We start from the raw sequence: 144,179 nt of genomic DNA on the forward strand, positions 1-144,179 counted from the left end.
TCTTCCTCGAGTCCTGTGCTGCTCTATTCACTCCTCTTCCCCTCTTCCGCATTCCTCCCTTCCTCCGCTTCCTTCATCTTTCCCATTATCTCTCTCCTCCTGTGTGTACCTTTTTCTCAATCTCCTCTCTCCTTTTGCCTTCTTCATGGGAGCCCTGCCTTCCCTCTCCTCGCTAACTTTGCTCCTACTCCTCGCTCTCTAGCTCCTCATTCCAGCCCCTCTTCCCATCTACCCTGTCCTCTCTCTCATCCCCTTTTCTCATTGTCCTCCCTCTCCTCTCTCAATTTTCACTCTTCTTCTCTACAAGATTTTATGCCTCTTCCCTGATTTTTGCTCCCCATTTCCCCTATCTCCCCCTCCCGTTAGTCCACCTCCTCTCTGTCACCTGTCTCCTCCCCTTTACTCTTCTTCCTCACTTCTCTCTCTCCCCTCAACTTCCCCCCCTTGTTCCCCTTCCTCTCCCCATATTTTATTTTACCCTTGAGCCCCATCCTACCTATTAAGCCCCTGCTCTCCGCCTACCGGCACTCTTCTCAATTCGTTAGTCCCTCCTCCCATCGCCCCTCTTACCCCTTCTCTCCAAACTCTCCTTCTTCCCCCTCCTTTCCTCCCTATCGCCTGCTCTCCGTCCTCTTCCCTCCTCCCTGCGCTCCCTCCCTCCCTCCTCCTCTCGCTCGCTCCCTCCCTCACCTCTCCCTCTCTCCTAGCTGGATTCAGCAGGCTGCTCGGGCTCTACCCTAAGGTGACGTTGCCTCTCTTCCAGGAATCTCTCAGTTTTGCACTCCCTCCCCCGCCCCCACCGTCCGTCTGTCTGTGTCCTCTGTCCTCTTCATCATCCTGAGATCAGGGAATACCTCCTGGTCAGGTTTCCTCCCCAGCTCTCCCTCCCGCTGCTTCTCCTCGGGGCTGCCTGCAGGTCCATCACAGTGAGTGTCTCTGGCTGTCTCTCTGGGGCATCCGCGCGTCGCGCTGTCCCTACCTGTCCTTCTGTCTGTCTATGCTACTATTTCAGTACATGTTTATATGTCTGTGGTGCATACCCAGCTCCCGCTCTGCGCGGGGGCTTTCTCTCCGCGGATGGCTGTGTCTCTCCTCTGCACCGCTGCTCCCCAATATCTTAATGCGCCTGTTTCTCTTTTTCAGTTCCGCCTTTCTGTGCCGCTGGCTGTCTAGGTTAATGCCTTGCCTGTTTCTGTGGTCCGTCCAGCTGATATGTCCCACCGTCTCTTGGGTGCATTGTATCTTAAAGGAATTTTTCGTCTGTCTGTCTGTCCCAGTTAGCGAACCGTCACTTTCTCTAGGGTGAAGGTGGTTCGTGTCCCCCTCAGTAACCATAGGTTTATTTCGTTTTGTATTTCAAATGCTTGCGATTTCTATTCCTGGTCATAAACGTGTCTATCTGCATTTCAGTCTGTCCCCTTCCGTGCTTGCCTTGTCAGTCTGTCTGTCTGACGGACAGTCCTGTCAGTCTATCTGCTTGCACGTCTACCTGCTGTCTACCTGCTCTTCTTTCTCCCGCCTGCCTTCATGCGTACCTGTTGGCACGCTTTTTTGGTTCTTTTTTCTTCTTGCTTGCCTGTCTCTTTGTCTCCTAGCTTCTCTGTTTACCTGTCTCTGTGTATGGATGGATGCCTGCCGCCTCTCTGCTTAAAAGCATAGGAGATCCATTTCCATCAGGGAGACCTTGTTTGGCACAGCATCTGCGTGTCTGCCTAAGTGTATGCATCTCCCAGTGCCCCCCGCCCCCCCAACCCCCCCCCCCCCCCACCAACCACCCTGCTCGCATTTCCTTCTGTCTGTCTTCTTGTCTGTCTGTCAGTCTATATACCTATCCGCCTGTTTCTATGTTCTAATTCCATCTCCTTTAGTGACTAAACGATTGAATTCGGGGTGTCGAGCTGCGTCTTGCTCAGGCTCGAATCTCCCCTTTCCTTCCCTGACGAATCGCTTCGTTGTGCTGCACATCGCTGTCGCTCTATATCTGAGAACCACTTCCATTTCTGGCAAAGGTTGCTCGCATACCTGTCTCTTGCCACCATGTGCTACCACCAGTGTTTCTGTAAGCTAAAAAGAGATACCCTCCCCTCCCCCATGCTGGTCTCCTCAGTGGGGCTGACAGCGATAATTTTGCTATATCCCATTTTTTCCAGAATCTCTCTCCGTTATTTATTCGCAGCCTGTTTCTCACTGTCTCCTAGCAGGTGCTGGACGCTCTCGCTCTCTCTGGGAGGCGTTGCTACCCTGTTTGCTGTGCTTATGTATTAAACCATGCATCCCACTGTCGGGGTCTCGATGCAGGAGGATGGATATAGGGTATGATCTGTTTGCAGACGCTGTCTCTGGCAGTCTCTCTTACGTCCATAGAACCGCTGCGGCCCGGGGGCTTCCCGTGGTGGTAAAACTAGTTTGAAAAGACAGCGCGTCGTTTATTTATTGGGGCTTTTGTGTAGCGCCGCACTCACTGCAGAGAGGCAGCTTCAGTGCCGGTTGTTGCTGCATACTAATGAAGGGGAAAGTCACATGTTAAAGCAATACGGAGGCATAGCGGGTAGTGGAGCTGACACCACGCTCGCACAGCTGTCTGAGCTGTCTCGCCTGTGCATCGCTATCGAGACATGGTTTTGCAGTATGCTGGGCTGTTATTTGCGAGAGTGCTTGAAGTAGGAGACTGTTTAGGTTGCCTTTCGAGTCAGTAGCCTTGTACCAGTAGATTTAGCCGCAGGTTTTCTCTAGCTCCTGGAGTTGTTAGCTGTCTCTCTTGCCCACTGCCTCCGATTAGTGCAGACTATTTGTAGGCTGTTTGTTGTGCTTGGAGCTGTTCCTTCTTCGGCCTTGGATGATGTCTTTGCACGTCTCTCCCGCTGGCTTCCATGAAGGGTGAGCTCTTACTGAATCGTTCTCTGCTGAGGTCTATTATTGCTCGTGCTCACTGCAGAGAATGTCTGTATGTTTTTCTCTATTGGGGCCTGTCTCCAATTGCCTCTACCTCTGTTGTGTTAAAGGGTAGGCTGTCCTTGACAACTGTTTTTATTCAGAGCTGTCTCCGACATTTTCTTGCTCTTTCGCTTTATCAGGGGTAACTGTCTCAAAAGTGCTCTTTGTTACTGTCGCTTTATGATTGTCACCTCTCTCCTTTTGTGGTCTGAGTTGAGATTGTCTGCAGTTGTCTCGGTGAGTCCCCCACTTTGTCCCTGTTGTTTAGTGGTATGTCTGTCTTCAGGATGCATTCTATTCTAAGCTTTTCTGACTGTCTTCCTTTGTCGCTGTTGTAGGGTGGGCTTCGAGTGAAGATGTGATGGTCTTGCCTCGCTGACTCTCAGCAGGAGGGAAACACCCCTGGAGGAGGAGAAGGAAACCTGCATCGCTACTGGCACCGCCTGGGCACCCCCGCCTCCTGACCCCCCACAGCCCCAGCTTTGATGACCTCAACAAATGAATATTTCCAGCTCCTCACCGCCAGCCCAATTGCAGACCACTGACAACGCGCAAAAAGCTTACCTATCCCTAACATCCGCATCTAGCCCCAACCAGCTAATTAGTCCGTGCCACCCCAATGTCCTGTGCCCCTGACAGCCCTAACTCTGGATGAGCAAGACCTGCTTCCTACGCACCTAGTAACCACCACAGCCCTGGCCCCAACAAGGCCCTAACCTATCTTCCACGATCCCCAATTGTGTAACTCTGCCTGTCCGAACACCCCTCCCCCGCCGCAAACAGATCAAGTAACCACCACCTCCAATTCTGCCCCACCTCACAACCCCTTTAAAATTCCACAGTAATTCACGACTCGCCTTTTTTTTACCCGTCCCCGGCAGACCTGTACACTCCACACCCTGTGTTTGGCACAACGAGCACACACCAGCCTCATACCCTAAGTTCTCTAACATAACCCCTCTCTATTAACTCTCAGTTCTACATCCTCTAGTATCGTCTGTGCGTCTTTTCCTATGTTATCGTACCGTTTCCTAGCCGATTCACATCCATAACTTCCAACACCCGATATTTACCATTTCCTAAGCACACTTCCTGTGACACCACCTTTCCTTTCCTCCATAGGACTTCACTATCCAGTCCTGTAACCCCAATAGCCCATTTGTCTTTCTCTGTAGCCCTTGCCCTTCAGTCCTGTAACCACAGCCCCATCTCTTTTCTTTACACTCTGCCCCCTCTTCCCCCAGTTCTGTAATCCACATCCTTCTTACCTACAGTCTCTCCTCTCACCCCGATATCTGTAAGCCCCAGCCATCCCTTGTCCTTACTTCCTAATCCATTTCTGTAAACTCCTCCTGGTCACCTCACATCCCAGCCTCTGCTCCCCAGGTCCTACCCTATCTTTACTCCCTAGCCTCTCACCTCCCAGTCCCACTGCGCCTAGCTCCCTACCTCTCTTGACTCACTAGACCCCTGATTCCTGCAGTCACCATGTCAGAAGTGCTTCCTTACTCAGAAGCTGAGCAGCTGTCACACTTTTCAGATGGGGGCTCGGAGGGGTCTGGGCAGATCTCCTTCACCTGCCGCCTCCAAGACACCAGCAACTTCTTTAGCGGAGCAGGACAGGGGGGCAAGAGGCCCCCCAAACTGGGGCAGATTGGCCGCAGCAAGAGAGGTAAGAGTAATCTTTAAAAATAACTATAGAGTAGGGGCTTTTCATTCTTGCCTTAACCGACCCATACATATGAATACTCAGTATTTAGTGCATTACGGATGTGCTTGGCCAATACCTTCATGTGCGGTTGGTCGCATGCAGTGTAATGGAGCAAGGCCTAAATGCAGTATAGTCCCTGCCGCCAGTCCCCACTGCACAAGGCCCAAGGCTGTGCGCGTTGGACATTGTCCACCTGCTGCAGGATGGGCCGTTCAGCCAAACCCACTGCGCACAACTGAAAAACTTGCGAATCAGAGGTTGGTGGCACACTGTGAGTTGGGTGACAGGTCAGCCCCACTGCAAGTGGCTGAAATGCGTAAGCAGCGAGTGTTTGCCTCCCATTGAGGGTGTGTATGAAGTGTGCATGAAGTTTGTATGAAGGCCAAGCATTGCACCCCGCTGTCACTATTGCATGATCAAATCGCTTGTGCAGCCTGGTTTGATCGCTCATGGAAGGTTGGATGTAGGACCAGGCTGCAGGCCAGTTCCTCTAGCCAAACCCTACTTTACCCTGCCAAAGGCCATGCACCGTGGGGGGAGGCGGCTGCCCATGGTGGGTTGGACACAGGGGGAACTGTTGTGTGGGGTATAAAATATATTTTTTTAAATCACGGAAAAAAGTAAGGTTAAAGTGACATTAGGGTTAGCTTTAGACATAACATAACATGTTTAAAAGAACCTTAGATGTTCACTGAAAAAAATACAGTTAAATTGAAGTTATAGTTGTGAAAAAACAAAAAACACAGACATTTGAAGTTATAGTTAGATTCGCATTCCATAACTCACACAACAAACATGCACACAATAACTCATAGACCACATGTAATGCTTACAGCTGCACAGTTTTTACCCGAGTAAGTAAGGACACCTAAAAACCCAACATGAATAACAGTACACACTTACCCCCACTATGCACAGTTTTCTCATCCATAATTTCACTACAAATATTGCAGTGATTTTATCAATGATGTCATAGAAGATGTCATGAGTGATGTAATATATGGGGTAATTATCAGTGCATAGCAAAGGTGCAAGTTATAGTTACCTTAGGGCATGAGTTATACTTACTTGAGATACCTGCTGAATTCCTATGGTTTTGTGTGTGTAAAATCAGAACCTAACTATAACATCCCTGCAGCCTTTGTTTTTACAGTGAATTTCTAAGTTTTTAAAATTTGATTTCATAACTACAACATTCCTTTAACCTTTTTTTCAGGGAATTTCTACGGTTTTTAATGCTCTTTCCTACCTATAATGTCCCTGTAACCTGGGAGCGTGAGGGGGTCTGTGAGTGGGTGTGTGATTGGTTGTGTGAGTGAGTAAATGGGTGTGTGTGTGCAGTGTGTCGGTACATGCATGTGTGACTGGCTGTGTGGATCTGTGAGTAGGTGTGTGAGTGGATGTGTGAGAGTTTTGGTGGATGTGTGAGTGGCTGTATGGGTGTATGAGTGGCTATGTGAGTGGTTGTGTGGGTGTTTAAGCAGGTGTGTGAGTTGGTGTGTGAGCCTGTGAGTGGTTTTGTGGGTCTGTGAGTGAGTGTTCGAGTGGTGGATGGGTGTGTGAGTGGTTGTGTGGGTGTATATGTGTTTGTGTGAGTGTGTAAGTGGGTGTGTGAAAGCTTTGTGGGCCTGTGAGTGGGTGTGTGGGTCGTTTTGAGGGTCTGTGAGTGGGTGTGGTAGTGGCAGTGGCTGTAAGGGTGTGTGAGTAGGTGTCTGGGTCTGTGAGTAAATCTATGTGTTTTTTTTTTAATTGGCATCTGGATCCACGGAGCCACTCAAATCAGTGATGATCTGCGAGGATCTGAATGGATCCACGGATCCTCGTGCAATCAAAAAAACATTTTTGAGCCATTTCTTGCCCATGATGGGTCCCTCACAGGCCCCACCATTAGTCCCATGGGTCAGGGTATCTCTTCCCTGACCCCTTTTATCACATTTTCATTTTATTTTCCCTGATGGGAACCAAAAATGAGCTGAGAATGAACAAAATGGTAGCTGCAACTTTCCTCTCAGGGCCCGTTCTGAACTCAGAGCTACCTTTCTACCAAATTTGGTGTAAATTCGTTTAGCAGTTCCGGCTGTAGTCATGTTCAAAATCCCTATGGGAAATAGCATAGGAAAAAAGCGTTTTGTGTAGGAAAAAAGCGTTTTGTGACCCCCCATTTCTGGGCCTCCGCTCGACGAATCACAATGACACTTTCAACACAGCAGCAGAACTGACTGTCATACCAGTTTTGAAAATTTTGTGAAGATTCATCAAACGGCCCAAAGTTTTTGGGAAAATAAAAAAAGCTTTTCCTATGGAAACTAGGTCCTAACTATAACTACCCACAGGTGACGACCAGTAGGTATTTTTTTTTATTATAAATATATATATGTATATATATATATATATATATATATATATATATATATATATATATATATATATTCATATATCACTGAAAAAAAACAAAGGTTACAGGGATGTTATAGTTAGGTTGACGTTTTACCCACACAAAACCATAGTAATTCAAAAGTTATAATTACACTTATAGTTATACTGATGTTAAGAAACTATGACTCGTGGCTTGGCACTGGGCCAATCCTATGCTTAAAGATTTTGCTGTACAAATGGCAAAAGACTTTGTCGCTTTCTAGCTCAGCGTGGATGGCACTGCTTCAATCCTATGCTTAAAAACCTTGCTAAAAAAACAGACATTTTGAGGGGAGCAAATCTAGAGTGTCGCTGGTGTTGCAGGGTGCTCCTTACTGGAGCTGCTCTCCACCTAAACTTGGGAACTACCCAGAGTTCTCTCTTCGGTTGGATATATATATATATATCTCACAAGAAAATCTCGGAATGCAGGGACTCTACACAGCGGTCCTGGATGGGCTCCGAGAGGCCCTAATACAGCTTCCAACACTCCTTCACGTAACAGGAGACCCAGGACACCTCCAAAGTGCAATTCAATTTATTACAGCACAAACATCCAACGCGTTTCGGCAACAGCCTTATTCATGGATCATGAATAAGGCTGTTGCCGAAACGCGTTGGATGTTTGTGCTGTAATAAATTGAATTGCACTTTGGAGGTGTCCTGGGTCTCCTGTTACGTGAAGGAGTGTTGGAAGCTATATATATATATATATATATATACGTGTATTTGTGTTGCATGTGTGTGTTTCTGTCCTTTTAAAATGCCTGTAATATGTGTATACAATCTATACACTCTGAATCCTTGCCATGTTCCCAAATTTCCAATGTAGAGGGTGTTGTTTGATGACAACTTTCATGTGTTCTTACACATTTTGTATATGGAAACCTAGATTTAAAATAAAAAAAAACAACACTAACACCACGCTCAATGTCAAAAGACCCCATAGGGTGTTGTTGCTATGTAAATGCCAACAATAAATCATAATTCAAACCACTCTTGTGTGCAAAAAAGTAAATGGACTCTGTACTATTGGATCCATATAAAGTGTCTTGCGATTTATTCACTGTGTGAGCTGAGTGTAAGGCTCAACAGCTTAGGAAGTAGGACAAATCAGTACAATCCAAAACCATAAAAAATAAAATGATAGAAAGCAACATATATAATGTCTTAAACTGCAAAAAGTTAATGACAGTAAAGCATTTGTGAAAGGCTAAGGAAAACTTTACTTACACGGGCCTGCCAGGAATGATGGTAAGAAAACTGAGTGAAGCATCTTTAAGTGGTGAAGAATACCAAGTGTCTCTCTATGTTGGAAGTTCCACACCCACTTGTTTGGGAACATAGTGTGGTATGAGCCTCTATTCATAAGCCATGGAGCAAGGGTATGGACCACTGGACAAAGTGGATATCAAACATCCATCTCCTCCTATGAAAATCCCATTAATAAGTCATTTTTTTAGTATTTTGAATGTGTTTGGGAGCAGTTCCAATGCATCTACTGAGAGTCCCTCATGTGTCCAAAAATGGCTTTTACTGCATGTTGGAAAATGGATTATTGGTAAGGGCAGGTCAGTACCTACACTTAACAATAGGCCACTAACCCCCACCAGTCAGTTCTCAATAAATTAATCCCCGCTTAACCTTTGGTAGCTTGGCAACGAGCATCAAGGCCTAACTTAGGAGGCAGGCGTGTAAAGCATTTAAAAATCACAAAAGAGTAAATAAGTAAAACACCAAACACAATAAAAATCCAACACCAATTTATAAAAATACTATTTCTATCTTTAAATGACACCAAATCGATTAAAATTGTGTAAGTGAAATCAGAGGTATACATTTTCAAGAATTACTGTTTTGTAGTGCATAGAAACTAAAAGCACCAATCTGGTCATCTGGTCGCAGTAGACCAGAGCAAAGTCAAAGTATGAGGCCAACTGCGATGGTGCCCTACTCAGCTACAGCAAGCGGGAGGCCTGGGTCAAAGGTTTACCTTCGGACTTGGTCTTTTTCTTGAAGATTTTCTTCAGCAGGACGAAGCCACCAATTCAATTCGACTTCTCTGGAGCCCTCTTCGGATACCTCGGTGAAGAATTCTACCTTCGGACTTAGACGATTTTTCAGGTTAGAAATCTTCATCAGGGCCAAAGCTGAATCTCGATCCGACATCCCTGGAGCCGTCCTCGGATACGCTGCGTGGGACGTCTCAGTTAACTTTTTACATTCGCACTTTGTCACATTTTTGGAGCTTTTTCCTTCCAATGGGGTTCAACTCTCCACAGCAAGCCGATTTCGATGCAAGATTATCAGATCATATTTCCAAGAGCCCCCACTGAAATCCTGGAAGTCTGGGGCTCCGGAGCTTTTCCGCAGGGCGAACCTGCAAGTCAGGTCGGGTCACGGTTGAAGTAAGCCAGCTTGGCTCACCACTGCGGGTCGGTCCCTCTATGGAGCTTTTTTTTTATAATTCTCCAAACTTGTCCAAACTTATGGATCTTCTTCCAGAAGGTCTTTGAAGATCCTTTAGGAGTCCACAACACACCCAAAGGTTCCAGAAAAACCCAAAATGACAGAAACTGATTTCTGGAGGTTAGGTCTGGCTGAGTCCACTCACTGGTGTGGCTAAAAATCCTTAACACACCCATCTCCTGTCCTCTCCTAATCTAATCAAGAGGGCACCTGGGTATCTAGGTTTGCAGGAAATAGGGAAGGTCCTGAGCTGCTCCAAATGTTCTTCCCTCCTTTGAAGACCAGTTTAACTGCTCTTGCCCCATCCAGTTTCACCATCTGCTGAGGCAGATCTCCTCCCCGAGGCATTTCCTTTATGTTCAGCCCATGCCACTTCAGAGGCTTTATTAATTAAAATAAAGTCTACCCTATTAGCATATGATGCCTATTCACTACAACGAGGGAAAACAAATTTGGCTATTTTTTCCTCACCAGGGATTTTAAAACATTTGTTATAAGGTCCATGCTTATAGTTACACCGCATCCATCCCTGGGGGCACCTAGGGCACACCTTAGGGGTGACATATGAAAAAATAAGGTTGTTTAAGACTTTGGAAGTACTTTTAATTCCAAAGATGAATTTGCATGTAAATGTACTTTAAAAACTGCCAGCAAGGCAGGCCTGCCTTTAAAATGACCCTGGGCACCTCAGCAGTGCACCTATGGGTGCACTCCCTGTGATGGAATCCCTAAACCTACATGCCCTACCATATACTAAGGACTTATAGGTAAGTTGAAATAGCCAATTATAATTAGCCTAGTTTGCATATCCATTCCAGTCCCAGAGCACAGGCTCTGGGACTGGTTAGCAGTACCCAGGGCACCATCAGAGCCAGGAAACCACCAGCAGAAAGTAAAACATGGGGGCAATACGTTAGTGGGCCTCCTCAATCAGCCCAGTTTTCTCACAGTGCATTTGAGGGTCAGCATTAATTGGTGACGACAGCATCAGTTTAAACATAAATATTATTTTTTTCAGTGACCATTGTTGAAACAGTAACTTATAATGAATGATAACTGTTTCAATTCAACCTGGGATTAGGTATTTCTTTACCGTGTTACACTGCAACTTTCACTACTGTTCTCTTTAGTTCCTGACAATTTGGTACCTGTGAAGAATTGCTACTCTGTCAGTTGAGCTGGTCAGTTGGGCCAGGTCTCCTGGGTTACTTTCTGGTTTCTGGGAATGCTGTTCCAGGATAGCTTCTCTTTTCTGCATAATGTCTAGAGAGTGTCTTATGGTTCCGGACTCCCACATTAACTGGACCTATTTTGGGTATAATTTCTAGGTACCCTGAGCTTTTGTTATAGGCTTTAGAAAGGAGGACTGAGGAGGTCTGTAACAGGAGCACTCTTCAAGGAGTCTGGGTATGTTAGCTTTGGTGCCAGTAAAACAAGCCGACAGTAAGAGAGATCCGAATCCTCCCTAAATGTTTCGGCCGGAAAGAGACCAGTGATGAGATTAGTGCAAGAGGAGATCTAGCACAATTTGTTGTGATATGTCTCTCCGGCCAGACTCACTCCTCCTGACATCCACCAGCACTAAAGTTGCCTTGGTAGGAAAGGACTATTTATCCTTCAGGTTGATACATTTTTATTTTTTTTCTAAGAAGAGACCCTATTCTTTTTTTTTGTTGCGGGATTGAGATACTCAGGGTAGTGGCTTCTAGTGCTGGACAGAACTCGGCAAAACTGTTTTACCGTTCTTAGGTTTTGGCCAGTTATATATTGTTCAAGCATCATCACATATTGCCTCGGAAGCAGCACAGAGGCTGGAGAGCAAATACCTCCACTGAATACTGCAATGGCCCAGTCGTCTTCCAACCTATATCTTTTTAATCAATTGGCATGACAAATTTTACAGGGCTTCGTCCATCCTTGTAAAATACAACTCTGGTGTGTCATAATTTTTATGTGCATTACCTGCTTGTTTGTGACTGACTGATCCTAAGGAGGGCAGTGGATTTTTGTGTATTGTGTTGGTGAACAGCTCTTCACGCAATGAGGGAGGGAACTCTTGAACTAGTAGCACATACCATTTCTACGCAAGAGCTGGAACACCTGATCTATTTACTGGTTTCAGATTTTGTGGTATGTTAGTGGCATGTGTTTAGAGTACAACCTTCAGTTAGTGCAGACTCCTGGTACTGTTGACTCTCAGGATACCTCCACATGATTCCGAGGTTTATGCAACAGGCCAGTGTCTGAATTGGCCAATGATGATAAGTTTGGGCATTATCATGTTGTGGTATTTCTACAGATTGGGAATGGCGTGTTCTTCGGATTTGTGATTGCGCATGTATGCGTAGTGTTCTGCTTAATGTATTCTTTACAATGGCGATGTCTTCACGATGACAAGTGCTTTGATGTGTCCATATTGAGTAACGTGTAGTGTTCAGTTTAACATGTTTTGGTGTTATCTTTTAGAGACCAGTGTGTTAAGTAGGTATGTGAAAACCCACCATATGGCCTATTTGTAATATCTTAAATGCATGAGACATACTCCTTCTGCTATACACTCTAGCTCTGAGATAGTGAAAGATTAATAGTTGTATTCTTGTGTGACATATTTTGGTGGTGAATACTTATGTGAACAATGTGATATTTTTACACGTGGTATACTGTTGTGTTGGATGTACGTGAGATCGCATGTCTAAAGTGCTCTATTGGATGATGGCTTGTGGCTGCATGCGCTGTTGGGAGTTTAGTGATAGCCAACAGCTTAACATGTCTGCTGTGTAGGGTGTGTGGGATATGCTGCTTCTAATGTTTTCTCTTGGTTGTGCGTCTGTCTTGTGGGGGACGATTCAAGCAGTAGAAACTCTATCAGTTTATTTATATATAGAGGAATTTTGGAGACCCCGTGCAGTTCCATAGAGTTTCAGAGTGCGTTGCATAGAAAGTTTTCTAGGGCATACTTAGGCATATACATTGGCATAATGAAACTAAAGATGACAAGTGAAATAACTGATGGATCGCATGTATGGCTTCGTTCCGAGATTAATGTAAAGTCAAGTGCAAATTAATTTTGCACCCAAATTTAGCCCTAGCGACTGTTATGGGGTTTTCAACAATTGTTCTTAGTCCTGGCTTTTTGCAAACTCAATTTCCTCCGGGCCCTACCTGCCGGAAATTAAGAGGGTAAAGCAATATATGTATTATCATCCTTTTTAGCTTTTTGGGAGCGGTAACCTCCATGTTAGAAATGGGGTTTCTGGTTGGCTAGGGTATGCACCTCAGCCAGGCAGAACTTACCCACTGTAGTCAGGGCAAGGGGGTTACACGTCCAAGATAACCCCTGCTCACCCCCTTGGTAGCTTGGCACGAGCAGTCAGGCTTAACCCGGAGGCAATGTGTAAAGCGTTTGCACAACACACACACACCTGTGACGCAATATCCCCACCACAAAGGAAACACAACACCAGATTATATGAAAATATACTGTATTGTACACAACGTAATTATCAGACCAACATCACATAATAGTACTATCCTGCTACCTTAGCAGTTGTCAGAACGTTACACATTAGTTACTCTGCAAACTAGCAGTAGTCACACATAACACACAGGTTACTAAGTATTCTGCAACATAAGCAGTAGTCAGGAAACACGTAATCACATTAGAACACTTGTCATAAGAATATAATAAAACGGCCATAGTAGGAACATTAGAAAACCTATGGCAAGTTAGGGAAACATATTAGCAAGTCACGCCCATAAAAGGAACATGTGCACACATATGTAAAAGCATCATAGAACAGGTAGGCAATATATCATAATAGCAAAGTCTGTAGAAAGAACTTTAGATTAGGAACATATTGGTCCATTTAAAAGTACCTGTCTTGATGGGGAGGCACTTCCAGTGCCTAAAACAACTAGTGGGGCCCCCGACGCTCCTCTGCGCAAAAACGGGGGCCTCCCTCAACATGGCAGACCGAGAGGGGCGGCACGAACCCTCTCTGAATTTTTGACGGGCCCCTTCTGGGACCCGTGATCACTGGGGGGCACCCCGGGCCTCCACCAGCCCTCTCCAAGGGGGGGCCCAAGTCAGGGAAATCCTTTAAAGGGGGAGGGGGTGCCTCGCGCTCCCTCCTGGCAAAGATGTAAAAGATCGTTGCAGGGGTCAGGGGCCACAGCACCCTGCCCCTGGGAACAACTAAACAAGAAGGAGCACAGGGCTGGTGGGCCCAGCTACAGGCCAGCACAAGGGGTGCAGATGGTGGCAGTTCCTCCTAGTGACCAGGCAGGTCACAGGTCAGCACAGCAGCAGCAGTCCATGGCGGTTTCCTGGTGAGTCCATTCATCAGCGTTCTGTGTCCAGTTTCAAGTTCCAAGAATATTCAAATTGTGGGGAAAATTCCCCTGTACTTATAGTCAGTTCTTACAGTGTTTTACAATGGTAGGGAGAGGAGGTTCCAGCCACTTACAACTGGTTCTGGGAGTGCCCCCTCTCTCCTTTCAGCACAGGCTCCAAACATCAGTGGGGGGTTAACGACCCTATTGTGTGAGGCCAGGGCACAGTCTTTACAAATGCAGGTGTGCCCCGCCTCTCCCTTCTCTCAGCCCAGGAAGACTATTCAGTATGCAGATGCACCTCGGTGACACCTCCACCCTCCCTGTGTACAGGCTATCTGAAAAGTATGCACAAAGCCCCAACTGTCACTCTGCCCAGACGTGGATTGGAGTCAAGCTGCAAAACACCAGAATTATAAGCACAGATAAATGCGCACTTTCTAGAAGTGTCATTTCTGTGATAGTAATAAAAAATACACCCACACCAGTAAGCAGTATTTATTATCACCATCACAACCATACCAAACACGCCTACGCTACCCCTCATAAATCAGACAATACCCCTTACACATAAGGCAGGGCATTTCTAATGCAATCCTATGAGAAGGCAGCACTCACAGCAGTGAGACACCAAGTTAGGCTGTTTGTCACTACTAGGACAGGCCATGCAATATGGCACATGTCCTGCCTTTCTACATACATGGCACCCTGCCCATAGGGCTAGCTAGGGCGTACTTTAGGGGTGACTTACATGTAGTAAAAGGGGAGTTCTGGGCCTGGCAAGTAAATTTAGATGCCAGGTCCCTGTGGCAGAAAACTGCGCACACAGGCCCTGCGCTAGCAGGCCTGAGACAGGTTTGAAAGTCTACTTCAGTGGGTGGCGCAAGCAGCGCTGCAGGCCCACTAGTAGTATTTAATTTACAGGCCCTGGGTATAGAGATACCACTGTACAAGGGACTTATAGGTAAATTAAATATGCCAACTAGGTATAAGCCAATCATACCAACTTTAGATGGGAGAGCACCTGCACTTTAGCACTGGTCAGCAGTGATAAAGTGCTCAGAGTCCTAGAGCCAACAGCGAAAGGTCAGAAAAACCAGGAGGAAAGAGGCAAAAAGACTAGGGATGACCATGCGTATGGCCAAAAGTCCAACACAACCCCCTACCAGCCAAAATCCAGGGGAGAACAATCAATACCTTGATGTACTTTCCTGATTGGGGCGATAGAACAAGGACCCAGGCCCACAACAGCAGGGGCATGCTCCAGTTCTACGCCTTCCTGACTCCACTGGGATCTCTCTGTCAATGCGTCCCAGGCAGCCTAGACCAACCCACGGGGATTCTCTAGCTGCCAATGGCCAGAACCAGGCCCCAGGCCATCTAGGAGACTCTGGTCTCTGAAACCATAATGAGTGGGGGGCGGTAGCCCCAGGTGCAAAGCAACCTGTCTCCACTCCATTTCCGATCAGTTCAGGGGCTCTACCCTGCCACTGATCCACCAACCTAGGGTCCGCACCCATAGGTTCTACAGGGGCTAGAGGCGAGGCTCTCCTCCCTCTACCCCTCCTTCTAGGATCCCGCCCTCCTCTCCTAGGAGGGGTATCACCAGAATCCACACTTGCCAGGGTGCTGGGTACAGCAGCCCTGCACAACTTTCTCGCCAGCCCAGGATCACTACCTGGCGACTGACCACCCAACCTAGGGACGACACCCTTGGGTTGCACCGGGGTCCGGGACGGGCTTCCCCCTCCCTGAACCCCACTTCCAGAGTCCTGCGTCTCCCCACCTCGGGAGAAGCCACCAGAAGTTTCACACGGGGGGGGTGAGCACACTAACCGCCCCCCCAACCAGATCAGAGTTTACCCCTTGAACCTGTCTATCTAGTCCAGGGACGACACCCTTAGACTGGACCATTGCCCAGCGAACCAGGACTTCCTTGGGAGCACACCTACCCCCTACCAGATCAGAGCTTACCCCCTGAATCTGGCAATCCAACCCAGAGTCACTACCCTGCGGTTGAACCACTGCCTGGCGCACCAGGACTTCCTTGGGAGCACACGTACTCCCCATCAGGTCAGAGTTTACCCCCTGAACCTGATCATTCAACCCAGAGTCACCACCCTGCGGTTGAATCATTGCCAGGCGCACCAGGACTTCCTGGGGGGCACACCTAACCCCCACCAGGGAAATACTTTCCCCAAGGGCCACACAAGAGTCTGACTGGCGCAGGTCTCCTGACCTCTGCCCATCTGACAGAGTCTGGATTCCCCCCAGCCCAGAAATGGTCTCACCAAGGTCATTCCTGGGGGGCTCTGCTCTCAGAGCTAACCCCTGACCCTCCAGGTTCTCCACTGGGGCCCGCAGCCCCCTCTCAACCCTATGCCTGGATTTCCGCCTCCTCCGCTGTAGAGCGAGACTACCAGACACCAGGACCGGCGGAACGCTATCACCAGCCACCCGCCTAAGTCCTAATGACAAAATAGGATCCTTCTGAACAGCTGGCCCTACGGCACAGGTTAGGCTCACCTCCTGGCGTTCACTCATGGAACCTTCAGGGGCCTGGGGCGGTATCTTGGGCACCTTGGGCCTCAGCCCAGCCCCATTCCCTCTCCTCAGAGACGGGACATGGGGTCCCTCACCCATCCCAGTCCACTGGGACCTACCTGGGACACTCCATTCCTTTCCCACCACAACTTGTTGGGAAACACCTAGACCACTCTCATTAGGAACACCCCCTAATGCCACACCAGACCCTCTGGTACGCAACCAGAAGTCTGCCTCCTTTGCGAGCTCCCTGGGGTCAGAGGGCTCACACACTGACAAGTGTTGGCGTAACTCTGAAAAACAACAACGAAACAGGTGCTCTCTGAGAATCAGATTAAACAGCCCTTCAAAATTGTTTACTGTGCTACCCTTCACCCATCCATCTAGTGCAATGCAGCAATCCTCCACAAACTCCTCCCAAGACTGGTGGGACAGTTTCTTACCACCCCTAAACCTTTTTCTGTATTCCTCAGGGGAAAAACCATACTTCACAATCAATGCGTTCTTCACAGCGGAGTACCCCTCCCTGTCACTCTCTTCTAGAGTCAGTAGGGCATCCCTCCCCTCCTCAGGAATAAAACTCCCTAGGCCAGTTCCCCAATCCTTCTCAGGGATCCTGCGCTCTACCAGAGCCCTCTCATATTCCTTTAACCACTGACGTATGTCACCCCCCTCTTGGAACCTAGGTACCAGATCTATGGGTATGTGAGGAACATCTTTGCTACAGCACTGTACATTGCTGCCACCACTGGACTCCACCTGCAACGCTGGTGAGTCCAGAACCTTCAGACTGCGTTCTAGAGCGAGTCTTTCTCTGGCAAAGGCCCTCTCTGCCTCTGCCATTCTCTCCTGTACTAAGGCCTTCTCTACCTCAGCCCTTTTCTCCTCAACAGCTAGGCGCGCTAACTGCAACTTCAGGTCCCTCTCTTCCCGCCTATCTCTTAGCTCATCAGGCGTCAAGGAATGAGAGGTAGCCCTGCTTCTTACACTGGACCCAGCAAGGGACTCCCTACCACTGGGGCCTTCCCTGTCAACTGGCGTCTCCAACTGGTCATTCTCACCCTCCTGATCAGTCTCTCTACCACTCTCTAGGGATGAGGTCTGGGAGCCCTCCCATTGGGAACCCTCGCTACACTCAGGATCCTCTGGGTACCCCCTAAGCACACTCCCTCCCTGGGTAAATGTCACAAACCTTTCAAAGAAATTCAGAGATCTCCTGAGGTCCCCTTCTACAGGCAGCCCTCTCTCTCTACAGAACCCCTCTAATTCCCCCTGCGTGTAAAACGGCAGGTCCTCTAAATCAAAGATAAGCCCCATCTTGAAAAGGTACAAATAACTCAACTCTGACAATCACAATACCCAAGCGTGAGAACTGAAAACAGGAAAAATGACCAAAGAGAGAAAGTTAAGAGAAGCCAAACATGTGATGGTCTAAACGCAATCCTTGTAGTGAAATAATGAGTCACAATGGTATTGTGCAAGCGCAAGTCCTATCCTCACCGCTGACTTCCAATGTTAGAAATGGGGTTTCTGGTTGGCTAGGGTATGCACCTCAGCCAGGCAGAACTTACCCACTCTAGTCAGGGCAAGGGAGTTACACGTCCAAGATAACCCCTGCTCACCCCCTTGGTAGCTTGGCACGAGCAGTCAGGCTTAACCCGGAGGCAATATGTAAAGCGTTTGCACAACACACACACACCTGTGATGCAATATCCCCACCACAAAGGAAACACAACACCAGATTATATGAAAATATACTGTATTGTACACAACGTAATTATCAGACCAACATCACATAATAGTACTATCCTGCTACCTTAGCAGTTGTCAGAACGTTACACATTAGTTACTCTGCAAACTAGCAGTAGTCACACATAACACACAGGTTACTCAGTATTCTGCAACATAAGCAGTAGTCAGGAAACACGTAATCACATTAGAACACTTGTCATAAGAATATCATAAAACGCCCATAGTAGGAACATTAGAAAACCTATGGCAAGTTAGGGAAACATATTAGCAAGTCACGCCCATAAAAGGAACATGTGCACACATATGTAAAAGCATCATAGAACAGGTAGGCAATATATCATAATAGCAAAGTCTGTAGAAAGAACTTTAGATTAGGAACATATTGGTCCATTTAAAAGTACCTGTCTTGATGGGGAGGCACTTCCAGTGCCTAAAACAACTAATGGGGCCCCCGGCGCTCCTCTGCGCAAAAACGGGGGCCTCCCTCAACATGGCAGACCGAGAGGGGCGGCACGCACCCTCTCTGAATTTTTGACGGGCCCCTTCTGGGACCCGTGATCACTGGGGGGCCCCCCGGGCCTCCACCGGCCCTCTCCAAGGGGGGGCCCAAGTCAGGGAAATCCTTTAAAGGGGGAGGGGGTGCCTCGCGCTCCCTCCTGGCAAAGATGGAAAGATCGTTGCAGGGGTCAGGGGCCACAGCACCCTGCCCCTGGGAACAACTAAACAAGAAGGAGCACAGGGCTGGTGGGCCCAGCTACAGGCCAGCACAAGGGGTGCAGATGGTGGCAGTTCCTCCTAGTGACCAGGCAGGTCACAGGTCAGCACAGCAGCAGCAGTCCATGGCGGTTTCCTGGTGAGTCCATTCATCAGCGTTCTGTGTCCAGTTTCAAGTTCCAAGAATGTTCAAATTGTGGGGAAAATTCCCCTGTACTTATAGTCAGTTCTTACAGTGTTTTACAATGGTAGGGAGAGGAGGTTCCAGCCAGTTACAACTGGTTCTGGGAGTGCCCCCTCTCTCCTTTCAGCACAGGCTCCAAACATCAGTGGGGGGTTAACGACCCTATTGTGTGAGGCCAGGGCACAGTCTTTACAAATGCAGGTGTGCCCCGCCTCTCCCTTCTCTCAGCCCAGGAAGACTATTCAGTATGCAGATGCACCTCGGTGACACCTCCACCCTCCCTGTGTACAGGCTGTCTGAAAAGTATGCACAAAGCCCCAACTGTCACTCTGCCCAGACGTGGATTGGAGTCAAGCTGCAAAACACCAGAATTATAAGCACAGATAAATGCGCACTTTCTAGAAGTGGCATTTCTGTGATAGTAATAAAAAATACACCCACACCATTAAGCAGTATTTATTATCACCATCACAACCATACCAAACACGCCTACGCTACCCCTCATAAATCAGACAATACCCCTTACACATAAGGCAGGGCATTTCTAATGCAATCCTATGAGAAGGCAGCACTCACAGCAGTGAGACACCAAGTTAGGCTGTTTGTCACTACTAGGACAGGCCATGCAATATGGCACATGTCCTGCCTTTCTACATACATGGCACCCTGCCCATAGGGCTAGCTAGGGCGTACTTTAGGGGTGACTTACATGTAGTAAAAGGGGAGTTCTGGGCCTGGCAAGTAAATTTAGATGCCAGGTCCCTGTGGCAGAAAACTGCGCACACAGGCCCTGCGCTAGCAGGCCTGAGACAGGTTTGAAAGTCTACTTCAGTGGGTGGCGCAAGCAGCGCTGCAGGCCCACTAGTAGTATTTAATTTACAGGCCCTGGGTATAGAGATACCACTGTACAAGGGACTTATAGGTAAATTAAATATGCCAACTAGGTATAAGCCAATCATACCAACTTTAGATGGGAGAGCACCTGCACTTTAGCACTGGTCAGCAGTGATAAAGTGCTCAGAGTCCTAGAGCCAACAGCGAAAGGTCAGAAAAAACAGGAGGAAGGAGGCAAAAAGACTAGGGATGACCATGCGTATGGCCAAAAGTCCAACACTCCAAAACCCTCTCTTTCCGAGTTGGGCTGGTAATCCCTAACGTTATTTTAAACCATGAACCCCCCTTTACCTCAACACGCCCTAAACCCTAAAAGCCCCTTACCTTCCTTTGCCTCTACTCTCTCTTACCCATCCCCTAACCCTTCCCTATAATCCTTAGAACCCACTTTTTTAAAAAGGACATAACAATTATGCAATTAAAAAAATACCTCTTTGGCAAAGTACTGCAGTGTGAAGTACCTAAAAGGTGGCGGTGTTATACTTACCTGTGTGCCAAGCAAAATGGGACAAGAGAGATTTCCTCCGTTGTTAGGACGGTGGACCCTGTTATGCTTTAACAACAGTGCAATGGTCTCCAGCTCTTGGAGCCCTGGCTTAATACTACTGTACACAGTACACATTGCTCCATGGTTAACACAGTGGCCGGTTATGCATGACAGTGAAATGGAAAGCATTGAGATATTATTCTGATGAACTTATTAAGGTCCAGAAAATCCAGATCTGATACTTTTTGACGCAATATCTTTATAAGGCCATCCCAGATGTAAAAGTGTTGGGGATTGAGATTGGTCATGGTACCCTCATTCATCCTGTTATCCGTTTGTGATCTGGGATGTGACAAGGGGTTACAGGTTTAACATAGTTTCCTTCTTCTTAACTTCATCTTCATTAATGTTCGTGGCATGCTTCACTGCAACATATAGGGCTACTGTGACCCCAGAGCCCTGCTCAAAGATCAAGCTTTATTAGCCCCCACCATACATATCAACTCAACAGTTTGTGGTCCTTGAAGAAAACATGATCCTCAGCGAAGTTGTGCATCACAGGTTCCTGAGTCCAAATCTCCCCATGTCTCCCAATAAGGAGTGCATTCATGCTCTCTAGAGCTCCAGGCTTCAATAAGGGAATCTAAAATATAAAATTAGAATGGGTGGAGTAAGAGGAATGATGATAGAAAAAAAGGAGTTAACTAAGGAGTACAGTATTAGAAGGGATTACAAAGAGAGTAAGAAATGGGCACCAAGCTTGGTAAATCAAGTGTTTTGATCTAGTGTGATTGAGAGTGGGCAGCAGCAGAAATAATCAAAATCCAAAACTCAAAAAGTTCAGATGGACAAATAGAACTCTCCTCTTTAAATTATCCCCATGAATCAGCCCACTGATGTCCAATTCACATTGAGGCACTGTCCGCCCCTCAGGTAGATCAAAGGCTTTTCTCAATCAATTGACTTGTGGATTGCTTCCTCTTGGGGGTATGCTCAACTTGGCGTGCTGCAGTGAGGCAGCATGTATCCCGAACAGGCAAAGGCAATCCAGCATATCCCCACCGTAAAGCATATTGATGTGCTTTACAGTCATCTTCACTTGACACTCAAGCCTTGAGACCACTGTCATCATGGTCTGTACCCCTCTGGGTAAACTACATTCCCTCGTGCTTGATTTTAGTGTAATAATATTACAGGTGTTGATCAAGTGCCAGAGGCAGTTCCGATCAATCAATGATAGCTCTGGTCGTTGCTATTTCAGATTTGCAGTGGAAGTAGGTTCTATTTTCTCCCTGCTTTCCATCTGTGTGAAACTGCAGTGTTCGCCTCAATATGGATACAGTGCCACATTAATTAGCCATCAGTGTGTTATGTTTTTTTCTGTGCTGCACAATAGCACTCACATTCCAAACTTCCAGTTGTGCTCTTTGGCAAGCAAGCCCTGATTCTCCTTCCTTCACGTAACACAGAACAGGCTTTGGGACCCTCCCTTCCAATCATAGCTTCTCTTCACAGTCAATTCCTCAGTTCCTCCTATGTGCTACCTCCTTCGCCTTATTTATGCATCCCATGATTGCCTTGAATGGGTTCTGAGGTGAATTTCTAACATGACCTAGCTTATCTCTGACCTCCAGTCTCGGGTTGTGCCCTCTATTGACTTGAGGGAGTCACACTCTAAACCACACTCGGATCTGAGGGCAGCTGGGTAACCTTGAGCCAAACATAGATCCAATCTTGGAAGGCCTATTATGTTTCTGTGCATGCTTGTCGGCAAGAGGAATGAGGGCAAGGTGTATATACTTGTAGGCAAGAGGGATGAAGGCAGTATTACTAACTCCAATTCATTAAGCATAATTTGTCCATTCCACCAGCAAGTGCCACAGCTCAATCGACAGTCCAGCCTGCTTGAATACCTTACAGCTGTATATCATTGCTGTATGAGCTTTCTCCGCAAGATAGTGATTTAGTACAAGAGGCTTGGTAAACTGTGTCCGCCATCTTGGCTACCTGGCCACACCACCTGCAGTTTAGGGTTGTTGCTTTATGTAGTGCCTTTATGGTCATTATGCGTTGATAAATTGCACAACTCATTTTATTAGGTACACTAGTGTTAACTAGGTGATGTAGGATGTAATTAGTCCATTCTTTTGAGGAAAGGCACTCTCAACAAATCGTGCTTGATACTGTAAAGTTGTACCAGAGCATCAAGCAGGAGGGCTTGCTAGGGTTTTAGAGGCAGAAGGAGCACTGCACCCCATTGATCCCACTGCAAATCAAGTATATTTTGCTGTTCTTTCCAGGTACATGCTCTTTATGAATATATTTGTTTTTAATTTGACTTTAACAAGTTGAACATGCTATAATTTACTTACATGTTGACATATGAATATTATATGTATGAAATTGGATTAATTGTGAGGGGTGAGAGTAACAATCATAGTCCTTGTCAGGATGAACCACAAAAGTCACTAAATAAACCTGTGCTTGAACTAGCTTACCACAAAAGAAGTCAGACTTAACCTAGAGACAAAGTGTAAAATATTTATGCAGCACTCAAACAGTGGTAAAGTGAATAATAAACACAGGAAGAATTCTAGACCAACTTAGAAAATGGAGGATATTTCAATAATAAAATGACACCAAAACAGCAAAGTTCCAGCCAATAGAACGGAAGTTATGAGTTTTTAAAGTTGCGGATAAAAATAGCACCAAAAGAAAGGTGTGAGGTGGCAACTGTGGGTATCTGGTCACTCTTGACCGCGACAAAGTCACAAGTTCAGGCCTATGGCAATAGAGCACCAGTCAGATGAGGGAGCAGGTGTGGCCTGATGGGGGTTGTACTTTTTGTCCTAGCTGTGGGGGCTACCCTGCATTTTGAGGCTCTGTGTTGTGCTGCATCTGGTGTGCCAAGCTGCCAGTTAGGAGCTGCAATGCGAGGCTCTGCATTGTCCCGGGTAAGCGGCTGATAATGAGCTGCACAGTGCTGCAATGTGAGGCTCTGTGTCTCTCTACATTGCAGACAGTGAAGCTGCAGATCAGGAGCTGTGCAGTGCTGTGATGCCAGGCTTTGAGTCACTTTGTGTTAGATACAATGAAGCCACCGATCAGATGCTGCAATGAAAGTCCCTGCATCTTCTTGTGCTGGTCTTTGTCAGATCTAGTGAGGCCACTTATCAGGGGTTGCACGGTGCTGTGATGCTAGGCCCTGCGTCCTCTTGCACCATTCTGCATTTGATTTGGTGAAACCTTTAGTTGAGCAGGAAGGAGTACTTGCTGACTCCTGCCAAGGGTTCAGGACATTGAGAACAGCATTTGGGAGGGGAGGGTCAAGACTCAATTCCACATAAAGACCAGTAGAGGGGACCGGATCAGGTACAGTGAGGTCAGGTAAGCTGGAAAGTCGGAAATGCATCTGGAAGCTTGTTGTGTCATTGTAGATCAAACAGGAGGTCAGCCAACTGACACTTGCAGGCACTTTTGGGGTCTTGAGTTCAAGGCAAGCAGGTCCAATCTTCCTCCTTCAGACAGCAGACAGTCCTTCTTCTGATTCTTTTCTGGTCCAGGAGTATTCTGGTATCAGGGTCTGAGGGTGCCGGTTTTATACCTTGTGCCATCCTGTGGGTAGGGGGCACACTTTTGTCTAACTCAAAAACAAAGTATGGGCTAGTCCAGGCATGGGTTGCATTTCCCAGTGACAGTGTTGACATCTTCTGAAGTCAGGCGGAGCATGGTACAGCCCACAGGCTACCCTTTGAAGTTCAGGAATGGGCTGATACAACCCCAAGCAATCCTGCTCAGGAGAGGAACAACTTTCCCACCACCAAGGTTCTTTTGTCAACTGTCTGGAAGGAATATACATCACGTTACTGAAGCCACTATCATGTGTCCCTGGACACTATCAGAATGGCACATTTGGTTTAGGCAGATAAATGCCAACTTTCTAAAAGTGTCATTTTTGAAATAGTAATTTAATATACAACTTTACCTTTAAAGAGGATTTAAAATTGCAATTCAAATGAATGAAAGAGGATTTCCCAAACTGAATTTATCACCTATTAAATGTTATAATGTAAATCAGAATTAGTTTGTGGGAAGCTAGCCTTGCCACACTGAAAAAGAATTATGGGGTTCTTCACTGCCAGGACATGTACAACTAAGATACAAATGTCCTTCTTTTTAACCACCATGCACCATGTCCTATGCACCTTTAGGATTTACCTTAGGGGTGACGTAAGTATTCAAAATTAAGGTTTAGGCCCGGCAAAAGGTTTTTGTTTTACCAAGGTTAAGATGGCCATTTTACAACTACTCACACAGGCTTTAATGACAGTCCTGAAGTATGTTTTACAGTGCTACTTTAGTGGGTGGTACAATGAGTGATGAAGCCCACTAGCAGCATTGGAGTTACAGGCCCTGGGTACATGCAGTAACATGCACTAGGCCCTTATAAGTACATTAAATGTACTAATCAGATGTGCACCCGTTATACCTAGTTTGAAAGGGGGGAGCATAAGCATTTTACCACTGGTTAGTAAAAAAGATGTGCAAAGTACTAAAGCGAACAAGCACAGGTTCATTAAAAATAGGGGAGTGAAGGTATATCTGGAGAATACAGTGCAAAGGATCATCATTTACAACATATAAGTACTGCTTTTTCATACTACAAATAGATGCTTTAATGCTCGACCATGCTACCACTAAAGGCGTACATTTTTGGTAGATGTAAGTGAGATGTCCACAAACCAGTTTTGGCAAGTTTGGGTTTGAAGGCACTTCTTGTGGTTGTTATTGTTATTTGACACTATTATAGCACACAGTTGCAAGATTTCTAAACCCATTGTTCTTGACCGTGTCTGTTTTGTTGCAGCCAGATGCATGCGCGCATGTTTGAGTCAAGTTATATGCGGTGCTCATACATGCCACTGCCCCTACTTGTGCATATACTTGGAAGACTGTATGGGAAGAGTAGTGCATTCATATATGTCTGGTTAGATTTTCCTTTAGAGTTGATATAATTTGAGTGAACATTAGAAAGCTTCACACAGAGTATATGGATGTATTATATTTACGCATTGAGTATTTTAAATGGACTAACAAGAAGGAAGATAAATGCATATGATATTTGGCCTCAAGGCACATAGCTGATGTCAAGGGACATTGATTAAAGGTGCAGGACAGAATTGGGTTACATATAAGGTTTTGTAATTATAGAGGTCTTTGCAGCCATCCAGTAGAATTTTCCAACCATATCTATAATGAGAGCTCCTTCATATCAAAGGAAATCTTTCAGAGGTACTAATCAACAGTTGCCATAGGGACCCGTTAGACTAGATTACAATGCGGATCTTCCTGTAATGGATTAACTGTTGTGAACAAAACTTTTAATCTTCATGAATTGCATCTACATGAGTAAGGAAACAGCAGTAGGAGTAGCTGCTTTTTGACATTAGGCAAATATTGTTAACAATATTGGTCTAGTAGTCATCATGAATTATTATTAAGCAATCAAGTTATATTTCAATTCAGCTCTCAAAATATATTTTTGGAATTGTTTTGGGAATAGTGTCTTCAAACATCATCTTATTAGTTTCTCAAAATGCTCACAATGTACTATCAATACAAGCATTAGCTTGACATTAGCTTGTTATTTCTTATCAAGCACTCACATGTACTATTGCCTCATATAGACAGATTTCACCTTAAATTCCCATGTCTTATCATCACAAGGCAACAATATCCACAATTTAATGAAGATGGCTGCATTGTGACACATCTACCTTTATGCCCAGAATAGACACCTTGGGCCTTGTTTATGAGATATTGGTGCAGGGCAGCGCCGCAAGGATTCTTGCAGTGCTGCCCTGCATCAAAAGAAAAGGTCAGGAATGGGCCGTATCTATGAGATATGGTGCATTCCTATCCTTTTCCTCTGCACTGGTGCACAATGGGTTGCCATGCGGCAATGCAAACACCCTTGCACCATGGTGCAAGGGTTTCTGTGTTGCAGGGATGATTGTTTTTGTGCAAGTTGGGACACTTTCCTGAACAAAAACAATCACAAGAAATGTTTTCCTCTTTCTATGTGTGCTGCAGCACACATAGAAAAAGGAAAAATTAGGATAAATAAAGGTATTTCTCCTCGTTTCTCCTCCCATATGCCTCCCGTAGGGAGGCGTAGGCTTTTGATACATTCCCAGGTTTACGAAATCTCATAAATCTGGTAATTTGTCAACTGCCATGTGTGTTACTGGCAACACCCACTGCAGCGCCCATGATGCTGCCTTCCTATCACAGGGTGAGGCAACGCAGCAACAACTTGCTCTGCGTTGCCACACTTCATATCTACAAGGCCTTGAAAAGTCACATAGGATGGAAAAGTAATGGACCGGCGGCGCACAGTGGCTTGTGAATAAGCCCTGATGTGTCAGGATGTGTCTAGGCTACTGTTGTGACAGGCTAAATATCATAATGCTAAAGATGCACACAGTATCTCAAGAATAGTTACAGTGTAATTGTGGAGCCAACCCTATGCAAGAGGTGGCCTCAATTAGACAAAGGATGCCTCCACATGCCAAGAATGGGCCCCCTTTGCCTGGGCCCATATTATACCATGTCTAGAATCTATAATCCCAAAGATGTCCTTGGTGGCACTGAAGCCACCACTATACTAGTTATGACCACACTTAGCCAAGAATGCCCACAATTATTTGAAGGATGTTCAAATTATGTAAAGAATGGCTCATATTATGGCAGTGCGTGATTAAGACAAAGAAGCACAAAATATTAGTGGATGGATCACCATAGTGCCAGGGTCGGCAGCATTATGGCGATGATGGCCACCACTATGCAAAAGATGGTAGAATTGTACCAATACGTATCTCTCTGAATAACCTGGCTTAATTTCTGTAAGCTACTTCCTGGCAAATGAGGAGTTACTGGTAGCCCATGAGCTAATTGTTTGAGACCTTGCATTAGGTGAGGTAAGGTTAGAATCAGGTTCATATTGCAGGTCTCCACATGGGTTAACTTCTGTAGACGTCCTTGGGATGCTGGCTAAGGCAGAGATGGTATTGATGACAGTGGCTGATTAACCAGTACAGCATATTCATTCTTTACTACTGAGAGGATCCACACATTTGTGGCAATCATGGTCCAGTGATATAAGCAGAAAGTAAACTCCTCCACTGAAATTAAGTGGGCTATTTGAAATCACACTTAGGACGATGGTAGGTGGCTGAAAACAATCACTTGACATCGATTGAGGCTGATGGACCAGACTTGTGTTTTGTCCAAATCACCTCCCCTTTGACTGTTTGTTGCAACATGAGGATGATGTGGGCCCTCTGGCAGGGACACCTCAGGGCGGAGCGTAGTTTACCACAGAACTTCATTTTTGGTCCTGGTCAGTGGTACATTGTGTCTTCTATGCAGTGCTTCAGGCTGTTCTGCTAGAACCACCAACAGAATTCAAAACTTGTTAAGCTTTCCCAACACATGTTGCCAAGCACAGAAGGCTAGGCCATGTCTCGTCCTCTGCATCATATTATCTTGGGCAGGTTCTCCCCCCTGGCATCTGGCAGCCAACATAAACGTGTATGACTTTTGAGAATGCTAATAGGATCTGTTTTAACTGAATGCTGCAAGTCCACCGTGAATTTGGTAGAACAATGTAGTATGTTTCTCGTCTTCTGGTTCAAGATGTTGGGTTTACTCTCCTTATCCCACTGAAACTGTATCAGTGAGATCTATAAACTCAAATTAAGGGTCTCGCTTGCAATTCCTGATGCAGTCCTTGAAACCTTAAGAAATACTGCTGTTTCTGATATTCGCAAAAGGTGTCAAATAGAAAGTTCCAAGATCCTGTTAGTATATAATAGGAAACATAAGAAATAGGGTTGGTTCCTCAGCAAAAAAAATAGTCAAACAGTTGTGGATTACTTGGGATGGATAAGGGTACCAGCTGTGGAATGGTAACACATAAATGGTGTCTATAAAAACACAAAAATGATTTTACATAAAAACCCAGGCTGTTGGAGATTAAGGAAATCACTGAAAAAGTGAATAAGTTCTTTCTACTGAAAAGAAAAAAAGAATTATAAAGCACAGGAATGTCTCTATATGCCTTTTTATGCCACAGCTATCATTATTTCCAAATGCAAAACACAAACCCACTTTTAACCGAATGCCCTGGAAGAAGAGGTAGGATGGAAATAAATATGTGCTGCAGGTGTTGAAAAGAGGTTAACTTAAAATAAATATGATCAATACTAGTAACTGCCAACTCAGAAGATCCATGTAGACATCACACTTACAAACCAATTCATTAGCGTTAGGGTTTTTGCAGGTGGTGCTCAATTGCAACATATTACTCAATGACACATGCAAGTCCTTATAACAATTCCACAAAATTAATTAGTTTGCATGCCCTGCTGTATCTTTTTTTAGGATTTACACATTGCTATCAGGCCTGGGTTTGCGTATCCGGAACAAAGAGGAAAAGATCGGAAATCAAAAGCATTCCTTCTGTATTTTTATATGCAAAATTGCAATTACTTTTCAAATTCAAATATTTGAATAAAAGTTTTGAACTAATACAGAAACCCGGTTTTGTTACGTTAACTACTTAGGCATATTTTTAAGCATATCAGTTGTAGCAATTGAGGGAGAAATCATCAAGAAAAAAAGTACAAGAAATAGAAAATAATAGGTAAGAAGGAAGTGGAAAATTAGGTACTTAAAAAAGTGGGTCTAAAGTAGTAAACACTGAAAAAAATAAGATGAAATTAATTAAAGGCAACACCGTTTGAAATAGCATTTAAAGTAGCAGACTAGTTATTTAAATAATTGAAGAACGGTAACCAGAAAATATCTTTCTTGATCTAATCCTTTACAATGTCCATTGAAAATTGGAACCTTTAAACATGAACTGCATGCAAAACATATCAATATGTAAATGTTTAGTTGTAGTGGAATAATGCTTATAAACCTAGGCTAGGGAACATAAAAAAGTACATATAAAACTGAATTCAAAAATTAAGGTGATAATCCATATAAATACCAATATCTTCTGCACTGATGGGCAATAAAACTTGTGAGGAGTTATCACTAAAGCCTTTATTAGATGTGTAACAAATTAGCCTTTCTAAACCAAGGTCAGTGCACAGAATAAATGATAGAAGGAACAATGGACAGCGTTGTCAGGTACCATGAACCAACATTAAAAATAGGAAAGAACAACCATTAGAAATAACACAGACTCTCAAATTAGTGGATAACATAATATTAAAATTCAAAACATTATCCCCAAAATCAAACTATGCAAGAAACATATAGTTCCAATATATGTGATCAAAGCCTTTTCAGCATCCAGTGAGAGAGCATTTAAAATGATACTGAGATTAGAGGCTTGTGAACTAATACTGGAGAACCTTGTAGCATTATCGGTAGCTAAGCTTCCATTAACAAAACCAGGCGCATATATTATTTAGTCAGAATTGGGGTTATGGATTCCAAACTATTAGCAAAAATTTTAGCCTGAATTTTGCAATCACTGTTGATCCGAGCTATTGGTCTGTAATTTTTGCTCTAACAATGATCTTTATCTCCTTTAGAAATTAGAGCAATAGGGCCCTCTATAATGGTCCCATGAGCAAGGAATTAAGACAAAAATGAATTAAATAACTCCACAACATTTGGACAAAAGAATGAAAGAAAATGGTAAATAAGATCCATTGAAAGGCTTTAGGGACTTGGAGTTTTAGGTTTTTAAGTGAGTGAATGGTGTGTAAAATGGTGTGTTTAGTGTGTAAAATTTCCTCTAAAGAGATATCTTTATCTAATGCTGAAAAATAATGTCAAGAGAGTTGATTTTTGGAATATAGAAAAAAGATTCAAGATCAGATTGAGCTAGATTACAATCACATAAAATCACCATAAAAGTTAGTTTAAATCTGTAACAAAATATTACAGCACTCGTTGTGAAATTTTTTATATTTTAGCTCGTAATCATATATTCATTTTCTAAAGACTTAGGGGGTAATTACCAGTCTGGCGGTCACTAGACCGCCAGACTTACGGATGGCGATCAGACCGCCACAAATGCAGCAGTCCGAACGCCACATTATAACCATGGGGGTTATGCTGCAAGGGAACCACCAGCTCTGCCAGAATCAGAGATCCCAGAGGTCTGGAGATGGTGGTGGTCCTAATATGCCAGGGCAGTGCTGCTGGGGATTACAACCCCCCTCTCCACCAGCGGTTTCATGGTGGTACCACTTGGCATGGGCAGTGCAGGGCCCCCCGACCAGCACCTTTGCAATGTTCACTGTCTGCTTAGCACCTTGTCACCCTGCAGGCTACAGCATTGCCGCCGGCTTGATTACGAGATGGAGACAATGCTGTAGTCTGTTTCCTGCTAGGCCAGCGTGTGGAAACTTAGGTTTCTGCCCGCTGACCTAGAGGGAAGCTCTTATAAACTCCGGCGGAGAGGTCGCCACGTAGGTGGTGGCCACCCTGTTGGGAGTTTGGCGGATGGAGTTTTCCGTCCGCCAAACTCAAAATCGAGCCTTTAATATGCTTCAGCAAGGTAATATAATGAGCTAAAGAATCTTTTTTTTTTTAATTAAGCCACAAAGGTTTTAGAAAGCACCCGGAAAACAGCTTTGAAAGTGTCTACATTTTTGACTGCAGAGGTCACAGAAGGATTATTGACTATGAAAATATCATTACCAAACACGTTCACTTCTATGGTGAAATTGTGATTGGAATAGGTGGTTGTTAAATCACCACCTGCACACTTTAGGGTCTAAATCAGAAATGTAATTAGCTCTAAGAGGAGTGTGATTTGAAAGAAAAATGGAACCCATTTGATCAATGTCAAACATTGTGCAAGTGCTTTCCTGACCATTATATAATCTGTACAAGAAAGTGTACCATAGGAAGGAGATGAAAGGGAATATTCAGAAGCCTCTTGATTGCACAGTCTCCAAGCATTTAAAATGGCTCTAGATGTTACCTCAGAATTAAACTTTTTGTGAGACATGTTAAGAATTTTAAATTTTCCATCAATGAAAGATTCTAAAATGTTATTAAAATCACCACCTGAATTAAATATGATTTTAAAGTTGGTGATGTCAGTGACCTCTGAGTATATGTGACTGGTAGCAACTTTATACTTGTAAACATGGCTCCACGTCCTAATTTTAGGGGGTAAGGTATGTATGTCTACACTTTGTAGTAAATTTACACTTTGAAATGGTGAATAGCCACTAGTAGCAAATTTACTACAATGTGTAAGAGCATATTTATATGTATAGATTTACTCATGTGTACATGTATGTTGGTGAATAAGCATATCAGTCCCTAGATTTGTCTGGTTCATCAAAGAATTTGGAGATGCCAGTGTGGGTACTCCTAAAGAAGCATTGGTGGGCAATACCATATTGTATGTTCAGTTGATGAAAAATTGTCCTCATGGAGAAGAAACTCTTTCCTTTGGGCACTGCCGTCATTGGATAGACCTTGAGAGATTTACATCTGATGGCATGACCAGACGAGCTTCTTTCAATCCTTAGCCACTTTAACTATTTGCTATACGTCACTATATTCTAGAAAGATCATAACTATTTCACATGGTTTGAAGAATACTTTATCCCAAATGTGTTGAATCTTTTATGAAGTAGGAGCGAAGGGTAAATCAACCAATTCTGAACTAAACTTTTTGAAAATGTCACAAAGTCCTGTTCCACAACACTTTCTGGTAAACCATGTCATATTATTGCACATATGTTCACTTTGTTCATTTGTGCCTTGTTTAAGACAAGAGTTCAGAATTTCAGAATTAACTCATATGAGACCAAAAAGATTTCTGTCATTTTTGAGAACCCACACCCTTCTATACACTTACTAGCAGGTTGATTCTCCAGAAGGCTATATCCAATTATGAAGAGGAGCCAGACAAATTATGAAGTGGGTACAGTAATGTGTTTTCTTTCTAGGAGTGAGGTCCCAAATCTAATAAAAGGAGGACCTACCACTGCAATTTACCTTCTGAGCAACATTCACTGTCTACTTCAATTGAGAATAACCCTCAATGTTTATGATTATAAAGAAAGAAAGAGATTGAAAGCACAACAAAAACCACTACCCTCAGGAGCAACACTACGATCAAAACCAACAACCTTTATGGATCAGGGAGTACACAGTGATTCAAATTACTAGATATTGTGCAAAATCACAGAACTTTAATCAGGCAAATGTAAGAATCCCTCCAGCATATTTCCACAAACAACACTGCAATTGAAGGGAAAAACCTGAAAAATAGTGTCCACTTTCATCCTGATAAAGGCTTCTTAAATAAAAAGCATTTACCATTACAACTAGACACAATACAAGGAAAATGAAGACTGATAGATCCAGTTGCCTCTGCATCCACATGTAAAAATAGACATGAATGTTAGAGCAGGACCAGACTCTACTGCCCTCTGATACTCTGAAAATGAACCCCATTCATGCAGAACAGTCTCATCTCTGATGTCAGTCACCCACATTAGTGTCTCTTTACAAAAATATATTGCAGATAAAAGTGGTACAACAACATTGTCTCGCAAATCTGATGCCCCACTCAGACGCTCAGTGCTGCTCACCTCAATGGGAAAGCCACGTTACCAACAAACCTGGGACCATAACAGTAAATCTTCTAATGAGGTTGAAAGGGAACAAGCGATAGCCATTGTTCAGCACAGACTGCCACCCTCCTACCTTCTATTGTCCAGTGGATCAAAATAGGCTAAATGATCAACACTCTCTCTTTTAACATTGTCCAGGCTCTTGCTGTTGATATGACATCCAAACACACTCTGAAAACCAACTAAAAATCCTATACCACTCCCTAGTGAAAAATACCTTGTTTTTGGAATGTTATGACATATACGATAATCCAATTACCTGTTGCCTTGTCAGATCACTACTTCATTATTCTTGATACTCTTTAAATGCCTTTGACAAGCTGTACACAAAGTATGAAAGTAAGGTCTGTTTGTGACTTAGAGAACACTAACCAAAACTTACTGAAGTCAGCAAGTATAGCTACAGATCGCCTTCCTCTACACTAATGCACCATTACAGTGACAAAATCAGCATAATTGCTTTACTGCACAACCCCTGAAAACAAACGAACTTTGGTTCAATGCCGAGATCAACCCTCAGAGAAAGACCCTATGTGCATATCATAGCAGATTGAGTAAACCAATAGTCCAGTACAAACTGATCTCTCTATGAAAGGTAATAAAAACCTATACCAACATCTAAACCAGACAAAATAAATATTATTTCAGCAAACAAATTAGAGAGTACATAAAAAGAACACAAGAATATTTTAGAATTATACAGGAACAATAACAAGACACAATGACTTTCTGTTGTAGTTCCAAATTGATGTGTTAGCCAATAATTTCTTTGATCAGAAGATCAGAGAGGACATTGACTGTCCAGCACACATTCCTTACCCTAATTACATTTCTCTAACTACAAAATCTACCTCTGCCACCTGGTCCTGTTACTATCCAATTATCAACAAACATTGACAAAGCCAATAGGTCTTGCCTATTTCAAGAGCTATTGGCTTTTCCAATGTGTTTAGCCATGTTGTACATCAGTGTGGGTACAGTTCAGCATGGCTAAAAGTTAGTGGGGTAGAGGAGAGTCACATGGAGGGTCCTAAAGTGGAATGTTGAAGACAAGAGTAGCATGTTGTAGAGTGGTGTGTCAGAGAGTGTTGTGTATTGGATGGCATTGTGTGGAGTCGCATAGAGTGGCATCCACTGGAGGGGAATAGAGTAGAGTGGACTGGTGTGGAGTGCACTGGCATAGAGTGTTTTAGAGTATAGTGGTATAGAGTGCAGTGGCATTGAGTGCAGTGGCATTGAATTAGTGGCATACAGTGCAGCATCGTAGAATACAGTGTCATATAGTGCAGTATCATAGAATGTAGTGGCATAGATTAGAGTGGTGCATAGTAGAGTGCAGCGGTGCAAAGTGGAGTAGCGCAGAGAAGAGTGGTGCAGAGTAGGGTGGCATAGAGTGCAGTAGCTTAGGGTGCAGTGGTGTAGAGTGGCATAGAGTAATGCAGAGTGGAGGGACGTAGAGTTGAGAGATGCAGAGGGCAGTGGTGCCGAGTAGAGTTGAGTGGCATAGCGTGCAGTGGTGTAGAGTGGTGCAGTGTAGAGTAGCATAGAGTGGTACAGAGTAGAATATATTACCATGTCACGCAGTGGCATAGTGTGGAGTGGCGTATGGTGGAGTAGCTTGGAGTGGAGTAGTGCAGAGTAGAGAGGCACAGATTTCAGTGGCAGAGAGTGCAGAATTGCTGAGTAGAGTGTCAGTGCAATGGAGTGGAGTGGCATAGACAGCAGTCGTGTAGGGACAGTGATGTAGAGTACAGTGATACAGAGTGCAGTTGTGTTGAGTGCGTTGGTGTAGAGTTCAGTGGTTAAGGGAAGAGTGGCGTAGAGTGCAGTGTCATAGAGTGGAGTAGCTCAGAGTGGAGTAGAGTGGCATAGAGTGCAGTGCAGTAGAGTAGACTATTTCAGAGTAGAGTGAAGTGGCAAAGTGCAGAGTGGTGCAGGGTAGAGTACAGTTGCGTAGAGGGACATAAGGTGTAACAGCAGAGAGTAAAGTGGTGTAGAGTGCAGTGGTGCAGAGTATATTAGAGTGGTGTACAATGATTGATGTATAGTGCAGATGCATAGAGTTGAGTGTTACAGAGTAAAGTGTAGTGGCATAGAGTGCAGTGGCGTAGAATGCAGTATTGCAGAGTGGCATAGAGTATAGTGATGTAGAGTGGAGTTGTGCAGAGTAGAGAGGCGTAGCATGAAGTGGCTTAGAGTGCAGTGGCATAGAGTGAATTGGTGTAGAGTGAAGTGGTATGGAGTGGTGGAAAGTGGAGTGGTGCAGAGTAAAGTGCAGTGGTGCAGAGTAGAGTGGAGTGGCATAAAGTGGAGTATTCATGGTGTGGTAGCACACTGCCATTTCAGACAACACATTTTCAATTGAAATGACCATTAAGTTTGCAAATACATAAAGTTTTACTATTAAAACTATACAGTGCACAGTTGAAAATGTGTGGAAATTGCATCACCCAGTTTAATGATTCATTTTGATCACATTAAAGTATTTGTTTCCAACTCACTTCAGAAGAAACAAAAAATGTGCTTCATTTGTATGTTCATAATTCTGACATATTCTGAAATACTTGCACAGTTCATTTAAATGTTGTTGTGTGCTAGAAAAAAACCTCTTTTCTACCCCCTGTATCCAGCAAGATTGTCACATTAATCCTCTCACCTTGAAGTCAGAGAAAGAAACGAAAACACGTGCCCTTGGAAGAAAGCTCCTGACATTTGACCTCAGCCTTTGAATGCACAGCAACTGTGACAAGATAAGAACAGGATTTAAGGGCCTCTTTACAAGGAGATCATGGAAGAATACAGTAAGCATGGTTTAGGCAACAGGAGGGACAAACTGAACCTGGAGAGTGTAAAGCAAGAAAGTCAGCAAATAGAAGGCCAGAAAATGCGAGTTACAAACCACAAAGCCAATGGTAATCAACGGGTGGAATGTATTCCTAGGTCAACTTTCTAAAGTCTCCAAGATGTCTGGTTGGCTGCGACCTAAAAATTGCATAAAGGTAGGCATCTCAAAAACCAAGCCCTCGCCCTATGCAAACCCTATACCACAGTTTTTTGCTAAGGCTCAGAAAGATGCTGTCCTGCTCTATGGCTGAAAATCATTCCCCATTTTCTTGCTCAAGGCTTTTCCGGTGATACCTTTCCTAAAACAAACCCAGCAGCCATGGAGACTACCGACCCATTCGAGAGTTACATTTATACCCAAACCACTAAAATGTATTTGCACATTGTCCATCTGCAAATTCATGCAAAATCTGAAGCATGTGTTATCTGTACAAACTCTGTTTTGACTACATATTTGCACTCACACCAGAGTTTGCACTGGGAGCGATGCAGGTGATGTGACAGGCTTAGGGCTCACCCACTTTTCACTGACAGGATGGATCTGCACCCAGCCTAGGCCTTCAGATTTTCCGTGATTCCTGACCTCAGGCCGGCCCTTATCAAGAGAAGACACAAAGCAGATAGAGGACAGTTATGTATTCTTCCTTCTTTGTTTAACAAAGTACACAAAAGATCGGTGCACATCAGTGGTTCCCAACCTTTTGACTTCTCTGGACCCCCACTTTATCATTACTGGAACTCAGGGACCCCCACTGAATCATTATTAGAAACCGGGGATCCCCCATTGAGTCATTACCGAAAGTTGGGGACCTAATCTGTAAATATTATTCAATTTTCTAAGCAGCTGCGGACCTCCAGAGAAGGCTCCGTGGACCCCCAGTGGTCCCTGGACCACAGGTTGGGAACCACCTGTGTACAGTATTGCCATCCTTGTAATGGTATTCAGAATGTAAACAACCACATTTCCCTTGACAGGCTGCTTAAAGCACGCACATTAATTCCGGAGAACCGAAGTCTGCTGACATCACCGACCCACTCCCTCCTCCTTCGAGCCAATGAAAGCTTACCCAGATTGCCTAGTACTTTAATATTCATGGTGGGTGAGGCTGCAACAGTCTGAAATTGCAGTTGTGCTTCCGCTTGCCCCTCCTTTTACAGCATGTCCCATCTACGATTGTTCTGCTGGCAGATAAAGTGCGCAGAAACGTTTGTGATGCACAGTTTGCACTACAAATGTGAGCAACATGTTTCTTGAATGGTGTCGTGTTCTTGTACACACCCCGGGAAATAATCCGTTCAACATTATGCCCATACACCACATCAAATATTAATATCTGGTGGTGTTCCGAACACATTATTAAATGTTTATGAGTGTGGTTGGTGTCTTATGCACAACGTGTCATATTTATATTGACATTTCGTTCTGTGAACTTAATTTAACATTTGTGTCTGTACAGGTGTTGTAGACTTTATCGCTGCATGTTGGCCGTATCCTATGTTCCAATCTATAGCCATGGAACCCTGTATACCTTATTTAATATTGATATTAGCATTACGTCATGCACATCCCGAGTTCTATTTATATTAGCCTGGTGTTATTTACACCTTATTTCAACATTTTGTTGGCAACGTTTTTTGAATACCCACTGTAATATTCATACCTAGGCCCCTGCAGCCCTTTAATATTTGTATCCTCCGCCGCATGCAATATTTTTCGCAGCATACAGCTTTCTTACTGGGTTGCCTCCAGTGAGAGACATTGTATACAGGTAAATATAGGTTGGCCATATGTAATATATATATGTATATGTTTTTTTCCTCCGTTGATGTAGAATCGCCATGTAGTTTATTTCAGCATAAACACACGTGTTTCGGCTTTCATGGGCCTCTATCACATGACCACCCCTGTGCATACACCCCAATTAAAAAGTGTTGACAGTGAAAGCGGACTGAGCAAAACTCCAAAACAAACTGCAATTGGTCGCCATATTGTATTTATAAGTATTCCATAGTGATATGAAAGCAACAGTATAATAATATGTACAGTACTGTTCACTCAAGTGTAAATCATTTTCAAATTTCACAAATAATATAATAAATTGCACAACAGTAGATATCCGGTGGAATATCATCCATCAAACAATGATGCCTTACTACCCATATAAATTGCCAATTCTATGTCAGGACCGGAGGCGAGGATTATGCATATCTTTCTTCACTCTTTATTTAACAGCAAGTTCAAAGTTCAACAGCTCCACGAAAGAACTACAACACCCATGAAGCAACGTTCCCATGGTAACCAATGTCGAATTGTCCCTCCTCCCGACTGTATGTATAACTATCCCTTGCCGTCCTCCTCCGCCATCTTTCTTCACTGCTCCAGTGTCAGTTAAGACTTGTAGCCCTTACTGCCTCTTGAGTATTTTTTGATATATGTGACATTGTCTGTTGAAGTTATTCTTGTGCCGGCATTTTGTATTGCAATTCATTTGCTTGTTGCTAAAGACGCTCAATGTGCGCAGTAGGCTTTTTATGCCAAAGTGCTGATTCAACAGCGTTTCTAGCGTTTTGAGTCACGGTGAGCACTCTATCGCTAGAAACTCAGTGTGACAGGGGTTTTTGAGTCCAGGCTCATTTCTTAACCCCTCCTACTCCCACAGAACACCACTTTGCGGTAGGCGAAACACTGCTTTGTGGTAAGACAGATTCTCTCTTGGGAACGGCGCAGGACTCAGGAGCATGTTCGGAGACCGTTATGTCCCTTGTTTTGCCTATTTGGCGACAGGAGCATGGTGGGGCTACCCTACCTATATTACAGGGTCTTTTTTCTGTCACAACTTATTCCTCTTGGGTCCTATGATGCAGTCCATTCAGGACCATGATTTCTTCCCCAACATGTCCCAAGTGGAGGGCCCTTCACCGTGCACTCTACCCCTGGGGGTAGTTGTTTTGCTTTCGCAGGCCATAGCCCAGGCCCTGGCCCCTATTGAAGAGCGTGTGGCACAACTGGCAGTTCAGGTGTCCAAGGGGACAGGCATGGTTGGGGGACAGGAGCTGGGCTAAAGACTGCAAATGTCATAGCTCCCAAGAAATCATGCAAGCGCGATGTTAGGTACCTAGAAGGCTTTGAGCGCCTAGACGATGCCTTTTGTAAGAGTGCGCGCGCGCTAAAGTGCCAACCCTTTCGGAAGGGATCTCAGCCTGGAGTGACTGGTGAAGAGGTTCACCACATATTGGACCCTGATCTGGGGTCACCCAAATGGGTCGAAGGGGACTCAGAGGGGGATTCCTCCTCTGCGGAGGAACATGACTCCGGTTGCCCCTGACGCCCGGGGGCCATCACACCAGATCCGCAGGTGGCAGGAGACTCTGTTTCATACATGTTTGAACCCAAGGGCATCTATCACCCTAGATCCTCGGAGTGGCGACTGGAGCAGAAGGTGACCGAATATGTGGCCAGCAAGATTCAACAACCTCTTGACAAGGAGGCTCGGGCCCGCCTAAAGGCCGAGTATCCGCGTCCTACTTTGCCAGGCAAAGTAGCGGTGACTCCGGACATAGATCTGAAAATGTGTACCTTTTTTGCAAAGTACACTAAGGACCCCAAGAAAGGTATTGACCGATCCTGGAGGGCTTGCTAGGACAAGCTGCTAACACAAATAATTCAGTTGGCCGAGTGTGCAAGACAGACGGACACCCCCCTGCCAATGGATGTCGTGGCCGGGTGGGCCCAGAGAGCAGTTTGCCTCCTGGTCAACGCTAACTGTGCCGTCTCGGTGGAGATGTGCCGTTCCTTACTTATTAAGATAGACCCCAAACTGGGGGAATTATCTAACTCAGAGGCAGGGGTGGTCGCCCAGGGTAACTTATTTGGCGACCCATTCGTCAAAGAACTGGGCAAATTTGTTGCCACCTTTTCGGCGCTGGACAAGGCACAATCTTCCATCAAGAAAATCTTAGCTGTGAATGTTTTTTTGGGGGGGGGTGAATGAGGCAGGGGTTGCTCCTCCGGCCGCCTCTCACAGCAAGGCCCCAGCTCCTACGGCTACAGTAATAATGGATGGCGAGATGGTTGTCAAGGTGCCTTCTTCCTCATCGTGGCAGAGGGAAAGGCAGAGCAGGCTGGAACGCTTGGGGAGGAGCAAACGCTCCAGGAGGCCCTACTGGTAAGGACTACCCTTTCTCCCCTCAAATTCTCAGAGGGAGATTGCATTTGTTCACACACAAATGGGCACTTATAACTTCTGATGCCTGGGTGTTATAGACAGTGACAGGTTTTCACATAGAGTTCTGGGGAACACCGGTCCAGGAGTGTCTCCAGAGACCCTTGGCATTTTCAGAAGCAGATTCCGCTCTGATAGACTTGGAAGTTCAGGTCTGTCTTCAAAAGGGGGCCATATGCAAGTCTGTTCTTCATCCCAGGGGTTTTGTGAGCAATCTCTTTCTGGTAGAGAAAAAGGACAAGGGCTTTCGCCCGGTTATCAACCTCAGAACATTCAACAAGTGGGTGGTCTATAGACACTTCAAAATGGAGGGCATTCATATGCCGAGGGATCTCCTATTACAGGGGGACTGGATGATTCATTTGGACCTCAAGGATGCTTACCTGACGGTCCCAATTTGTTCCACTCATCGCAGGTTTCTACAGTTTCTTTGGAGGGAACAGGTGTTCGAGTTCACGTCCCTCCATTTTGGCCTATCTTCGGCACCGTGGTGCTTCACCAAACTGCTCAAACCAGTGGTGGAATACCTTCGGTCCCGCGGGATTCGCCTGATCATTTACCTTGACGATATCCTCCTGATGGATCAATCCCAGGCGCAACTTCTATCCAATGCGACCACGACTATTGCACTCCTCCAGGATTTGGGGTTTGTGATAAACCAGCAGAAATCGGATCTCCTACCCTCGCAGTCGATGACTTTTCTGGGGTTTCTCATAGACTCCCAATCAGCATCTCTCAGCCTCCCGAGCTCGAAGATTTCCAAGATCAAGAAGGAACTGATGCAGGTCATGAGACATGACAGAATCTCACTCAGACAATTAGCAAGAGTAGTGGGACTTTTCTCATCCTCGATTCGGGCCATTTTTCCAGGCCCTCTTCACTACCGGGCGCATCATCTTTGACGCGGGCTAACTTATTTCGAGCTCATCTCTCTTACACAAGAGGCGAGAACGGAACTCCAATGATGGCTGGACCACATGGAGGCTTGGAACAGCATGGCCATTTTTGGTGCCTCGCCGGACCTCATCATAGAATTGGACGCCAGCCATCAGGGTTGGGGCGCCCGATGCAGGGACGTCTCGTTCGGTGGACGGTGGACCCCACAGGAACTCAGTCTGCACTTCACTTGTCTGGAGCTCCTGGCGGGATCCTTTGCTGTCAGGTCTCTGACTCGGGACAAAGTCTCCTGCGTTGTTCTTCTGAGGATGGACAATGTGTCCGCAGTGCAGCACAGAAATCGTCTAAGGGGCATGAGTTCGAGGGCCCTAGCGGAGTTGGCGAAGGACTTTTGGCATTTTTGTCTCCAGCCCCAGATTTCGGTGATGGTGGAGTACCTTCCGGGTTCCCAGAACACTCTGGCGGACTGGAACTCCAGGTTTCTGGGGGACTCCAGTGATTGGCAGCTACACAGAGCAGTTTTTCGGGCACTCATGGAACGCTGGGGTCCGTGTTCTGTGGATCTTTTTGCGTCCAGATGGAACGCCCAGTTACCGATATACTTTAGCTAGCGCCCAGACCCGGGAGCAGCAGCAGTGGATGCGTTCTTGCAGGACTGGGGGAGAGACCAGGGGCATGTGTTCCCCCCCTTTCCTTCTGATACCGAGGGTGTCGGCCCACGTACGTCGTCAGGGGGCTACTGTGGTACTGATAACCCCACTTTGGAGGTCAAAGGTGTGGTTTCCATCCCTGCTGGAGCTCTCTTGCGACTTCCCAATTCTTCTCCCGGACTCTCCATTAATTCTCCTGGACCCCGCAGGGCACTTGCACCCTCTGGTCCTTCAGGACCATCTCTCCTTGGTGGCTTGGAAGATTTCCAGGCTCACTGGAAGGACTGCCCACTTTCACAGGGTGCTGAAAAATTCATTATACAAGCATGGGCTCCGGGAACATGCACGCAGTACAGGTCCGCATGGAATCGCTGGGCTCGTTGGTGTTTGGAAAAACATATCGATCCCATGGGGGCTCAAGTTACGGATGTCATAAATTTTCTTGCAGAGCTAGTGGAGACTGGTTTATCTTATTGCTCCATAAATTCCTTTAGATCGGCGATTTCGGTGGGTCATCCCCCGCTGCATAATCAGCCAGTAGAAGAGCACCCTTGGGTGTACAAATTGCTTAAAGGTATCAGAATATCCAGACCTCCGGAGCCCAGGTATTCAGAATTATGGGACGTCAATCAGGTTCTGCGTCTCTTATCCTCGTGGCAGGATAAACAATACCTCTCTCGGAAGGAGTTGTCAGCTAAACTAGCTATATTACTATGCCTTATGTTGTGCAAAAGGGTGTTGGACGTCAGAGCCCTGGATGTCTCTGCAAGGGTTTTTCCCCAGAAGGGGTGACCTTCACTGTATCTAGGCGGACCAAGTGTAATACTAGGTCGGTAACCTATCCAGCTTTCCCTCACGCACCGAAATTGTGCGTGGTAAGATGTCTCAAAACATACGAGGAGGTGACGGACGAACTTCGGCCTTCTGGAGAACGACAATTGTTGATTTCGCTAAAGAAACCTTTTAAGGCAGTTTCCTCTCCTTCAAAAGCTAGGTGGATCAGATGGATTTTGATGGAAGAGGGCTTCAATGTGCAGGTATTTGGGGCACACTCCACTCGGGTGCTGTCGTCTCCAAGGCCATCCAAGTAGGCAGCCGGTTGGAAGACAACATGAATACCGCTGATAGGTCGTCGGAGTCTACGTTCAAAAAGTTCTGATTTAAACCTATTGATGAAGCAGCCTCTTTGGTGGTAAGTAAGCTTTAAACTTGCATAATCCTTGCCTCCAGTCCTGACATAGAATAAGAAATTTCCTAGCTAACGTGAAGGAAAGTTTCAATCCTATTAAGGACACCGAGGCGAGGATTATCCCACCATACACAAGGAATGTGTCTCCCACCCGGGAGCTATTTGGAAGTATCTTCTTTGGAGGTGGTATCTATTCTTATAGTGGATGTATGAGGGCTCTTGGTTTCATTTGTTGCTAGCTTGGTGATAGATTTCATATATTTAATGTGGTTTGAAAGGGAAATGCATTCCATTCAGTGTATGGTTATTTCAACTGTTTAGTTTCTTTGAAGAAGACTCGTTCATTTGCTTAATATGTGATGTTGCTCTCGTAGGATCAGAGGCAGCAGCAACCTAAGGATATCTTAACTTCCTACTGCATTGAAGTCGAGGGCGGACGATGACGGCAAGGGATATTTATAAATACAATCAGAAGAAGCGACGATTGGACATTGGTTACCATGGGAACGTTGCTTCATGAGTGTTGTAGTTCTTTCGTGGAGTTGTTGAACTTTGAACTTGCTGTTAAATAAAGAGTGAAGAAAGATATGCATAATCCTCCTCCGTGTCCTTAATAGAATTGAAACTTTCCTTCATGTTAGCTAGGAAATGTCTCATTCACACAAAATGATGTACTGGACAATCAACTCCAACGTCATAATTGCATATAGTTCTAATATCAGCACATATTAAGTATCAATAAATCCATAGTGGAATATTCTGCCGGTCCCACAGTAAAAAAATTGTGTTTGTGTTTTCAACAAAGCTATTATGCTAAATGTAACATATAGATCCACAATATTATATAATATAATGTGGAGTTAAGGATAGTAAATCTATACTTACCTGTATGCACTTCCCTTCATTATGTTTTCATTCTTGACACTTAGGCTTCAACAGCCCCACAATATTTTTTCCTCACTAATTTGACATCCAGTCCTTATTATCTAATAATAATTATTTGGGGATTTCGGCGGACTGGTTACTCTGTCACAAATGTAACAAATTTACTGTCCACCGTATTACAAATGCCCTTGGATATAATGCACTTGTAATACGGCGAATGAGATATCCTTCCTGTTTCTGAGGAGTAACCCCTCGACTGAGCTCTAAATCAGGCCCATAGTCTTTAAGGAAAGGTACTTGTCTACTTTCAGTTATTTCAGAGCATTAGGCGAGAACCAGGATGGGAGAGTTAGCGTCCCTTTGAGGGGGACGTGCGTTTCAGGAATGGTGTCCAAGTCCAAGTTCAATGTAAAAGTCTGGAGGACTGCAGGAGCATTAGAGGAGATTTCACTTAGACACTGAAAAGAGAGTGTCTGGTGCTCTGCCAGGGATGACAGTTGGTTCTGGATTCCCTGAAGAACATCTATTTGGCAGTGCTTGCTATTCTAGTGAAAGAAGGCTTAATTTTGGATGCCACTTAGAATTTAACAGACACCTGGTAGTCGTAGTTGAAGCTAATTGTTCCACAGGAACCTTATGAAAGTAAAACGGAAGGGGATGCTTGCTGCTTGCACAAAGCCCCACTGGTGGCAGATACTGATTTAAGAACAAACGAGAATTGTAGAATATCTAATGAAAATGAAGGAAGGTACACATAAGGAACTTTGGAGCTGCCATGAGCAAAGTTTACTAATGATATGGCATATGCGTAGTTTATGGGAGCAAAAGGCTTCTCTCGAGTTGGGAACAGAAGGAAGCTTGCGTTGATGTTTTGTCCGATTTCCTGAGATGGACCAGATAACCGTATGAAGTAACTCTGTTTTGAGTGGAGACTAGCAGTAACCCTCATATGATTTCCAGCCATATTACTGATTGATGGGGAAAACGTTTAAGCTTTGTTTGAACCGATTAATTAGTTGCCAGATCTTGAATCCATGTCTCCTCCCATGTTTTCTTCCAACTCTTCTGAGTTAAGGAATATGGAGCCAATAAATAAAAGATGATTATTGTTTTATTTATATTTAGAGTTCCGCATATTGAGGAGTTCAGTTCCCAATCTCCAGAGGTTCTATTGTAGTGTCCGAGCTTTTTCTGAATGTAGGGAATTGTTTCTGATGCGAAATAGAGAATTAAACAAAAATGATCTGCATATAAGCAATTATAGCTGCTTGGCCTGCTATATAACATGTTTCTCCCAATTGTATTTGATCCTTTGGGGGAAAATCTCAAAATCATCAGTAAAGTATTCCGATCCAATGTTACAAGCTAATTTAGCATTAGAGTTCTCCACTCAAAATATAGTTCCCAAACACTTTATGGGGACATTTTCAAGTGTACTGTGAAGCTCTTTTATGTCACTATGTCATTTTGGCAACAATGCTAACACTTAAAAATGCTTTAAAATGCACAACTTCCTCTTAATGTCCCCCAAACATTCTTGTCTGGGATTCAGAAATGTAGTCCCTCATTAAATTGTTGAAGCATGCCACACAAAAACGTCTGCTGAATCTGTCTCCATAAATTGTCAGGTTTCTCGGTCCATTAATGTCACATTCCGTTTGCTCCCTGCCTAATGCACTGGCACTTTTTTTCTAATTCATATATTCTTTTTCAGGAGAAATTGAAATAAATGAGAAGATATTTGTTTACCTTAAGGACTCCCTAAGATGGGACAGGAGCACAAACGGTGTTCCTCCTTGTGATAAGGGCAGGCATGTTCCTCTGTACTGAGCATGTAAGAGGAGCAGGGCGGAGGATGGGGAGGGGCAGTAAGTCCAGCACCACTTCTTATCTTTTAATAGAGGTTGTCACTAGCACCAGATTTTAGAGTGTAAGAGTGGCTTACCCTTCTTCTCAACCACCTCCTTCTCATTACTCGGGCCATAGCGCAATTGCCTCATACATGTATAAACCAATGCAAGTCTGCCAGTGGGGGTGTAGGGGTATATCTTGTACTATATACATCTGTATGATGATTCATTCTCTCCGGAATACTTTTTTCTGTAAGGTGTTCAAACCGCCTAGAAAACGCTGAATTCTTTTTTTTTTAACCATTCAACAGCTACAGTCCTAGTCGGAGCTTATTACACAATATAACCTATATTTGAGGTTGACATTCCCAAAAAATGTTGTTTCAGTGTTGCAAACACTGCACACATGTTTGCTCGTGGTGCTTCCTTGGTGCAGCTTCCTAAAAGTCTATCTGAAATGGATTATCCGCCTATAGAATAAAGAGAGACTGCTTCATACACCCACGAAGTAAACCTGTATGTGGATAACTCATACACACCTATGCAATGAATCTGTGAGATGACTGATAGAACCACAAAGTACATCTGTTTAAAAAAAAAATATATATATATCCAATAGAATTCATAACTCTTTATGGTGCTTCATATACTCATAATTTTAACTATGGCTGATGTATATGCCTGTGGTACAGATCTGTCTGAGGTGTCCTTTGTACATCCCAAGAACGTAATCTGTGGCCAGCGTGCTTCACAAATTCACTGAATAAATGTGTCTATAGAGGACATTAAGCATGTACAAAACACATCCGCCTTTTTTGGCGCATCATACACTCATATTCTTAATATGGATATGGGACTCTGCAAACAAATAGAAAAAATGCACTTCTACGTTGCTTCTTACAGACCCTTGATTGCTTCCTTTGTACACCTCACAGATTAAGGGCCTGATCACATGTCTGGCAGTCTGAGGACCTCCAGACTCGCGGTGACGGTCAGACCACGACACTTCAGGCAGTCTGACCACCACATTACAACCCTGGCGGTCACACCACTGTCTCCGCCGGGGTGACGGCGGATTGGAGTTGTAACCAGCCAAAGCAGAGCTGAACTCAGCACCGCCTGGCTGATTACAACCCCACTTTCCACCAGCCTTCCTGCCATGAGCAGGCTGACAGAAAGCCAGGGCATGGTGCCACAGGGGGGGACCCTGCACTGCCATGCCTATTGCATAGGCAGTGTACGGGCCCCCTGCCCAGCACCATCGGGAAACGCACTGCGTGGTAGACAGGGCGCATTTTGAGGGTGCTGGTGGTCCCCCTCTCTGCTACGGTATAAGACAGTCCTATATCGTAGCACTGTTTCCGCTGGACTAACCAGCGGGAATGCTCTATTGCAATGTTCCCACCAGTCCGACAGGTGGGAGCATTGTAATAGGGTTGGGGGGGGCACCACCAGTATGACGGTGACATCCTCCCTGCAGCATTGATGGTCGGCTGGTCCGACCACCAATGTTGTAATGAGGAGTGCTTTGTAAACCCACAGAATAAATCTTTCTTTATGGGTGCATCCCAAATTCATAGATTAAATCAGTCTTGGGGGAGTGTCAAAAATCCTGATATTAGATCAGTTTGTTGAGGTCTTCAAATATCCAGACAATGCATCTTTAGGGGGCTTCGTACATTTGCCGAGTGAATGTACATGTATGTTGTTTTACACATCTATAAAATAAACCGGTCTGTAAGATGTCATGCACACACAAAATAAATCTATATATAAATTGTATATTCCAACCAAAAACTCTCTCTCTCTCTGAAGTTCTTTATATTTCCTAAAATATTTTAACCAGGCTTAAAGAGAAAGTAATTAAACAAAAAATAGTTTTTTATATTGAATTTCATCTATGTTGTGCAAAACAACAAGCCAAGGGTTTCACAACATATGAATTCCTTCCTCAGGGCCACTCACTATAAACATTCTAAGAAACAAACAGATCCGGAGTTTACTACATGTCAGGATAACAATATATAAAAACAACCACATAAATACTTGAGCTTGCCAGTTAACCCCTTTGCAGCCAAGGATGTAAAGGTTAGCGCTCCCCCGATGAGCCTTGCCTCCACGCCCCCAGGGCAGGGGTGGAAAGGGAATCGCCTCCCCTTCCACCCTCGCCCCCAGTGAAGTCTGATGATGTCACCGCGCGATCAGCACTAACCTCTTCAGAGGCCGCCCCCACCGCGCTGCAAGTGTGGCTTCCAGTGCGATCGTAGAGAAATGCAAATGCATTTCTCTTCCGATCTTGGGGCTGGGGGTTGCACAGAGACATGAAAGGAAAGGCCTTTCCTTTCCTTTCATGTCTCTTTGAGCATTTTTGCTTCCCAATCGCAAAACGAAAAGGAAGCAGAAATGGCCAGCAGACACCAGGGATGATTTTTTTTGTTTTGTTTTTTGTAGGATTTATGCATAAGGGGGCAAGGGCCGCTCCCAGGGGAGGAATATATTATTCGGCCTTTTCTGCCCCCCGGGGGGAAGATCGGCCTAATTTAATTAGGCCGATCTGCCCCCAAGGGGGGCAGAAACCACTAGACACTAGGGATTTTTATATTTTTGTGTTAATTTCACACAAGGGGAGCGACCCCTTATGCAAGGGTCGTTCACCTGGGGGGTGGAATTTATTTTAGGCCAGATCGGCCTATGTTTATTAGGCCGATCTGCCCCTAAGAGGGGCAGAAACCACTAGACACCAGGGATTTTTATATTTTTGCATCAATTTCACGCAAGGGGAGTGACCCCTTAGGCAAGGGTCGTTCCCCTGGGGGGCAATTTATTTTAGGCCATTTCTGTCTCCCTTGGGGGAAGATCAGCCTATTTCTATTAGGCCGATCTGCCTCTAACGGCGGCAGAAACCACTAGACATCAGGGATTTTTATATTTTTACGTCAATTTCACGCAAGGGGAGCGACCCCTCAGGCATGGGTCATTCCCCTGGGGGGGAGATTTATTTTAGGCAATTTCTGCCCCCTTTGGGGTCAGATCGTCCTATGTTTAAAAGGCCGATCTGCCCCTAAGGGGGGCAGAAACCACTAGACACCAGGGATTTTAATATTTTTGCGTCAATTTCACGCAAGGGGAGTGACCCCTTAGGCAAGGCTCGTTCCCCTGGGGGGGGGGGGATTTATTTTAGGCCATTTCTGTCTCCCTTTGGGTCAGATCAGCCTATTTCTATTAGGCCGATCTGCCCCTAAGGGAGGCAGAAACCACTGGACACCAGGGATTTTTATATTTTTACGTCAATTTCACACAAGTGGAGCGACCCCTCAGGCAAGGGTCGTTCCCCTGGGGGTTTAATTTATTTTAGGCCATTTCTGCCCCCTTGGGGGGCAGATCGTCCTATGTTTATTAGGCCGATCTGCCCCCAGGGAGGGCAGACACCACTTAGGCACCAGGGATTGGTGTATGTGTGTGTTTTGTTTGGGGGGCAGCCCCTTGGGCAAAGGTCGCTCCCCATGGGGGCGCATTACTGTTGGTCATATCTGCCCCCCTGGGGGCAGATTGGCCTATTTTTGTAAGGGCCATCTGCCCCCAAGGGGGGCAGAAAGCCCACCAGAGACCAGGGAAGATTTTTTTTTTTTTAAAAGAGGGTGGGGGTATGCCTGTACCCCCACTCCCAAATAAATGGGGCCAAAGTTGTTCTGCCCACCGGTGGGCTGATGGAGCAATTACACCTGATCTACTCCCGGGGGGGGACAGAAAGCCTACTAGATGCCAGGGAATTAAAAAAAAAATAGTGGGGTGGTGGCTACCAACCAATATGGGCATGGTTTTGCCCCCACCCCAACTGAAGGGGGTAACAGTCTTTCAGCTCTCCCCCACACACTAAAACATCTTATCCCTCGGCAAGCAAGAGGACATTTGATTATTTGGGGTTTTGGTTTTACATTTGGGCCATGAGAGCATGTCTAACTCTCAAAATCGTCCCACTTGGAATGCTGAGGGCTGCACTTTTTGGACTTTGGGATGCTGCCATGTAGAAAAATCCACAAGACCTAGACACAGCTGAAAATTAAACATCTGGGTGAGTCCAGGGTGGTGTGCTTCACATGCACCCAGCACTATTTTCTTACCCACAATGCTCTGCAAACCTCCAACTCTTCTTGAAATCACACATTTTCCACACATTTTTGTGATGGAACCTTCCGTAATCTCCAGGAATCCACAAAATGTCTACCACCCTGTATTGTCACATCTATGCTGATAAAAATTCTGCCCCACTTGTCAGCCTATTTTCTTTTTCTCAAACTGCTCTTTGGACCCGATTTGGTTCCCCCTCAATTTCTATATGTTTTTGGCTCTTCCCTGTCACAGGCACTTGGCCCACTTACACAAGTGAGGTATCATTTTTACCGGCAGAATGAGGGGAACATTGGGTGTAGGAAATGTGTCCTGGTACGGTGATCCCACACATAAATGTGGAAAAAATGTGATGTTTTAGCTAAATTTGAGGTTTGCTGAGGATTTTGGGTAAGAAAACACTGGGGGATACACGCAAGTCACACCTCCCTGGACTCCCTTGGGTGTCTAGTTTTCAGAAATGTTTGAATTTGGTAGGTTTCCCTATATGGCTGCTGAGCCCAGGACCAAAAACGTAATGATGTGTCCACATAGTGTTATGGGGCATTTCCTTTCGCGGGCACTAGGCCTGCCCACACAAGTGAGGTACCATTTTATCAGGAGATGTGGGGGAATGCTGAGTGGAAGGAAATTTGTGATTCCTATCAGATTCCAGAACTTTCAGTCACCGAAAGATGAGGAAATGTTTTTCTTGCCAAAGTTTGAGTTGAGGTTTGCAAAGGATTCTGGGTAACAGAACCTGGTGAGAGCCCCACAAGTCACCCCATCTTGGATTCTCCTAGGTCTCTAGTTTTCAAATAAGCACAGGTTTGGGAGGTTTCCCTAGGGGTGGTTGAGCAAGAAGCCAAAATCCACAGCTAGGCACTTTGCAATAAACAGCTCTGGTTTTTTGGGGAAAATGTGATGTGTCCAGGTTGTGTTTTGGGGTGCACTAGGCCTATCCACACATGTGAGGTTCCATTTTTATCGGGAGACTTGGGGGAACGTTGGGTGGAAGGAAATTTGTGGCTTCTTTTAGATTCCAGAAAATTCTGTCACCGAAATGTGAGGAAAAAGTGTTTTTTTTGCCAAATCTTGAGGTTTGCAAAGGATTCTGGGTAGGCTAACCTGGTGAGAGCCCCACAAGTCACCCCATCTTTGATTCCCCGACCTGTCTAGTTTTGAAAATGCGCAGGTTTGGTAGGTTTCCTTTGGTTCTGGCTGAGCTAGAGGCCAAAATCCACAGTTAGGCACTTCGCAAAAAAACAGCTCTGTTTTCTTTGGGCAAATGTGATGTGACATCGCAAGAAAAAGTTACAGAGTAAAATGTGGAGGAAAATGGCTGTTTTTTTCACCTTAATTTCAATATTTCTTTATTTAAGCTGTTATTTTCTGTAGAAAAATCTTGTAGAATCTACACAAATGACCCCTTGGTGAATTCAGAATTTTGTCTACTTTTCGGAAATGTTTAGCTTTCCAGAATCCAGCATTGGTTTTACAACCACTTCTGTCTCTAACTGGAAGGAGGCTAAAGGCACATAATATAGTAAAAATGTGTTATCTCCCAGTAAAATGCCATAATTGTGTTGAAAATGGGGTTTTCTGATTCAAGTCTGCCTGTTCCTGAAAGCTGGGAAGATGGTGATTTTAGCACCACAAACCCTTTGTGGATGCCATTTTCAGGGAAAATACAAACAAGCCTTCTTTTTCAGCCTTTTTTCCCCATTTAAAAAAAAAAAAGAACTTTTGCTGTTTTTTTGCTAATTTCTTGGTCTCCTCCAGGGGAATCCACAAACTCCGGGTACCGCTAGAATCCCTAGGATGTTGGAAAAAAAGGGCAGAAATTTGGTGTGGGTAGCTTATGTGGACAAAATGTTATGAGGGCCTAAGCACGAACTGCCCCAAATAGCCTAAAAAAGGCCTGGCACCTGAGGGGGAAAAGGCTTGGCAGTGAAGGGGTTAAAGAGAACATTACCTTATTTTCCTCATTCTCTTATATTCATCCTTTCAGTGATGTATATAAGATAATGTTTTTTCAGCTGAGCATTCGATACACAAAACATGCTCTATCTGAAAATCCAATAAACTGGCATTGTCTTTTTGGACAGGTGAATTAATCAATTCTCATATCTCGATCGGCACACTGAGTAAGATTTCCACCTACACTAGCTCTGAAGGTATGCAGTTGGGAATGCCATTGGACAAGGATCTCTTCTTCACCTATTGAGTGAACTCACACACCAAGAATGCAGTCCACCACCTATGTCTGGTATGAGGTATTGCTTGTTAATTTCCCCCGAAAAGATAAACATGCCTCAGCACTTGTGTTTATACACCTGTCTAATGTGACTGTACAAAAGTCTTCCTTAAAAGACTGTCTCCCCAAGAAGAGAGTTGACAAAGTACAAACAGTGCAGAATCATGTCAATCAGGTCATGCGCGAGCATAGACTGAACAATCATATCAGGTCACTCTTATGACTCTTTTATGCCCCCCACTCAAGGGGAAGGCACATAGCAAAACCTTTTGTGTAGTGCACAGATCCCAGCATGGTGATTATTTGGCTACCTCTCCAAAGTCTTTTTCTGATGTCATCCTGGGAGGTGATTGAGAACTTTGCTAAATCTATTTGCTACATGCCATTGACAGGCATAAAAGATCTGATGGAAAATGTCTCCATGTCTACGTTTCAGTCCTGTTTAAACCACAATTAGATGTTAATTTCTCTGCATTTGCTTTTAGTGTTGAGTTCTTTTTTTTTGCTTTCTCATATTGAAATTGTTATCTTTTCTTGCAGGATATTATTATTGGAGCCTGATTTATGTTTTGGCGGAGCAGATTACTCTGTCACAAATGTGACAGATTTCCCATCCGCTGTATTACGATCCTATGATATCTTATAGAGATCACAATAAGGCTGACAGGATATCCGTCACGTTTGTGACAGAGTATTCCCTCAGCCAATATCTAAATCAGGCCCTTGGTTTTCAGTTTTGATATCTTTCCTTTTTCCCCTTCCGTCCCCTACTATTCCCCCAAAAATTTAGAAAATGTTAAACAGCTTTTCTTCTTATCGACAATTTTGTTTGTTTATTGTATTCTTCTTCCATTTGTATGGTTATTGTTACTCTATTTTGCCATTGTTCTTTCTCAATAAAGCTGATGTACCTGAAAAAAAAATCCGTCCTGTTGAACTAGGTAGAAATGATCCTGTCTTGGCATTCTTTACTTTGGCAGTCCTGCACATTCATCCATCAGATGCCTATGACTGTCCATAGTTTCCTGTGGACCAACTCAAGGGCTGTTCTACCAAAAACGTTTCTACAAGGCTCTATTCTATGAATTGGTCGTTGGACTATTTCCTGTATTTTTGAGTCTTTGGTTTTCACACCATGCCCTGAAAGTGCATCTGCAGATCACCTACAAATGCTTCAAAGGCTTTTTTCTTGCCTCTGTGCTTGTGGCCACACGAGGCAACAGATCTGCAGCTAAAGCACTTCAAAAAAAAAAAAAACACAATAAATATATTCATCTTATCAATAAATATATGTGCTTGTGCTTAATACTCCCTCTCTAACATGTCTGGGGTTTTACTCCACGACTCCTTCTCAGAAAAATGTTACAGAGTTCTATGTCTATGGTTCTTATAACACCTTATCAACATGTGGTGTATGGTGTTAGAAACATAGGTGTGGTATCTTTCTTAGGGCCTTTTAAACGTCCCTTTATGGTGTTTGCAAAGCCTTCCGAAATGTGTCTGTAGAATATTTGGAAGAACCTCAAAAATACATCTGCAAGATGTGCATGGCCTTCTCAGAAACGTATATATATAGAGTTTTTAAAACTAACTCCTGAAAATATCGTCAGTATTTTCATGGCACCCTCAGATATTGTATGCAGCAGTTTCGAAATGGTCTCAGAATTCTAAGCAACATATAGACATCACCTTTATCAGTACATCCATGCTGTATTTGCATTGCCTTCTTAACAGTACACATCTTTTTAAAAAAATATGTCCTCAGAAACCCATCTTTATGGGCTTAAAGTACCTTCCAAGTGTATCTTTGGGATGTTTACATAAAATGAGAACTTTTGCAGTAATTTGTTCACAGCATGCCCAGAAATGTAGCTGCAGGATGTTTACAGGACTATTAGATATATGTATGTAGAAGGTGAAGAATGTCATCACATAATGAAGTCATAGGCAGTTTAGAGCATTCGCTGAAATGTAGTGTGTTCAACAGTGCCACAAGTAATCTGTCTGTATGACGTTAACAGCTCCCTTAGAAACAAATGTGTAAGATATTTGTAGTGTTCTCTGAAATACATATATAAGGTATTTGATACATCTTCAGGGATGTTTATGGCAGGTGCGTACAGCATACTTAGAAATGTATTTTGACAGCATTTCCAACGTCATCTCAAATGTATCTAGTAGTTGGTTAAAGTGTTCTCTGAAATGTATATTTTTGGTATTTCAGATATACTCAGATTAGTGGTATCAAATATTCATGTAGTTTAAAATGTTATCAATACAATCCTTATAAAACAAAAAACAAGCACACATATTTTTCACAGATGCAGACCTACATCAGAATATAAATATTAAAACAAACAATTAATGGCATTTAAAAAATAAAGATAGAAAAGCTAAGATCCCTGCTAAGTAGGAAAAGGGAACACTTGCTTCTATAACTTTTAAAAATATGTGGGGGATGGGGGCTTGTTATAGATTTTCACTGTGAGCTTTCCTAATATCTTCCACTCTCTCGCAGTGGCTTGTCCATTGATCAAATTCATTTTCATTTAGCCTTTAATTTTATAATAGACAATTCATGCATCTGCAGGTAGTTATTACAAAACTCCAAAAAATCACTATAACAAATCATTAAATATATTGCCTTCCAGGAAGCGTTGGTGCATATCTTCCAGCAAATCAAGCACTAACAATCTCGTTGATTTCTGGGTGAATTTTCAATAGTTCCATCTTCTGTAGGTATGACGATCTATCTGCCTTTCAGTTGTTTTCTTATTATATTCAGGGTAACATTTAAACATCTGGCCATAGCAAAGATCTGAAAACTCACATAGTCAGTGTCTTACCTAAGTCGAAGGGTCTCATTTAACAATAGCTCACCATCCCACCAAACCATCAGATGATCTGCCCTTCCCATCCCTTGAAGAGGACTGACCGCCACTTGCCTGACAGGGAACACTCTGCTTCAGTGCATCCACCACTGCAGCTGATGCACAGGCAAGAGAGAAGATTGCTGAGTGGGAGCCGTGATTTTTTGGGCTGAGTCAGCAAACTTGTTTGCTTTATTTAGACTTCCAAAGTTTGTTTTAGTAAAACAAAAATGAAAGCCTCCGATGTGCAGGCACCCTAAATACTGGGACTACTACTGGCTGTTTTCCTTGCCAAAAATGACCTGCTCACGTGACTGTTCCGGGCAGGGGATCACAGTAACTGTTGGCCTGCCCTAGATAAGATACATACACGTCAACATTTTAGAAGAGGAAAGTAGGAGATTTAAAAAAAAAAATTGGGAAAATGTAATTCCCCCAATGACTTCTATTGAGGCAGAGGCAATTTCAGATGGGAGACATTCAAAATAAACAATTTTTTGCTTAAAGAATTGGGAGTCTCTAGCATCAATCAGGTCTATTGGCACGTATGAGGATAGGATAACTTTCAATGTCAAATGGTTGCTCAGTGGCAGACAGGCTGCTTAGTTAAATGTTTTGCTAGTGGAGTCAGCTCAGGCTCTGTCTGTTGGCCCTGTGGTTCCACCAGCTCTAAATAGGATAGAGAACAGTTTGTGTGCCTGTAAAAGGACAAATTTATGATGGGGTTCTGTTCTACCAAATTGTAAATGAGTCCCTAACCCAGTGGTACTAAGACTTGCAGCAGAGAGATATGCTTGAGTTCCTTTTTTAAAAACAAAATGCTAATCAAGCAACATTTTTTTTTACATCTGGGTTTTGTTTCTATAGTCTTCTATAGTCAATTTAGCTTAGTGTATAAGCAGGGCTGCCCTGCTCATAGAACAAGCTGAAATTACTACAGAAACTAAGCCCAGAATAAGACAAAACGATGTTGCAAGAGTACATATTGTGCTCTTTTAGTTATGGGCTTCTTCTAGTTATGGGCTTTGTTTCTAAAGCCAGTTCAGCTTGTACGGTCATCAAGGCTGCCTTGCTCATAGGTGAAAGCTTAGCTGAGTGGACTGTGGAAGTTCATAAAAAAGGAATTGGAATTGTGATCATGAGTACAAAGGGGCAGAACCAGTGAGTGTGGGGAAGGGATCAGAGAGGTTCCTAAAAAAACAAAATATTCTGTTACTATATTGTTGGTCTTTAAGCTATGGGTAAGTGAATTTAAAAGGCCATGCGCACACCTGAAATGAAAAGTTAGTGCAAGCTTAATTAATATATGAAAATACGTTGTTTTGGTAGGATAGGTCAGTTGGTTAATTCAATCACTACAGACATCAAATATCTATGTGTATAACAAGATGGTCATTGACTCGAATCCGGTTGGTGCACTGGGGGAAAGTTTATATTTACAGTGCTATTCAGTTCCCATCCTGTGAAATTAAGCACTGTGAATATGCAAGTCATTGGGTTCAAAAATGTATTAGACACAGTAAAATATAGAGTACACAATTAAAAAAATGTATAGATTAGACAGAGTATAAGATAGGCCGCTGCAAAATCTGCAGAACACATTTAAAAGAGAGCACGTTCTAGTATCCTTTACAAAAGGTGTTTTTCCTCTCCCCATAATACCCCACTACTCCCCATCCCATCTCGCTAGGGATAGGGTGACATTAGTGCAGCCTTGAGCACGCCCCAGATTGTATCTTTTGGCCCCGAGAAAATGTTTGTGAGTAACAATGCCCTAACCCCTTCACACATACAGGATTGTAAACATAGCTATTCAGAATATAATACTGTAATTTCTGGTTTCATGTGAAGTGCTCAGTGTCCCATTCGTCTAGGTATATACTATGTAAATAACTTTAATAAATACAGAAATCAACGAATATCTATTGATAAATTAATTCAGAGTGGAATATTTCTAATGTTGGCGCCTGACTTACCTTCAAGACATTTTTTAACAAATTTTGAGACGGATTCAACTGCCTGCAATCGAACATCTGCAAGGAGCATCTCGATCCTCTCAGATGCATAAGTGGAATCACCCCACTCCCAGTCTGGGATTCACAAAACCTGTGTGTAGGGGCTGAGTGCCTGTTATAATAAGGGCTTTGCAGCCTACCCTTCCTGCACACGAAAGCAATGGATGTGATTGCTACTTTAATATGCATATATTTACAAGAGCTGCGGGGGGGGGGGGAGGGGGGGCGATGGAGACAGAGTTCCACCCACTGCAGCATTGTCCCCTGTACCAACTTTGCTGTGAGACAGTATGTCAATATGTAGCTGACGTTCTTTTTAGATACATTTTAAATAAAGCCCTTCTGTATGGAACGATTGTTTTCCGGCTTCTCTGCATTGTGTCTTGTTGCATGGCAATCTTGCATCATGTACTAAATTGGTTCCGGGAAAGGGAGGTCAGGAAGGCCACACGCTAATGCAGAGCCTTAGTGAATTAAGCATGTGCTGATTGAGCATCTTCCAGAGTTCACACAATTGTGCCTTGTGAATTTGGTTATGCATCTAATTAACTTTTTTCTTTTTGTGCTCATGCAAATTATAAAATAACATTTGTGAATCACACCCTTTGAGTACACATCTACAAGTCTGTTACTTAATTGCATCTAATCTGCAGATTTTAGCAGCAGAAATAAATCCTGGGCGGCCTCAAATACTCCTCTCACAAATTACTCTCCAAAAACATTAGTAATGTACTATGAGGGCTCAGTTTATTGGTCTCTTGCTGATTTAACAATCCCTTCCAAGAATTATTAGCAAACTACAGTGCTAGATACATAATTTATTTCATTCCTTCCAAGGAGCAAGCGTTGGTTTACCTGTATCATCTGCTCTTTGTAACAATTGTTTTGTTTTTTTCAATATTTGTTTCCATTTAATAGAAAAAACCCATCAGTTACTATTCTTGTTCCTGAAATATTTCTCTTTCATCCTCATTAGTGAAGGATAGAATTAAAATTATCCTCTTTTATAAACTCTTGAGTTTTTTTGTTCAGGTGTAATGCCAATAGCATTTATATCCTGGGAGTTTTAAGTACATTCTCAGAAACGCACCTGTAGCATTTCACAAAAACCTCACAATTGTAGGTATATGGTGTTTACACCATTGTCAAAAATATGTCATGTGCGACACAGGGACGTAGCTTGGTCAGTGTGATTGGGGTTTGTTAGCTTCAGATTTCCCTACAATAACACTGGCACATGATGTTATAAATACATTATACAACAAGCGGGGGCCTGAGAGGGGCTTAAGAGACAGTGAAAAGGGAGAGGAATGTGGATTGGTAGGTGAACTAAGTGAGAGAAACGTATCATTTTGTGAGATAACCAACATTTTCAAAGAGAGAGAGAGGGAGACAGTGTGTGTGCGTTTTTGTCTGAGCGTTTAAAAATTCCTGCTGAAATCCTACAGACACCCCATCATACCCGACTGAAAGCACCTGCACCCAACTATTTATCACAAAATACATTTATTAAGGGGGTTGTGCACCCCCTCTCCCAATCTACGCCTCTGGTGTGAAAATGAAAGCTCTTTATCAAGTGCTCTTTTTTTCTGCATACACATAGTACCTGATATGTGTGTAGTTGGTGTGCTTAGAAAATGCTCAGTTTTCAGACCATCTGATTTCATTTGATGTAATAATGTTTGTTTGATTTATGTAAATTATATTTTTGGATTCTGGATGTCTGGTATTTTGCAATATAGGCAATTGAGGGCCATCTTAACAGGCCACAAACTGCATGTCCTTTCTCCTATAACTGAAAATGAAGCTTGTGTTTAAATTGAATATTTGACCCCATAATAAGACAGTTTTTAAGTGTGTATTTTGCACCGCTACATCACTAAAATTTAGAAACTAGGTAACCTGTTAAATATTACTATGTTGCCTGCCAGGCCAGTCCTTCTTCTCCTGTAGTTCTTCCTTGTTGGAATCTAGTAGGGATTTGAGGTGTGGGTGCAGCTCTGCCACATTTATCCTTGCTCCTGGGTGAAAATTAGGGGGTCCTTCTTCTCCGATCAGATGCAGGGGCTTTCCCCCTGTGATTACCACTTCCTGGGAAGTGTGGCAAAAATTTATCCCATGGAGCAACATTCCTCAAAAATCCATTATGGCTGAAACTGATTTTTGGAGGTTGCATCTGGCTGAGCCCACCCACTGGTGTGGCTAAAAATCTTAAACACACCCTTCTCCTGCCCTCTCCTAATCTAATCAGGACTGCACCTAATAGTCTGGGTTTGCAGGATGTGAGGGAGGTGCTGGGTTGCTCCAAATGTCCTTCCCTGCCTTTGAAGACCAGTTTGGCAGCCCTCCCCCTTCCTGCCTCTCCATCTGCTAAGGGAAATCTCCTCCCACAGGCACATTCATTTGTGTTGTTCAGCCCAAGCTACTTCACCCCTCATCAAGGCAGCCTGGCCAGGCTGCCAGAGGCTGACCAATCAGAGCAGAGCACTACAGGGCTGAAGTTAGCAACTTTTTAGGTAGAGTTTAAAACTCTTTACCTGAACAAGTTATATTAAATCCAACAATTGTAACTTGTGGGATTTATTATAACAATTAGTTTGATACCAAACTTGAGGTGTCCAATACTTAAGGGGAGTTTATAAATTAAAATAAATTCACCCCATTCTAGCCTGTGGAGGCCATTCACTACAATGAGGGAAAAACAATGTTGCTGTTTTACCTCACCAGGGCTTATAAAACTATTTCTCTAAGGCCCCGCTAATAGTTACATGGCACCCAACCCTAGGGTCAAAAAGGGCACACCTTAATGGTGACATATTTAAAAATAAGGTAGTTTAAGGCTTTGGCCGTACTTTTAATTCCAAAGTCGAATATTCATGAAACTTTAATTTAAAAGCAGCCAGGAAGGCAGGCTTGCATTTAAAATGACACTGGGCACCTCAGCAGTGTACCTATGGGTACACCATCCATGCTGGGGGTCACTAAACCTACATGCCCTACCATATACTAGGGACTTATAGGAAGGTTGACATAGCCAATTATAATTAGCCTAATTTGCATAATTATTTTTTATACAGAGCACAGGCCCTGGGACTCGTTAGCAGTACCCAGGGCACCATCAGAGGCAGGAAAACCCCAGAAAAAAAGTGAAAAATGAGGGCAAAAAGTCAGGGGGCCTCTGCAATTACCCCTGTTTTCTCACACTTGTCAGTAGTAAACGTGACATCGAAGAGATGTCCCAGTCACAGCAGAAATGTCCTTGGCATGAGCTGAAGGACAAATAGACCTGAGCAGTGGAAGGTTTCACCTACCTTCTGGAGGTAGAAGTGGGATCACTATCAGTTGAATTATGAAAGAGATGGGATGAGTTTGGGGAAATAATCTGTCCACACTATTGGTTTATTGTGGTACAAAGGACTCCTGATGGAGGAACTGGTTCGCATTATGGTATGTGTTAGGTAGAAATACTGCAAGAACAGTCATTGAATTTGCTTAGGGTTTGTGGCAATCAGAATCTGTGTTTATCTTTTAAAAACTGCTGCCAGAAATCTCTGGCTCGGACAGCTGATTGAGTCAAAGAAGAGAAGATTTTAATACTTCCTGTTGAAAAAATCCTATCTGCTTGGTACAGGACTGTGGGCAGAATTGTCTCCAGCGTTATCTAGAATCTCCAGGACTGGACCACTGCTCCAAGGACTAAGTTGCTGACCAAACGCAGAAAGGGGTCAATACCCTGTCCTATTGAAAACCCTTGCCTATTGGACTACCTCTCCTCAAGTGGAGGAGTGATGAATGTAATAGAGACAGAGGGGGCTCTGCCTACCTGAAGGGAAACCAGGAGTCCAATGGAACCTAGGTATTTCTTTTAGCCAAGACTTTTAAAATATCTCCAGTGTATCTGGAGGGTAGAGAATGTAATGCAGACTAAGCAAATTTGAGCTGCTTTGGTAGAAATCCTTTGACTATTTGCATCTCAAAGTGTTGCTGCGGGCGTAAACTGCATTTGTGTGAAACCTGCCTCCAACTGTGAACCATGGACTGCTGCCCAAGAATTCAGTTTTAAATGCTTTGACATATTCCTTCAAAATACTGTCTCAGGCAACACAAGTGAAAACACATATGCTCTCACTTTTAATAAAACTGGTTCCCTCATAAATAAAATCCTCATGCGGGTCTTGGTTTCTTTCTGTGCCACAAATGAATGCAATGCTCCCCCCTAAGGGCCCTAGGGACTGTATTTGAGAACCATATCTAGCATAGTTCTTTCGTTTTGTTTGCAATAACCGATTTTTGTTTCAATAAATATTTCAATAACTTTTTGCCATGAAGTGTGAATATTAGTTCATTATTCCTGCATTTTCGGGCATTTCTCTAAATAAATATGGATTTATCTTAAAGCCATCTGTTTTGAATATTTTACTTTATTTATTTATTTAACAGTTTTGTTCTTTTGGTCAGTTGTCACATGTGCCTTGCTTGCATTTCTTTAATAGAGGCTTTCCAATTACAGCTACCTACCAGAGGTGACGTAGGTATTCTTAAGGGAAAACAGTTTTTATAGCAAGAGCCGGGTTGATTACGTTATCTGGAAGCTCTGTGACAGCTCCCACTAATATCATGACTTCTCCGCTCCAGCTTCATAATTCAGTTTCCAACAGCACTGAACATGAGGATTAATCTAATATATATTCTGATGATAGGTCGTCTAGACTTCCATCCATACTTCTTTTATGGACTGTTTCAGCTTGTTCCAGGTCAGTCTTCATCTAAAAGCAGTTTTATATCTATTGCCCACCTCTTCTCTTAAGACTCTCTCTTTCCCAAATTCTACTTCAAAATCACATCTGAGTGGTCTGCCTGATGATCGGTGTTGAACTTATCTCTTCTGATATTTTGTCAACAAGACCCAGGGGTGCCTTTATGCAACTCCCTTAATACCTAGATTTCTCTGCCCTGATTCTTACTCGACACACATTGATGTGATGAATGGGCACACCAAATTGACGATGGCGCATGGTGCGCTAATTGGTGGATCTGCATCTACTGTACCACTGAGAGTTTTGGACTTTGGGAATGTGATTTTTTTTTCCCCATTAATGCACTTTTTTCCTTAGGACTTGCTCAAGGTATTACTGAACAAGAATCATATAGGTAAAAACCCTTTGGATACACAATTAGAGCCAAAGTTGTTATCTGGATTCAAGCATAATGTGGAGTTTGTATCCTTATCTGGATTAACACTGACTAGGAATGAGGATTTTATTATTAACACTTTTGGCTTCAAATACAGATACCAGTGTAAAACAAATATCTCTATAGTTAGCTGGTTCTAGCCAACCTTTCCCATTGTCAACATATCATTTTAACATAGGACGTGGAGGAGGCAATTTACCAGTTTATCCATCTCTGGTCTTGCTTAATTGATTGCTTCTAAGTCAGTCGGGTGTCTTGTAATATGGAAATGTTGAATTTCATTCCCTTTATGTTATGGCCTGATTTATTTTCCAGACCAGTAACATTCCGTGACAACCACCATGATACCGGTCTTTGAAAGTTGTTTTATTGATGTAATCTATAGAGTGTAGGCTAGAGGCTTCATGACTATAGGGATCAAAGAAAATGTAGGATGAGAATAAAGAAAATAACTGGGTAAAAAGCCAGTTCTTTAAATATTTTTGGCAATACTTAGAGAGGAGATAGTTATGAGCTCGAGTGGGAAAGCATTCTAGTCCTTTGCAGCCAAAATAGCGAAGCTGCATCCCATAACACAACTCCAATGAATCTGTAAATTTCAAGCAAGGTAGAATAAAAAGAGCACAAAGCTCTGATAGGATGGTAAGGCCTTAGCTGCGCCCGGGTAAACCTGAGGGCTTCCCCAAACACTAATGTGTGGGTGATACATGTAGCCATGAAGGTGAGGTTTTCCTTTACTGGAGCCACTGTATAGGTTTTAGAAGAGGATGAAGGGCTACTGAATCCTGGGGTCACCATCTGTTTTTGAATATCTACTTTGGAACTTCATCTTTCTCTTTTTCTTTTCGTTCATCTCTTATGGGACCAGTCCTTACCTTGGAAGGATGTGGACTCCCTTGCGCTGATACCTCCTATCCATGCAGTACCACACCATTTTGCCACCTATCTCATGTATTTTTTAACCCAATATTTTGTAACCCAATATTGTTAGCAGTTGAGTCAACGTGGCACATTCCAGATACTAAAGTATGGGTATAGTATATTACCCAGTAGCGAAGAAGAGTGTGGCTTGGGATAGTGCTCACCAAAATGACATCCTGCGACCTAGGGGTGTCATTTGAGTGATCGGATAAACCATCAACACTGTAAAACAAGCATGTGGGAGTGCAGTCTATAATTTTGTAGATAGCTTTCTTCAAGAGTATTGATGACACAGCAGATAGGATCTTTCCAGGAGGCACCTATCCCATCCTCCCCCAAGGTGCAAAGAAGAGTTACAGCTTAAATAACCATAACTTGCGGTGGCCCAACTGCCAATGTTTTTTCAGATGAATTAGTCCTTTGGCTTAATCAGAGTTCAATTGTTTCATTTGAAAAAGCCCTGCACACAAGCAGAGAGAAAAACTGAGATTAGAAGCAGAAACCTTGTATTTCTCCACTGGAGAGGTAAGAAATAAGTACATTTACAACTGATTTGGAACCTTTTGGGCTGCAGTAGTTTTAGAAGTGCAGTTAGTTAATAGGAATAGATTTACTGTTTTGTGTGTGAGTGCATGTACCTACCTAAACTCTCCTTAGTCCTCCCTAAACCCCTCCTTACTCCTCCCTTAGCCCTACCTGTATGGTCATAAGTATTTCCTATTTTAGAGCCACGCCCTCCTGTCCCTCCTGCATTCACGACTAAAACATTACTAAAATGTATAGATACATGTGCAGAGATATCTGCAGTTGGAGTGTAGATCTCTGCTCAGAAAAGATGGAAGAGGTTGAGGTAGAAACCTTTGCACATAGGTATCTGAGTAGCTTTTTGTAGTATGTGAGTATTACTATTGCAGTACTACTGAACATACTACAAAATGCACTTTGTGAATACACATCACATTGTGTCTAGATATGTTTACAAAAATATCTTTCCATCTAGCGTAAGTTTTCTATTATGAATCCCAATGAGATGATATTTTTCGTAGACAATATTTAGGACATACTATTTCTTTTAGGCAATATTTTGGTGACAGTATTCGGGTATGGTACCTCCTCAATATCTCTTGGGATGTGGTTGCAATATGAGTTGTCTGTTCCAGTGACTATTTTTCTTGTTCTATAATCTTTTCATTTCTGTCATTGATAGATGCTCTGTACACTATCAAAGAGGGGCAGAGATAGAAAGGCAAATGTCTTGGCAAGCTCTGGAAGCATGAGCTCCTTAGGGATTTGAAACACCGCCTTGGAGGTGGAAGGGGCCTGTTGTATTCTACCAGTGTAGTGTTACTTTTTGACATAACAGGTGCAAAGCTAATAGATTTTGTGGAGTACCTATAAAACAGTTTGAGCTTCAGGGTTATGGTGCATTTTGAAATGTTCATTTTTCCTGCAGGATTGCCACTCAGTGGTTTCATGCCAGCTTTTTGCCCGAGGTGATGACCGGAATTTGTGTGTGCAGGACAGTCCTTAGCTAACTATTCGCCATAGCCAAAATTACACTATGGACAATTATTGCAAACATGGCCAATAAGCCATAATTGATAAAATTCCAGCATTTAATATTTGGTCCTCTCTTAAAAGCATTTTTCAAGCCATAAACATTCCCTGTCTTTGCAGGGCATTTTGCAAAGATGTTTTCGTGGGCTATAAGTGAACCTGCAACTTTGTTATGTATTCCGTAAACTTCTGTGTTTGTGTGAACCAAAACATTTTTTAAGCAAAGCATATAATTGTTGACAAATAGAGTCACATAAAATAGATAGCTAAAAATACATGATAGATAGACTAGAGTTTAAATACATGCTCCTAGGGCAGTCGGGGATTCAGTGGTTTGTCAGGCCTAAGCCTGTCCCAGGGTCTGCATATGAGTGGATACATAGTTACTCTGACCTCTTCAGACCCTAAACTACACACGGGATTATCAAGTACCCAAGGGAAGGGACATATTAGTTCGGGTCCTATCACTGACTGCCTTTTCCAGCCCTTGGTTGGTCGTAGCCTGTTTTCCTGAACTCCGGTTTCTGAATGTGTTCACACATGCTCTTGTCTTCTAAAGATGCCCACTTATCTAGGTCTGGATCTACAGAGCTGCTTGGTATCATGCAGAAGGGTGGTTTGTAATGTGAAACTGCGTGCTCTTCTACAGAGTGCACAGCTTTTGTATTCATTGATCATGTAAGACTGAGGCTTTGGCACATGGCCAAGTGACCTCCTGCTCCTCGTGTACTCATTCTATCCAAATATGTTTTCCTGTGCAGAGAACTCATATCTTGAGTCACCTCACATGGTCTCTACCTGATTTTTTGTGTTGCTAACCAACATAGTGCTAGACTCTGTTGGGGTTACACAAAACGGTGTACTCTTTTTTCACAGTTAACTACCATTCCCATGACTAAGCCATTGTATGACTAATACTTGATGGTAGCTGAATAAAAGTTGTCTCCTGTAGGACGTTTCACAACTGAGCTCCGTGGTAGTATGAGGTGTGTATAATGAATGCTTGGATTTATGAGATGGCTGCTGATAATAATGGGGTTGTATATATGTAGTGCCTATGGTTGTAGGGTGTTGCATAGAGCTTAGAAGTAGTAAGAGTTGCAAACGCCCAGTTCTCCCCGGTCTACCTATCCCCTACCCCCCACAGAAACCTTTCCAAAGCCAAGTAGTTGGAAATCATTTCGACCATAAAGTTAAATGTTTTTTTGTGTTCATCTTCTCTTGGACCAAGTCAGTTTCAGCAGGTCAGCCTATGGTCTGAGACAGACTACACCGGAAAGATATATTGTGACCCAGGGGAGGGCAAAAGCTATGATCATATACAAAGAGATGGGCTGACTGCCATCTTCTAAGTAATCTGGCCTGACCTGCTGCAGAATCAATAAACGGCAACATGCTCTCAGTGGGCAGTGGTGACCCGGATCCCAATACACAACTTCAAAGTGACAATTTGCTTTGATATCAAAGTGCTATGTAGCTGAGGCGTAAATTAATAAAATGCTTTGGATTGGCCCTGCAGGCGGAAGAAGCTCTACACCTTAAGAAAGACTTCCCTTAAAATTCGTGAAAATGTGGTGGCCCTGGCCAGATGTCCGAGAGTATGACTAAACCCAGAAGAGCTTAAGGTGGTATGAGATGATAACTGCTGCAGTTATAGCGGCGAGGTCACCCGGACTGGGCAATAGCCAGGACCCAGATTTCCAAATCCGCAATGTAAAAGGAGGAGGGAGTGCCCCATGCCTGTCAGCACCTCTTAGACTGATATCAATCGTAATTTGTTCTGTCTCATACTGGGTGTACTCTGAGATTGCCAACTTGAACGACTGATTTATGTATTTATTTGTGTATTATCAAAACAATATTTTTTTTAAAAAAGGTTCAGTTTTGAGCCAAAAGGATCAAATCACATTGACCTAAAAGGTCACTGAAGTTATTCGCCGATTGGAGGATTTAAAATAACAATTTTAATATCATGACCATGCTTCTAGGCTCCAGGGCACTGTAAAAAACACGACTGCCTGTAGTACGATGAACACATTTCTCCATGTCAGACTGCACTTCCAAAACTTGACACTGTTTGCAGCAGGACTCATTTGGCTCCTTCTGCCTTCATTAGATATGTGATGTCTTATATTTGATTACCATTTCCAAGCATGTATGTTATTGTAGTCTATTGTATTGATAGTGATAAAGAGCTCTCCATAATCCTTGCAAGGACTAAAGCGAGTTTATGCGTAGTCGATTTCATTACTTATATAGCACTTTATACACCGAGAGGTTGTGAAACACCCTGATTACCATTAGATGCCTGGGCACCCTTCTGAGTACATGGTCAAAAAGGTGTTGTTCTACTTAGGTCTGTAAGGTTTATATTGAGTGATGTTCTTTAGGTTTCAACAACTTGGTGGAAGTGCGGTGTGGCTAATGTCACTGCACATAAGCTTGGAGTGGAGCAGGGAGTGTGAGAATGGATATGTAGGTACTTATTAACTTTGAGGCACAAAATATCAAAAGCACATTTATCAAAAAGTCAGACAGCGCATCGAAATGCAGCAAGTCAGCTTGCTGTGCTTCGTAACAGGGAAGGGCAGGAATGATACATATCTAACATTATACAGCACATTTCTGCCTTTTCCCAGTGCTGGCACTCAACCTGCTGCTTAGCTCCAATGCAGGCACACTTGCACCATGCTGCAAGCATTCCTGCTTTGTCAGCAGGATGGTTTATGTGGAGGAAGAGGCACTTTTCTGCACAAAAACAATCCCCTGAGGCGTTTTCCTCTTTCTATTCCTGCTGCAAAATGCAACATGCATAGCAAGATGAAAAACGAGGAGAAATAAACATATTTCTCTTCCTTATACACCACCTGGGGAGGTGTAGCAGTGTTGGCTAGGCAAAAATGCAACACCTCCCCAGGTTTACCACCTATGGTAAATCTAGGAATGTGTCAAAATCCATGGATGTTGCGTGGGAACACCCGTGCCCCACCAATGAAAAGCCTTATTGGGGCAGAGTATTGAAACACAGTGATCTGCACAGCATTGCAGTACTCTGGATTTATCAAGCCACTCAGGGCCACACAAGGTAGCCTTGCTTGGCTTGACAAATTGCACTTTAGGGTTGTGTCACGATTGCAACCAGTTATGTGGTGCAAAAGTGATGCAACCCTTTAATAAATCTGCCCCAAAATGTTGAATCTGTCAGTGATGCAAATCAGTTGGGTCCATTAGGGTATATAAGGACCACTCAGTAGCATCGAAAGCCCAACTAATAGGTGTACTGCTAAGTCATCAAGGGTGTGCCATGTTGAAGCCACCAAGAGTGAAAGATAACCAGCTTATAAAAAGTGCTGGTAAGCTACCACGGGTATGCTACAGGAGTCCGTCCAGGAGTGACATATAAAGATTCTCCTTTTTCAGCTAGTTAGAAGAACCTATCTCTACACAGATTTATCCTCCTTTTTCAGTACATGCCTATTAAAAGTGAATTATCCTAGTGATATATAAGTGCCTGCTAAACCACATGTTCTAGTGCTATATAAAAAACATTAAATAATTAATAGCCTAACCTTTGAAATTATTTTTATATAAGGGCTTTTTGTACATATTTTATCAACACCTACTAGGTGCTCATTGTAGGCTGGGCAGACTTAGGTGCATGGATACCAGAGGACTAGAATCTCCGATCCTGGTCTGACTCCCTGCCCCAAAACATACAAGTAGATGTTTTGCCCCCAAAATGGGAGATAACCATCTGGACCCAGAAACACTGCATCATTTCCCACTGAGTTTTCCCCAATTATATGAAAAAATCTGCTTACGTCAGATAGAAGATGCCTTTGAGATAGACTGAGGGGGGAGAAGCTCAATGGGTCAGGGCAGGGTTAGGTAGAACCAGCGCAGCATTGTTTGCCTATCACCCCTTCCCCTCATTATACAGACAAAGGACCCGCCATGGGCCAGGCACAACTACTTCCCACGCACCAAACAGAGGTCCGGTGCCTCCATTGTAAGTGAGCCAGTTCCTGCAGGATTTACCACCAATCCAGGCATTATCTCCCTTGGTATATTCCTCCAGATTTTCATGGCAAACCTGAGGGTATGATTCCTCTCTAAGTCGTAATGATGGCCCAATGGTATTCAATTTAACTGCCACAAAGAACAGAAAGCTTGGTTGGTTCTGCCTAGATCCAACTTATGACCTAACTGTTACACCTGATGTCAACAACTAGAGCTAGGCTCAAAAGCCATGTTGATGTCCTCTCTGTACAGCCTGTTTATGATAATAACAAGAAGAAGAAGTTGTTTTTGCATTGCACTTCTGCTGTTTCTCAGTGTTGCAAATGGCGGATGTTACTTTTACCCAGTTTAATGTTGCTTATTTTTTGGTCATTGAAAGATGTGGCACAAAGTTGGCCTTGCCTATATTTGAACGTTGAGCTGCAGATCCCCACATTCAGTAAGCAAGCATTTATCTCACTGTGCCATCTGGACAGATCTAGCAGGCGTTCTCTAATGTGCCATCGCTGATTCACTGTAGTGAGGCAGAGGTTCAGTGCTCTGTTTTAGTAAACCTTTACCACGTCACCCAACACAGTTCTGCCGTGCGCGAAGTCCAATTAACACTCCGCCTCCTATATTTGTCAAGCACTTTCATGGCCAAGAATAATTAAACCAAAATACGCCTAGAATTTCACACAGCAATAAACAGCACTCATCTGCCACAAACAGTCCTGTATTATGTTTCTAACTAAACGGAGGTGTACACACGTTTTAACAAGCAGTTCGGTCGGAAATGCCTAACTGTGTGGAATTGAGATTATGTAACAAACGCATCCTCATAAAGGCATCGTGTAATCATTGGTGTAAAAAAATAAATACATATTAAAATGCCCCTAGAAAGGTAGAGTGTGGAGTGTGTGATGTCAGTGTTAAGTGATCAGCCATGGTGTTGTCAAGTACTTCCTGCCTATGTCACATTGTGTTTGACACCTGAGCCATTCTCACTTTTTTAGCCAAATAGCGCTTTGCATGCTGGGATTTTAGGCCCAGGTTTATAATAGAAGTGAAACCACAAAAAGTCCCACAAAGAGTAGCGCCATTGGATAAAATGCCAGGACTGGCAAAAGGTATCAAGCAGTGCTTAAATTGTAAACACATACGTTCAAGGGCCCTTATCAGGAGGCCAATGCAGCTTGCCCCACATATTGGCTCTACCAGCTCTGCCATTAGCAATGCTGACACAACTGCTAACTTTCATACATCTAAAGTGTGACTTTTTAGAGTAATGCAAGCCCCCAAACCTACGAGGATGGGTCGGTCGGCCAGGGTTAGTTATTTTTTTAAGTATATTAGTTAATGAACAGCTTGTATTGTGCTACAGACCATGGAGATCCGGCCAGTGATCAGGGTGAATTACCTTGGCTTGCTTCAGAGCCAATGACAAAATTGTTGCAGCATTGCCTCAAGAGTGGTGGTGGCAACTTCTCGTATTTTCTGCCTACTCTTTCTGTGCCCAATCCATGTGACTTGTCTTTACATTGTTCTTCTCCCCTACCTTCCCTTTATTTGTTTCCACAAACTTCATTTCTCTATTTACAGTTCCATGTCCTTTTCTACTTTTATATGTACAGTTAATCTCTTCATTCCCCTAGTGTATTTTTTCTCTCTTCTCTTTGTATTTTTTTCTTTACTATGGTCAATATTTAAATGTATTGTAATTCAGTTTATATAGTGCCCATACCCTAGCTTCAGACTGACCTATGAGGCAATATGACAGTGCCCGAAGGGCCCGTCTGACAGGTCAGTGCACGAGCTGGTTTTGTGGCTGCATGTGGGCTGGTTATGTGGCATGGTGATCTGGTTTGTGGCTATGTGTGGGCCAGTGTTGTGAACATCTCTTTATAATCACTTAGATACAGCAGCAGTCTGCAGGTGGTGATAGTTTGCATTGGATTAATAGAACAACCCTGGCTGGCCTTCTCACGTGTTATGGAAGGAGGTGCACAATGTCATATTGGGTCTGCCACACCAACGAGTGCCTTTTCAGTTTGGAAATAAATAAACTTCCAGACAATCACCCATGGCTACTGCGCACACACACATTTTACAAGATCCCTCCTTACAACGCTTTCCTTCCCCTAGATACGTAGACGTTAGATGGACCAGTGAATGCCCATTGCCCAATCCCAATGAAGTGCCATAAGCAGCAAACTGGTAGCTTGAGGTTAATGGGTGGGGCCAGTGGGCAATATGCTATAATTGCTTGCCTGTGCAGTCTGAACTCTACAGAGGTATTAGAACAGAAGTGCAGAATCCCTGAAAGTACATAATGAGGGCACCTTACATAATGTCCAAGGAGCTGCTAAGTCAGACAGGCTAAAAGGTTGTTGCCTCCTAATATGTATGTTCTTAATTTCATAACCAAAGTGTTTAAATGTTTGGAAAATATACAACCTAGCATTTAGTGGAAGACAAACCTCCCTGAGGTCTTTATCACCACTTTGACACCTACATTATTGCATCAGTCCCTTCACTGGGCTCTTTAGCAATTCAGTGACCCAACTGCAAAGAATCCAGACCATCCTACTCCTCTCCTGTTGAGCCTGAAACAATGTGACCTCATCACACCAGCACTGAAGGCCCACCACTGACTTCCAGTGAAAGAATATGCAAATTCAGTATTCATCTGCCTTAGTTGTTTGCACCCTCCCACCATATGTCTAATGTATTCCAATTTTAACTTCCTGTCTCCCTGCAAAGGTTAGAGGAAATTCACAGGAATTTTATGCTGAAGGCTCATCCAGGATGAACTCTTTACCTCCTTCTGCAAATGGAATATGCTTTTCTACAAGCACATTTCTGATAGCTCCTACCATGCTTGCTCTTTTCCTTTTCCTCAGTTCTGATGGCCAGGTGTTCAATTAGTTTCATCCATTCATCCCACAACCTCTTCATCAAGGCTTTATAACATTTCTATCTGCAGACATGGTTGATGGTTTCCTTCAGTTCATAATATCACTACAAGAGAAATTTTTCAGAACTTAATCAATTTTTTATCTTGTGTGTACCTGACCTGACCTGGCTCATTGATGCTAGAGCAAGGTTTATTGCAATATCTTACAAAACAAAAAAAATAATAAATAAGGGGGGGTGAACTAAAATACCACTATAACACTGAGACCAACCAAAAGAGATAGGCTGTTGAGGCACAACTTATGGTGTTTAGTGCTGAAACGAGAGTGAAAGATCTAATAAAATCAAGGTACAGCTTATGCCTTGGTACACTCGAATGAGTTGGCCTTCCCCCATATTTACCAGTTTTAAGCCTTGCCCCTGAGACTTCTGAAATCCCAATCATTGTGAAAGGCCATTTGATTTCAGGTTTGAGGATAGTTGATAAATTACTACTGTTTCAGATGACTTTGTGACAAAATATAAACCTGAAATAAGTTGGTAGTTTGAAATATTGTCTAGGGTTCTCTAAAGGTGTTTTTACACAATGGGTGATGAGGGCCTTTTGAGGTCTTGATTTCGCAGAATGGAGGGGGGGGATTCACAGTTCTGAGGATGAATGGCAGCAGTGTAGTCAGACCTAGGCTTTGGCTTACAAACATCCCGTGATATGGAGGATGTTTTGAAAGGCGTTAATATTTATTAAATAATCGGTGGCTGACAGTAAATCATTAATAGTGGTAGAGTGAGCAGGTACATTTGAGTTAGGCCGTCACACCAGGGAGCGGTGGAAGTAATATTGTCTTTTAAATCAGTGATTTTTCAGCTGGGGAAGGCCCAGAGGTTTTCACGTAGCTCAATTGAGGGTCCAATAAGGCTTCTTATTAGACTATAAGTTACTCTCTCCTTACGGGTATGAATAAGTTCCTTGGCTGAATTATCCACCACAGTATTCTGGACTCCATGGATTCTTTTTTTTAGTTCTGGCACAAGGTGAGTTGCAGCTCCTAGACTTAACTTTGCAAAAGGCTTGACAAGAAAGTAGATTTGATTTATTCCAATGCCTTTCCAGTACTCTGCCTTGATGATTCAGCTGGTGAAGTAATTTGAGCACTATTTATTAGTTTTTATGAGATTAAACTTGTGTGTGTACAACAGGACAAGGGTATCTTATACACAAGAGTGTTTTGTCAGGATGTACTAGGATTTCCATAGGTGTCTCCAAAGCATGCAATTGGAAGATCAGAGTTTACTATTCTTTGGAAGACAATGTTCTGCTTCTAAAGACAGTCATTTTTACAGAGCATATTTTCTTGAAAAGTTAATAAAACTATGATCTTACCAGGATAACTCCGGGGACCAGATAAGGAGCTCATTTATTGTGAAAAATAAGTTGCAGTAGTAACCTAATGAGTGAGGTGGGACGTGTATGCTTTGGAAAAAGCCAAGAGTGTACATCTTGCATGATATGTCCATTGTACAAGTTGCAAGTATCAGCTGCCCAGCTGTTCAGTAATTCGCAGACTATGCTAGTCTTTAGCTGTAATTGGACACTTCAATGGTATCGAAATAATCAGCCATAGCAAGGGTGCAACGAGCCCTATCGAAAGGAAGCATTAACCACCACAGGACAATGACTGAACACTAAATATTACCACCTGTCACTCGAATGCCTTGACCCTCGCCTCCACCCCTATCTTCAATGCCTCCTTTCTCTTCTATGCTATATTCTCTCCCCTTCGTCCTGGTCCTTACTCTGCCTCTCTTTCCCCTTGTCTTGTGTCTCTGCTCTCCTGTCTGCTGTACATCCATTTTGGATAGTAAAAGTGATTTGTCCACTGACCAGTAAGGGGAAAGAAAGACGAGGACAGGTCAAAAGCTCCACTGCCAACTCTCTCTTTGTGGGTAACATGGGAGGGATGTTCATTACTTTGATGTGTCAATACCACACAAATGGAAGGGGGTCTTCAGAAGCCACAGTAGGGGTACTCCTAAATGCCCCTAGTAAATGGGGAATGAGGGAGGGGAGACATGTTGAAATCATATAATTACAAGTACACAAAAGGAGAGCACTGGGAGTGTTGCTAACCCACACCGCCTCCCAAAAGAAATCTATATAATCACTAAAGGTGTGGGGTAGTAGGAACTGAGGGTAGGACTAGGTCAGTCTTCATTCAGTGCCTGGTATTAGTTAGGTCGCTTTAAATCCTAAGGCGGAGAAATTGTGGTTGGAAAATGTCCAAGCAAGGGGGTGCTGTGTTGTCCTACAGGGGGAGGGGGGATTTCCCTTACAGACTAGGTGGTCTCACACGCATAATAGTGTCTTGCTTCATCATTTGACCACCTAGCCCCACCCAAGTAAGATGATACTACTTGGGCGGACTCAACCTCTTGGTTAAAAGAACCAGAGGGAGTGCTGAAATTAAACTGACTGGATAGTTACATAGATCCAGAAGGGGTGAATAATAAAATTACCAAACATGTCACCAGTAGCTACTGCTAGTTTTAATGATGGTGCATGCTGGTAAGACTAAGAACAAGGGGGAGAGGCTCGTTAGAGAATAATGTCTCTTGGAGTCTAAAAAGAAATACGTATGACCAACATGTTTCTGCCCTCACTAGGTGCTGGTAGGTCAGGGGCATTCGTCAGGGTCGGAGCACACGCAATAAGTGGGGTGCTCAAAGTGAATAATGTATGGCCTACCTGAACAAGTAGTTCATGGAGGGGTAGGTCTGTGATAGATAATAAATAAATAAACCACAATTAATTCAAAAATGAAAAGGATATATTCAGAGTGAAAAAAAGTGGCAAACCACTGCACACAACACAGCAATAGGTGAAAAAAGTAAACGGCACTCACACACGCATGCAAATGTGACTTACCCCGGGGTTGGGGGCAATTTGCCTCTGGTCTGGCTAGTGCCGGGGTGGGGTTTTCCCTTGTAGTCACACTCTGAGGAGATTAAGGGTTTAGCAAGGAAGAAGGAAAGAGACAGAAATAGAATGAGGGCGCACAAAGCGCTAAGGAACGTAGGATACCAAGGGAGGGAAGTAAAGAAAGGTAAAGGGACCAAGCTTGAGACCAAGGGAAGAAAAAAAGAAAAAAAGAGATGGAAAAAAAAAAGAAAAAAGGTGGAAGCCAGGCCAAGGGGGAGCTAAAAGCTACCAGAGTAAGGGAAAACAGAGAAAAAAAGAGAAGAATCCAAGGGGCCAGGGAGGCCCACACTTACCACTCCAAAGAGAATACCATGGGGGGTACCTACATACCGGAGCCAGGCCGCTCTGGTACTGACTGGAGGGCTGGTCTGATATTTATGTAGACCAACAGCCAATCGGTATGAGGCTGGGGAGGCTGGGGGCGGAATCCAATTAAGAAGAATATCCGGTGTGTCGGGCGTATTGGTATGGAAACGTCCCGACTCGTGGAGGGTATTACTGCCAAGCCCAAAAACCAGCCACGCCCACTCGGGGGCTGTGCCGGTATGGGAGCCTGGGGGGGCCCTGCAAGGCCCTGGTGAGGCGCGATAGCCCGTGGTTTTCCCCGGGACCTCTGGGGGACAGATTCCCGCGGGGTGGAACGCGCCGGGAGATGATGCAGTACAGCAGGGCGCTTCCTCCGCGGCGCGGCTGGCGAGCGCGGGGAGCGTCCTGCAATGACGCGTCGCGGTTAGCGCGGCGCGTCACTCAAGCCCACGGGACTCTGGGTGATTGAGTCCCGTGGGAAGAGCCTGGTCGTCCGGGTGGGACGACCATGTGGAGGTGAAGAAGTGGGGGGCGGAGGGGGGAAAAAAAGGGTTTGGGGAAGGTGAAGACAAGGGCAAGCACAAAAGGAAGGAAGAAGAAAGTGAAAAGACGAAAACAGACCAACAGAGGGAGAAGGGAAAGGGCAGACAAGACACTAGGAATAAGCAAATAGAGGGGGGGGGGGGAAGAGGCAGAGGGGAGGGAAACAAAAGAGAGCTACAAAGGAGGGGCAAGAAGGGGGGAGCAAGGAACAAGGGAAAAGCAAGAAGGAAAAAAGAAAAGAAAAAAAAAAAAAGGGGGAGAAGGCAGGACAAAAGCAAGAAAAAAGAAACGGCAGAACGGAGATAAGGACAACGCAAAAGAGGGAAAAAGGGGAAAAGGGCAGAGAAACAAAAGGAATGGGCAAAGAGGGGGGTTGTGGGGGGTGGGGGGAAAGGGGGAAGGAAACTGAAGTGATGTGTGCAGATGAGGGAAAAGGGGAACAGAAAAAGGTGTAAGAAGGGGAGAGCAACAATAGCTTGGATAGCAGGGGTAAGGGACACTACTCTGGTGGGTAGGATTACTACACAGGTCAAAAACAACAAGGATGGTAGGTAGTGAATCCCACAGTGGGGCATATCAGGGCCCGAGGAATGCGGGATCATCAACAAAGTTATCTGCTACAATTTATGTGCTTAGAGGGGATCCCATAGGGGGAAGGAACCATGTTGGTATCTGGTCATCAGCTTAAAGCTGACCACTGGATATTGTCATTCAATCCTATAGTGTCCGTTCGCAGCCTCCATATCCACCTCTGTTCATATAGTAAGAGTTTGTGTTTGGCATGGGTTGTTGTGGATTTTAGTTGGTCCAATACCACCCATTGCATGTGATCGGGATGGTGATTACTGGAGATATAGGGCCTGATTCTAACTTTGGAGGACGGTGTTAAACCGTCCCAAAAGTGGCGGATATACCACCTACCGTATTACGAGTTCCATAGGATATAATGGACTCGTAATACGGTAGGTGGTATATCCGCCACTTTTGGGACGGTTTAACACCGTCCTCCAAAGTTAGAATCAGGCCCATAGTGCTCTGTGAGTCTTGTGGCATCTCTTTTGCAGCGGATGGTCCTCCTATGCTCGCAAATGCGTGTGCCCACTCTTCTTGTCGTCATCCCAATGTATCTCTTGTCACAGGGGCATGTGATCATATACACCACATTTTTGCTGTTACAGTTTGTTAATTGTCTAAGTTCCCAGGGTGTTTGTAGTCCCAAGTCAAGTGTGAAGGTTTTCTTGGTAAATGCGCAAACACTGCAGCTGCCGCATGGAAAGTGTCCTTTAGGGGGAGGAAGGTCCCAGAGGGTCTTTTGCCTACTTGTGGTGGGGTTTACCCGTGGGCGGGTATGTACGATCATATCCCGGATACTTTTAGCCTTTCTGTAGGCATTCATTGGGATCTGGAAGGGGAGACCCCCAGAAGTGAGGATTTTCCAGTCTTCATTTATAATCTTTTTGATCAAATTGGACGCTGGGTTGAACGTGGTCACACAGATCAATGGGTCTCCCTTACTGGTTCTGCTGCTCGGGTGCAGTAGAGTCTCCCTAGGGCTCACAAGGGCATGTTTGTCGGCTCTCCTCAGTAGGTGGTCCGGGTATCCTCTTGCTCGAAGTTTGTTAGTGAGTTGTTGAGCATGCTTTTTGTAGTCTGTTAGTTCGGTACAATTCCGCCGAAGGCGGAGATACTGACCCACTGGGAGGTTTTCCCTGAGGGAGCGTGGATGGAAGCTCTGAAACTGAAGGAGAGTGTTTCGATCAGTAGGTTTGTAATATACTTCTGTTACAAGGGAGCCATTTCTCTCAGTTATTAGTAGGTCAAGAAAGGAGACCGCCGGGTCACCCAGCTTGGCTGTAAATCTTAGAAAGGGATTCAGGGTGTTTAGCCAAGTGATGAAGATGGTTGCTTCTTCCCTTGTGCCTCTCCAGATAATCAGGATATCATCGATGTATCTTTTCCATAGCCTGATATGGTTGACATATGGGTTCTCTTCAGTGGGGACCATTTCTTTCTCGAAGTGATCCACATATAGGCATGCCAGGCTCAGTGCGAAAGTACTCCCCATCGAGGTACCCTGGATCTGTAAAAAGAAGTTCTTATCGAACTCAAAGAAATTTCTGGTAAGAGCCAGATGGGCTAGGTCCAGGATAAATTCTGGGGGGGTGATGTAGTTCCAGACACCCCTATTTAGTAGGTCACTGACCACTTCTAGAGTTGCCTCCTGTGGAATATTGGTGTATAATGACTCCACATCCAGTGTCATGAGATGTTCTTTGTTTTTGTCAAATTCTAGGGTGTTTATAAGGGAGAGCACATCTGTTGTGTCTTTGAGGTACGTGGGAATTTGTTTCATGAATGGTTGGAGGAACCAGTCGCAGAATTGGGACAATGGTTCCAGCATAGAACCAATCCCGGAGACTATTGGTCTTCCCGGGGGTGGATGCTTATTCTTGTGAATTTTGGGCAGAATATAAAAGTACGGAGTTTTTGGGTCGGGTTGGGTGAGGAAGGCGGCCTCATGTTTAGTGATCCAACCGTTATTCATACCCTTGTCAATCAGGAAAGTGATCTCTTCCCTGACCTCTTCTGTCGGGTCCCTTGATAGTCTCTCATAGTGATGGTCATTGTTTAGTAGGCGTAGGCATTCAGTATTATACATCACTGTGGGCATTATCACTATGGCCCCGCCTTTGTTGGCTGGTTTGATAGTGATGGAAGAGTCATTGCTAAGATTGTGGAGGGCTGTGAGTTCTTCGGTGCTGATGTTGTGGAAGATCTCCCTCTGTGTGTTCTGTAGATCGTCGATCCTCCTGCTCACTGATTTTTCAAATGCCAAGACTTCGGGTAGCATAAGGTGAGAGGTGGGAGTGAACTTGGATTTGGGACGTAGCCCAGTGTTCTTTTCCCATTCCGTGTTGGGTTCGGGGTTCTGGAGAAAGAAGGTTCTCAACCTGATCTTACGAAAGAACTCTGCTAGTTCTATCCTTAGTTTAAAGACGTCAAGTTTTAAAGACCTAGTCCTACCCTCAGTTCCTACTACCCAACCCCTTTAGTGATTATATAGAAATCATATAATTACCTGCAGTGCCATCCTTGCAGTACTGTTGCCCTGTGCCAGATAGCCCAAGTCAGTGAACTCACTTACTGCTGCTTTGTACATTTTCTGGTATTTGGTGACTACTAAACATGTAGCCGTGCTCTAGGAGGTGCTGTAGCCAACAGCCTGTCCACTTTCTCCTACTTCCCTTCCAGCCTGCACAATATTTTTGAGGATCGATTCCCCCAAAACTATGCTTTTCAGTCTCCAGTTCATAACGTCTCCCTAGCTGCTCCGCCCCAGACTGCATAATCTCCCAGTCATTTTTCATGGGACTTTCCATAGAGACAGCAATGACTTCTTCTGATCTGTCCTGAGTTGAACGGTCAGCATCTGGTCCATATGTAGTCAGTGAAACAACATACTTCACAAAATTACACCTGGTACAAGTTAATCCCCCACTCCAATTGCTGACATATATTTTAAAATGAGGTGATAGTAACCAGACTAATTCTACGAGACCTGAAAAGAAGAAGGCACAGCATGTACCAGTCACACTCGGCCTTTGCTTTCTGTCTTCCACAATGGAGGCCATCAACCATAGCTACAGTTACAGGAGCTTGGAACAAAGCATGGTCATTTTGGAGGCCTCTCAAACTTGGAAATATTTCCAGAGTTTTGTAAAATTTGACAGGGGTAGAATTGCCACCTTTTCTGCCAGAGAAATCCAGAGTTTAAGCTCTGCCCACCTGAAAGTGATACAGCCCTTTGCACGACGCTTATTTGTCGTGAAAGTGGATATGTCGACAACAGACACACACTTAACTTTACCTGGGTTTTTACTTACCACTTGGTACCACAGTCTAGCAGTTTACTGTCAGTTTTAATAGGAGTTACTAGAACCTAACTCAGTGCTATTTATGTCATTCATGGAAGAAGAAAGAACGTCTGAGTTTGTAGAAACATGACTGAAGCATGTGAACACCCCGTTGCCTTCAATTAGCAGAATAGGAGCATTGACCACCAAGTGTCTTAGCAGCTACATCAATTGGACAAGTGCATCTGCTAGTAAACTGACTTACTGATCTGTGTGCATCCAGCACTGCTGGTGTAATGCCTTCAATATATTGCCCTAGTTGTTAATGCACTTGTTAAAGAGATCTGTCTATAAACTGTTTGAGCATTCCAACTGTTGAGCAGCAGGCGACTTGGGGTTAATGTATCTGCTGCAAGGTGCTTCTTGTAACTTGTCGATCACATTTCCAAATGCACAATAAGATTACACAGTTGCTAAGGTGCTGATGGGGATAGTAAAGGAAGAAAAGAGGAAGCATAAGTGAAGAAGGAAGGGGACAAGTCAGATGAAATGAAGAAGGTACATTGTGGTGTACCCACACTCAGGCAGTGCTTTATCCAGGACAGCACCATCCAGGACCCAGCTTCGCCCACCCTAGTGTCCTGTCATGGTCACCACCTTCCAGGACCCAGTGACATCAGGTAGGCAGGGCCTTACGCAGGCCAGCACGTTGCTGGACCCAGCTTCGCCCACACAGTACCCTGCTTTTGTCAGCACGTTTCTGTACCCAGTGTTGTGTAGTGCTGTGCCTTACCCAGGCCAGAGCCCTTCTGGACCCGGATGCGCCCACCCAGAGCCCTGTTTAGCCGCAATCTTTTCTGCACCAGGTGTCGTGCTGCACACAGGCTGCGCCTTACCCACGCCAAGCTGCGCCTACGCCGCTTCCCTGCTGTCTGTACTTAGCACCACGATGTACCCTGGCAATGCCTTACCCATTCCAGCGCCTTGCCGGACCCAGCTGTGCCCATCATGCCGCATTCATCACATTGATGTACACGGTTTTCTGCTGTGCCCAGCACATTGCGTCACCGCACACCCCAGGTCTAGAAAACGATATTTTGGTATTTTCCATTTCTTCAGATGCTCGCGGCGTGAGGCGAGGGGATCTTAACACTTGCAAATAAAAGGATTGAAAGCACAAAAGACTTGCGCTTCAGCGGGCGATTTTCTACAGCTCGCTGAGTCCAATTACCGATCTCAGGCAGGTGCTTCGAGAAGTGTTTGAACACTTAGAGCAGCCTTTCTGTCAAACAGGTTGTAAAATTTCTGGAAATGAATCCGTAGCGGCCGTGTTTTATGTCTTTGTCTGGACTCTGAATACAGATATTCGACAAAGGCTGCGCTTCTCTCACAGAGAGGTCACCGGGCACAAAACAAGTGCGACACGAGATTATACTGAAGTACAGATACGGGATTCGCTGCATGCTGGCCCTGCACCAAGAGCTAAAGAGAGACAGAGACAATGCAGTGGAACACAGCTTAGCCACCTAAGAGGGCAGAGAAAGATGCAAGGTCGCTGCCAGCCCTCATGCCGTGGACTCCTTGTTTCCAGTCTGGGCTTTCGCCTGATAACCTAAGGAAACTTAGATTTATGGCCTTATTTAGAGTTTGACAGACAGGATGCTTTGTCAAATGGCCTATCTGCTGTATGATAAGTGCATTATAGTCTATGGCACTCATAATACAGCGGACGGGATACCACTCACCTTTCGATGGAGTGTTCATCTTGCCAAACTCAAAATTAGGTCCTTGGTTTTCTTTGTTTGAACCACTTGGGCTAAGATACCCGATGACACTGATTTGTAACTAGCAGTCAAAGTGCATGCAAAGAAGTATGGGATCTGTGATGTGGCATGCAGTGGGGCGGAGTCAAAGGTGTGGCTAAAAAAACAAAATATTCTGTAAGTATTTAGTTTTTCAAATTCACATTGCTACATATAAAATTAGTCACAGTTCAAATGAAAAATACATTTTAAAAAGTTGGTATTCAGTGGCCTGCACACTATTGTACTTTATGAAACCTATGTTAATGCACTGAAGAGGTCTGTGTGTACCCTGAAAGCTACAGAATAACATTGCAGGTTGGTGCAATGGAGAACTGTGGCTTGTGTGTTGTTGGTGCTATGAGGGCCCAGCCTGTGACAGGAAGCACTGAGAACATGTAGGTCATGTTAAACTTGCATTACACACAGTATAAGACAAACTGCTATCAAATGTGCCAGAAGGTTTCAGATAAAATGGTGCTTCCAAAATACAGAATTTAGTAATACCCAGACTGTAGTAATTATTTATTTTTATATGACTGCCCTGGAAAGCACACACTTCACAGCTCAGCTGGTAACTAACTCCCTTGCACTTCCAGTCAAAAATACCTAATCTTTGTCTTCACAAAGTTTCATGCCATTCGATCAATTAAACCAGCTTCAAGGCCCCCTTTACGTTTGCAGATCAACCAGTTGTGTGCATTTGCATTTCTTTCATGCAAGCAGGAACCCTGGCAAGAAGGCCTGTTTTTTGTTAAACTGCCTGCCGCTCTCTCGGTCTCACAACACAGAAGAGTCCCTGAAGGAAACTTAAACTGAAGCATTAGCGCTATCCAAATTTACCATCCCGGGGCGGTTGTCTTTTAATAAAAAGTGGGGGAATTTTTTTAATTAATTAAACAAGTATGGGCATGTCACATCCTTCCAATCCGACCCACTTCTATCAGTGTTTGTAACAAAATAGCACAGAATTGAAAAAGTTGTTCCCTGACCAGATAAAACTAAGCGGCGACCCTAGGTCAATGAGGTGAGAGTTCAGATAAACATTGGAACATAGTTTCACCAGAGGAGAGCTAAGATTGCCAAGTGAACTTGGATGCACCAGAAGACAAAGCTCACTTAGGAATGTGAGTGTAACCATGCCACAGTAGAGAGCTTGGTTAACAAAGGAAATATGGAAATGTGTAGGAAAGCTCTGCTGACCAAGGCTGCATAGCAGGCCCTTGAGACACAGTAAGCTGGCAAGGAGGCATGACTGCTGAGTAGAGGCATTCAGTCCACTGGTGACTAGCCACTAAAAAGGTGAACTTATCTAGACAAGGGTGCATAGCAGGACCAGAATAGAGCCCAGCAACCTAATGGGGTGCTGTGGCAACAGTGAAGAGCTCAGCTGGTCATAACTGTCACAGAAGAGCTCAACTATGCAAAGATCATGAATACATTAGAAGAAGACTCAGCTTCTAAAGAAAGGTTGTTTTCACCAGAGCAGGCCTTCATTAACCATTAGGACATGAACATACCAAATAAGAGGAAAGCAGACCAAGGGTGAGTGTCTGCCCAAAATGACAGTACTAGAGTGGTAAACAGTTGGCTATATGGATGCAGGAGAGCTCAGGTACCCTAGACAGCAGTGTTACCAACAAAGACAGATAAACTACTATGGGGATATGGCAGCTAAATTGTAGAGTCCGGCTGAACATGTGTGATGTTCAGCACAAAAGGAGAGGAGAAGAGAAGCATAGCGTCACTAGGGATGAGCATAACAGCACCAGAAGAGGGCCAAGCTGAAAAAGAGCAAACTATTATAGTAGGGGAGTCCCCTGACAATATGTAAAGTGGCATAATAACTTCAGACTAGAGTTTAGATAGACAGTGGTGCATTGGTGCACCAAAGGAGGGAATAGATGGTCAAGATAGGGGGGCTGTTTTAAAGAAGAACACAGCTAACCAACGTATCAGGGCTTCACCAGAGAACAGTTCAATTGGGCAACAAGATCTGCCTGCAGTAGGTGAGTCCAGCAAAGTGCTATATATAGACTGATATTGTTACTTCACAGACTGGGCTTGTTTTTTAACTTATGCTAACCTTAACTTTTTGCTGATTTTGTGAAAAAATCAACTAACCTTCTAAAACAGTGGTTCCCAACCTTTGGTCCGAGGACCCTTGGGGTCCGCAAAGCCTCCTTAGGGGGTCTGCGACTGCTTAGAAAATTAAATCACCTCAACAGATTAGGTCCCCAGCTTTAAGTAATGACTCGGTAAGGGGGTCCCCAGATTCTAATAATGTTTCAGTGGGGTCCCCAGGTTCCACTAATGATAAAGTGGGGGTCCACAAAAGTCAAAAGGTTGGGAACCACTGTTCTAAAATACATACCTTTCAGGTACAGTGCTCATTATTCACTCACAAAGTGTGGGTGGGTCTTCCTTTTTCAGTGGATAGGTGAATCTCCCATACATAATTTATATGTTACTCTCCCAACTAAGTTTTATAGGTGACTTTCCAAGCACAGTATATAGGTGACTCTTGTGCTGTGCTTAATCTTTATATGTTGTACAGGTTACAATTCATCTTAGAAGTGTAGGAGGCTTTCACCCCCACTTTGTTTGCATGACAGCCACCTGCGGTACATATGTGACTATTCCACTTATGGTGTATACGTGGTTCACCTACAGTACGTATGTAATTCTGCTGCTTACCTTGTATGTGTGACTCTCACCTATGCTGCATGGGTGACACTTCCTTGTACAGATATAGTAGATTACTCCGACGCCTCCTGACTATTGGTTTCGTAGACAACTACAGTACATAGATGCTGTCTATACACTATGGCCCTCATTACGAGCCTGGCGGTCTGTGACCGCCAGGCTCGCGGTTGGCGGGAGCACCGCCGACAGCCTGGCGGTGCCCCTTAGGGCATTCTGACCGCGGCGCTTTGGCCGCGGTCAGTGCAGGAAAACCGGCGGTCTCCCGCCGGTTTTCCGCTGCCCGTCAGAATCCTCCAAGGCGGCGCAGCATGCTGCGCCGCCTTGGGGATTCTGACACCCCCTACCGCCATCCTGTTCCTGGCGGTTCGCCCGCCAGGAACAGGATGGCGGTAGGGGGTGTCGCGGGGCCCCTGGGGGCCCCTGCAGTGCCCATGCCAATGGCATGGGCACTGCAGGGGCCCCCGTAAGAGGGCCCCGCTTGTATTTCACTGTCTGCATAGCAGACAGTGAAATACGCGACGGGTGCAGTAGCACCCGTCGCACCTTCCCACTCCGCCGGCTCGATTCCGAGCCGGCGTCCTCGTGGGAAGGTTGTTTCCCGCTGGGCTGGCGGGCGGCCTTAAGGCGGCCGCCCGCCTGCCCAGCGGGAAACTCAGAATGCCGGCTGCGGTCTTCAGACCGCGGTGCGGTATTCCTGCGGCGCAACTTTGGCGGGCGGCCTCCGCCGCCCGTCAAAGTTGTAATGAGGGCCTATGTGTATAATTTACTCTCTCACTTATAACATGTCAGCGGTTTCCTGACTAGTGTTGCAAAATGGCACCTACACATACAGGGAACAGTGTATATATGAATCACTTCTTACGATGTGGCAAATACTCGGGTACCTTCTGTACATAGATGGTTTATACCTAAAAAATTTCTGTACTTATTATCCTGCCTACAGTGTATTGTGGTGATCCTCCCGCTCCTTTTTACTGGTGAAATTGTCACCTGCGGGATATACTTACCCTTCCAGCTCGCGCACAGGGACTCTCCCTGCAGGAGAATCCTGCGTCTGGCTAGAGACAGATGGCCAAAGAGACAAACAGTTTGACTGAATGCAGATAGTTTGAGCAGGCAGCATAGCTGCGTGTAGACAGAGAGCCAAGAATCAAGCTGCCTGTGTATATGCTGCAGTGCAATTCAGACTGAACCAGAGAGAAAAAGGCTGTTGGAGTGTGTGCAGATGGAGCCCTGAACAGGGAGTCTTGTTGTTTCTGCTGAATTCAGGGAGGAGCAGCCTTAATTAGCTAATAATAAACGTGCAATTTGTTTGTAAAGAGACAGGAAGAGGAGGTGTGATGTGAAACCGGTCCTTGAAATAGATTCAGCAACGTGGAGGGTGCAGATACCGACAAAGATGCTGGGAAGCCACAAAAAAACATATATGGGATTTGAATTTAATAGTGGGGATGTGCTCAAGTGGTTCGTCTGTAAATCAGCCCCCCCATCGAGGGAAGTTATTACCACCAATTCATCCCTGAAGAGACACTGTGTAGGTCTGGCTCGTATCAGTCCATATACATCTATAACGCGAAGTTAATTGGCGGTTTGAGGGCTGCCCACAAGTGTACTGCTGAGAATGTTTTTTTGGTTTGGGTTTTAATTGTTTTTTTGGGGGGTTTATTCATATGCATCAAGGCAAACAACAATAATGCGGCCTACTTTTCAACGCTCATAACATAAGAAACGATTCATGTGGAAGAGAGCGTCGGCTCGGAGGATAAGACCGCATATAAAAAAAATTTGGGCTCAGACGAATATACATGTATGGGAACTGACATTCAGCTTCTGATGTGTTATAGTGGTCGGTTCTTCTCCCAAAAGATTCCAAACGTGGTGTATGATATCATGCTGTATTTAAAGGCACGTGATCATATGATGGCTATCTTTAATGCAGCATGTCTTAGGATTCATACACTTTTGCCAGCAGAATAGGGCCCCACTGCGTTACAATGTGGGGCCTCCCTGGCTTGTATCTAATGCGCTTACTTTTCAAACCCTTACACTCTTGCATTTGGATGGTGGTAATGCCTCCCTGACCCATGGCCTCCCAGACTCCACACTGACATTCTTTGGGGCATTATATTTTTTTAGCTTTAGGACGACTCATTGAGAGCCTGAAAAAATATGATTACATCACTCCCTTCGTGATGGAACTCCATTGGCGCCCCTTGCCAGCCCTCACCATCTTCAAAAGTGGCTACATCATTTACAAAGCTATCATGACTAGCATACCCACTTTCTTGCAGACAAGATCACCATTTCTAGTCATTGTCGGCACATCTGCAACCAATGTCACTGCAGACTAAGAAGTGTAGAAAAGAAAAAACAAGACAACAGGCCTTATTTCATCTATGCACCAAGGATATGGAATGACATCCCATATCCATTAGTGCCACACCAACGCTGCTCCAATGTAGTAAAGAGTTGAAGCCTCACCTCTTTAAAGTGCACCATATAACAGTGCATTAATTGTCTACAACCTAGCTTCCTCTCCCCTTGCAAGTTGACTTTATGCTTGTCTTTGAACATGTACAGTACGCCGCAGCATTTTGGGTAGGTTTATGCTATAGAAATGCTGCATAAATACATACATATGTACATACATACTGTCATCACCCGCCGTCTGTGCCTGTTTGTTTACCTCTCCTTCCAATGCCTCATTCAACAGGGAGATCGCAGATGTCCATTCGATAGAGATGGCTGTTTTTGCAAGGGCAATTGCGTCCTGCTGAAATTGGTAGCAGAGATGCAAACTTCAAAATTCAGCTGAGAACAAGTGTGTAGGCGTAAACCATGTCATGGAATGCAAATGATACCACAGGAATGACATCACTAGTAGGAATAGACTTCTATTATTTACATCTCTCCATCACCTTCCATTATCCCTTTGATACTCCGACCTCTTTCTGACTTTTTTTTGCCGTTTGCACTCCTTAGCTCTCTCACTCTGACATGAAGCCATATTTTGACATTTGGTATGAAGCTGGGACACCCACATATTTTGGGTTCTCCAACTTGTGACTATCTATGGCATCGATGGAGGAGGAAAAAGTGGCAGTTACTACATACATTCGGGCTAGCTAATAAAGATGTACACCTGAGAAGTTGAAGAAGTGCTATCTTACTTTCTTTACTGAGAAGTTAAGAAGTTTGCCAAGTTGTGCACTGCCTCATAAAAGGGCTAGTTGGAGCATGCACCCTGTTTGCATACCCATCGTAATATTGGTTTCCGCGCATGTGAGCTAGTTAATGTAAACACTCAGCAGTGAAGAGCAGGTTAGAGGTTCATAGACATAATGCCAACAACATGTTTGTTATGACAAGGATGGACAACGCAAGATAGAGGTTAATAATCCCATCTGTATTCCATGGCCCTATTGCTTTTTGGATAGTCGTAGCGGGCACAACAAACCTACATGGCAGCACTCTTTTTGTTTTTATAGAATACAAGGCAAATTATGGGAATTTATATTTTTTATTCATATTTCGAAAAGCAGGTTAAAACTTAGAGGCTTCCAAGACTTCTCTATTTATTTGAGAAAAAGTTGTTAATTTAATACCATCCATATGTTCTCATTTTCCCAACCTTGAACAGGTGGAAGCCTGGGCTGTTCCTGGAAAGGAGTCGATGCTTTGACCTGTAAGGTAACAATGTTAAAGAAAGAGTTATTTTCCTGGAATTGGAGCTTGAGTTACACAAATAGTAGACAGATATGTGCAGCAAGCAACCTTCCTCAGCAATACTCATCACAAACATGAGGGATATGTTGTCAGGCGCATTACAAGTGCATTATATCTTATGGCACTTGTGGCAGAGTATCCTATCCGCCATACTCTAAATGAGGCCCTACGTAACTAGCATTGAATAGCATGACCTACGTATTATAAACATATACTAGCGGCAGTATAATTAGCCTAATATGTTGTTCTACCAACCTTCGAATCTGTAATTTGTAGGCCACACCTCTCTGCAGCAGAAGCACTTATTTCCCAATAATTTTTACTCATGTTGGGGCCTATGGCCTGTAAAGTACGCACAGATCTCTGTAGCAGATCTTCATCCTCTGTGCTATCATTTAGGATTTACCTACAGGTTATCCAGTTGCTCTCTAATAGTTGTGGGCTGGGGTATGTATGCGGTGTGCAGATCATAATAGAAGTGCGTTATGTGAACTCTCTTGATGTCTGAGTGTCACTGTTCAAAATAGATGTTATTTTATAATGGTTCTGATAATGTTGCAAAACCAAGATATACGTGTATTGGCAAGACAAAATAGAGTAATGCTGTTAACTGGGAGCAAAGAGTTACTCCCACATTTTTAGATATTTTTCACATTATCCCTTGATGGCTACATTTAAACTCTTTCCACTGTAAAACATTGAACGAAATGAGTAGTGGCCGCAGCCCTCATTTTAATTGCAGTATTTGAGGGATAGTAAGAAATGTGTGCTAATTATCCAGGTCAGTAGCACTCATTTTATGAATCCTCTAAGAATGAAAGTTTTATTTAGCCCACGGGGGATTCAAACTTGTGTCCTTCAGGTTGCCAGTAGTGTTATGCTTGCACACACATAACTCATATAGACATACACACACATATCTCTGAAATAACTGAAAAATCCAACTCACATATAGTCATTGAAAATACCTTCTATCCTTATAAAACTTTTATAAAATATTATACAATTCATTAAGACTAGAAAATCAGAAAATACTTGCGTTTTAACTTCCTGAGCTATCTAATCTGTGTTAGTATTGAGATCTACTGGATTCACAGAAATCTTGGCAGCCGGCACCATACCTACTGAGCTATGATGCAATTGCTCAATACAAAATTGTTCCTTCTGCTGTGTTCTGTGGACAATCCAACATTCAAAGATTCGGATCTTGTTGATGTAAATGACGCTCTAGATCCCATTTGAGGAAGTGCTTAATTCGAGCCAGTGGTTGTTGGTGGGAGCCTCAGCACTTGTTTTTCCAAATTAGATATCCACCGGCTGCAAGAGAGGGAAACACATATAGATCAGAAAGTTGGAGGAAGAGACAGACAGAAAAATGTCACAAAGGAAGACGGAGGGAACCTGCAAGAGTGAAGTAAAGGGGTAGAGAGTGTCTGATCGTGAATTAAAGAGGCATGAGGTTTACTTAGGACTACCAGACTTCAACTTGGTGCGCTGACATTTAATTGCCTGCACCAGCACTCATTCCTTTGCAATTTAAGCACTGAATACAGGAGTGTTGCAAATTGAAGTATAGGCCTTTCCCATAAAGTCCTAGATAACAAAGCACTTAAACATCCATCTAACCTAACCTCTTTTCACAAGACTGTGGTATCAGTTTTGCCTTCATCAATTACATTTCTACATCCGCATTTTCTGATCTTACACCTTTGAAGGGCAAATATTTGCAGTCAGAAGTACATCCTATGGGAGTCTCTACCTCAGCAATTCTTGCTACTCTATTTATTCAGATCCAGAAAACAATTGAAACATAATTGTTCATAAACTATGTGCGGGATCCTGTCTGTCAGACAGACTGCTTTCTTTCAAGGGAACCCCCATCACCTCCGCCGACAGAAATCTTCCTCCGGTTGCCCTGCTTAGGATTGATGGTGAGATGTACTTTTTTTCTGCCCATTACTGCCAGATAAATAAACCATAGAAAAAAGCAAACAGTGGAACGCCACACCCACAGGAAAAGCACCTTGAATGTGAGGAACATTACTTAATTATTTTTTCAATAAGAAACTCCCTCTTTTGAGGTTTGATTTTGAAAAGCAAAAATGTTGGTAAAGTGTTGGTAAAGACTGTCAAAACCAGTGCTGGCCAACCACCAAACAGACGCCCGTTCCCACAAGGTACAGAGATCACAGCTTGACAGCCTGACCCACTGTGGTCTCTAATGAGACGTATTGTCCTTCACCACCCTGACGAATGTCCCCCAAAATTCTTTCTCAGGCCTTATGTTTCTTTTTCCATTTGTACTCAGTCACCGGGCTTCATGGAACCCAGTAAAGGGTGGAACATCCAGCTGCAGGGAATTGATAGCTGCGCAAAGTGCTCAATATCGGATCCCGAAGGAGGGGAGGGATGGACAAAATGCCTGCTCAGGGCTGCTTTTTGTAACAGTGGGTGACCAGCCACCGTTTAACAGACATGCTCTTGTAGTTGTCCACCGCAGAAAGTCTCACCCCATAGACAAAAGGAGTTGCCGGTGGAATGGTATCACAGTGCGTAGCCACAAAGAAGCAGCCAACTAACCACTACCACATGCAAGCCTGAACATCAGAGGGATCTTTTGCTGCAACCATGCTGAACTGCTAAAGACACCATCTTTTTAAGTAAAGCATTCTAGAGGTAAGGTCTTAAAGAAGAGAAGAGAAATGTTGACGTCTTTAGGGAGATTTCTGAAATGATGCCAACGAGGGAAACCCCTTGTCTGAGGAACTTAGCATTTTTATTGATTGAAGGCCTCTTAGTACTTCCAGGAGGCATGTGGAGTAATGTGGGGAGTAGACTTTGAATGCATTTGTGGATTAGTCCAGAGCATTTTAATCTGATCCCATATTTCTGCTTCAGCCAGACCAGATCGACCAGCGTTGGTGACATGATCCTTTCTCCTCAGCTTCACTGTAAATATGATTCCAGTACTCTGATCCAACTGGGATTTTTACAATATTTTTGTGATATCCAAATAGAGACTACTAGAGTAGTCAAAGGTTATTATAAAACTGGTAGCTTGTGTGTTTATTAAAATAAATGGAGATACACCAACCACCTCCACGTTCTTAGATAGTCGTTCGTATAGACACATGCCTATGTTATTGAGTTTGTGGACAGGATTAGTGCAGTGTAGTTTGTTCTTTCTGCAGTATTGCTGTGGTTTCTACAGGAGGTCTATATAGATTCTGTTGCAGAAGCCTTTTCTACAGTCCACCACTAAAGGAGCAGAGAAATCCTTTAAGGTCGAAGCAGCAGAAAAGATTGGTTGAAAGATGCTTGGGTGGTAGAAAGTATTTGTTGAGAAAGTGTTCACTGGAGTGCTCAATAACATGATAGCGGAATACAGCACCTATATTGTGGAATTTTGAGAAAGAGTCAGTGGTGCGTGGTGCCCCCATGGAAAGAAGACAGTTAAATGGTGGAAAATGTTGACCATCTGGATGAATGAGATGTATTTTCATCAAAGGTGAGTTGAGATGTAGCCTGGTTGGATGCAATTTTATGCTGTCACTTGATATGCCTTAACCTTTAGGTTTTTGAAAGTGATATATCAGGAGGTGCAGGTAGATACCTACAGCTAGTAATAAAACCACAATCACAAATAAGGTCCAGTCAGAGTCTCAATAAATCAATCTTTGCTCAACCTTTGGTAGCTTGGCTGGCAAGCAGTCAGGCTCAACTTAGGAGAAAGATGTGTGAAGCATTTAATATCAACAAAACAGTAAATAAGTAAGGCACAACACACAATAAACATCCAACACCAATTTATAAAAACAGAGAATATTTTTATCTTTAAAATTACATCCAAATGACAAAATTACAATGTAGGAAACCGGAAATAGAAAATGTAAACAATTAAATAAAAAAATGTGCTTTCTACTTGCCAAAAGTGAAATGCGCAAACCCTGGCTATCTTGTCGCATTGGACTAGAACCAAGTCAAAGTTTCATGCCAACCGCCATGAAGTGTGGGTCGGATGCAATGAGTGGTTGGGGCCGGTCGAGATTTTACCTTTGCACATAGTCACTTTTTTTCTTCTTGTTCCTGCAAAGTTGAGCAAGTCTTCTCGGCAAGCCGGGTTGCGATTTGATGATGGTGGCTTGCTTTAGCATGAAGCCTCAGTGAATCCTGGTGGTCTCGGTTCTCAACAGCAAAGGGCTCTGGAGCTTCAGCAAGGCAAACCTGAATTTCAGGCCGAGTTGCGGTTCAACATTGCCTGCTTGACTCATGTCGTAGGGGTCAGTCGACCTATAGAGCTTTTTGATAAAAATTGGCCAAGTCTTTCCAAACCTCTGGGTATTTTGCCAGAGGTCTCCTTTGGGTGTTTGAGGGTCCTCAACCCCAGCCATGGGTCCAGAAGCTCTGATTTGCCTCTTGGAGTTTTGCGACTACAATTCCCACAAAACACCTGGTTCAATTATTTACAGTTCCAGTGAAGCTGGTCAGCTGGGCTTGTCTTGGTGGAACTGATGCAGGTGACTTCTTGAAGCCCTTTTGTACATGTTACTTTCAGGAGTCCACTTCTTAATCCTTTCGAAGCCAGGCAAAGTCCTTTTTTGTGAAGCCCAAAGTGTGCAGCAGGTGCAGTCCTTACGGCTGCAGTCCTCCTGGGGTGCAGACAGGGATTCTGGAGTGCAGTCCTTCTTCTGTTGATATTTCCGGGCAGGAATCTGATGTGCTCTGTACTCTTTCATACTTATTCCTCATTCTGGGCTGGCAAGAAGAGGGCACGCCCAACCAATGGGGTTACAGTTGCCACCCTCTGTGAAGATCTTTTCTTGGGAGGTGTGGCATATTTCTGTCCCAGAATGCACTTTTAATCAAAAATCAAAATGGACAAAATCTCTCCTTGGAGTTCAGATCTGGTCACAGGTGTGGCTAGCTTTTCCGTACACTCCCCTCCCAGCCCCTCTCCAAATTCAATTTCATGGGCTCCCATCTGGCTGGGGGTGTAGGAAGTGGGGTGGGCCAGGTTCCTGTATTATCTGTCTTCTCCCACTGATGACCAGTTTAGCTACCCAGCCCCATTCCTGTTCTGTCATCTGCAGCAGCAGAACACCTCCCAGCAGATGTTCTCTTTGTTTCAGCCCAGCCCACTTCACACCTAATCAAACAGCTTGGCCCAGCCTGTTAAAGGCAGACCAATCAGAAGAGACTCCTACAGGCCTGTTTTAGGTAACTTTAGGGAAGCTGAAATCCTTTCCTGTAACAGTTATAATATATCTTTAGCACATTGGTGTAGTTATAACTATTATTTTGATACTTTGAATCACTGTTCTAGCTCATTCCTGTCAAAGGTTAGACTTTATTAAAGTTTAATAAAGCCTTCTGGTGTTAGCCTACACAGCTAGCAGTGCTACAATGGGGAAAAATGAAATGGACAGTTTTCCCTCACGTCAGCATATAAAACATATTTTATAATGTCTCTGCGTTTAATTATTGGGCACCTTACCCTTGGGGCAGCTAGGGAAGACCTTGGGGACACATATATATATATATATATATATATATATATATATATATATATATATATATATATATATATATATATATATATAATTAAAAGGTAGTTTTAGACTTTGGAAGTAATTTTAATTCCAAACTCGAATTTGTAGATAGTTTTATTGTAAAAGCAGCTTGAAAGGCAGGGCTAGCTTTAAAATGACTGCAGACACCACAGCAGTGCACACTTCAGTGCATTAAATCACTGCGGTCTACAAACCTACATGCTCTGCCATATGCTAGGGGTTTACAGGTAGGCTGTCTGAACCAATTGCAATCGCTCCAATTACCTTATACCTTTTAAACAGAGCACTGGGCCCCAGGCCTGGTTATCAGTGCCCAGGGCACATTCAGAGTCAGTAATCACCAGTATCAGTCATAAAATGGGGATGATCAGGGCAAAAAGGATGGGTTTCTCACATTAAATGATTGCTGGGATCATTGCATATTATGATATGAATTCGAGTGGAGTCCACACATTAATCAAAGTCCACGTTGCAGTCTCAAATTCATGTGCAAGGAGTATCATGTAGATGTTAGAAAGGACAAATGAAAAAAATGATCCTTGGGTGAATCTGTGAGTTGAACAAGATTTGAAGCAAGCCAGTCTTACTGGGTGGTACTGGTTGTATAACACTGAGAAAACCACTTTCAGGCCTCTCCCTTGATGTCACATTTGATTGAAACTCTGCAATGGCTATGCTTTGGTTAAAGTACTCTAATGCTTCTGAAATATTGAGGACAATCACAATACAAGGTTGTCCAGACATATTTCACTTTCACAGTCAACTGGAACCACAACTGGGAATCACTCAGTATTTTGTGCTGTTCTAAATCAGCTGAACGTTGCAGGTTCACATAAGTCACTGGGGGTGCACTACATTATTTTTGTTTTCTACCCATCAGATTATAAGCCTCCACTGGACTGGGGTGCGCCTTAAGTATAACCCCCATATAGCAGAGGGTGGTTATAGACCACTCAGCCACCTATCAGGATATTGACAGCTAATTATTGAACTAAGGATACTGACTTTTTACCAGTATTACATGGAGAGGATCTACCAAACCTCTCATGTACATTCCAATAATTTCTGCATGACTAGGGTCCTTCATATTCTTCTGTGTTTGTGTGGTGGTGTGTTTGAGCCTGCGTGTAGCCTGTATAGAGACTATGGGGGTTATTACAACTTTGGAGGAGGTGTTAATCCGTCCCAAATGTGACGGATATACCACCAGCCGTATTACGAGTTCCACAGGATATAATGGACTCGTAATACGGCTGGTGGTATATCCGTCACTTTACCGTCACTTTTGGGACGGATTAATACCTCCTCCAAAGTTGTAATAACCCCCTATGTGTTGAAGGAATGGAGTCCGGTTTTGAAGGATTGGTGTTCCATGTGATGGCCCATTATATGACAGTTAAAACCGTAGCTTCCCCGCCCAATGTTGAGTCAATTCTGACTTCCAAATCCATAGAGCAGACCCTGAGGCCCGCATCACAGAGACCCTCTAGGAATTTAAACTCCCTGTGCGATGTCTGTCCTGTGATTTCTCAATCAACATCTCTTTGACCACTTTATGCTCTCCCTTTCGTGTACTAATCTTAGCAAAATGTCTACAAAAATGCTTATTGCGCTACTTAACCAGAGTTATGGATTTCGTACATGGCACAGGTTTGATTCAGTGCCGGCTTCCCAACAGTTTCTTTAATTTGGGATATGTACTGTCCTGGAGACCGTAATTCGAATTCCCATTGACTCTCAACTGGCACACTTAGCACCAGCCTGTGAGGGTGAATACTTAGCAACATGACCCATATTCCGATAATACCTTATGGCTGGGTGACAATGTATTTATAAAGTAGATGGCCAAGCAGTTGAGCCCAATTTGGAAGAAGAGAAGCAGTTCTTCATCCCATGGCCTTGAGGATCACAGCAGGGCTCAGTGTGCGAGGCTTTTGTTACACAACTGTAAGAGACCACCACTTCAGGAGATTCTGGAATTCATTTGGCTGAGCCTGGCCAACTTCTTCTTGTACATGTTGAAACACCATGTTCCAATATGGACGAACCAGAAGGGAAGATTCTGAACTACATCTAAACCAGAGTATCCCTTTGTCCACGCTTTATTTCAAGAAATGTACACTGTGTTCAGGACATCTAGGTATCCGTCTCTGGAAAAAGAAAGACTGCAACCGCTTAAGTTGTACTGAAGTACAGGCTCCTGGTGTGTATCACCCAGTAAAAGTCTGGAGAAAGCTTCTTCAGCCTTTGTGAGACTGGACTGGAGTCATACTGGTCCTCTAAACTGTGTGCTGACCCTCTGACCCCCGTCCACCTACTCAACCCAGAGATCCCACATACCAGACAACCCTAAGATTAGAGACAGTGTCTCCATTCCCTTTTCCAATCAGTAGTGTCCTTAGGAGCGGGTTGAGAGTTATTGCTGTTTTGCTTGGTAGCTACTTCACAGTCCTAGTTTTTGTCCACCAAGCTTTCCTTCTTAAATTTGAGGATACTGGAAAGGTCGGAAAAAGGATGGGTGCATTATTGAACTCGCTGCTACTATGTGAATCCTTTCCGGTGCTGGACTCTTTTAAATAGAAGTTTGGATCCAGGCTTTGCAGTAATTCCAACAGGGTCTGAGAGAATCCGAAATCGGTGTAGTATTTGCAGTGTCTTCTCAAAGGAGTACTTTGCCCTTAGATGCATATTTTATCCCTAATGTCAGTGGCGGCTGCTGCAAATCTCAAGGGGAGGTGAGGGTGGGGAAGGAGGGATGAGGGGGAGGGAATAAAAAACCTGGCATCTTGATCCTCTTCTGGTGTCCCAGCATTCACTGGGACACCAGCACAGACTTCTCAGCAATCCCGGCACTGCTTTCATGCTAAACCTAGCATGAAACAAGTGTGAGGATTGGTCAGAGTGGCTTGGACTGCGGCTGAGTCACAACCCTGGGGTCTCTACATTTTCTCCAGCCTGAGACAGCCAGCCAAACACACTTGCACACTTAAGTGCACTCTCTCCTCCTCCCCCTCCCACCTCCTATGGTCCAGCCCAACCCTCCCTTCACATGTTGCTGGCTTGGCCAGGAGCTGAAAGATAAAACGATAAAGAAATATTGTTTTATCTTTCAACTCCTGGCTTAGCCAGGGTGGTAACACTCCTTCTCCATTGCGAAGGAGCCTCCCCTGCCCAATGTAGTGACTTACCACTGAAGCTCAGGTCTTTAAGCAGGTCCTGCCAGAGCTCAGCACCAGCAGTTCTAAAAAGCAGGTGCTGAACCAGGCCCCTATCAGGCTTTTAATTTTTTCTGTCCCTCGCTGGGTGAATAAATATAATAATTCTGCAGCAGTACCATCCTTCACTGCCTTTGATGTAACTCCAAAGAGACTCAATCTTTCACGGTCTCATCAGAAATGACTACGAAAAGCATCAAAATACCAGACGGGCAGCATACTATGCTAAGCACTGATTTTTAGTTTACAAGTTTTTAATCCATGCCCTTAATTACATAGGTCACGCCCCTTTGAGAGACCCACCAGTTTTTTCATCTCACTGAAAACCCTGCTGAAGCTCTATAAATACATTTGGGTCCGAAAGCTAGACCCAGAGAGTGCTCTGAGCGTCTGGTTTCCTTGGTGTGCTCTATCTTATCTTGGCTAGCTTTTCTTTATTTTAAAAGAACCAATCATTTTTGGGAGTAATAAACAAGATGAGCATTGTCTTTTTGTTTGTTTTGTATAGCACGAACTTGGTCTTAGGGTATTTAGAGCACTTTACAAGACAACCAAGTTACATTACACATTTTTTATGTATGATGTGATTTGCCACTAGGCCACATCTTCACCACTGGAAATGTTATTCTGTTGATTGCTGTGCCATCTCATATTTATGTTTCAAATCTACTTTTGCCTCTGGGAGTAAGCCTTAGTTCTCGCTCAAACTACCATTAAAGAGTCAGGAATAGAAAATGGATGGATAATCCAATTGGAGCATAATAGTACCTGAGGCCCTGGGACACCACTGAAGAATGACAGATCCCACCACAGATGGTCCCAGTAACCCTGATTGCCTCCGGACTGACAGAAAAGGCCATACTGTGTTTCCAGGCGAACCTATATGTTTGGTCTGTTTGTTTTCTATAACTGAATGTCTGACCCCTGTGGGAAGTGCTTACTATGGTGATCTTTGTTGCATATGTGTACAGTTGCGTGTTGCATGTCTTGGTTTGTCGAGGTGTTTTCTGGTTAAGTACCTTTTATCTTTGAGAACATTATCGCAGATGGTGTTATAACAAATGCACATGTTCTTAAATGTCACTCTTTGTGCTTCAAGAAGCCAATACAGATGCTTATGGTGTTTCAAGATGAAAGCCTAGCATAGAAGCCACAAATGCATTTTGGATGCCATGTTTTAAATAATCTGTAACCTGTGCATCTGCTATTTAGGTAAAGTCAAGTAGATTGCATTGCAATAATCGTGCTGAGAGCCAACTATTGCATAAATAGCCGAGAACCGGGAGTAAGCAGGCAAAAGTAGCAATATTTTCTTCAAAGGTTTGAGATGCAAAAAACACAGCAGAGGTAAGTTTAGCACTGTGGGCCAAGCATGCAAGCTTATCATCAAAGGTAAAGCCTTCATAGCGCACCAATCATGTGGATATGAACATTTACCTAATCAAGTAGCAAAGGAGCCTGTGATTAGATAGATGGAGGGTCATCCACTATTAGACCTGCAGTTCTATCTGAGTTATGCTTAAAAACAAATCCTGTTCATCAAAAAGAGCCACTAGTGACAAAAATGCTCGAAATTGGGTTGCACCATCCTCGGGTAACCAATGATTTGGCAAGATTTATTAGAAAAACACCATAAATGTTGGACAGAAAAAGTGGTTTCTTATGAATGTAAAATAAACTGCATACAACCAACCTAAGACCACAACGGTATGTTTAGTCATGTGTAATAAAGTACATTCTGACATTCCAGCCTTTTATTTTACAACAGCACCTAGGGCTTGATCACGAGGCTAGAGGTCCAAAACCCACCAGCCTCGCTGTAGTTGTCAGACCATTGTAGCTTTGGCAGTTCGACTGATGCATTATGAGGTTGATGGACAGGCCTGCCAACCTCCCCCTGTCCCCACCATGATCTCAGATCCTGACGGCGGTGCAGGTTGTAACCAGCCAGGGCAGTGCTGACCTCAGCAAAGCCCTGCTGAGTACAACCTTGTTCTCCGCCAGACTTTTCATGCCAGTTCAACTGCCATGAAAAGATTGTTGGAGAACAAGAGCAGGAGACCCCTTGCCCAACACCCACAAAATGGGCACTGTCTGCTGTGCAGACAGTGTGCATTTCAAGGGCGCTACAGCACGTTTCCCACTGGCCTGACTGGTAAAAACCTTGGTTTCTCCTAGTCAGCCTAGTGGGAAAGTTGTAATGGGGTCAGCGGAGAGGTCGCCAGCACCGTTGGGAGTTTGGCAGACAGGTGTTTCAGTCCGCCAAACTCCTAATCAGCCCCTTAGTGTGATAAGTTTCATAGTGCTAATTTATGACAGTGCCCCTACTCTTACAAACTTAAATAACCATCCATGATTAAGCCATTATGCAAGGCTCCTGTGTCAGCATTAACCAAATCTCTCCCTCCAGCATGCTTGAAGAAAAACGCCAGTATTCTAGTAGGACAGCCATTTCTTCCATTGGTGGTACTAGAAATTGCCTCACTTATGTGCAGTACACCCTAAACCCTCTGATACTCAGTCACAGATCAACCTTTCCCTTCTCCAAATTATTTATAGGAGATTCTCATACAAACTAGTAATGCCTCCTAGCTCTTATAGGTCAACTGCCCCTACTTAACTGTGGGAGGCTTCCCTGGACAGCAGCATGGAGGACTCAAGGAGTGGCACCACCTCTGATGGCTTACCTTTATGTACACTGTTAGGGGCAGGGCTGAAACCACCATCATTCAGATCTTTTTCGTGAGCTGCAGGTAATGGTCTAGTCAGCAGCAGAAGTCCGAATTGTAGGATACCCTTCGCTGTGACTCTCATATAAGTATGTGTGACTGCTGCCCACCCTCCTCAGACCAGAGCGCAGAGGGTCAGGTGTGAGCACTAGTAACAACCACTTGTAAAGCCAATAGGCGTGGCGTTGGCTCCAAACCCATACAGCTTTCTCAGTGCTTGTTTTGTCATGGTTTTTTGCAAAACCTTAATTCAGGCTCGCTCCACTGCAAGCTAACAAAATGTGGCTGATGGTAGGCAGATTATTGTTGACCACAAGTAGAAACTGTACTGTGTACATTTGGGTACTTTCTGTTTCTCTACAGTAGTATTCATGGGGGAATTTCAACAAGAACAACTTAAGTACTTTAAGAAGGTGGTGGATAAAAAAAAGTGAAACATGGTTTTAATATAAATGTGAGGTGGAGAGGGGCTAGTAGGAATGTAGCCCAGTTGGAAAATATGCAAATGTAATTTATGTCCTATCATGGGTCTGTAGTGGCATCTCATACTATTGATCATGCTAAGTCTTTTTCTTCCGATTCTTCTTGTGACACCAGGCGGTTTGGGGAATTTTTTCACTGAGTGTTACGCGTCTCAGGATCAGTGGAGGGCATTCTAATGCAGGGGGCAAGGTAGAGTGGAGACACAGAGCCTGGGTAGTACAAGGGAGTGGCTGTGATGAAGCTGCGCATAGAGCAGGTATGAAGAAGTAATAAGGGAATCCATTGAAGAGAGCACTTAGTAGATCCATTTGCTAAAGATAAGAATGTTGAAAAGTGTCTGGGTTGCATAGAAGAGATAGGTGTGGTCCTTGAGCATCCTAAGTGGGCTGGAGAGGGCAGTTCTTGAGCTGTGGGTGACAAGGAAGGACAGCATCCTTTGGCTATTGAATAGACTTGCAGTTCCTGACTGTTGGAAAGGGAGGTTGGATGTTAGATGGGAAGGGGGATGGGAAAAACATTGTTGAGGGTTGTGGTTGTGAAAGAGAAGTCGATTTGTTCAGTTTTCACAGAGTTGAACATGGGGAAGAAGCTGGCCATCCAGTGCTGCATGACTGTAAGGCAGTCAGTGATTATTACCTGGTGGTGGGTAATATATAATGGGCTGCAGAAAATCACTTAGACTGGCTGGCAAACAAGCAACTTTGTTATTATGGCAACAAGAGATGTATCTAATGTGAGAGGAGTAGTGTGGCAAAGAAGCAAGCCTTGAAGACTCCTAAAGTAAAGGTAAAGAGGATTTGTGGGGAGCTGAAGATACAGCAGGTGATTGGAGAAGTGCCAATCAGAGAGGTAGGAGATGAGCCTGGTGAGAGCTGTGCAAGTGAATCCCAAAGCGGGTAGGTTGGATTGATGACAGTAAAAAGTGGTCAACCATGAAAAAGGTAAGGCTGCTGAGAGGTTGGGGAGCTTGACAGTGGAGGTTATATCATTGTGGTAGGCTGAGGTGATGATGTCCCAAACTGGAGTGATAGGAGTCTTCGTTGAGTGAAGCTGGCTTTTGGGGGGATTTGAAGAGGTTGTGGGTGGACAGTTAAGGGCCACCACTTACAATAAGTGAGGCAAGGTGACATCCTTAATGGGTTCACAAAATAATAGTAAATAGTCGGAAATCGTTATATTTATGTGGAGAGCTCCTGAGGTCATAGCATTTTGTATGGAGCATGGAAAATCCTCTCCCTGCTCCTGGAAGAGAAGAAGATTCCTCTTTTGAACACTAGACATTCTATGTTTTTTAAGACAGGGCAAAGAGACAGTCTGTAGTTAGTAAAGTTAGCAAGGTGGATACTGAGTAGGGTTGGGATAGCCTGAGCTCCTTCTGCTGAGAATGACTATGACTGTTTTTTAAGAAGGGGATATGTGAAGATAAAAAGTCATCACTACATTACCTAATTAGTTGATATGATGATTATATTCACAGAAAGGAAAATTGGATAGACCATTTGTGGGGTGAAGATGTTAGTGAAGTAAGGGTGAAATGTGCTGTGTTGAGGATGTTGTATAACCTGGATAAGGAGGAAAGGTAGACAGACCACTTGGGCGTGTGGTTGGAACAAGTAGCAAGGAGACTGATGGGACGACAGGATAGTGCTAAGATTGGAGAGGATGAGTGATTTTTCCAAAGAATGGGGGCAGGAAAGATTTTTTGTTTTGGCATACACTGTGGGGATGGGTGAGTAAGGCTGAGATGGCATTGTATCATCCAGAGAACACACTTTAACAGAGAAACCAAAACGAATCTCCTAGTCTCCATTCCAGAGTGAATTCAGGGAACCAATGAATGCAGCACATGTGAAATTGTCAGCCAATGACCGAGAAGCGGCCACTGGTGATAGCCACTCAGTGCACATTTGTTTACATTATTCACTAAACTGTGCTTATTATCATTGTTGATATTGTTAATTGGCATTTATATAAAATATAACACACAATCTGCCACAGGTATGGACTCTAAGTACATTCGGAAGATAAGGGATGACTTAGAACGGTTCCATTGTTTCCACAGAAAACCGGAGCCTGGGTAATTTTGTAGAGATGTGCTGTCAGTAAAAGTGAAGGAAAAAGCCTCCTTGTATCCCACTACCTCACCAGTGAGCATGCGATCCCACCGCTAAAGCCACACACTGTACCTTTCTTTCCATTACAGAATGAACAGTGAACATTTCTGGATCACAACATTGCTCATTCATTCCCATTACTCAATAAACGAACATTTGCGTTTTTCCATTACTAAATAAACAAGACTGTGCACATTTCTCTGTATTACAGGTCAAAGGCAGTGCATATCCCTTATCATAACTGAACAAAACACGGTGTATTAAATTCCAATAGTTTCGCAAAAAAATCCACATTCATTTTGATTACTGCATAAGCAGTGTACATCCATGCTACTCCTGAAGCAAAACTATGCACATTCCTTTCCATTACTGAATAGAGCAGTATGTGCTCCTTTAGATTGTTGAATAAAACAACGGCCATTACTGAATAAAAGCGTTCACATTGCCCTTCTGTAATGGGATTAAACCGGTGCACTCAATCTTCTTTTCCTCTACTGAAACAGATAATGCACATTCTTTTCATTACTTTATAAACAGTGGACATCCTTTCAGCTTCTGTAACTAAACATTGCTCATTCTTTTCCATTACTGAGCAAAACTGTGCATGCTCCTTTTCATTACTTAATAATACACTGAACAATCTCTTTGATTATTTAATAGAACAGTGCAAGTTCTTTTTCAATAATAAGTTAAATAGTTCAGTGCTTCACAAACATTTTCGAACTAGGACCCGTTTTTTTGTATAACACATCTTGAGACTCATCTAGCTTTAATGGGGATGAGGTGGCGATTTTTTAAATGTAACTAAAACATTGTGTTGTAGTAGTCAACACGTTTACAATCTAAATCGCTACAAAAGTCTTTGAGACATACAGTTTTACTGATAAAACTATATTGCACACAAATGTGTGGAAATTGATTTTTAGTGAGTATCATGTGTGCTTAACCAAGTAAAAGTGTCTTGATTTGTTTTGATCCTCTTAAAATCTTTGTTTCAATCACACTTCAGAATTACAAAAAAAGTGCTTCACTTTTGCTTTCAAGCGGCTGAATGTGTACAGTTCAATTTTAAGTATTTACATTTGTTTTGTGTTAAAAAATGACATCATACAGCCTTTCCTCTCACACTCGCTGTACCCCAGTAAGATTGTTATATAATTCACTTTACTTTCTCAGATTGCAAAGTGAGAGAAGTTTGTAAACACCAATCCTATATGTAAAAAAAAATAAGCAGCAATTTGTCAGAAGATATAGGCCTATTTTTAAGAAAAGGTGGCGCATAAGCTATGATGCACCACTTTTTCTGCGCCCCCCTACCAGCACCTAACGACACCATAGTTGCACCGTATTTAAGATACCACGCACCATGGCAGTACAATAGTGGGAATATTTTACGCTATTGTGGCACTTTGCTACACTAGCGTAAAAAATATTGACACTACTATAGCAAAGATCAAGGAAGCACATAGGGGCGTCATTTTAAACACCTGATCTGAGCAGGCATTAAAAATTATGCCAACATGGTGCAGTGAAATCTTATAAATTTCACTGCGCCATTTTTGCAGGCCTCCTAGCACCGCAAGGCCCCCTTGGATATATTATGCCTGGTGCAGGTATAATGTGGCACAAGGATTTACAAAGTAGGGCAATGCATGTATTGTGCCACTTTGTAAATATAGCGCAGCTGAAAAGCCACTTTAGCACAGTTTTAGCATCAAAAAAGTGACGCTATGGTGGTTCTAAGGTGGCGATGGGGGATCTTACATATGCCCCATTGCAGTGGTAGTCAACCTGTGGTCCGCGGACTCTAGGGTCCATGACATATTCCCATTGGGTCTGCAGTCCTGGGCCGGGAGAAAGGCACTTCTCCAGCTGGGGCCTTTGACAAACAAGTGCATCTTTTTAGATTTATTAGTTCCTTTATGCAACAGTTTTAAAAGCACTGCAAGTTCCTTGTACATCCATCAACTTTCGGGCAAACATAAAACCTTTAGGATAACTATAGTGATTAATGTACCTGCTTGAGAGAGATGGGAGTTTTGTCTAGTGGCAGTTTTGACTCAAAGGTGGTATAGATGGTTAATACGACTGCTTCAAAGAACATGTATCATGCAAAGAACAGTATTTTATGTGCATAGCACAGCTGGTTTCTGCTTTTGTCACAGAGATTCTTTTGTTACTGTGCAGTCCATAGGTTACAATCTTAATCTAATCGGGACTGATCTCACCTAGTGAACAACAGCTCCTTACAATGCTTCCTTTTCTGTATCTGCTCCTCTTAAGTCTTGGCTGGTCTCCATCTTTGTGATTCTTAGTATGGTCTGGGTATTGCAGTTCAACAGGCACGAACAGGAGTCATACTATGAAGTGGAAGAGGGCAGGTGTCTAACGCCCTTGGCTTCATTTTTCATTATAGTATGCCTCTAAGACTGGTATCGCGTGGTCTGTGGTAATAGATGGAAAGAGGATCTTATTGGCAAGGGAAAAGAATACATTGAAGCAGCATTGAGGAATGCAATGTGTGCCACGCATCATGGCCTCCAACTGGGTTTGCAGAGTCAAGGACGACATACACACCAGTATAACTAGTAGGAAGTAGCCATGGGACGTTTACTTAAGCATGCAGAGACGGCGCAGAGTTCACTCACAGGCTAACAGCGGACAAAGAGGCACAGATGGAGAGTTACAGCCGCCCTGCACTATACCCATACTTACTGCCCCCACACCAGAAGAGTGTCATGATAATTTACAAGTACACAAATCCTACTTTGTCCATTCACCACTCGATGCAGGACAAGGCAGAGAGTTACGGTATGTGGCTGTGAACACCCTCTAGGCCAGCCAATGCTTGATGCTGGCTCAGACAGAATGGTGGTCATTCCTGGCAAATTTAGCATCCTTTTGGTGATTATGGCCTTGTCTGGTACATATTTGGCTATCCTTGATATGTTGAGTATTCTTGGCATTATTGGGCCCAACCATGCATAATGCTGATTCTGGTATAACAATGGTTCCTCTTGGCTTATTGTGGGCATCCCTGGCATGCTGATCGCAACCGCTGTAGCATAATTCTCTATACCCTTTGCATATTGTTCACACCATTGGTGTAGTCATGCCCCCAATTTAATGCTGGCCTTCAGTAGCGTACTCTGGACATATCTGGCATTTTGAGGCTCTACAAGGCTTAATGAAAACCATGGCATAATTGCCACAATTGCAGCATCATATCAGAAACCCTTAATATGGGCATCTAATTGATGGTGGGGGCACATGCTTTGTGCTGATCTCAAGATATATGTCCCACAACTCTAAGCATCTTATCAATGTGGTTAAACAACTAGATTTTAGGATGCATAAAGATCTTGTGCTCATGGTACTGGTGTCTAACGTGGTATAGACAGGATTATTCTAGCTCAGGACATTGTTTTAACTTTTCTTGTAATTTTTGTTTCCACATAGGTTACAGGTGGTTCTGACTCTTGTGGAACCAAAGCAGGGCTACATAGATGAACCTTTTCTGGTGTTACCACTTTACCTGTTAGACAGCCTGTATAGAGAGCAAAATCTGCCTGCATGTTGTTCCACCTCCTTAAATAGCAGCAAATCGCCCTGGTGCTTCGGACCCTCCACAGACTACTAATTAGACAGTGATCTACGATTATCAACAATTAGATCAAGCTTTTACAACACCACACTACTACTATCTGAAGTCAAGCCTGTCAAGACCCTGGGGATGTATTCTGAGGTGAAAAGACTGGGTAAGGAAAGGAACTGGAATATAGCAGTTACATTTTAAAGAATGATATACCTTGCGAAATTGCATGCCCATAGCTAACAGTTATGCCTATGGCTTCTTAATAGGTTTTAAATCATCTGTATTGAACACCCAACATCTCTGGGAAGGGTGAGGCATCTTTAATGCACAATGAAAGGACTGAAATATTTCATGAGCGTCCCTTTAGCACTTATGGGTTTGTAACAAATATATATGAAGATTGTACTCGTAATGGGACAATTTACTCTATTTTTGCATATTTCATGTGGAGAGAATCCTGCTCTCAGACCCCTTGGTGATATTACTGGTCATTTGTTCATTGAAATTTGTGGTAGGCTCCTAAAACCCACAACTTCCAATATTCACCAACCTCTAGTCTTTGAGATAGCCGTTATGCCCACCCGTTCAAAGGACACCTGTAACAAGTGGTATAATTTCCCGCCCATGGGAACACAACCTGAATCCATCACTGCTAGTATGACAAGTCTTTCACCTTCATTTCCAATCTTTTGGAAGTTCGAGTCTCTGGATGTGTCATACTGATTGTGTGGTACAAACAGTTACAGAGTAGCCCCTATGCCCATGTTGCTAGGGATGTGTCATTTGACTGTTTCTCTTTTAAACACCAATCTCAAGTTTCTCTGATTGAGAAGCTGGAAGAATTTAATATGTCAAATGTATTGATCCACGAGCTCCTCATATTGATTTGCGATTTCGATACGTTTTGAGGGATTGACCAATATTGTTGTAACACTACTGTTTTGTACAGGAAGCGTTTTCGAGTAGATCTGCAGTACTCTTAGTGCATCACATTTCTTTGTCACCTTTGTGTGCTATTTTTCTGGGACTGATTTGTAATGAGAGTTGCCACTAGATTGGGTGTGACACATAAACACAGACTGAAGGCATGTTAATGGTAGCGAATATCACATCACTTAGTGTGGAGTCTTTATATTGCGTGTAAAATATCACAAGACGAAGATATCACATCCACTGCTGTTGTATTCTAGCAAGTGCGGTGTTAAGAATATAAAAAGAACACTTACCTATACATACTTACCTTGTTGATACTGCGATAGGCAGTATAGTGGATGCAATATTTGTGTAAGTTGATATTGTTGACGTTGATATAGTGATATGCAACCCATGTTGCACACTTTGGCCCTGGATGACATCACAGGTTCACCCGCTCTTAACACCTCAGCAGCTTCCTGTCTGTAATTCAAAGCCATGGAGAAAGGCAAGCAGTGAGATCGACCAAAAGTACTGAAGGCTTTCTAAAGCCCTGTTTATTTTCTGTTCTTACTGCTGCCTTCGGCTGACACCTGAGTGGCCAGGGCAGTGCCCAGGGTACCAAGGGGCAAAGCTGGCTTCCCCTAATTGACGTCCACGATGGTGCATGAACAATTAGGACTACTCGGCATGAATTTGTGAAATTCAGACGTGTGTTTGGGCTTGGGTAAAGCGTCTGCAGCGTATGTAAGATGAATGCTAAACATAGTGGTCGCTTTGTATAAATGATGATCAGCCTGTTGGCTGATGGTTCTCCTTAGGCCTCTGTTTTCTTACGTGATGGGTTTCATTAACCAGCCATGTCTGTGAGCATTTCTCCAGCTCCATGCCTCCAGTCTGGACATGCTTCCTTCATTTTAGATAATAGAGGAGCTCCTCCTCGTAGTTTCACTTCACTGTACTTTGTTGGTTCTGTAAAATGTTCTATCAGGACTTCTGAGGCCTATTTGCTCTATAGATTAATCTGTTCTACCAAGTATTTTGGGTTAGATGGAAGGGGTTGCTGAAAAGGTGGTATGGCCTAACCAGTATAGCGTGGAAAATCTCCAACCTACTCTATAGGTGTGGCTCATATTCTTAAGAGTATAGTGTAATACATGTGACATACAATCGTATGCTTGACAACTTGGGGATCACTTGGTTCATCCATTGGAATAAAATAGCTTTTTAGGCCTTGGGACCCCAATTGTTAAATACAATATCTGCCATGTTACTTTATTTCATGTGACAAAAGGGAGTTCCGGTGACATTGTTTGCCCATTTTTTGCTTTTACAATGCTCAGTGCTAGCAGGCTTTGGCCCACTTACAGTACTCGACCTACCTACTTTCTAAAGCTTTCTCTTCTTAGGATATGTTTATTTTTTCTCTCATGCTCGCCCCCTTTTGATGGACATTTGACTCAGGGTCCAATTAGAGCCTCTGCTGTCAATACGGAGGCTCCACCGTTGTGGCGGAGATCCACACTTGTGACACAAAGTCTGCAATGAGAAACTGCAGTGCGGAGATTCTGCCACACGTGTAGACACTCCACCACAACTGTGGAGCTTCCCCTCCACCACGACTGTGGAGGCTCTGTGAAGCGGTCCCTCACACTCTAAGCCTAGGGGTATAATGGCATTCCAGGACACAGCCACCTCTTCTAGCTTTCCAAGATTCTGTTGAGTTGATGCAATGCATCTTGTGTTAGCATATTGTCTGTGAATATCTCCACTGATATCCAGTTTGGGATTGTTCGTCTATGTCTTGTGGAATATCTTTGGTGGGCCAGAAGGCCAGGACCTAGTAGGAGCTGATGACTTTATTTAAATCTGAGACAAAAGGGAGGGATTACAGTTCAGTGTATTCAAACTGTGAGGCTGAACAGTGAATCGCATAGTGTTGGAAAGTTGATCAATGAAACAAAACGGTATCTTGAATATTAGGCAGGTCATAGTTTTGGCAACCCTTGCTGTTCCATTTTACCGTTTTCTTTCAAAGAGTAAGACGGCGTTTAAGTTTATTTTGGTTATAACCAATGTACCCAATCTTGAACTTTTAATCCACACGTGGGATTGCCCAAAGTCATTTTTAAAAAGGGTTAGTTTGAGCTGCTGTTTTCTATTTTAAGTGTCTTAACATCATGCTCGCTTCCGACGTACTGTACTGTAGCTGGCTATTTCATCACCTAAACCATCCTGTCCTCAGTGGATAACGTCCATGGAAACTCACAGAATCCTGGTGAATACCTGGTGTACTGTTATCTCACGGTCTTCCTCTGGTTCATTTCGGAGGTCATGCAAAGCAGAACTGTCTCCTGTGCCCTTGGGGAAAGCCGTTTGTGCAGAAACACCATACTTAAAATGATAGTTACACAAATGGGACACCCATGCAAAGACTAAGAGAGCATTTCAATGGTTTCCTGGTATCCGAACCCACAAGAGATTAATCCAGTTGTGTCTCAGGAGTTCCTTCCAGGAGGAAACCTACAAAAGATTATCCATGAAATCTTTAAATGCTGACATCGACAGGAGTTAAATCTGAGAGGCCCTCCTCACAATGTTTTTCTTAACAAAGAGATACAGAGCTGGAATCCCCCAGAGGCTCTGGATTCCTAATTTTAATTGAGACACATTGGAGTTAACCTCAAAAAACTGCCTCTGCTTTTCTTGTTATGACTCTGCTCACCTTTAGACATGAGTTAACCCCTAGAATAGCCAATATTTCTCTTCTCACAACTCAGAGTTTTATCTCCTAGAGACCACCTCTAAGAGACACTTCTTGATTTTTCATTGAGAACACGTAGGTAGACTTGGTATTCAGCATTCCGGTTTTCAGCAATGTCAGCTCTCGACTGCTAAGAATTTTTTTTGCCTCAGACTGTATTTTTAATTTATTTTTACAAGTTAGGCACTGTACAAAAACGTGCTTTCTTGGATAACACATTGGAGTTAATTCCTGAAAGCTGTTGCTGGTTAGCTTTTATGTGGAACCCGCAGACGCAAGAACAGTGAATGCCAAAGGCTCTTGTGGTCCATTTCTCAAGGGGACACACAAGAGTTAGGGTCTAGAAACCTGAGTGCTTCCCTTCACGTGTCAAAAGATATCATAAAAACTGACTCCCAGTGCATTTCTGTGGTTCTCTTTACAAAAAACTTACATGAGTTCTACCAAAGTGTACCACTGACTCCGCTTGCAGAGAAATCCTTGAGAGCTAACTCCTTCAGGGTCTACATATTTATTTTTGTGGAGGGGGCAGGCTACCTGTCTTTTAGAGACTCAGTGGTTCTCTTTGCACGGACTCAGAAATTGATCCCTAGGTGGTCACAAAAGCTCTCTTATTAGGGAATCACAGAAATCAACTCTTATATGGTCTCAATGGTTCTCTCTCTGGGTGTGCACAGAATAGACTCCTATGGGGTCTCAATCCCTCTCTCCCTCTCCTTTGGGGCACATAGAAACAAGCATCTATGGAGTCATAATAGTTCTCTCCATAGGAGGAAGGGAGCTTATTTCTTTAGTAGCTTGGTGGGTTTCTTGGCTGGCATACATGTGTTACCTCATAGAGTTTTTCACTTGGTATTGACTTGGGGAACCATGGCATTTGGCTTCTAATGACCAGTTCTGAAATGAAGGGGTTTCCAGCCAGGCCCTGTATCTGGCAGCTATTACTGAGCTGCATCAGGGATCTATCTAGCTGCAGTGAAATATGCTTAATTGGTCCCGGTGTAATTTGCAAACACCGGGCCACAATTCAGCAAGTCCCTCTCATTGTCTGCCTTCTGTTCAGAGCAGCAGTGTGCAGGTGGTAAAGGGGCCTTTTTATTACCTTTGCCAACTGGGTCCTAAACAAAAAGGCAAATTTAAAGGGCCATCAGCCATCCTTTTTTTCTAGTATGGTGCTGGCTGGGGGCTGTCTGCTGCCTAATACCTAGATCCCAGTGCAATGAGGGAACAAAGACACACAGCTTGTTGTCACTTCACAAGTACCCAAGAGAAACTACAATTTGGGGGCAGGTTTTTGACTTTGTGCAATCCCTATATGTAAGAGATAAGCATGCACTGTAGGATTGTGAAATGTATCAGCATGTATGAATATTTACACGAATACCAATTTAAATAGCGTTTGCTATATCTTTATTTAATACTTTTATAGCCCTACGCATCCTACTGTAATGTGTCAGAGTGCTTTACATCACACGTCCAGATGTGACATTGACAACAAATCAAAAAAGTGTATAAATTATGTTGAGGGTGTTACATAAGACAAAGAGGATTTCAAGGTGTTGGAGTCACACTTTGCCTTTACTGGTAGGGATTATATACTAAAATTGCATAGCAGGGAGAAACACAAAGTCAGAATTTAAAATGGAATACAGTGCTTAGGGTTGTCTGTACTAATAAGATGTATTAGTACCCAAAGATACCCTTTCTTTTAGCAGCCTTGTAATAACAGACTGAGAAAAACTATAAGCTCCTAAACCTATGTCCTGCAGTTTGCGTCCATGACCATGAGACCAGTTCATACCTCACTGTGCTATATTAGGATTGCCATTTAGAACTGCAAGTAATCTACCATCATCATTATTATTCCATAAGATGTGCTGGGCAAACAAAGCTCTCTGCAGAAGATGCCTTAAACCATTAAGATATGTTATAATGCAACCTTTGCGACCAATCAAGTCAGAAGTGATTTATTGTCACGTTTCTCCTGGGTGGCAATATCTTTATGGCAGACTTTAAAAAAAAATATTTGTAGAAGTTTATCATCAGGCTGCTTTTCATAACTCTGCCCCTTGTGACTTCACCCCATTTTAGTTGCTGCAACTTAACCCTCAATTTTAGGGGTCTAATTCCAGCACCTCCAATGACTCTAATGGTTCTCTGCTGCTGGAGGCCTAGAAATTTCTCTTAGAGGTTCTTAATAGTCCTCTTGATTTCCAGATGGCCTCAATGCATCTCTCTTTAGGGGATCACGCATTGAGTCCTAAGGTGTCTCAATTTTTATCTCTCATAGAGGGGCACTCACCAGTCGTCTTAAAGGTTCTTTTCTTTTCTTTGAGATGATATGGTGTTTAGTCCATGGGTGTCCATATTTTTATTTTCTTAGAGGGACCCAGGAGAGTTACCTCCTAGAGACTTCCACTGATTCCCTTTCTGAGGGACGGAGATGCATGTGTTTTCTCAGCAGTGTCTCCCTGGGTCTGTCCTTAGGGGTGTCATGGGATATTTCACCTATATTGTTTTAATGTTTCTCCTTTTGAGGGGCAGCAAGAGGTGACTCCTAAGGGATCCCCCTCCTTCTCCTGGTCAAGGGCCTACATAAGTGAATACCAGTAGGTCTGTGCTCTCTTCTGCACGAGCGAGCAAGGGCGGTAGGCGCCTTTCACATAAGTAGGTCACTGTGTGTTGCAGCGAGCTAGGGAGGTGTATGTCAGTGAGCTCGAGAGGTGTGAGGTGGGGGCGGGAGGTGAGAAGAGCCTGGGACTAGAAATGAAAATCTGTGTTCTTAACGCTGTCTTTCTGCTTTTGTAGTCATCGAGGAAGACGGGATGGAGGATGGAATGGAAACGCTTTCAGACAAAGACCCTCCCGTTTAAGTCCCCAGAGAGAGCGTGATGAAAAGGTACTACATGGCGGACACTCCCTGCTGCCTAAGCATGCGGAAAGTCCTCTTTACAGTTCTCCTCTCAGGTCGGGGATCCACCGGGTTCAGGTCAGGGGCAGCCTGTAAAACCCTTGGCAGGAGGAACTTGAAGGCGACCAGAGAGGCGTGGGAGGTGAATTTTTTGGTGGTGGGGCATTCAACGAAAGCCCCTGTGTTTATTTGTGGGATGCATGGGTGTAGCTATCAGTGGTGAAGAAGGTGCAGTGGCAATGGAGCCCAAGTGTGTGAGACCATGAGAGAAACCATTTTCATAGATTGTTTTAGGCTCCCTGCAAACCTTACTAGGCCAAAAGTGAGATGCTGGTATGTCAAAGACCCCTCATTCACAGGTGCAATTATCAATAGTGCAGCAGGTGCAGTGACACCATCGCTTAGGGGTGTGATGGACCCACTCCACCGAGGGACCTTAGGGTGGGGTCACCTTGTGTTCATTAGGGTTCATGGACTGTCGCTACCCACAGCCCTTTATCACATTTTGCAGGTTGTGGATATCAAGTTTGTGTTAAGTCACTGACCTGTTCACCAGCGGCATGTGTCCTCTTTCAGGTGTTGGAGAGTGAAGCGATGTGGAAGAAAGAGAAGAGAGGTCATGAAGCAAGTCTTAAAAGGAGGAAAAAAATACAATGACTGAAAGCAGATGAGCTGCTGGCTCGGAGGTCACCTGTCTGCAGTGATGAATGCTTCCTGTCGTCCTCTCCTGGTGGCGGTGTGCAATCCTAGACGGGCCCGGACTGGTGAATAATGCAGCAGGCACAGCGGCTTCCGAGCTGGGGAGAGCCCCCCCTCTGGCCTGTGTCTGCTCCAGGCAGCTGCGGGATCCTGTTTACCTCTCGTCATCCTTCCAACCATGCGTCCTGTGCACCCTGGATGTGAAACGTACCCTTCACTTTCTGTGTTTATTGTACTTGGATGTTTCCGTTCACATCTTGCAATGGCGTGAACATAAATCCTTTTTTGATATGTCTGTATATATTTATATGTATATAAGGAAAGAACAGTATAGAGAGCGCCGTTTTTATTTTTTGGATGATGTTTTAGGCCTGGGTCTTTTGGCCAGGCCGTGTAGAATGGGGGGCTGAGTTTGTCCACGGCCCCCGCACGCAAGCAATACCTGTCTCTGGATTGTGGCAGTTTATCTTCTGAGTAACACGTAAAAGTAAGAGTGCCAAATACCTGGGAGTGCCAAAGGCACCAGATTGTGCCCATTTTAATGAAATGCTCTTCCCCCGGGCCCTTCCCTTTCTTCCAGTGATTTACTTTCCTTGTTATGTCACACCCTCTCTTTCCTGATTTCATCTGTCATCCTTCCTCCTGTAACTCTTTCCGCCACTCTTCCTCTTCTCCACAACATCCTCTTCTAGTTCAGCTTTTCTTAAACTTCTAATTGTCTTTTCCCTATTCACCTCTTGCCGCTTCAGAAATTTCCACCTCCTTTAATTTTCTCTTCCAGATTCTATTGCTTCTTTCATACTGCCTTCGTACAAGTCTTCTCTTTTTACCTCTAACTCGGCCTTCTCTTCGAACATTCCCGTTGCTCCATCACTTCTTACTCCAGCTCCTCTGATTTGCCCTTTCTTTCACCCTCTGTTGACTCTATCCATCTCTCTTTTGTCGGTTTCTTCCACCCAACCCCCTTTTCCACCTTATTTTACTTTTAATACCCTTCTTTTTTCCCCACCTCCCTACTTTCCCACCAAACTAACATCTGTTGCCCACCCAGTTCTGCCTTGCCTTTGCTGTTATTTTTTTAAATATATTTTCTGCCTCCCTCTAACTTATGCACCATTTTGTTCCCCTTTAAATAATGTAGATGAAAGAAGGCATAATGGCAAGTTTTTTCCTGTTTACAACACTCAAGCAGGTCTTTAGTGCTGCTAAAGACAGCTATGCGGAAAGTCTGATAATTTTGCTTCAAAGAAGGAAAACAGATTCTTGTCTTTTTATCCCCCATAATAACGTTTAAGAAAATTCCTATGGCTCCTATTACTGTTTTTCTATTGCAAACCTGGCAGCCACAGTTGACATGCACTGGAATCAGGCATTCAAAGCTGGATTGAAGGGGGTATTTGCCATAGAGTTGCAATTTGCACTGAAAAAACCCTAATATATCAACTGAGCATCCTCCTTCAAGTCATAATGCGTGGTCCCATTTTCTCTTTATCAATCTGCGCCTGCACAGATCACCTACCAACTCCTAATATAACTCATATAGAAACAACTCCAGGTTAACCAAACCTTCCATGGCATCCCTTTTCTTAAGGAAACCAATTTCAAAGGGTTGAGCCTCACCTCAAAAATCAAGTCTTCCAATTCTTTGATTAGTTTGGAGGCCCATCTTTGAACTTTTCCAAATTCATTGGTATCCTCTTTATGTACGGTGCTCAAAACTGAAGATGCTAAATGGCTGATGTGTGCCATGTACAGTGGTAAATTGACTTCTCTAGCCCTATCGTTAATACCCATTTTAATGCAGTTTAATTCTCGCCTTGGTTTGCAAGTTGCAGGATGAGATTGTGCGCTTCGTGTATTGCTTGTTGTGAGCACTCCAGGTCCTTTTCTTGGCTGTACTGTTAAGTATCATCCCATTTACTTTGTGCTTGCATGTCGACTATTGTGACCTGAATGCATTACTGTGCGCTTACTTCCTACATACAACCTAACCTGACCTGCATATTTTCAATGGAGCCCGTACTCCATGGAATTTATTACCGTGCCTAATTTACTATCATCAGCTTTGATGGAAGCAATGAGCTTCGCGTTCATCTTTACGAAATGTATGAATATTTTGGAAATAATTTACCTGTTACTGAAAATGGTAAAATTACACTTCACACCACCCAGACTTTTGCGATTTATTTCGGTTCTGTTTGCCCCGATTTCCAACGTGTTCCTCACATCTTTGCCTCATTGATCACTAACCCTATTTGATATGGTTTTAAACTTTTTAAAGTCCATGAATACAGAGTTCACCTCAGTTCCCCTATCCACATTTTTTTCTTTGCAGCATGAAAAACTCATTCCTTTTGTTTGCCAAGTCTTACTGCACCAAAGCCCTAGCTTGTTCAAAGTAATTATCTTTTATTTGTCCTGGTGCTATTCAGTAGGTTACTTAATTTTACACTGCATAAACTTTCCTAAACAACATAATGGTCTGCAATTGCCGTTTTATGTCATTTCTGTTACATATCAGCAAAACGTCTTCCTGGTACCAATCAAAAGGTACTACTAGTAATTTGTCTGATAATTTGGCTGTACCATCCGAAAATACAATAACTGTACAGATCTGATCGTAACTTCATAAATTGCTTCGTTTCACTTCCTTTCCGCCCAGTCCTCTCTGTATTCCATTCCACTTTTCTCACGCCCTCCCTTTCTGTCCTGGATTACTTCCATTTACACCTCTCTCTGCATTCTGTTTGCTTCACCTTCACAGATAGTCCTTTGTCGCTTTCCTTCTATCCCCTAATTTCTCTGTACAGCACGGCCGCTCCCTCCTTGCATGCCATTTGCCGCTCAGTCACTGGTGTGTGAGGAAAGCTTTTTGCTGCTTGTTTAACACTTTTAACTCCAAGCATCCAGAGAGTGATTTCTAATCTTAATATTGTGTATTGTGACACATCCTCTCTCATTACACAGGGCTATTGCATTTCTGAAATGTATATTAATAAAACGTAAGCACTTCCGGTGGTCTGTTTCTTTCTTTGTCTTTTTTTGCTCAAGCATCTTTTGAAACATGATAATCTTCACATCTAAAACCCGAGGACTTGGTTGATAATTCACTAATTTATGTTAACGCCCACAAATACATGCATTTACATCTGCCAGGAATTCACTAAAGGATTTCTGAGTTTAAGGTGAAGTGTGTGGAAGGAAACAATATTCGTCGCAATGATCATGTCAACAGTGAAGCAAGACAGGAGCTGTTTATTGATTCCAGTGATGCATGTAACCACTCACAAGTCTATTCCCAGTCTGAATGCCATTGTTCGTCCTGCCACCCACTTATATCTTCCCACATTTCATGCATGCTCCCTACTTTTTATGCTCAATACCACATCTTTCCAGATAGTTGTGGGGATAATTACTTATAAATTGAGTCCCATTGTCTGTGACAATTTCCTGGGTGATACCCTCCCTGCTAAAAACCTCATCCAAACATTCCACCACACCTTCGGAAGTGACTTCCCTCACAATTTTGATTTTCTAACCCCTTGGAAAAGTAGTCCACTATGACTATTCGAAATGCTTCTTGTCTTGGTAATATCGGAAAAGGACCAATTATATCCATCCTAGGTTTTCTCCAAGGACCATCAGCAACTTTACGGGATGAGAATCAGGAGTAAGTGCTTTGGCAGATTTATCACTAGATGCACATGCATGAAATGTCCTTACCTGTTTCTCCACCATGTTGTCTACATCCGTCCACCAAAAATTCTCCCTCACCTGCTGTCTGGCGCAAGAGATGCCTAAATGTTCTTTATGGGCATTGTTGACTATAACTTTTCTGAGCTTAAAAGGAGGAATAAACTTTTGACTCCTAACCAGGATTCCGTTTTCAAATGCACACTTTTCTCGTACTTTGAAAAGCCCTACTAATTATCTGAGAACCATCCATTGTTCAGGACGCCCCTAATTAATAAATTCCATCACCCGATTTAATTCCACATCCGCTCGCTTTTCAGCACCCCATGTGTCTTACCTAATAACGGAATGCTCCTATCCAATTAATATTCTGTAAAGTAAATGCCACCTCACATTCATCTTTATCACCATTAACCAAGTTCTCTCTGCATACCGGTAGCCTGGACATACAGTCAGCATGTATATTATTTTTTCCTGGAACATATGCTATTGTGTACTGAAAACCCTGCAACTTACGTGCTAACCTGGCTAGCCTTGCTGTCACAGTACGACCTCCTCCCGGAGAGATCATATGTACTAATGATTTATGGTCCATTTTTTATTACAAATCTAGTACCTCACAAAAAAGGTCTAAAATACTCAGCTCCCCAAACGTACGCCAACAACTCTCATTCTATGACAGAGCAATGTTTCTCTGCTTCCCGTAGTGCTCGAGGCACATGATACAATCCATTCATTGCCATATTCTCATTGCATAAGTACATCTCCCAATCCACATCCACTTGCATCTACTGTCACAACACATTTTTCCCCACAACAAATGGTTTGAGATAAGGTGAATTCTCTTGTAATGTTATTTACCCCTTTAAAATTGTGCATTCTTTTTGAGTCACACCTGAACGGGTCAACTTTAGCAGCATAATTTGATATTAATATTGCAGAAAATTCAGTTAACCCAAGAAAAGCAACTAGTTGATCTATGCTTGTGAGAACATTGCTTTCAGAATACTGTCCACATGGCCAAGCTTTGGTTTTATTCCTGTTCCACTGATGAGATGCTCAAGATATTCCACTTCAGGTTTTCGGAATTTACACTTATTGAATCTCAATGTTAGACCTTTGGCTTACAAGGCTAAAAAAACATTAATTAACTTTCCAACATGCTCTTCAGTATTCTGTCTAAAAACTAAAATATCATCCTGAAAGGCAGGCACTCCCAATATGCCTTGCAGCATTTCCTTCATTACTCTCTGGAATACAGATGCTGCACTTGCTAGTCCGAAAGGCATCCAGCAACACCTAAATAGCCCTTCTGGAGTGATAAATGCTGTAAGGTTTTTTTGACTGCTCATCCAGTTTGTCCTGATGGTAGGAGCATGCTAGGTCTAATGTTGAAAAAACATGTGCACCTGCCAATGTTGTATCCATCTCATGCACTTTGGGTAGAGGATAGGTAGCCACTCAACTTGTGCTTTTAAGGCTGCATAAATCCTCACATAACCTCAATTCTCCAGAAGGTTTGACTGAAATCACAACTAGAGATACTCACAGAGAAGACTCAACAGGTTCTATAATGCCATCATTACATAAATCATGTAACATTTCCTTTAACCTCTCCCTGTAGGATAAGGGAACATTTCTAACTTTGTGCCTGGTGGGAACAGCCTTGTCACATAGTTTAATACAATGTTTGAATCCATGGTATTCACCCAATTTGTCACTAAAGTTATTGCAAAATTTAGTTTTGAATTTGCTTATAAAATCATCCAATTCTTCATTATCAGAATTAACATAGACTTGAGGATTTGCACTGGGATCAAGTCTAATTCCCATAGCTTTCTGGTGAGATGTCACATATACCTTAACATGAGGGTGACTCCATGCAAATGTTACATTCACCCAAAAATACCCCAATAACTCGATTTTGTGACCACCAGGGGACACATCAGGTGGTAATAATACTCTGTTGGGCCATTTTCCTTGACTATAGGTTGTCCTAGAATGGTGTTCGATGCACATGAATCAACAAGTACATTTATTGTTTCTACCTCCTCATCACCAGTGTGAAGTGTGTCGAAGGAAACAATATTAGTTGCAATGATCATGCCAATGGTGAAGTAAGACAAGAGTTGTTTACTGATTCCAGTGATGCATGTAACTTCTCACAAGTCACGTTTCCAGTCTGAATGCTGTTGGTTGTCCTACCACCCACTCATATCTTCCCCCACTATTCCCTGCACGCTCCTTGCCTCTAAAATAATTATACACCCAACAAAAGCATTATTCAATCAATGCGTGAGTGTGCCACAACCGGTGTCCTGCTCGCGTGATGAATACAAATCACATTTAATAATCAACACTTTGAACTGACGCTTTCCCAGCCTGGTAAAGATTTTGGGCCAGATGTAAAAATATCTGGTTGCAAAAAGGTGGTTGCGAATTAGTGAAGATTTTTAAGAACTGATCTATGTAATGATAGTTCATTTCTTAAAAACTTGAAAGGCAGCGGGTTGAAAACTAACCTACCTTATCAGTACTAACAAGTTAGGTTGAAATTGAGACTCACTAGGGTTGGAGGTCATTATACAATGTCTGTGATTGTCTTTCAATAAAATAAGCATTTTGTAATTGCAGTCTGTTTTCCTTAAAAGTAGTGGGAGAGAAATTAAAAAGAAAAGTTAACTTTTTTTGTTTAAGATTTGGCAGTGGTCCTAGGGACTTTTTTTATAATCACAAAGGGGAATGGGTCACAAAGGGGCTACTTCCCTGTTGCAAATGCACTAACACCACTTTTGAGGTGTTGGTAAGGTATCACGTTTTTTGCAACTGGATTTCAGTATCTTGAAGGGTGTCTACAACACACCTCTTCACGATACCTGATTCTACCCATTAACAATTCCATTTTAGGAGTAGGCTAATATATGAGACTCCTAAAAAGAGAGTAGTACATGGAAAAAATACAGGCTTTGCAACCATAAAATGCTTAGTACACCTGTCTCTGTCACAGGGTTGAGTAATTCCTCTTCAAGGATCTGAAGAGGGACAGATCACCTTAAGTCTTGGATGAGATATAGGTGAAGTGGTCACAGGGTACAATTGTCACCAAGCTTTTCAGGTATTGTACTGAGGATTTTTTGTGAATAGTAGGAAAATGTGCACAGCTTTCCAGGAGTACTTTACCAGAAGTAGACTTAAGATTTTGTTATTAAATTGCTCCCATGGTGGCAACGTTTGCATGATTTTAAAAGTTTCCCATGTTAGGGTCACAGGTTTACCTGGCCCTGTGATAGACACTGCCATTCAGCGCACTGGCTGTTTAGACCTGTTGAGACTAAGGGACAGTTCACATAGCAAAATGTAAATATGCAACAGTAAAAGTACTCCAACAAACTGCTGCATATTTGCTACATTTTGTAAATTCAGAAACATTCCGAGTAGTACACCTGGAAATGTGGACCAGACACAGATTTCCACATGCAGGGCTGGGAATGTTTTGTGGCATATTCCCCTAGTTTCTGTTACCCCAAGGCAGAAATCTACATGAGGTAGACTTAAAACTGAGGAAATGGAGCAAGATGTGCACTGGGAAGATATTTCCCTAATGGGAGAATAATCTTCCCCTCCATTCCTCCTTTCCCTTTCCAATTGCAAAAGAGGAGTTAGTCTAGTCATTTGATGGAGTAACTAAATCACCAACAATTTTCTGTGCAGGAAAGTGTTGGATCAGAGTTTGTGAATACCCACAAATGTCAAGTCTATGAGAGAGTTGTAGTACAGCATCAAGTAGGGAATGCTGATTTACCAAAATGTCATAGCCAAAATATCAGGGCCAAAATACAGAGGAGGTAAGTTCACATATGTAAGTACAGATTTACTACTCTTAATGTCTTGATTCTTAATCCTTTGATGTGGTGTAAAGCCTGTAAGCTTCAACTCCATTTTAAGTAGGCTCTGACTTGATCTTAGGTAATGGAGTCACCATTTTCTCAATTTTAGTGAACAAGAGTTGGCATTTTCCTAAATTTATGCAGAATTATTGTCAAGTCCGCCATTGACCCAGATCTTGTCTGACCTTATCATTTCAAGAACTGTGAAAGTGTCAAGTTATTCAGACAATGACAGAGATATAACACCTGATGCAACAACAGTCTGGGACATGCACCTAGTTATCACAATGTCATGGTCAAATAATAACAAACACAGACATGTAGCCAAAATAGTGTAGTCTTAATTGATGTCCATTTACCTTATATATTCATAAAGATATATCTGAGACATACACTTTGGTGCACATAATCTGTGTCAGAAATTCCTGAACTTATGTCAGACATTCCAATCCCTGATAAGACATAGTACGAAAGGGTAACCACTTAGCCACTTGTCAGGAGTGGTCCTTCATCTGGATTATCGCACTAGATACTGCCCACAACGGTCTTGACTGCTGCCAGCACACCAAGAAGATGCTACATTGCACTTAATGCAAATGATGAGCGAAGTCCAGTAGAAAGGATGCTGCTGTGGCATGTGTTTTCATTTTGCAAGGAGCACTGCCTTCATGCCTCTCTGATAACCACAGCTTTTTGCTGTCAACAGCGTATGCAGTGCACTGCTTCTCCCTAAGAAAGTCTAAACTGCAAGATCTTCTTTCCATGCTCTTCTAGTGTAGTGCAAAGGAGTATATTTTGAGTGTTAGGTTTTAAATTATAGTTTAACATTTTAGAACTGTTCATTTTCTTTTTGTTTTTCCCAAAGTGCCTATTTGCTGTTTTTACAATATTCTGTGTGGTTAATTTAGATGTACTGAGAAACAGGTCTGCTCATTCCAATAAATGCTTTTAGTTAATTCTAGTTTTTAGTCCATTCTTCTTAGTACCATTTGTGTGTGCGATATTGTAAAGAGCGAATGGGTGTGTTTCCAGCACCATGGTGCCCCATATCCAGGTTTATGGATTGTTAGTAACCTAAAAACTATGATTCCACTTCAACAATATATTCAGTAGGATTCTGTGGGGCTACAAAAACCTGTCTTTCACATTCAGCGATGGTGCCTTCAACCAAGTTCATCTGTGTCACCCGTGGGTGGGAAAGCAAACCCTGTAGAACTATGCCAAAGTCGCAGATTATGCAACAATGAGAAACATATAGTCAAGGTACATAGATGTGGAGGTAGGTATAGTGAACAAATAATGCTACGGTCCTCGGCATTTTGGCTAAAGTATTCTGGTAAATTCATATTCTTTACTCAATGTTTCTTACCTCAAAACTGTGGGAGTTCCAATGATATATTTTCCCCCAGCTGTGGTAGAGTAACACATTTTAGTAAACCCATTAATATCTGCCACAAATCCTTTTTTCAATTACCAATATATTAGATAACTACACAGTAGAAGGGTGACCACTGCAGTGCTTTCCCCTTTTTCCTTCATAGTCTTTGGGCCTGAATTCGCAAAGGTTTAGCTACGAGTATGTGTGACTTACTCTTGTAGTTCTCCTAGGTTAGTACTAAATTCCTAGGGGAAGCTAGGAATACTCTTGGCATACTCATGTCTTAATCATTTAATTCAGTATACTAGATCAGGAGTACAAGCCTTAGGGCCATATTTGTATTCTGGCAAATGGCCTGTTTCTCCATCAGGGCGACAGAGTAAGTTACTTCATTGCCCTAACAGAGATGCAGCCCAGCAGATTTAGAAATGACTGCCAAGTAGGTGATATTTTTTTAAAGCATTGCCAGGAACAGCAATTGGGATGGTTCCTGTCAATGCTTTTTGCAGTTTGGTGCAGGGCTCAGTCAATCTGTCGGAACCTTGCACTCAACTGTTTTCTTTTTTCTTTTCAAAAACAAAATGCAGAAATGGGATTTTAAAAATAAAATAAAAAAGATGATACCTCCATCACAATTGGACAACACAATCTGTGAAAAGTCTATTGAGAAACAACTGAGTAAGACTGAAATCACCCAACTATTGAATATGTATATTTGACTATTGACAAACTATGCCACTGCAATGAGTTTAAATATGATGCCAGTGTCATATGATTTGAATATTATAATGAATATATAAAATATCATTGGATTATTATTAATATAAGCATTTGTGAATGTTACAAACTACTGTCCAATGCAAGTCTTCTTTTTTTTGTTAGATGAATGTAGGATGCTTCATGTGAGGGTAGTGGGTGGAATGATTGTTTTGTTGTGTGAGCTGTTGAATGTGGTGCGAAACACTTGTTATAATGGGTTGATAAAAGGAAAAACTCTCTCTATATATGATTTTGTAAGATGTGAATAGTGAGAATAATGAAATACATTGTGTATCTGGAGTGTTTGGCTCCAACCCTATTTTTTTGTGACAATTTTCTGCTGTTTTGAGTACCTACTTATTGGTAAAATAATTGCAGGAGCAGTGTGTTTTGTAATACATTTTGCCCATCGCCATGGGAGTCATCACCATTTTTGTGTTTTTTACTGTCCCTTATTGCCAGGGTTTGCCTGGCAGTGAAGGACAGTAAAAACGGCTATGTATTGACAGACATATAGCCAAGTCTCTGACGGCCCTTAATCTGTCCGGCCATTGAAGAAGTTTGACCATGGCAGGGATGAAATTTTCACAGCTGTTGCCAAACTATGGCCCATTCACATTTAAATTGAGCCGGTGGACCACTTTGTTGGCAAGGAGAGATGACCATCGTTGTTGCAAATAAGTTCCCTCTCCACCAACATATAAGTTAGAACCTAAGTAGAAGCAGTTCCTTTTTAATATTGCTAAAACCTAGCCCAATGTTGTAGATCCCAGTGGACTCTCTGCCTTCCCTTTTCCTCGTGGTGGGTGATATTTGTGTCAAGTGAGGGATTGATTCTGTTCTATGAGAGACTGCACATCAGTCGTAAGCAGTGGCATAACACAACATAATAGGAACAAAATTTGGTGAGGGTCCCATACTCCATGATCCATATATTTTCACAACTTGATCTGGATACTGGGCTCCTGGAAGAATAGTCACCCCCTGCCTTACAGTGGCTGAAGAGGCCTGTTTTAGGTCCCTGGTGGCATGCGGTGTGACAACTAAAGACAACACCAGCCTATGATGGGGCACTAACATGTTCATCCATGTTTAGACAAAAAATCATAAATAATGGTAATCCCAGTATTTGAAAGCAGTTCGGTACACGCATTCGGAGCACGTGGCTGAAAGCTAATTTATAAGGTACTTATTCTGACATGTACATAGAAAGACATTCATGCAGAAAAAAAGCAGGATGTCCCCTTTAACCAGTCTTCAGTGACGTACAAGCAGTCTGTTAAACATAGTAGTATAAATAAACCATAGCACGAATAAAAGGTAATTTAATAAATATTTATACCTGATTCAGACATGCACATTTAAATCCCGTGCTGCTTGTCTTATTGTACTCTGCACAAAAGTAATTGCTGAATGAGTTTCTATATAAACTGTGAGTGCGTCATCTTGGGTACTTACAACTGCTTGATATCAGTGATACTAAAAGTGAAAGTTCTTCAGAGGCAGTCTGTATATCTGAACCTTTCTAGGGGAAATACATAGCAAATAGAAGTGAGAGAAATTGAGGTTCTGGGTTACATGAGTACCAATTACAATGCTAATTTTTAACTGTTTATTGGAATTGCCATTTTACCCAACTGCTTCAATTTGTTTCGTGATCAAATTGGTGTCACTGATTGGTGATAGGATGGTCGCTGGCAGAAGGTTTTCAAGAAAGGTTTGCTGATGTGGCGTAAGCACATTGAACTGATCATTCAATTAATTGCTTCATATTTGAACCCCTGTATTCAGATCTGCAATGACCGGGGCACCTGTAGTCTTAGAACTGTAAGGAACCAAAAACCCACCATTCAAATATAAGTATCACCTTGAACAAAGAAGAACCGATCAGCTTACATCTGTGGTGAACCAGGATGGCTTTCAAATTAGCACTCCAGGGTTTTGGCCATGGGGGCTTTTCATTATTTCTATCTTTGTTTGCAATGGGCACTAGAGCAAAGGCACGCCGAGAGTCATGTCAACTTTAAGAGAAAGAAGGCCAACTATTATCCCTTGGGAACCTGGTAAGATTTTAGTAACATAGAAAAGCGACCTCACAGGTCATTACTTACATCTAAGAACTCAGTAATGTTCAGTGTGTCGTTTTAGCCTGGTTGATCCTGCTATTATGAAAAAAACTGAACACTTGGGGTTTACATGAACATATGAAAAATATTCTTTATGAGGGAATCAATTAATAACCTATATACAATCATTTAATAAAAATAATTTTCAGTTCTTCTGGACACAAAATATTACATTCTATAATGTTCAGGTGACATCTACACACGAGAGAGTAATTCCATTAAGTGAAGGGTATACACAGATGTCCTATGTCAAGGAATCAGCGAAAAGCGCTCATAGTAATTATTGCTAGTGAATGAGTGCAATTTGTATGGTGCATAGCAGCTCCGACTGAAGAGTCCAGGTACTGCCATAAGTGACAGATGAAAAAGGAATGTTTTCAGCTCCCTCTTAAAGTTAACTTCAATGGTTAGTTCCTTTTCCAGGCGGGGAGGTCATTCCAAGGTTTTGCCGCCAAATAAAAAAGGCACATCCACATGTTCTTGTTGCTCAGTGGATCTTGGATATTGTCAGCAGCCCCAGCTTGGCGGATAGAAGCAATCTGGTGAGCGTTTAGGATGAAATCTGTCCCTCCAGTAAATCGGGCCCTTTTTATGAACTGCTGAGAAGGTAAGATGGGGGGCAACAAAATGCATATTTGCATAATGACATTTAAGTGAATCAGAAACAACTGGGACAATTGTGATAAGCAGCTTTTATAAGATTCCCAGAATGCTATTCTATGTGTCATGAGTTGATCCCAAAAAGGACAATATTTCAGCCCTATTGCAAACGACAATGGAACATCATCACGAGTAAAACAATTCTTGACAAGGTACTTCCTATCATCTGAAATGAGACTTGTAATCCACATCACTAATGCATTACATCTATAACATGAAAAACTATTAGTTCCTTTGAAGGTCTGTGGCCAACCTACCAAGAGACAGTGTCACTCGACAATACTTTACAGTTAAGTTATCGAGGTGCCTTTTGGTAACTAGACTACATTTGTGTAAGGAGAGAAATATTCAACAGAATGCAAAATCATGCCTATCGGAAACACGACCTTCCTACTAAAATCAGGCTGTAGTGGGAGTGGTGTTTCACTAATGGTTCACTTGCGTGCACGAAGCACAGAAACAGCATCGTCTTCACGGCATCTGAACATCACAAACAAACAATAAGCTACCTGAGGCAGCTGCGAAACTAGCAAACGAAGACTAGGACGAACAGCGCCGTAGTTCCAGACGGAGGGCTCAGAAATGTAAGTAAAGCACCTGAGCGGGCTTGAAAAATGGGGGAAAGTTAACCCTACCTCCATACTCTCCTGTTCCTAGCAAACTGAATACAAAGTCACTCAAACAATGAGATTGGCACATTTATATATCGAGCCACAGTGGACTGAGGTTCTGAATCACAAATCTATTTGTAATCTAATGTTATGGTAAACTTGCAAATGGCCTGATTTATGACTACAAAGTCACTTTTGTAATATGCAGTTTGAATTTACTGGTGTTCTGGGCTGTTTGGGAACCCCGCATTATTCATCCGAAAGCCCTGGCAACTCCCGGAAACCTGTGTCTGTTGCATCATTTTTACTGGGTTAGTATTGCAAACCTTTGTAAATTGTAAATCTCGAAATTTCGTAACTCTGGCGAATTAGAAATAATGGTCTTGTGAGTTCAGATTTCATACGTTTTATATGGAAAACTAAGCACTGACTTTTAATGACACTGCTCAGATGAGAAAACGTCTTGACCACCTAGCCTTTTGCAAGGCACTGACAACATAGCTGTTTGCATTTATCTGAGCGGCCCGATGCAACCTTTACCATGTGTGGCGATGTACATATGCGCATCAGCGCAAACAAAGGCATAGCAAAGGTGTGTCAAGAAAAATTGCTCTCTGACTGGTGTTTATGTAGTTAAATACAGCAATAATTAGGGTTCAATTGACTTCTTGAGCCTCAGAGCCCCGATGCTACTGCACCTTCTGCATCATTGATAGCTATGACCCTCCGCATAAGTAGAAGACAGTTGCCTCTTGCAAGAACACTAAACAAAACTGGATTTACAGTGTACATTACATACCTCTTACTAGCTTCGCTGTGCTTAATGGTCATTGCACCATCGGTAAAGGGCATATTTGGTCAATGCTTCTATGGTGTGTGTGAGGCAATGTGATGCCAGGGCAGGTGGGGGACCATTAAAATACTATAAGGAGATTACGGGGTAATAATTTGTGTTTGGGCCTCTCCTTGAAGCTTTTTAGTAAATTATCACATCCTGTAGCGATATGTCCTACTCGAATGTTGGGTCACCTCATGGTAAAGTAGAGGTAAAAGTAAAAACGTTTATTTAATTTAAAACCATTACTAATTTTTCATGGTAAATATTAACATAAATTATTGGTATATGTTTATTTTAAATAAACGCATCAAATAATTATATAGAACAGCAATTCATTTTAAATTACATCTATAATTAATTTAAATATATTAAATTCAATGATTTTCTTTCCTTAGGTTTAAATAAAAAAATATATTCTCATCTAAAGTAAAAAAAAAAAGATTATGCATTACTGATTATTACATGTGACAGGAATTCATTAAAAGTAGTTTAAGTGTACTTTAACAAAAATAATGTTACATTAATTTATACATTCAAAAATAGTTGTTAAAATATTTTATAATTAAATATGTTTTATTTTTTAGATATTTTTATAGTAATAAATTATAAATATAATGTAATATAATCCCTATGCAATTTTTTAAGTCCCTTTCTCTATTATTTTCCACACATCCAGGGTTTTACGGTACCAGTGGGTGGCCATGTGTGGTGCTCACTTTCGACTTACTCTGCCTCTGAGCTCAAGTAATTTACTAATGTTTTGGGTCCCTTTTTCCTCTAGTAACAAAAGTGCAGTTTCTGAATAGCAGTGCCCTTACTCTTTTGTTGTTGGGTGCATGACCCTTCCTAACCCCCTCCCTAACCTTCCTTAAACCCCTCCTTACTCTAATCTAAACCCTTTCCATTTAGTAGTAGGGATGCCCCTTTTTTCTATCCCCTTCCTCTGCTCTCTCTCACATTTACTACTGACAGGTAGGAGTGGGTATAACTCGCGTAATTTGCTGAAGTGGAACAATGTGAAATTACAGCAAAATTGCTTGAGATTAAGCAGAATTATGTGAAGGGCGTAACCTAACATTCAACGCTATTGTTTTAGCACAAACTGCATGCCTGTCTCCAAACTGGACGAGAGGATCCATTTTGTGTTCAGGTTAAATGCAACAGAATATGAACACAACAGCCACCAGCCACTCATGCGTAGCAAATTCATTGTTCTTGTGCTCCTGTGGAAGGATTTTTGTGCCAAATTAGCATAATTAGGCGATCTGGCATAATCGCATACTTTCTGGAAATTTCGTAACAAAACAGTAACACAAATTTACAGAAAGTACTCCTACATAATGACATATTTGCCCAGACCTAAGTAGTAAATTTACATAGATAGGGGTCTCCCCTTAGAAGAGATAGGAGAGGTGGAGGTGGAGATTCAAACTGGTGAAAAACATTGAGTACTTGGGAGTATTCATGAGAAATATACAGGAAACACTTTATCCTGTCTTATAAAAGTTCCCCACTTACTGTCTGTTGGGACTCCAAAGTTCCTCACATGGTGAATGGCCTGAGTGGCTCAGATGCAACGATGACTGGATCCCAGGTACTGAGGGGCATATTTATACTCCATTTGCGCCGAAATTGCGTTGTTTTTTTTTACACAATTTAGACGCAAAACTAACTCCATATTTATACTTTGGCGTTAGACGCGTCTAGCGCCAAAGTCCATGGAGTTAGCGTCATTTTTTAGCGTGGACACATACTTTGCGTTAATTATATGCAAGGTAGGCGTTCCCGTCTAAAAAATCGACTCCGAGGCATGTGCGTCGGATTTATACTCCCGGGCAAAAATCACGCCCGGGAGTGGGCGGGTCAAAAAAAATTACGTACGGCCGCTTTTGCGCCGTTTTTTAGCGCCTGCAAAAGGCAGGGGTTAAGGGACCTGTGGGCTCTGAAGGAGCCCAGAGGTGCCCCCCCATGCCCCCAGGGACACCGCCTGTCACCCAGGGACATTAAGGTAAGTTCAGGTAAGTGTTTTTTTTTAATTGTTTTGGTGGCATAGGGGGGCCTGATTTGTGCCCCCCTACATGCCACTATGCCCAATGACCATGCCCAGGGGACAGAAGTCCCCTGGGCATGGCCATTGGGCAAGGGGGCATGACTCCTGTCTTTGCTAAGACAGGAGTCATTTCTATGGGGGTTGGGAGTGAAAAAAAATGGCGCAAATCGGGTTGAGGCGAAAAAATTGCCTCAACCTGACTTGCCCCATTTCTTGACGCCCAAGCTCCATATCCCCCTACGCCGGCGCTGCCTGGTGTACGTCGTTTTTTTTAACACACACCAGACGGCGCCGGCGGCTAACGCCGGCTAACGTCATTCAATAAATACGGCGCCCGCATGGCGCTTCAGAATGGCGTTAGCCGGCGCTAATTTTTTTGGCGCAAAACTGCGTTGGCGCAGTTTTGCGTCAAAAAGTATAAATATGGGCCTGAATCTTTTTCTCATAGGCAAACCGAGATTATGCATGTGCACCATGACATAGGCCTGTTTCACAGACTGTGGTCTTATTGGACAAGGAGGGGTACCCAAAGTGCTATCCCAGAGTGGAGAAAAACTACTGCCTTTGCCAGGAGTTAAGCAGCACAAGCTGTGGTGGAAGCAATGGTAGTGATCATTAGAAGTGAACAGGCCTTTTCACCTACATCAATGGGGTGAGGCTTATAGGCTCACTCAGGTAAGTTCTGCTGCTCAGTGCTTAACTCACATTTGGCCTACATCAAGTTAGTATGTAGTGCTGTGCAGTGTGTGTGTTTAGTATGTATGTGCTGGGATTATGTATGCCTGTGAATGGTAGAATATTTGCAAGAAGCTTGGTTCCATTTGGGAGACCCAGGGCTGACAGGAGGAGCATGAGGAGATAGAGGAATCCCCTATACAGATTTGTGGATTGCTGCATTCCTCTAAACCAGAGGGAACACACACTGTAGGAAGGAGAGACAGGCTCTCCAGCACAAAGGTGCTATTTGATTTTGAGAGAGGGACCTGGCAGATCTCAGGAAAGAGATGGAGCTGGTAAAAGAATCATAAAGAGTAGGGCTGGCTCCCTGGGGTAACCTTTTGATACACAAATCGTTGTCGCTAATGTTCAAATTTGAACCTCTAGTCACTTTCATGGCCAGTGTTGTGGGGCTATCAGATTTGACAGACTGCTTTCTAGAGGAAGGGCAGGGCAGAGGAGAGGGCAATTCAGAAGGAAGCAGATCCACAAAATAACCCTCAAAGATTCAGGCTTTAAATCACATTTGGAGTCTGGAAATAGACTATAAGAAAAAGAACTCAAGGTTCCCAAAACTTGCCAACTGTCAAGCAGTCATTCGAACTGTGTGAGTAGGGAAGGCTCCGCAAGACTTCTGCCTGTGACCATGAATGGGTGTTAAGGCCTGCCAGTCTCCCAGCTGAGTGAGGGGACATCACCCAAAGACATCCAAGACCACCTGCCCCTGGAGCACCAGTTGCTGCTTTCTTGCCAAGACAGTGAGTTCTGTGAGGAAGAGAAGAGTTCTGGAAGGAGCAAGATCCACTGGAGGGTCCCGGGGAGTGGAGGAGAAGTCTGCTGCACTGATTGGCCCATTGCTATATGTAGTATGTAAGTCAGTGACCATGTATGCCATAGGGGCCAGCCGTGAAGGTAACTGTGCTGATTGGGTTGTTGCCCATGTGTTGTGAGTATGTTGGCAACCCCGTATGCCCGAGGATACCACTGTGAAGAGGAACCTGCTGCTGTGCTGATTGGGCTGTCAACTGACTAGGGAGCAGGTGTGTTGATCTTGTGTGCCAGCGGGGGCCACCAGAAGAGAAAAGGATTGTACCCTGGTTGATGCTGTTGTCACAAGGAGAGGCTGCTGTGGTAACCCGGTCAGGCCACGGCCCTTACTGAGAATCCGAACACGAAGCCATTGAATTTCATCACCACTTCCCCACATGTTGAGAACACCAAAGGAAACTTAAACACCTAGATATGGAACCTGTAGAGCCACATGTGTGATACTCACTGAAGAAAGCCACTGCAGCTGCCACACCAACAGGAGTGATGCTCATGAAGACTCCATTCAGAAAATTCTACTTGGTACAGTTAAGACTGATAGAAAAGCCAGAAGGCCCTAAGGGAACTTGTATGTCAGATAACGATTTGGCACTGTTAGACTTTTCATCCTTGGCGTGGTCTCCCCTAACTTTTTGCCTCTGTACCCCAGGTTGTTGATGTGTGCTGGACTCTGATTTTGCTGTTTTTGTTACTCTGGGCACTCAACCACTGCTAACCAGTGCTAAAGTGCAAGTTCTCCTTTACAAAATGTGTATGTAATTGGATTATCCATGATTGGCATATTTGATTTATTAGTAAGTCCCTAGTACAGTGCACTAGAGGTGCCCAGGGCCTGTAAATCAAATGCTACTAGTGGGCCTGCAGCACTGGTTGTGCCACCCACATAAGTAGCTCTGTAATCATGTCTCAGACCTGCCATTGCAGTGTCTGTGTGTGCAATTTTAACTATACATTCGTCTTGGCAAGTGTACACACTTGCCAGGCCTAAACCTTCCCTTTTCTTACATTCAGACATCCCTAAGGTAGGCCTTAGGTAGCCCCAAGGGGAGGGTGCTGTGTATGGTTAAGGTCGGACATATTGGCCCTCATTACAACCCTGGCGGTTGGTGATAAAGTGGCGATAATACCGCCAACAGGGCGGCGGTAAAAAAAATGGAATCACGACCATGGTGGAAACCGCCAACACAGACAGCTACTTTAACATTCTGACCACCACGGCGGTAGCAACAAACACCGTGGCGGTAACCGCCAACAGATAGGCGGAAGACAATACGCAACACCCCCACCACCACCCTCACCCACGACACCATACACACAAACACATCCAATTACACCAAGATACATCCCGTCACCCCCTGGAAGAACGCAAGGACCAAATGAAATGATTGTAACAAGTGTAATAATCGAAAATTCAGATAGGCCAAGATAACTTTAAATGATCAGTATATACAAATATTTACAGCAAGTACACAAGTCTGTATACTGTTCCATTAAATGTACGTGGACCAGTGGTCCCAAAAAGCATGGGCGAGGCCCTCACATGACACCTGCCTCAAAACAGAGAGAACACTGCAGAGGCATCAGGTCGAACAAAACACAGGCACCTCAGGGCAAAGGGGAGGGGGGCACCTCAGCCAGATGATGGGATGACACCACTGCTCCTTGAGGGGGCTCCTTGCCCACTGCTTGGTCCTGGGGAGTACAAAGCCACAGTCTCTCAAGTGGGTGGTTTTTCCACTGCTTGGTCCTGGGGAGTGCAAAGCCACAGTCTCTCAAGTAGGTGGGTTGCCCACTGCTTGGTCCTGGGGAGTACAAAGCCACAGTCTCTCAAGTGGGTAGTTTGCCCACTGCTTGGTCCTGGGGAGTGCAAAGCCACAGTCTTTCAAGTGGGTGGGTTGCCCACTGCTTGGTCCTGGGGAGTACAAAGCCACAGTCTCTCAAGTGGGTGGTTTGCCCACTGCTTGGTCCTGGGGAGTGCAAAGCCGCAGTTTCTCAAGTGGGTGGGTTGCCCACTGCTTGGTCCTGGGGAGTACAAAGCCACAGTCTCTCTAGTGGGTGGGTTGCCCACTGGTTCTGTTAGGGGCTTTATGCCCAGAGTGCTTCATCCTGCCAAGGACTGGGGTAGTGGATGCTGTTCTCCACTGGTTCTGGAGGGGGCTTTGTGCCCAGAGTGCTTCATCCTGCCAAGGACTGGGGTAGTGGATGCTGTTCTCCCCTGGTTCTGGAGGGGGCTTTGTGTCCATTGATGCTGCACCTGGGGTGTGGCAGTTCCCATTCCCTCACCTGGGTGTCTGAGCCACGAGAGTTTCAGGGAACAGGTATCATGATACTCCATGGAGGCAGAGCCATACTCCACCCTGCGGCGACTTAGCCTGCCAACTGCTGGTAGTGCCAGTGCTGGTTGTGGTGCCTCATGTAGTGTGTGCAGGGTCCAGGATGTCTTCTGCAGCCTCGGGCGGCTGCCCACTGGGGATGATGCTGATGTCCACTGTAGTGGCACCTGCTGGGCACGTCGCGGGGCAGGTAACGGTGGCTGCGGCGGTGGCTGCGGTGGAGATGCTGCCGGTGGTGCAGGTGACTGCACTTGTGGAGGGAGACACCAGGCCGTCTCCTGCAGTCTCTGAAGGGTGCCCACTGGGGATGATGCTGGTGACTGTAGTAGAGACAGCAGACGTGCAGGTGACGGTGCAGGTGGCAGTCGTTGCGGCAGTGGCCACCGCCGTACAGGTTGCTGGTCTATCTTGCAGAAGAGGTGACACCAGTCCCTCACCCGGAGGCTCCGTGCCCTGGGCTGACTTCCCTTTGCCCTTGTGTCCCTTCCCCCCTTGGAAGTAGCAGCTGGGACCTTGGCACTGTCCTCTTTGGTTCTGGAAGAGGCCTTGCTGGGTGGTTGGTGCAGCTTTTCTCTTCGGCAGGCGGGCCCCTTCTTTACCTTGGCAGGTGGTGGAATAGGGTGGTCCTTGGCCTCACTAGGTGACACACTGGCAGCCCTGATGGGTGCAGCCTTCGATGTTCCCGGAATTGCAGGGACCACACTGGACATTGATTTTGTGGCTGAGGTGCTGGGCTGGGATCTGGACATTCTGGTCCTAGGGAAAGGGGGGGGCGGAGGTGTAGGGAAGAGGTCAATGGAAGCTAGGAAAAGTTTTTTAGACACACTGGGACGGGAAGATGGAGGGGGTTTGGGAGTGGAAGAAGAGGTAGTGGTTGTAGGAGGTGTACGTCTGCTGAGTTTGGGTGAAGGTGCATGGGCTGGAGGCTGTTGTGAGGTGGATGGCTGTTGAGTGGGCGTGTGCCTGCATTTGTGTACTTTGGCAGGATGGCTCACAGACACACTGGGAGAGGACACATGGGACGTGTGCATGGTAGTGGGGGTGGTGATTGCACGTGAGCAGTGTGTGGTGATGGGCGTGCTGGTGATGGAGGTAGTGGATGAGGATGTAGTGCATGCAGGTGTGAGTGGAGACGAGACAGGGAGGGAAGTGGAGAACGTGGCGGAAGGGGACACAGTGGAGGCAGTGGATGTTGGTGTGTCTGCATGGGTATGGTGCTTGTGTGAGTGCCTGTGGGATGTGTGATGCTTATTTTTGCCTGAGCCACTTTTGTGTGTTGATGAGTGTGCATGCTGGTCTGATGGTGTGCTTGGGATAGGCTGAGGTAGAGGGGATTGGGTCGGGGTAGTGGAGGTTGGAGGGGAAGGCTGGACACAGGGACAATGGCTGCCATCAGTGCTGAGGCCAGAGCCTGAAATGTTCTCTGTTGGGCCGCCACGCCAGAATGAATACCCTCCAGGTATGCATTTGTTTGTTGCAAATGCCTCTCGACACCCTGGATGGCATTCAGAATGGTTGACTGCCCAACAGTGAGGGATCTCAGGAGGTCAATAGCCTCCTCACTGAGGACAGCAGGGATTACTGGGGCAGGGCCTGAGGTGCCTGGGGCGAAGGAGATGCACACCCTCCTGGGTGAGCGGGCACGGGAAACACGCTGAGGGGCTGCTGGAAGGGCGGTGTTGGTAGGGGGGGGTGGCAGCTGTACCTATTGTTGCGGTGGGCACATAGGTGCCTGCCACCGTGAGGGAGCTCCCACCAGAAGAGGAGTCGCTGTCGCTGGTGTCCCCTCCTGTCCCCGTCGTGGAGCTCCCCTCACCCTCCGTCCCACTGGTGCCTTCACACTCTGTACATTCACCCTCCTGGGCCATGTGGGTTGCAGCTCCCTCCTGCTCCAGTGCCACTGCTCCTCTGCCAGATGATGCTAATGCACACAAGGACAGGGCGACAAAACAAAAAGGGGGGAAGACAGAGGAGACACATGGTCAATGCCAGCAACAACACCACCGTTGGCGGGCACAACACACAGGGAGCAGCCCTATGCACTAGGCCATGCACTAACAGTTCTTAGGAAAATCACCTGCCCATTGGGGACAATACCTAAGGCCATTTGCTGCACACCTGGAACCCACAGGAGCCTGACTAGGTGTAGATGCCCACTACCACTATTGGGGTTGGAGTGCCACAGAGCCTGCCTAACAAGGGACCTACTCTACCAAGTTTGCTCTGGCCTAGGGGAACGCACAGCCCACTTCCTCCACCAAGACACCTCATAAAGCGCGCAGAGTCAGCTGAATGAGACTGTACTCACCCCCATGTGGCTGCTGTGATGCCCTCAAGTGCCTATTCAACTCCGGATATGCCACCACCAGGATCCAGAACATCAAGGGGGTCATGGTGCGACGGGCACCCCTTCCACGTTGGGAGGCCATCCCCAGCTGGGCTTCCGCCGTCTTCTTGCTCCAGTGGTGCAGGTCCTCCCATCTCTTGCAGCTGTGGGTGCTCCGTCTATGATAGACCCCCAGGGTCCACACTTCCTTGGCAATGGCACGCCAAATACCCTTCATCTGATGGGCGCTGACCCACAGGAAAGGTAAAGTAAGAATGGATTTTACTCCCCCGTCCGGTTCTTCTTATTCATTGGCCACAACTTCCCAACCATGCCCTGAAACACATACACTGACCATCCTCACATGCAGGCCACAGACCCCCCCATGTATCTTACATCCACGCCACTCCATACATTAATGTCCACCATGCACACAGTGTACTCACCTGTTTGTCTGGAGGACTGTAGAGTAGCATGTACTGGGGGAGGACCCCATCCACCAGGTTGTCCAACTCCTCTGCTGTGAAGGCAGGGGCCCTTTCCCCAGACCCTGTTACCATTGTCGCTTCCAGACTCAGGTCACAGCAGCACTTGCAGTGTAGGTCCACTCCTGTTGAAGGTCAGGTATCAAGTGAGTGAAGAGATAGAAAATGGCGGTCACGTCCGCGGCGGTGCGTACCGTCACTGCCGGCATGCATCGTCATTGGCTCCTGGAACCCACATGGCCCAATGATAACCAATGCTGAATTGCGGAGCGGTCTTCGTCTACCTACCACAACGCTGCACAATGCCAGCGCAGTTACCTAATTTCCCCTTGTCCCTCCTTACAGGTCAGGCAGCCGCCATTTCAGGGGGGCACATGGCAGGGCACCTAACTGTGTCACAGCACTTTTGGGCACAAATACGGACAGACAGCGCCACACACCCATTAAATCACAATAGTGCAAAACACCCTTGTGCAACCTACGTGGTATATGACCCTCTGCACACCTTTCTCCTCCATAGGGCACATCCCCTGGGGCAGATGATGAGATGGCGTCATCCTCCGGTGTACAGACCCCTGGTGGACATGTCGACAATGGAAGACAGACACATCATTATCACCTACAGAATTGATCGAGCCACAATCTATGAACTGTGCCCCCAGTTGGAGCCAGATGGAGCCTGATGTCAGCTATCCGCCATCCCACAGGAATCCCCTCTCTAGTGCAGGTCCTGTCAGTGCTCCATTTCCTGGCCAGTGGTTCCTTTCAAACAACAGTGGCCATGGCATCAGGGATGTCACAGCCAATGACCTCTAACGTGTTGTCCAGAGTGTTGTCTGCCCTGCTGAAACACATGCGCAGCTACATCGATTTCCCCCAGGTGGAGGATTTGCCCACAGTGAAAGGTGACTTCTATGCCCTGGGACATATCCCCAACATAATTGGTGCCTTTGATGGTACACATGTGGCATTTGTCCCACCCCGCAGGGATGAACAGGTGAACAGAAACCGCAAAAGCTACCATTCAATGAATGTGCAGAAGGTGTGTTTGGCAGACCAGTACATCTCACATGTGAATGCCAAGTATCCTGGCTCAGTTCATGACGCTTATATTTTGAGGAATAGAAGCATCCCTTATGTGATGGGCCAACTCCAGAGGCACTATGTGTAGGTGTCTGGATATGGGGTTGTCCCTAAAGGTTAGTGTGTGTCTCACTATGGTCCCTTGATATTTGCAGGTGACTCTGGTTACCCCAACCTGTCATGGCTACTGACCAAAGTGAGGAATCCCAGGACAAGGGCAGAGGAACACTACAATGAGCCACATGGGCGTACAAGGAGGATTATAGATCGGACTTTCGATCTCTTGAAGGCCTGGTTCCGGTGCCTCCATCTGACAGGTGGCTCCCTATACTACTTACCGAAGAAGGTGTGCCAGATCATCGTGGCATGCTGTATGTTGCACAACCTAGATTTGCGACGCCAGGTGCCTTTTCTGCAGAAGGATGGGCCTGATGTTGGTCTTGTGGCAGCTGTGGAGCCTGTGGACAGTGAAGAAGAGGAGGCAGAAGAAGAAGATATTGACAACCGAAACAACATCATCATGCATTACTTCCAGTGAGACACAGGTAAGACGGGCACTGCTCCTCTCCTATCAAACTACTGTAGGACATTGCATGATTCTGCCTTTTTACCTCTGTGTATGGACCCTGACAGTTCACTTTGCCTTTCCTTTTCACAGATCTGGGTACCACATTCTGCCTTCTGCTATGTTTACTGCTGCCCAACTAATGTCATACTTTGGTATGTGCAAATGAACATTGACATTAATATTTGTTAGAGAGGTTGTAATAACACATTTGTGAAAGTACAGACTGATTCCAGATTGTTTTGAGATTCAAGGGTGTTTATTTAAGTGCTAATCAGTGGAGGGGGATGTGCAATGGGCTGGGGTGCTGGTGAAGGAATGTCCATGGTAGAGTCCAGTCTCTTTGTATCACTGGTGCATTGTCCAAGGGTGCATAGGAAGTGGCGCAATGGCAGTTGAAGGTGGTCAGGGTGACATAGTGGGACAGAAGGGTGACAATCAGGAGAGTCTAATTTCCTGGCAGGGGTCTTGGCAATGATCTCTGTCTTGTGCCTGGATCGCAGGGACCATTTGCGGGGTGGTTCTCCTTCTGCAGGGGGTGGGGTGCTGGTGGCCTGTTGGTCCTGTGGCGGGACCTCCTGTCCACTAGAGCCGGCGGACGTGGAGGGCTGTTCATCGTTTGGGCTAGTGTCAGGGGCCCGTTGGTGTGCCACTGTCTCCCTCATGGTGTTGGCCATGTCTGCCAGCACCCCTGCAATGGTGACCAGGGTGGTGTTAATGGTCTTCAAGTCCTCCCTGATCCCCAGGTACTGTTCCTCCTGCAGCCGTGGGTCTCCTGAAACTTGGCCAATACCGTGCCCATGGTCTCCTGGGAATGGTGGTATGCACCCATGATGTTGGAGAGTGACTCGTGGAGAGTGGGTTCCCTGGGCCTGTCCCCGCCTGTCGCACAGCAGTCCTCCCAGTTTCCCTGTTGTCCTGTGCCTCTGTCCCCTGAACCATGTGCCCACTGCCACTGACCCCAGGTCCCTGATTGTCTTGGGTTAGTGGGGTTGCCTGGGGTCACTGTAGTGGTGGACACACTGCTCATTGACGTGTCCTGGGGACAGTGGCATGGGCCCGTTGGGTGGGTGCTGTGGTAATGTTTCCTGAGGTGGGAGGTTCAGTGGTGGTTTCGGACTGTTGCAGGGGAACCGACAGTCCAGAGGTCCCTGATGGGCCGGGCTGGTCATCTTGATCCAGGTGTGCAGAGCTGCTGTCGTCACTGTGGGTCTCATCTGTGGGGGGACTGGATATGTCTGGCACCTCCTGTCCAGTGATGTTGGGTAAGGGTCCTGTTGGGGTGTAAATGCATAGTTATTGAATCCGTGTGTGGCATCCGGTGCAATGTGTGAGTTTCCCTCTACTCCTGTGCTTGCATTATTGCTTTGGCCCTTGTGTGAGTGGTGATTTTGTGGTCTGGGTGAGTCTCTCTACTGGACATGCTTTGGTGATGGTTGTCTATGCAGGTCTGTAATGGGTGTCCATGCATTGGTGTTGCATGCAGGGCTTGGTATTGGGATGTGTGGGTTGTGATAGTGGGGTATCTGTGAGGTGTTGGGGTGATGGGTGTGAGGGTAGGGGTAGGAGTTTGTGCTTGCATGCAGGTAGGGTGGGGTTGATATAGTAGTAAAGATTTGCCTTACCAGAGTCCAGTCCTCCTGCTACTCCTGCGAGGCCCTCAGGATGCATGATCACCAAGACTTGCTCCTTCCATGTTGTTAGTTGTGGGGGAGGAGGTGGGGGTACACCGCCAGTCCTCTGCACGGCTACCTAGTGTCTGGATACCACAGAACACACCTTCCCCCGTAGGTCATTCCACCTCTTCCTAATGTCATCCCGGGTTCTTGGGTGCTGTCCCACTGCGTTGACCCTGTCGATAATTCTCCGCCATAGCTCCATCTTCCTTGCAATGGATGTCTGCTGCACCTGTGATCCCAATAGCTATGGCTCTACCCTGATGATTTCCTCCACCATGACCCTGAGCTCCTCCACAGAAAACCTGGGGTGTCTTTGAGGTGCCATAATGTGGTGTGGGTAATGTGTGAGGTGATGTTTGTTGTACTGTGTGATATGTTGTGTTGGGGTGTGTTCTTTGAGGTGTGTGGATGTTGTATGAGTGATGGTGTTGTGTGCCTGTGGATGCTGGTGTTGTGTTTGCTATTCTCTCTCTCTCTGCTTTTTCAAAAAAGTTCATTGTAAGGGGTTGTGGGTAATGTGGGTGTGTGTTCTATAGTGGTGTGAGTGTGTGGATGTGATGTGTGTATGTGTATCAGGTGTGTGTATTTGGAATTGTCCAATGTGGTTGTGTTTTGTAAATGTGTGTGTATTTTGAGCGCGGAGGTGTATACCGCCAATGGAATACCGCTGTTCAATGACCGCCGCGGCGTTGATTCGTGGATCGTGATAGTGCAGGTGTATTCTTGTTGGTGTGACGGTGTAGGTTTTGCTATCGCCAGTTAATCACTGACCTTTGGTGTAGTGGGCTTGTGTGGGTGTCTGTATTGTGGCAGATTACGAGATGTGGGTCGTAATACCTGTAGCAGATTTCCGCCGCGGCCACGGTATGTTGGCCGCCATCAGCACGGCGGTAAGCGGGATTTACTGCCAGGGTTGTAATGAGGGCCATAGTAATGTGTTTTATATGTCCTGACAGTGAAATACTGCTAAATTCGTTTTTCACTGTTGAAAGCCCTGTCCCTCTCATAGGTTAACATGGGGGCTACCTTTAAATCTGATTAAAGTGTAGATTCCCTTTGGGAGCAGATGGACATGTGGAGTTCGGGGTCTCTGAGCTCACAATTTAATAATACATCTTTTAGTAAAGTTTATTTTAAGATTGTGTGTTTGAAAATGCCACTTTTAGAAAGTGAGCATTTTCTTGCTTATACCATTTCTGTGACTGCCTGTTTGTGGATTCCCTGTCTGGGTCAGTTTGACAGTTGGGCTGGTTGCACCTTATACTAGACAGTGACACAAAGGGAGCTGGGGTGTAGCCTGCATATCCTGATGAGCCATCTGTGCTAGGAGGGAGGGGAGGAGTGGTCACTTACACCTGAAAGGGCTGTGCCTGCCATCACACAATGCAGTCTCCAACCCCCTGGTGAGTGTCTGGGGCCTGGCCTGGGGAAGGCAGGATTTCACATTCGAAAGAGACTTTACTTTGAAGTAGGCTTACTTCAAAGGAGAAATTGGGTATAAGAAGGGCACCCAAAACCACAGACTTTAGACCACTTCTGGAAACCAAGAGGAACCTCTGCCTGGAGAAGAGCTGAGGAAGAAGAGCTGCCCTGCCTGTGACTGTGCTTTGTGGAGCTATCGTGCAGTTGCTGCTTCTACCAGAGTAAGAGGGCCAAGACTGACTCTGCGTGCCTTCTATCTTGAGAAGAAATCTCCAAGGGCTTGATTTAGAGCTTGCCTCCGGTCGTTTGAAGTCTCAGGGTCAGCAAAGACTTTTCTCTGCCAGCACCTGGAGTCTCTGGAGAGACTTCTACTCTGCCCTGTGGTGCCCATCCAGTCCCTGGGACCCTGAAAGGAGAAGCCGGCAGCCTAAGAGGAGAAAATCCATGCACAGAGTGCCGTGCGGGGAAAGATCAATGCAACTCCGATCTGTGGCTGAAGAAACGACACGCCGCTGGCTACGCAGCTGAAAATCGACCCTCGCCGGAAACGCGACCAAAGAATCGACGCACGGAGCTGGAGAAACGACACTCAGCATCGCTGACGGAGTCTGGGAGATCACAACCGTGGTTTTTGGATCATCGTGCGGCTGGATTTACGACGCAAGCAATGCTGGGCGTGTAAAAACAACGCAAGGCCTGCCCGGAGTGCTAACCGGATAGATGCATCACTCTCCTGCGGAGAGAAGAAACGACGTGCCCGACCCGACGAAAGGAGAAACGACGCAAGGTCTCGTGAGTGAGTGAAATCGACACATCGCAAGCCCTTTTTGACGCACACTCACCCGTGCGGGGTTGTTTTTGATGCACCCAAGGTGCATTTTCAAGCTAACAGTGTTAGTGTGTATTTTAAACTACATAAAGACTCTTTGCTTTTTAAATGATAACTTGACTTGTGTATTGTGAATTTTTTCATTTTGGTCTTGTTTTGTTTAGATAAATATTTCCTATTTTTCTAAACCGGTGTGTCATTTTGTAGTGTTTTCATTAAGTTACTGTGTGTGTTGGTACAAATACTTTACACCTAGCACTCTGTAGTTAAGCCTACTGCTCTGCCAAGCTACCAAGGGGGTAAGCAGGGGTTAGCTGAGGGTGATTCTCTTTTACCCTGACTATAGTGAGGGTCCTTGCTTGAACAGGGGGTAACCTGACTGTCAACCAAAGAAACCATTTCTAACTGGCACTGAAACACTTTTTAACAGAGTCAGACTCCTGAGACTGGGATTGCTAGTTGGCCTAACCTGAATGTCCCCCATTGTGAATGGAGAATAGCCACTACTGCTATCCCTAGAGCCCTCACCTCAGGGGGCTGTGTGTATTGCTTGTGTAAGTCATATTTAACTTTGTGTTCATATATAAATACTATGTATCATAAAAGACAGTGGGGGTCATTACAACCCTGGCGGACGGTGTTAAAGCGGTGGTAAGACCGCAAACAGGCCAGCGAAAAAAAAAGGGAATTATGACCGTGGCGGAAACCGCCAACAAAGAAAGCCACTTTAACACTCCGACCGCCACGGCGGTACAGACAAGCAGCGCGGCGGTCACCGCCAACAGACAGGCGGGAGACAAAGTACCGCCCACAGTATCACAACCTACCAATCCGCCACCTTTTCTAGGGCGGATTCACCGTGGATAAAAACACGGCGGAAACAGCCATTTCAATGGGAAAACGCTCACCTCAACACACTCCACAAGGAAGGAGGGCACCATGGAGCCGGAACTCCAAATACTCCCTGCGATAGTCTTCCTGCTCCTCTACGATCATCAGCAACGCCGGCGCCGAAGACAACGGTGAGTACTGCACCTATGACATAGGGGAGGCAAAAGTCAGGGACACACACACGCAACACCCCCACCCCCAACCCGACCCTCACCCACTACAACACACACACCAATGCATATCCAAACATCACAGTAAGAAACCCCAACCCCCCCGGAAGAATGCAAAGACAAAAGGAAATGAGTTCAACCATTGTAATATATCAAAATACAGTAAGGAAATATACACAGATATATATACACATTCTACAAAATATACATCACGATTAGTATTGCAGATATGCACCATTCAATGTCCGTGGACCACTGGGCCCAAAATGCATGGGCGAGGCCCACATCAGATACCTGACCAGAAACGGAGAGAACACTGCTGGGGCATCAAATCGAAATACAACAGGCACCTCAAGGGGAAGGGAAGTGGGGGCACCTCAGCCGGATGACAGCACCACCCCAGATCCACGACGGGGCTCCATGCCCATTGATGTATCCTGGGGGGTGCAAAGCCACAGTCTCTCAAGTCTCTACAGTGGGTGGGTTGCCCACTGCTTCATCCTGGGGAGTGCAAAGCCACAGTCTCTTAAGTCTTTTCAGTGGGTGGTTTGCCCACTGATCAATCCTGGGGAGTGCAAAGCCACAGTCTCTTAAGTCTTTTCAGTGGGTGGTTTGCCCACTGATCAATCCTGGGGAGTGCAAAGCCACAGTCTCACAAGTCTTTTCGTGGGTGGTTTGCCCACTGCTTTATCCTGGGGAGCGCAAAGCCACAGTCTCACAAGTCTTTTCAGTGGGTGTTTTGCCCACTGCTTCATCCTGGGGAGTGCAAAGCCACAGTCTCACAAGTATTTTCAGTGGGTGGTTTGCCCACTGTACCATCCTGGGGAGTGCAAAGCCACAGTCTCTCAAGTGGATGCATGTCTCTACTGGTTCTGGAGGGGGACTGGTGCCCAGAGTGCTTCATCCTGTTGAGGACTGAGGTAGTGGATGCTGTTCTCCACTGGTTCTGGAGGGGGACTGGTGCCCAGAGTGCTTCATCCTGCTAAGGACTGAGGTAGTGGATGCTGTTCTCCACTGGTTCTGGAGGGGGACTGGTGCCCAGAGTGCTTCATCCTGTTAAGGACTGAGGTAGTGGATGCTGTTCTCCACTGGTTCTGGAGGGGGACTGGTGCCCAGAGTGCTTCATCCTGTTAAGGACTGAGGTAGTGGATGCTGCTCTCCACTGGTTCTGGAGGGGGACTGGTGCCCAGAGTGCATCACTCTCCTCTTGACGGTCCCAGTTCCGTCACTTCCCCTGCCGCACATGGGCTACCGGTGCTTGACTTGGCGGTGCTTGCCCTGTTCAGCGGTGCTTGCCATGGCGGTCTTTGCCCTGTTCAGCGGTGCTTGCCATCGCGGTCTTTGCCCTGTTCAGCGGTGCTTGCCCTGTTCAGCGGTGCTTGACTTTGCTGTCTCTGACCTGTGCAGCGGTCTTTGCCATGGCGGTCCCTCATTGCCCAGCGGGGCTGTGGCTGCCGGGCCCTCCTGGGCACTGACTCTGGCGGTGGTCTCCTGACCAGTGACAATCGGGCTGCCCTCCTGGGCACTGACTCTGGCGGTAGTCTCCTGACCAGTGACGATCGGGCTGCCCTCCTGGGCACTGACTCTGACGGTGGCGTCCTGGCCAGTGACGATCGGGCTGCTGGTGGCCTCCTGGGCAGCAGGGATGATGGCGGCCTTCTCCGCCGTGCTGCTCTTTCCAGACTTTGGCGCTTTCTTCTGCCCCTTCCCCACCTTGGGAGGAGTCACAGCTGAGTCGACACTCCCCCCGGGACCCTTGTGAGCGGCTTTGCCGGCTGGAGTCTTCCCCCTATCCCGTCAGGCACTGTCCAACCTCTGGTGCTTCACAGGGGGGGACTGGCTGTGCTTTGGCTCTGTGTCACACTGGCTGCCCTGGTGCCCGGTGCACTCCACATACCTCTAACAGGCACCACTGGTACCGGAGATTTTTTGGCTGAGGTGCTAGTACGGGACCTATGAATTGGAGGGGGGGGATGGTGGGAAAGAGGTCAACGTTGCTCAGGAAAAGTTTCTGACAAACACTGGGATGGGTAGCTGGAGGGGGTCTGGGAGTGGAGGAAGAGGAGGTGGTTGTAGGAGGTGTAACTTTTGATGATTTGGGTGCAGGTGCACGTTCTGGAGGCTGTCATGAGGTGGATGGATGTTGGGTGTGTGTGTGCCCGCGTTTGTGTACTTTGGGAGGGGGCGTCACAGACACACTGGGAGAGGACACAGGGGACGTGTAAATGGTAGTGGGGGTGGTGAGTGCAGGTGAGCGGGGTGTGGTGGTGGGTGTTCTGGTGCGAGTCCTAGTGGCTGTAGTGGTAGCGCATGCAGGTGAGAGTGTAGAGGAGACTGGGAGGGAGGAGGGAGACGAGGAGGAGGGGGACACAGTGGAGGCAGTGGATGTTGCTGTGTCTGTATGTGGGTGATGCTTGTGTGAGTACCTGTGGGATGTGTGGTGCCTAT

At 44.3% G+C, this 144,179-nt stretch overlaps 1 protein-coding gene across 3 annotated transcripts; it reads left to right on the forward strand.

The window, feature by feature from the left end:
* Nucleotides 1-652: 652 nt before the first annotated feature.
* On the forward strand, nucleotides 653-115,418 carry CAMK2N1 (calcium/calmodulin dependent protein kinase II inhibitor 1). Of its 3 annotated transcripts, none has more exons than XM_069240280.1 (4): nucleotides 653-742; nucleotides 3,273-4,606; nucleotides 111,600-111,690; nucleotides 112,279-115,418. In XM_069240280.1, exons 2-3 carry the CDS (start codon nucleotides 4,423-4,425, stop codon nucleotides 111,662-111,664), a joined length of 249 nt encoding a protein of 82 aa, XP_069096381.1. In that variant the 5' UTR covers nucleotides 653-742; nucleotides 3,273-4,422; the 3' UTR covers nucleotides 111,665-111,690; nucleotides 112,279-115,418. The 3 variants fall into 3 exon arrangements, with proteins under 3 accessions (XP_069096381.1, XP_069096380.1, XP_069096382.1); XM_069240279.1 differs by lacking the exon at nucleotides 653-742 and adding an exon at nucleotides 749-926; XM_069240281.1 differs by lacking the exon at nucleotides 653-742 and adding an exon at nucleotides 2,563-2,877.
* Nucleotides 115,419-144,179: the final 28,761 nt, after the last annotated feature.

The sequence above is a fragment of the Pleurodeles waltl genome, chromosome 6 (assembly GCF_031143425.1).
Source record: "Pleurodeles waltl isolate 20211129_DDA chromosome 6, aPleWal1.hap1.20221129, whole genome shotgun sequence".
NCBI lineage: Eukaryota > Metazoa > Chordata > Amphibia > Caudata > Salamandridae > Pleurodeles > Pleurodeles waltl.

What these genes read in the sequence shown, in the direction of transcription:
- CAMK2N1 (XM_069240280.1), top strand. Translation starts at nt 4,423, where the DNA reads ATGTCAGAAGTGCTTCCTTACTCAGAAGCTGAGCAGCTGTCACACTTT. An exon ending in GATTGGCCGCAGCAAGAGAG is followed by an intron (nt 4,607 to 111,599) that starts GTAAGAGTAATC and finishes CTGCTTTTGTAG; the next exon opens with TCATCGAGGAAGACGGGATG.